General features: G+C 48.1%; 2 protein-coding genes and 1 pseudogene across 2 annotated transcripts; 1 reads left to right on the top strand and 2 right to left on the bottom strand.

Annotated features, from left to right (window-relative positions):
* Positions 1-22,844: 22,844 nt before the first annotated feature.
* Positions 22,845-36,095, bottom strand: LOC139000544 (histone-lysine N-methyltransferase PRDM9-like). Its single transcript, XM_070402690.1, has 11 exons — positions 36,027-36,095; positions 35,803-35,923; positions 35,545-35,652; positions 32,694-32,743; positions 29,907-30,063; positions 29,210-29,311; positions 28,753-29,024; positions 28,286-28,353; positions 26,993-27,186; positions 24,020-24,472; positions 22,845-23,935 (listed from the first exon to the last, which is right to left on the bottom strand). The coding sequence occupies exons 1-11, from the start codon at positions 36,093-36,095 to the stop codon at positions 22,845-22,847; spliced, it is 2,685 nt and encodes an 894-aa protein (XP_070258791.1).
* Positions 36,096-45,077: 8,982 nt separating this feature from the next.
* LOC139000532 (histone-lysine N-methyltransferase PRDM9-like) lies at positions 45,078-126,425 on the bottom strand (annotated as a pseudogene).
* On the top strand, positions 78,142-91,432 carry LOC139000646 (histone-lysine N-methyltransferase PRDM9-like). The gene is made up of 10 exons (XM_070402784.1): positions 78,142-78,210; positions 78,313-78,436; positions 78,578-78,676; positions 81,365-81,414; positions 83,936-84,092; positions 84,689-84,790; positions 84,989-85,260; positions 85,695-85,762; positions 86,867-87,060; positions 89,553-91,432. Exons 1-10 carry the CDS (start codon positions 78,142-78,144, stop codon positions 91,430-91,432), a joined length of 3,015 nt encoding a protein of 1,004 aa, XP_070258885.1.
* Positions 126,426-144,179: the final 17,754 nt, after the last annotated feature.

Genomic DNA, 144,179 nt, shown 5'->3' with positions numbered 1-144,179 from the left:
GGAGGAGGGTTCCTGAAGGGGGCACCCAAACCCAGGACCTGGAACCATGACCTTCCCTCTACGGCCCAGCAGGTGTTGCTCAGTGGTTGAGCATCGACCTATGAACCAGAAGGTCAGGGTTCAATTCCTGGTCAGGGCACATGCCCGGATTGTGGGCTTGATCCCCAGTGTTGGGCCTGCAAGAGGCAGCCGATCAATGATTCTCTCTCATTGATGTTTTTCTCTCCCTCCCTCTCCCGTTCTCTTGGAAATCAATAAAAAACACCTTAAAAAAATAAAGAAAAGGAACGAAAAGACCTTTCCCTTGCCCTGACCAGGCTTGTGAAGAGAGTCTACATGAAGTAGGTGATTTCAATAATAATTATCGATTATTCTTTTCTCTATTTCATGCTTTTTTAAGGAAGGAAGGTGTGTTTCTTCAGTTTTGTTTTCTTTCCCTGTGCAGCCCTGACCCCCATCCCCAGAGAAAATACCGTGAACTGTCCATGTTCTGTGGCTTCCACGATGGGCATGCAAGGGCAGATCCTGGCATCGCTGGGTGAGAAGCTGGGACTGAGGTACAGTGGGGAGGGGACCACACACAACCAAGTGGTTCTCACTCCCCCCACCTCCCTGGTGTGGCCATCTGCCCACATGGTGGCGCCCACTCCACCTCTGTCTTCCAGGCTCTTGAAGGTTCCCTCCTTCACAGCAGGGCTGACCTGTGCTGTGCAAATGGTGTGCGGCTCCCAGACCAAAGTCACAAAAAGGCACTTTTGCCTCAACCTTGCTCACAGGGTCTCAGGGCCCCGTGAGCAGGGAGCTGGGAGTGCGCACCCCAAGTGCCCCCCTGGCAGCTGCTGGACTGAGCTCTGGTCCCCGACAGGCAGCTGAGTCCCTGTCCTGTCCCGGTGACACCTGCTGCCTCCAGGGCCACTCCAGCTGCACCCGTTGGCTCCTCAGCTCCTGCACCTGGCCCTATGCTTGCCCTCGATGGGGCCGGCCACTGTCTTGGGGCAGAAAGGACATCAGCCGCCCAGGCAACAGGATGGCCTGGCCAGCTGCCTCCATAACACCCCCCACTCTGTGACCCCAGCAGCTGCCACGGGTGTTGAGGGTTCCATCTGCTTTCCCTCAGCACATCTGTCCCCAGGTAAGGGCATGTCAGCTCCCCACAGGCACAAGCTACATGGATGCATGCGGGTGAGCACACACAGTCACAGCTTCCCTTCTCTAGGAAGCCACACCTTCAGGTGGCACTGGGGCATCACAAGCACAACAAACTTTGTTCCACCCTGGCCAGGTGAGTGCAGGGGGGAAACAAGGCACAGATCCCTCCATACCAACAGCAACCTCCGTGGTGAGGACACAGCCACCAGGAAGGGCACAGAGACCTAGAAAGGAGGAATTTCTGTTAGCAGAATCCATACACAGCAGGTTAACAGGACTTGACCCAAAGGAAACCCATTCATTAACCCTAACCAAGCCAGCAACACACCCGCTCAAACACCCACCCCCCCACCCACATCACACAGAGTTCAAGGGCATCAAAAGAAAGACCTGAGGGGTACCCCAAACAGTATAGCCTACTCTGTAACCCTACAATTATCAACTATCACTACCATTGACTTGAAAATGGACTACAACACTTCAAACTGCTTTTGGCTCCTTGGTACTACAATGACCTCTTCAGCGATAGGGTGATCCCTTTGGAACTGCCTTCACATACTAGGATGACGTTGCACACTTCAGGGCTAGCTGGGCTGGGCTTCTTGCAGGGACTGTGGCTTTTCCAGGCTACATAATCATACTTGGGGATAATAGACTCAGCTACACATCCAAATGTCAGTCTCTGCGAGGTTTCCTTGACAGTTGCAACTGCCACCATCCCTGCCACTCATCTGCTTGTTATTCTCTTTCTAAAGTCCCATCTCCTTGACACTCCAGCAGGCCTCTTCTAAGTGTCTTGTCTTGCTTCACAGATCCTCTGTAAAGATTCTTTGCCCAACCAAGACGTGTCCTTCTCAACTCACAAAGGTAACAATAGCATTATGTCCACAATCCATAAGGTTTCCAAAAAATTGTATTGTATTAGACTTTCATGTGATACATACCTCCTATGAGTGAACCCCTCACTGTGGCTCTATGTCAAAAACCTGCCAGCAACAGGAGGAGGCCAGGAACCCAGGCATCACAGACATGCTGTCTTCTAAATCCACGTTTTCTGCAGCATCACGGGGCACACCGCTACCCTCGGGCCGTACCTGAACATTAGGTGAGAGCAAACACCAGGCCTACCTGGTAGTGACTGTGAGCACACAGAAGTGCTCTGACTGACCCTGTGTGGTGCAATTCCTGTCTCCGAGGACACCCTTTCCATCTGTTTATGACCTTCAAACCCAAGAATGGGACCAAGACATTCAACTCCTCCATGGTGCCAGGTGACATACAATCAACAGATGCTATGGCACAGAAAGGAAAAAAAACTCCCATGGGTGGCCCTGAGGCCAATTGGGACACTGGGGGACAGACATGGGACACACATGGACACATATGCCACACACTTCAGCAGAGACTTTAAAACGGCCGTCACTGGATATTGGACTCCTCCTGGGGAGTTGGAGCTAAACAACCACTGAGGCCATCACAAGGAAAAAATACGGCACAGCTGACCAATCACACAGCACAGGAGGACTTCATACATGCACCACTCTGGAGAAACATCACAGAGCATAAAACGTGCTGTTGGGAGCCATTATAAATCACATATATATCTCCAGTTTACAGCATAATAGGTTTATGGCTCCTCCAAGCCAACTCCCGGTTTGGCCTGCAGTTAAAAGATAACATACCCTCACCCTAAGCACAAAGCTGCTACATCTCCGCTGATAAGCGCATAGCTGCGACATTCCAAAGCCTGTTACATTCTTAATGATAGGTTACCGCCCACCCATGGACCCCCTTTGCCCACCCCTCTCCTCTAGAGCAACATAAATACTACCTGCTGTAAAAATAAAATTGAGGCTTGATCAGAACTTTGTCTTGCCTCCATTTCTTCGAGTCTCCTATCCTCTCATTCCTTTGCAGGATTTGGTGTGGAATACCCACGATGCGTGCCCTGCAGGTCGGGGCATAAATGGCGCCCAATGTGATCTCCACTCTCCAATCCTCCTCAGGAACGTTCACCTTTTGTCCAGCCGGACCTCCCCTTGGCGCCACTGGGATCGCCCTGTGAGTCAGCCTGCTTTTTTCCTGGTCGCCGCTTTGCTTACCCGCTCTGCGAGTCAGACCTGTTGCTTTGGTAAGTGAACGCTTTCATTTTGGATAGGCATTTTCTTTCCTCATTGCCTCCCCCCTTGTCTCCTACCTCTAGTCCACTTTGAGCACTCTCTTGTTGTTTCGGGGAAGAGTGAAAGGTGCCCGATTTTGGTGGAGAGAACTCCGAATCACTCAGGCTTGTCCCTTGGTTTCGTTTCACGTGGTTGACTCCTTCCAAAAACCCTGCGTTCACCTTGTCTTAGTGGTCATTCTGAGAAAATGGGGACTCCAGCTGAGACTCTGAAGTAAGTGTTTTTGCCTACTTTAAAGCTTAAACCGTCCACCCAAAATTAGAAGTAAACCATAAAGAACTTGTGTCAGTGTTACTCCGGGAAAACTCCTTGCCTACTTTAAAACGTAAGCCGTCCACCTTGTGAGCACTCATGGGGTGCCTGACTCCCGACTGGTGAATGCCTGAGGGTCCTAGCAGGTTACCTGCCTCACAAGGGTCCGAGTTGGCGGATTATACCAACCGGCTGTTTACGTAGGAGGAGTGAGCTGCAGAAGCAGCTCTGAGGAAGGCACTTGAAAACAAGTTTCGATCTGGGGAGCTCTGATCCAGGGGTCTGAGTTGGGGGATCATACCGACCGGTTGCTTACGTAGGAAAACACACCTGTGGCATAAACAGGACTGAAGTAGTCTCAGCAGAGAATTTCTACATCCCGACCTATGACACGTGAACAGGGCCTCTTTTGAGGTGGCGGTTGGCATCTTCCTCGCTGGTTAGTCTCCTTGTCGACTCCTGGGCTGACCTGGTACGGGGTTTATACCTCCCGGAGGCTTACGTGGAAGAGGCTAAGACATGGGTCAGGCTCTGAGTTCTCATGAGCTGTTTCCTAAAGGACTCAGGGAGTCCCTCAAGGCGCGAAGATTTAGGGTTAAAAAGAAAGATTTAAAAGGCTTCTGAAGGACTCAGGGAGTCCCTCAAGGTGAGAGAATTTAGGGTTAAAAAGAAAGATTTAAAAGGCTTCTTAAAGGACTCAGGGAGTTCCTCAAGGTGCGAGGATTTAGGGTTAAAACGAAAGATTTAAAAGGCTTCTTTACTTTTGAGAAATGAAACTCCGCTACCGAATCTCTCTCTGGTTCGGAGAGATTCAGAGATGGCAGGAGAGGGCAGAGCTGTGGGCTCTCCTGCAATGAGATTACTTGGTGTTTTATTTAAAAATTACTGGAGAACATCTTATGACAACCAAACTTTGGCTAAGATAACCTTGGGTGCTAGCCATGACTTTAGAAAGCGAAATAGGAAAAAATTTAAAATGTCTTCTTCTATTAAGCATGACTTTGGGAACAAATACGCCATCTGAGTCATTTGCTAAAACTTCCCCCAAAGCAGGATATGTAGGGGAAAGGAAAAAGGAGCACATGGCGATCCTATATGGACGCCTCCTCCCCAGTATTCAAATTTAAAATCTCCTTCTCGTAATTAAAAATTTTACAAAATTTAAGAAATGCATCTGGGATTTCTGTTCATGTGTAAAGAGAAAAACTGGCTTGAAACTAAAGCGCGCATCATCCGATTTTGGACATTTAGATAGAGTTTTGAGCTAAAAATCTCTTTACAAATGTACAGAATAAAACCCAAGACTGATTATTTCCTTTAAAAAAATGGCATAGTTGAGCCAGGGAAGAAATGCAGGCTGGTTCTAGCAATAAGATTGGTATATTTCCATATTAAAGAGTGATTTTTGAAATGTTAATAAAGCCTGTTCCAAAGTTAATCTTAAAAGCCTCAAAGAAATTTAGTAAAATTGTCTGTTACAGAAAATTTACCAAAATAACTGCCTTAAAATAATAATTTAGATTTGAATCTCAAGAATTATTGATCTATATTAATTATAAAAATCTAAGTAGCCCAGGTAAAAGACGGCTACGCCCTTTAATTAAGGCTGGCTTCCCAAAGCAATTTCTAAGGGATGAAGGGCTAGCCTCCCTTCCCCCAACAGAACAAGCAGGTAGGCAAAAATTTCCTGCCTGTGGCAACTTCTAAAGAGAGGCTTGCTTCCCAGTTTCCCATCCTTGGGAGCAATGGCAGCCCAAGGCTTTGGGAGTTTGCTAAATTGAATTAGATAGTCTGAAATAACAAAATGCTAAAATAGTAATCTAAATTTCCCTCATGAAAAATCTAGAAGACAGAATTAAATCTATTGATTGTGTCTTGTATTTTTGAAGTTTATTCTTAAAAATGTTACTGATTGAGAAATGCTAAATATTTAACTTGCCAGGTAAGAGTTTAAAGTTCTGGTTAAATAAATTTGGAGAAATCATATAATTATAGTAAAATTTCAACATTTGTCTAATTGAAAAAAGAGGATAAATTTTGTAATCCCAACCGAAATTTTTAAATATAAAGACCAGTTTAAATTTAATTGATATCTCTTAATTATAAAAAGTATATAATCTTTAAATCATATATACACATATATATTTGGTGGTCTTTCAAGTTGGATTTCAAAAATATAACCAAGGAATGACTTTGGGACATTTTATGGGCCCTGAAATGTTTTCAAAAGTTTATTCTCTCTTCTTAAAGGATTTTTTAATAAAGCCAATTTAATATACTTGAAATCACATAGAAAGCTTTATCATATATAAATTAACAAATATATTTTAAGTTTTTGCCTCTGAGAAAGGGCAAAACAAGTAATTTTGTTTAATATTTCTTAAAATACAGCAGTGGAATTTTAAGATGTAATTTGAAATAACAAAAGCTCCTCGCTGGAGGTGGGGCAGCGTTTGCCCCTTTTGAATCAAAAGTTTACTAAATGCTAAATTTACTTGCTTCACTTTGCCTTTGAGAAAGAACTGTCTGGAAGGAAATAAAAAGAGGTTTCCTTCAGATGTCTAACTAACTAGAAATCAATATATTGGGCCTCAAAAGCTAAATTAAATAATTTGTGTTTTGTCTCCTTAAACAAAGTTTATGTAAATTTGCCCAAAGACTAATACCAGAAATTTAATTAATGTCATTTACTGTCCTTAACTAAGGACAAGTAAAGTTAAAAGAATAAATGTTATTTCAAACTGACTTAAAATTGGCAAATTGGGTTAAATGGATATTCAGGGGAACTTAATTGTCACCTATTAAAAGATAAACTTTTACAATTTTTATATAAGACCTCCATCATTATACCAAAAAATACTATGCAGGAACCAATTCCTGGAGCTTTAACTGTTTTTACTGATGGGTCATCAAATGGGAAAGCTGCCTATTATACTATAAATTCTGACCGAGTCATATTGACCAGTCATACTTCTGTGCAAAGAATTGAATTAAAAGCTATTAAGGCTGCGTTGCACATTTCCAACAGCCTATTAATATAATTTCTGATTCCTCTTATGCTTCTGGGCCTAGTAAGTAGAATTGAAACTGCTCAGTTGAAATGGTTTAGCGACCAAAGTTTATTCTTACTATTTAAGCAGGTTCAGCAGATTGTACAGCAGAGAAAATACCCTTTTTTGGCTGTCCAATTTATTCCCCTACTTATAGGACTGGGGGTCTCTGGAGCTGTGGCCTCTGGCACAGCTGGATTAGGAACCGCATTACATACTTATAATAAATTATCTAATCAATTAATTAATGATGTTCAGGCTCTTTCAGGTACTATCAATGATCTCCAAGACCAAATTGACTCCCTAACAGAAGTAGTTTTACAAAATAGAAGAGGATTAGATTTACTTATATCAGAGCAGGGAGGAATATGTTTAGCCCTACATGACGCTGCTGTTTTTATGCCAACAAATCTGGAATCGTCCGAGACAAGATAAGAAAACTCCAGGAAGATCTGGTCAAAAGGCGAAGAGAGCTGTTCGAAAACCCCCTTTTGGAGCAGACTCAATGGCCTACTCCCCTACCTGCTTCCTACACTTGGCCCCCTTGTCAGCTTACTGTTAACTTTAACCTTTGGTCCATGGGCTTTTAAGAAACTGACAAGTTTTGTCAAACAGCAAATTGATAGCATCCTGGCCAAACCCATTCAGGTTCACTACCACCGTTTAGCTACTATAGACCGAGAATGTGATTATAATGATTGCCAGGGCTCCCTCCCCATGGGGACAGCATAAAGCCAGAGGAATGCTTACCTACACTCTATATAGAGGAATGGTATGGGTACTGTCTGGGTGCAGGGCAAAGCACTGCAAGGGAAGGTCAAAACAGAAAATCAGTCAAACTGCAGTGGGAAGGCCAGAGAGAGTTGGGGGGCAGGAGGGAGGGGAGTAAGAGATCAACCGAAGGACTTGTATGCATGCATATAAGCATAACTAATGGACATAAGACACTGGGGGGTAAGGGAGGGTAGGGGTTTGTCAAGGGCGGGGGGGGGAAAAAAGGACACTTATGTAATACCCCTTGTAATACTTTAAGCGAAAAAAAAAAGAGAAACACTTCAAAATTTATGTATAACAATATCTTATATCAGAATGTAAAGTACAGTGGCAGGCTTTAACAACAACATCATAAAAGTGACTGAATATATTTAGAGAGTTTTTAATTATATTCATATTCACTATACTTGAATTTCAAAACTGTCCTGGGATTAGGAAAAGAACTGAAAGACAGAAAAAACAAACAAACTGTATTTTGGTTATCATGGAAATCTATTAAATACTGAAGTGCGTTTTATATGAAAAGATATAAATAAATGTTACATATTTATTTTAAAAAAAAAACAAAAACAAAAACAAAAAACAGAAAATCAAAATTTTCTCGACCGCTTCTGGATTTCTCTGTGAGCACACCTGGTTTGCATAGAGGTTGGTATCCATACATATATAATTGTTGGCTCTGCCTCTCCTCCCCAAAAGATACCAAGAGCCACCAGAGGTGAGATCTGCCGATCTCATGGGAGGAACCAGGTCACTACTCCCCCAGTCGGTTAATGCCCACCCTTAACTAAATGGTAAGGGAGGAATTGTTGGGAGCCATTATAAATCACATATACATCTCCAGTTTACAGCATAATAGGTTTATGGCTCCTCCAAGCCAACTCCCGGTTTGGCCTGCAGTTAAAAGATAACATACCCTCACCCTAAGCACAAAGCTGCTACATCTCCGCTGATAAGCGCATAGCTGCGACATTCCAAAGCCTGTTACATCCTTAATGATAGGTTACCGCCCACCCATGGACCCCCTTTGCCCACCCCTCTCCTCTAGAGCAACATAAATACTACCCGCTGTAAAAATAAAATTGAGGCTTGATCAGAACTTTGTCTTGCCTCCATTTCTTCGAGTCTCATATCCTCTCATTCCTTTGCAGGATTTGGTGTGGAGTACCCACAATGCGTGCCCTGCAGGTCGGGGCAACGTGCTATGCATAAAACCAACACTACATTTAATTTTTGTTGGACACTCAAAAAGGCATTATGTCCAAAATATAAAAACTGGATGCTAAAGAAAACTCAAGACACAATAAACACATATGCATACCCCACAATCGAAAGCCATGGTGTTCACACCAAAATAAATAAATAAATAAATTAAGGATGCCTCACCACAGAAACTAAAAAATACATTCCAGCCCTGATCGGTTTGGCTCAGTGGATAGAGCTTTGGCCTGGGGACTGAAGGGTCCTTGGTTCGATTCCGGTCAAGGGCATGTACCTTGGTTGCGGGTGCATCCCTGCTGGGAGGTGTGCAGGAGGCAGCTGATCGATGTTTCTCTCTCATCAATGTTTCTCACTCTCTGTCCCTCTCCCTTCCTCTCTGTAAAAATTTGATAAAATATATTTTTAAAATAAAAGTAAAAAATACATTCCATGACTGTCTATGAGCAAAAAGTAATACACATTTCCAAAACACACAAGGAAAATTGTCTGAGATGGCTCCCCTATCTCCAGGCACTAGAAGCACTCTTAACATGCCCATCGCTTGGTCACACACAGCTGTTCTCAATCCAATATGTTACTCCTTCACTCTACCACCACCCAACACTCAACAAGATACAACGATGCTGTGGAAAAAAGAATCATAAACCCTTACTTGCAAGAGCCCTTGCCGAGGCTGCTTCACCAAAAGGCCTTTGCCATCCTGCAGTGTGCTTACTGGGTCACTGCCCACCGGAAACTATTTGCCCTCCTTCCCCGTGGAACAGGAACCCCTGAATAGGACTACAGCCTTTCAGGATCCCTACTCCGAGGGCAAATTTAGTTACAAGCAAAAAGGTGCGCCTACTTTTTCTTTCTCACTTGGCTACATGAACAACTGACTTAGGATGACCTACATACAGTTCACATTTCAGACGCTGACCTGTGGTTCAAAAATACTAACAAAACTACTACAACTCACACCCCTATAGAATGCCAACCTGCATCCATCTACTGCAGTGAATCGAGGACTCAGACTGTACGTAGAGCTCGGGAAGTATGTCTCAGCGGTGCCGCTGATGCAACGGTGTGAGCACACTCCACCATGACATGCTTCCTCGGCACACCAGGAAGTAGCAACACCCACCCGAACGAACTCCTAGAGCCACGTGCACAGTACCCCAGCCTTTCAGCCACTAGTCGCCTGTAGCAACGTGTCTCCCTCTGATTGGTCCCCTCATGCTACATATACCCCTGTAGTTCCTCAATGAAACAGACCTGTGTCACTGAACCTGGTCTCCGGAGTCGTGCATGCAGATGCCCTAGCTCGTTGGGGCTCCATCGTTCTCACTCCCGAGGGACCCCCTGCTTCAACAGACAACGCAGACACAACTTACAACACTAGACATCCATGGAGTGATGTCTTGCACATGACAGGACAAGATGAATATTATTCTTACTTTCACTTCCAAACACAAATAACTGACTACCTGCTCAGGACCCAGGAAACAAAGGACAGAAAATAACACCGACGCCTCCCTCCCAGAGATGAACACATGAGCTACAGATGGTGACCTTTCCTACAGAATTCACTCTCACCCAGGAAGTGGACGATATACTTTTAGGCAGTACGACAGTCATCACTTGTCAAAAACGATACCATCTTCCTTATGTCGCAGCGACACAGAGAGGAACATACGGAATCAAACAATAACATTCCATTCTTCTTTACAAATAGAAAATATTTGGCCATTTCAGAAAACATGGCTGGCAACACATAAAACATAAAAGACACAGATGAATCATATCTTTCCCACTTCAAAAATACACAAAAGCAGCTTCCATGCCCTAACCGGTTTTGCTCAGTGGATAGAGCATGGGCCTGTGGACTAAAGGGTCCCAGGTTCGATTCTGGTCAAGGGCATGTACCTTGTTTGCAGGCACATACCCTGTAGGGGATGTGCAGGAGGAAGCTGATCGATGTTTCTCTCTCATCGATGTTTCTAACTGTCTCTCCCTCTCCCTTCCTCTTTGTAAAAAATCTATTGGAAGGGAGAGGGAGAGAGAGAGATAGAAATATCAATGATGAGATAACAACATTGATCGGCTGCCTCCTGCACACCCCCCACTGGGAATAGAGCCCACAACCCAAGCATGTGCCTTTGACTGCCTCCTACCCTGACCCCGTGCAGGCTCCAGTTGGGCTACCTCCCGCTCCTCAGGGCTACACACCTCCCTCCCCTCAGGTTCAAGGGGCCTCTCGCCTCCATTCCCACTCTGCTCATACATCCTGGCCTCTCTTTGGGCTCCGGGTGCACAGCGAGGCCCCTCACATACATGCGAGTCAGATGCCCTGCCTGCAGGAGAGGCTGAAACAGAAAGGGAACAGTGGGGACACGAGGCATTCGGAGCTCGGGGCCTTCCAGTCCTTGCAAAACGACATGAGCAGGCGCTTTAGAAGATGCTATTCCTACTATGCTCACCAGGGGGCAGCAGGGAAGAGCATTTTCTTGGCAGGAAAGGGGGCGGGGCCAAAGGGTCTTTCTGAGTCCTGCCCCTCCATAAAAATCAAGATTCCAAGTACCGGCATCAGGGTGGCAAAATGGCGATCCCTTCATAAGGACTGTGAATTGTCTGTGACACCGGTACTCTCTAAATTGGTAAATGCATGAACAAACACCTTTCTAGAAATATGCTTTCTCATAGTACAATTTTTTATGTTCCACAGGACATGTTTGCTAATAGTCCCAATGCCTTTAGTTCCTCTATAAGATGAAGCAAAGCATGAATAAATCTGTGTTCAGTAACCCCACTCCTCACCCAAACTCACTACATTGCAACAAACAATAAACCACAACACACCCCGTTTCCCACACCAGCCACCCCCCGCTGGTCCTCTGCAGGCGACACTCGTTCTGCCTCATGTTTTGTGGCGAGGCCTCCGGACTATGGAGGTGCCCCTACGTGCCTGCTGAGGCACATGGCGCGGCCGCGGGGACACGGGGACACCTGAGCAGTGGACAATGTCTCCGCTGCTTCCTGGGCTTCCAGGCTGCGCTGCGGGCGGTCACTGGACGCCACACCGCAGGCTCCACGGGGTCAGAGAGGAGACCGGGCGCTCCCTGCAGAGAACATGACCCCTGGGAGCCGATGCCATGAGGACCCACTGTAGGTGTGTGAGGATCTGCACACGGTTCCCCCTTCATCTTCCCTGACGTCAGAGGATGGGGAGGAGGTCGAGAGACGCGGACTCGCAGTCCCGGGACCAAAGCTGAACGTTGTTTGCGTCCGTCCCGGAGGGTGCTCCCGCCCACTGAGCCACACACATCGCCCTTGTTTTAGGTAGCGTCCATTACTGCGGGGACAGGGAAGCACAGAAGAACTTGGCCCAGAAGCAGCCACCGGGGAGCCTGAGAGGGCGGCTGTGGCTCTAGAAACGAGCTGAGCGGCGGCTGTGGCTCCGGAGAAAGAAAAGTCACAGCGAGGAGGGGACCCGCCGGGAGCTGCCTCACCTGCGGCCCAGCCGCTTCTCCCGGCCCTGCGCCAGCTCCGGCCTCGCACCCGGGCCTCACCTCACGCCCTCGCCTCAGGACTCACACCCTCCCTGCGCACTCCTCGCTTCACACCACACGCCCTCACCTCAGGCCTCATGCCCTCACCTCACACCTCACACCCCTCACCTCACACCTCACACCTCACACCCCTCACCTCACACCTCTCACCTCACACCTCACACCTCACACCTCACACCTGCCGCTGCTCCCAGGCCACCACTCACCTCAGGTCCGCCAGCCGCCTGCCTCTTACCCTGAACCCCGAGTGGCTCCAGTTGGACCACCTTCCTCTCCTCAGGCCCACCCTCCCCTCCCTCAGGTTCAATGAGCCGCTCACTTCAGTTCCTGCTCATCCGGGCGGGTAGGACTCACAGCGAGGCCACGCCCCTAAGTCCCGGTCCCGCCCATCATTTCCACCTGGCCCCGCTCCTGCACAGGAAAAGGCTTTGTGGCTCAGCCTTGTTTTAGTTGCTAATCCTCAGGGGAGGTATTTGCATTGAGTTTTTGAGAGGGAGTGGGAGGGAGAGGAGGAGACAAGCACGTCCATGAGTCGCCTCCCACCTGCAGCCCCCAGGCGGGGAATGGTACCCTTGAGCAGAACTAAACCAGCGGCCCTTCAGTCCCAGGGCTGACGCTCTAACCACTGAGAAACACGCTAGGGCTACAGCTGGACTTTTGTCTGTGACCTACTGCCGGCCTCATGTCCCAACACCATTTATTATTTAATTCACATTTTTTTCTATTGACCTGAGGAGACATGTTTACCAGACAAAATTTATCTTTATATTTGAGTCTATTACTATGCCTTCTATTCTGTTTCATTAATTTGTCTATGTAGTCCAGCCAGTGTAGCTCAGTGGTCGAGCATCAACCTAGGAACCAGGAGGTCACCATTCAATTCCTGGTCAGAGCAGGTGCCCAGGTTGCAGGCTCAATCCCCAGTAGGGGTTGTACAGGAGGCAGCTGATCAATGACTCTCTCTCATTGATACTTCTCCCTAAAAATCAATAAATCATATATGTTTTGAAATGCGTCTGTTGGGAAGCAGTGCAGTCCTGAATCCTGTCCGGAGGAGGTGATCATGAAAAGGGGTCCAACTGGAACCAGGAGGCTGCTCCCCAGGAAACTGGTCCTGAGGAAGCGCTGACTTGGAAACAGCGGGAGAAAGTGCTCACAGACTCCAGCTGGCACTGTGCACCCCACCCCAGGTGTCCCCTCTGGTTCTCAAACACTCACTGGCACTGGACCCTGATCTCAAGCTCCCTCTCTACCCCCGACACTGCCTGCCCCAGGACGGAGACATCGCATCCGGGTCTCTCCTTGCCTGTTTCCCCTGGTGCCAACTGCCCATTAGAGCTGGGCTAGAGTCGGGACACCTAATTCATCTCAAGGTCTCTACTGGCCCCTCATGCTCCCTGGCCCCTTTCCTCGTGTCCTCTTTCCCATCACATCCTGGCGAAAACAGGGATGGAAAATTCATTTCCAGGTGTTTCTCCTTTTGCCAGGCAACCGCTGTAACCACACAGCTGGCTAGAGCCGTGATACAGAATTCTGCTCAAGGTCTTTCCTGGCCACGTACCCAACAACCACTGTACTCTTCACAGAAGGTTGAAGCAGGGAGGGAGAATGTGCCTGCATATCTCTCCTTGTCCATTGACTCATGACCCCTCAAAAGGTGTGTGGAAAAGGGGTAAGTTATTTGTCTCCAGTTCTCTCCTCACCCCTTAGCCAAATACCTGCTCTGCCCCTCACATGCTGGTCTCAAGGCAGAATGGAAATGTGGCCCCAGGTTTCCTATGTTCTTCCCCAGGCACCCCTCATCTCCTTCATAGCCGGTTTGAGCCAGAAAATCTGCCTCCAGCTCTCTCCTCGTCCCTTACCCCAGGACTCCCCATGCAACTCACACAGCATACGACAGATATATGGATAAGAATAAAGATCCCTACTATAAAGAGCTTCTGGTGAATAACTGAGCTCAAATTTAGAAAAAAAAAAAAAGAGCCTCGTGTTCATTTCTACACAGGAGCTTCTCATACAAACCTCAGTTCAGGGAGTGACCTGCCAATGTCCTACCACATTGAACTGACTTCTAAGTCCTCTGCACTGAGCACAGAGGAGATGCCAGGACCAGACCAGAACACGTAGACTGGAGCAGAGCGGAGCTGAATTGTGTAGCCTGAAAGGGAATTCACTCAGGGCAGCCTGACCCCAGTGCTCCTGAAGCCATGATGTAAGGACTCCAGTTGGCACTGAGCTAAAGACAAGGACCATCATTAACAGACACCAGACAGCAGAGCCAGGCTCAGGACCCCAGAAACAGACCCTGGTCCCCACAGAAGACCAAGAAAGCTAAACCTCAGACATAAAGCCAGACCCTGGACCATGAATGCCAGACACCAGGTGCCAGAGAATGACACAGGGCACCTTCCATCAGGCCCTGATGTCAGAGCTGCACATGGACCCCACACAGGAATGCAGGAAACCAGCCACACCCAAACAGAACCCAGAACCCAAAGAGCCAAATACAATGCACCCCAAGACCACAGACACTACAGTCAGAACTCAGATCTGTGTTTAGGAATCCAGGTCCCTAAGTAGGCACTGGACACCAAACACCAGCTACCAGATGCAGACACAGGAGCTGGACCACAGGCCCCAGGCCTCTCACTGTCAGCAGGGCTCCAGAACAGGGACCCAAGGATTAGAAAATAATTAGAACTGAATGATAATAAAAATACTATATTACAAGACTTATTGAAAACTGTGCAGTCTTAAGTGCACATATCAGGAAAAGAGACAAGCTGAATATTTACAAGTTTTATACCTTTCTTAGAATCTAGAATAGTAAATTAAGTCCACAGAAAGTAGAAGAAAGGAATTGTGCATGTAGAGTTGTCTGGAAGGTATGTTAGGTCCGAAAGAGCCCAGGATTGGATGCATGCAGATGTGTGATGAGATAATTGATCCTCCCTGGAATTTCTAACAGATCAGCGTGCCAGACACAGATATCTGCCCCTCCCTGGAATCAACACGACCCCCACACAGATACTGACTCCATCCTGAATACCCTGCTGACCCCCTGCAGCAGAAACTTTCTCAGTTCCTGTCCCCGCCCCTCACCCAACCGCAGTATAAAACAAAGCCCCCTGGCCCCTCCCTGTGGGCACAAATCCACGGGTTCTGTATTTGGGGTTCGTGGGTCACCCGGGGTAGCAGAATAAAACCTTTCCTTTCTTTCTCTTCTGATTGACTCAGCTCTCTTTATTTCCTATGCCACCTCCTGAGCCACCTAACCTAACAGTATGCACTTATTTTTAAAATATATTTCATTTATTGATTTCAGAAAGGAAGGAAGAGGGAGAGAGAGATAGAAACATCAATGATGAGAGAGAATCATTGATTGTCTGCCTCCTGCATGCCCCCCCCCCGGGGGTGGGATGGAGCACACAACCTGGGCATGTGCCCGTAGTTGGAATTGAACCCAGAACCCTTCAGTCTGAAGCTGATGCTCTATCCACTAAGCCAAACCAGCTAGTGTTGGAAAGGTATGTATTTAAAATGAAAGCAGTTTTTACCTTGTTAACATAAAAACCATTGAAACCAGTAAAGAATTTTTGTGAGTTTATTTGAGCCAAACTGGCCCTTGTGATTTCGCCAGTCAGTCCCTTGGATGACACCATGATGGAGGCAGCCAGTCTGTACAGCGACGTGCAGGGGTATCGGGAGAACGTGTTATTCCCACTAGACTCAGCGGCCTCTGTAGGGCATTACTGAGGCAGCCAGTACCCTTGCGGCTGCAATGATCGAGGCAATCAGTAGCCTAGAGGCGGGCATTACTGAGGCAGTCCTTCCCCTGTAGGCTGCCGTTATTGATGCAGTCAGTACCAGGGAGGCTGTTGTTATTGATGGCACCTCCAGATGCAGGGTTACCATGGGAACTTGTTAGTACCGGGAGAAAAAAAAATTAACTTAAACTTTTGTGTTGAAACCCAGTGTGTTTTTTAAAAACATATATATTTTTATTGATTGCAGAGGTGAAGGGAGAGGGAGAGAGATGGAAACATCAATGATGAGAGAGAATCCTGGATCCGCTACCTCCTGTATTCCCCCATCCCCCCTGGGGATCGAGCTTGCAACCCATGCATGTGCCCTGACTGGGAATCGAACCATGGACCCTTCAATATGCAGGCTCTCACTGTATCCACTGAGGCACACTGGCCAGGGCCACAGTGGGTTTTTTTTAGAAAGATATATTTCTACTATTTCAGAAAGGAAGAGAGAAAGATCAATGATGAGTGATCATCCTAGGTTGGCTTTCTTCTGCCAGAAGAAAAAGTGACATGTGTTCTCATCTGCTAAGCAGAAGGAATAGACCTGGTCAGTGTTGTTCACTGGTTAGACCTTCGGATGCCCAGGGAAGGGTCGCTGGTGGGATTCCTGGTCCAGAGCACATATCTGGGATGCAGGTTTCATTGCCAGCCCTGGTCTGGGCTCCTGTGGGAGCCAAAGATCCATGTGTCTCTTGCATATTCATGCTTGCTTTTTTGTTTCTTCTCTCTCCTCTCCCTCTGTCCTTCCCGCCCTCCCTCTCTCTGTAAAAAACATATCCTCTGGTAAGAATTAACGAAAACATACACAAGAAGAAAGTACAAAGAAGGAAAAGATTTGGAGGGTGTGAAAAAGCAGCATACCCCTAAAGAAAGGCACCATGCTGAGCACTGCATTCAGCTATGCTGATGTTTTTCCATGTGATGTGTGTATAAGATAAAAATAAAATGTCCCAGTGTCCCTCTGATAGCCAGGTCCTGGCACAACACGACAAGGCCATTCAAGCGGGGTCCTTGCAGGGTCTCCCAAGCCAGCACATTAGGGGCGAGGGTCCCGGGAGTGAGGCTGGTAGGAGCTGGGGAAAGGGAGGCATGAAGGAGGCAGGAATTGGATAGAGGAGGGTCCTGCACATGCTCCCCTCTACTGCCTTGTGCGGCTGCTCCCAGAGTCACCCCCACTGAGAAGATGCGAGAAGACTCGGCTAGTGTTGGTGACTGAGGGACACACAGACCAAGGGCCAGTCACACCATGGAGGCTGCAGTAGCCTGGAGAGGTGACATCCGGGAATCTGTGGCCACTCTGCTGGTTCATTTTATCCTCCTGGAGGTACCTTCTTAGGTTTTGTTCCCATGTTCATGTTCTGGAGTCACGTTCCCATGAGGTTTTGACTCCAGAACCCTGGGTTCCATTTCCACACACAGCACCTACTGCATGGTGACTCTTCCCAAAACCCAAGACCTCTCTGGACATCCATGGACACATCAGTGGTTTGGAAAGTGATCTCAAACTTATTCTATATAGTTATGATATGTATGAAAAGTAAATCAGAGCCAAGCATTTATCTGTTTGATGTATCATACATTTGTATTATACATACATTTTATTTTAGAAAATGACATTTCTTGTACAAAGTTGCCTTCCTAATTATCATTAAATGTGCATGTTAAAAACTTTCTAAGTGTGCATGTTTTACTTGGGGAATGTTTAGAAACTTGGTAAGTATTACTGTGTATCACTGCCCAAGAAACTTTTGGGGGTCATGTGTTGTCACCAAAGCAGAATGTTTGCTAAATGACTGGTCCCCTTGTCAAGACAGCCTGCAGGGTTTAACCTTCATTCTGTGTTATGAAGTAATAGGCAGAAGGTAGAAGTAGGCTTGTACTGATGCCACACCTCCCACTTTCTGTGATGATGGAAGCAGGCCTGATGCTCCAACCAGCATGAGAACACCAGCAAGGTAAAGGTTCTCATCCTCCTGGCATGTAATCTACCCAGCCAGGGCCACATTGTCTTGTAGTAAACAGGTCCAAATAGCAACATCAGCCCAGTGAGTGAGGCTCAATGATTGAGTGTTGACCTATGAACCAAGAAGTCACCTTGATTCCTGGTAAGGGCACGCACATCACCTGATTGTTTCTCTTTGCCTGCCTGTCTCTCTCTTTGTCAGATCAAGCACAACAGATTTAAAATAAAACTGGAAACTGTGAAATCTCCTCCTATTCTCCCCCAAAAAGGTATCAGATTTTACTGAAAACACCCACCACTTGTCTTCCTTGGTCATCGTGAGAATTTCAGTTCATGAATGTTCACAGTATCTCACTTTAAAACCTGTGTGCACATACTCACCCAAACAGCTGAGCATCCCATCCTGGATAATTTTCCATTTCCTTCCAAAGGAAGTGAGATGTTTCACACTGGAAATGGAAAGAAATGGTAAAAAAAATCTGGCATGAAGATAAAGGCTAATCATTGTAGCATATGTTTCAAGGGACCTGGCGTATATGGCATACTGTTCTTCATATGTTTGCTCCCCTTTCTTAGTGCTATGTGTTTTAACCAGGGACACCTCTCCAAGAAGGTTGTTTCTCCAGGTGGGGATATTCCCCTGGAGTTAGGAATTAACAGGACCAAGGAAGGGAATAAATCAGTAAAACCCCCTAAGTAACTACCAGGTGGGTAGTTAATCACCTTAACTAGGAACAATCACACTTAAGTTACATAATCTTTACTTAGGATAATCTCCTTCCATTACTTCCTTGTAGCTTAACAGAACAGTAGAGTAGTGACTTTGGAATGGAGATAACAAACGCCCTAACATTTGGAATAGAATGGATGGATAGAATTAAAATCAAATGGTATAAATACAGGTGTAACAGGAGAATAAAGGGAGAACCTGGCTGGAGAAGCTGGCTAGAGAACCTGGCTAGGCTGATGATCCGAACGCTGTCTCTGTGTCCTTCCTTCTTCATTAGAGCCAGGAATCACACCACACACAGGGTCATTCAGAGCACTCTGTGTGCTCACAGCCACTTCCAGGTAGGCCTGGTGTTTGCTCTCACCTAATGTTCAGGTACGGCCCGAGGGTAGCGGTGTGCCCCGTGATGCTGCAGAAAACGTGGATTTAGAAGACAGCATGTCTGTGATGCCTGGGTTCCTGGTCCCCTCCTGTTCCTGGCAGGTTTTTGACATAGAGCCACAGTGAGGGCTTCACTCATAGGAGGTATGTATCACATGAAAGTCTAATACAATACAATATTTTGGAAACCTTATGGATTGTGGACATAATGCTATTGTTACCTTTGTGAGTTGAGAAGGACACGTCTTGGTTGGGCAAAGAATCTTTACAGAGGATCTGTGAAGCAAGACAAGTCACTTAGAAGGGACCTGCTGGAGTGTGAAGGAGATGGCACTTTAGGAGGAAAGAATAATGAGAAGATGGGTGGCAGGGATGGTGGCAGTTGCAACTGTCACGGAAACCTCGCAGAGACTGACATTTAGGTGTGTAGCTGAGTCTACCCCTAAGTATGATTATGTAGCCTTGGAAAGCCACAGTCCCTGCAAGGAGCCCAGCCCAGCTAGCCCTGAAGTGTGCAATGTCATCCTAGTTCGTGAAGGCACTTCCAAAGGGATTACCCTATCACTGAAGAGGTCATTGTAGTACCGAGGAGCCAAAAGCAGTTTGAAGTGTTGTAGTCCATTTTCAAGTCAATGGTAGTGATAGTTGATAATTGTAGGGTTACAGAGTAGGCTATACTGTTTGGGGTACCCCTCAGGTCTCTTTTTCTTTTGACGCCCCTGAACTCTGTGTGATGTGGGTAGGTGGGTGGGTGTTTGAGCGGGTGTGTTGCTGGCTTATTTAGGGTTAATGAATGGGTTTCCTTTGGGTCAAGTCCTGTTAACCTGCTGTGTATGGATTCTGCTAACAGAAATTCCTCCTTTCTAGGTCTCTGTGCCCTTCTTGGTGGCCGTGTCCTCACCACGGAGGTTGCTGTTGGTGTGGAGGGATCTGTGCCTTGTTTCCCCCCTGCACTCACCTGGCCAGCTTGGAACAAAGTTTGTTGTGCTTGTGATGCCCCAGTGGCACCTCAAGGTGTGGCTTCCTAGAGAAGGGAAGCTGTGACTGTGTGTGCTCACCCGCATGCATCCATGTAGCTTGTGCCTGTGGGGAGCTGACATGCCCTTACCTGTGGGCAGATGAGCTGAGGGAAAGCAGATGGAGGCCTCAACACCCGTGGCAGCCACTGGGGTCTCAGAGTGGGGGGTGTGATGGAGGCAGCTGGCCAGGCCGCCCTATTGCCTGGGCGGCTGATGTCATTTCTGCCCCGAGACAGTGGCCGGCCTCGTTGAGGGCAAGCACAGGGCCAGGTGCAGGAGCTGAGGAGCCAACAGGTGCAGCTGGAGAGGCCCTGGAGGCAGCAGGTGTCACCGGGACAGGACAGGGACTCAGCTGCCTGTTGGGGATGAAAGCTCAGTCCAGCAGCTGCCAGGGTGGCAGTAGGGGTGCACACTCCCAGCTCCCTGCTCATAGGGCCCTGAGACCCTGTGAGCAAGGCTGAGGCAAAAGTGCCTTTTTGTGACTTTGGACTGGGAGCCGCACGCCATTTGCACAGCACAGGTCAGCCCTGCTGTGAAGGAGGGAACCTTCAAGGGCCTGGGAGACAGAGGTGGAGTGGGGGCCACCATGGGGGCAGATGGCCACACCGGGGAAGTGGGGGGGAGTGAGCACCACCTGGTCGTGTGTGGTCCCCTCCCCACTGTATCTCAGTCCCAGCTTCTCACCCAGGGACGCCAGGATCTGCCCTCACATGCCCATCGCGGAAGCCACAGAACATGGACAATTCATGGCGTTTTCTCTGGGGATGGGGGTCGGGGCTTCACAGGGAAAGAAAACAAAACTGAAGAAACACACCTTCCTTCCATAAAAAAGCTTGAAGTAGAGAAAAGAATAATGGGTAATTATTATTGAAATCACCTAGTTCACATAGACTCTCTTCACAAGCCTGGTCACGGCAAGGGAAGGGTCTTTTCTTTTGTTTTCTTTATTTTTTTAATGTGATTTTTGATTTCCAAGAGAACGGGAGAGGGAGGGAGAGAGAAACATCAATGAGAGAATCATTGATGGGCTGCCTCTTGCAGGCCCTGCACTGGCGATCAAGCCCACAATCCGGGCATGTGCCCTGACCAGGAATTGAACCCTGACCTCCTGGTTCATAGGTCGATGCTCAACCACGGAGCCACACTTGCCAGGCGGGAGAGGGAAGGTCATGGTTCCAGGTCCTGGGTTTGGGTGCCCCCTTCAGGAACCCTCCTCCAGGAACAGGTGCTGTGCTAGGTCCCTCAGGCTGAGGGGATGACGGGCCCTCTCCGCATGTGCCTGCTCCCTGCATTGATGTCTGCTCTGTTGTAAGAAAAGCGGGGCCTCTGGTTGCTATCGCCCCCCTCGCCTCCCCAGGAAGACGCTTACCTCTTCCCTGGAGCCTCCCTGGACTCCCACCCATGGGCCCATGAGGGTCGGTGCTCCCGGCCTTGGTGGAAGTTACCTGTGAACCGGTGTCCAGGATGACCAACACGGCATGCCTGCTCTGCTCACTCGGGTCCATGGCCCATCAGACTCCCCGTAAGAAACGTGCAATTAAGGATCTCAGACGGGTCAGGGGAGGGTTAGACCCTCAGACCCAGGTACAAGGCCAGCACCAGGAGCTGCTGTGAGGTGGGATTCACACACACTGGGTGGTGAGGTGCACCCAGCAGCTCTCAGCAGGGTGGCGCGGGCCTTCTGTCCTGGTCACTCTCAGTGCCGCCTGCCCAGGTTCAGTGAGAGGGGGGGACCGGGGGGAGGCGCATGCCTGACCCCAGACCTCCTGCTCAGGCAGCCGAGTCCACACAGAGAGTAGTGGGGCTGCTGGAGCTCTGAACTGGCTCCCGGTCCCCCACTCCCTCTGCCTCCCTTGTCACCTCAAGGCCTGGCAGACGCTGTTCACCGAGAGAAGCGCGTTTTAGTCAACCTGAGCCAGAGGCACCGGTGCTGACCCCATTCTGAATGACACTCCAAAGGCTGAGCCACCCTCCCACTTTATAGATTGGAAAGAGGCACAGAGAGGTTGGGGGTCTTGCCTTAGGTCACACAGTTGTGAGGGCAGAGCTGAGACTCAAACCCTTGTGGGCGGACCTGGCGCCCACATGCTGTGCCCACACAAGTTGCCAATGCTACAGAGGCAGTAAGAAGAGGGCGACCAGTGCTCAGACTGAGGCAGCACAGGTGCCTGCACCAAAACACGGCCACACACACACACACACACACACACGCACGCACCCACACCCACACGCACACGCTCACACTACCTGGCTTTCACCTGAGCCTACAGAGGTCTGAGGAATCAGGGGAGGAGCCAGGAGAAGCCAAGGGGTTGGTGGGGGGCTATTCCCATTCCTGGTGAGTCTGTCTCAAATCCCTCTCCCTGGCAGGAACCTCACTGGACTGACACCAGATTTCGCCTTCCTGGGTTCAGGTCTGTGGCTGAGCATTCTCTGTGGCCCTCCTGGAACTCTGCTTTCAGTGATAAGGGAGATGAGGCATGTCCGCTTCAGGTTTGTCTGGACACAAACTTTATTAAAACGAGGCCGAAACACCCATGGAGAACATGGTGTTGACATCCCCATAGCACTTAAGGAACTGTTTGTCTATTGCCTCTCCTCATAAAAGTGGAGGATGTTTGACCAGTGATTTCTCTACTAATTACACTCTTGCGGAGGGAAAGGGGCCAGCAGAATTCCTCTGAAGCCCCTCAGAGCTGGGGCATGAGGTATGTGGTGACGACACTTGACCTACAGCTGCTGAGGTGCAATTTAGGGCTAATGATTCATTCACCCTCAATGCAAACACCAGACTTCTCCCCTGAGTGTGTTCTCTGGTGACTGATGAGATGTGACGTCCGTGTAAAGCCTCGCCCACACTCCCTGCACACATAGGGCTTCTCCCCTGAATGTGTCCTCTGGTGTCTGATGAGAGATGAGTTTGTTGTAAAGCCTCGCCCACACTCTCTGCACACATAGGGCTTTTCCCCTGAGTGTGTCCTCTGGTGTGTGATGAGAGATGACTTCATTGAGAAGCCTCGCCCACACTCTCTGCACACATAGGGCTTCTCCCCCGAGTGTTTCCTCTGGTGTGTGATGAGATTAGACTTCGTTCTAAAGCCTTGTCCACACTCTATGCACACATAGGGCTTCTCTCCTGAGTGTGTCCTCTGGTGTGTGATGAGAGTAGACTTCGTTCTAAAGCCTCGCCCACACTCCCTGCACACATAGGGCTTCTCCCCTGAGTGTGTCCTCTGGTGAATGATGAGATGTGACGTCCGTGTAAAGCCTCGCCCACACTCCCTGCAGACATAGGGCTTCTCCCCTGAGTGTGTCCTCTGGTGTCTGATGAGAGATGACTTCTGTGTAAAGCCTTGCCCACATTCCCTGCAGACAAAAGGCTTCTCCCCTGAATGTGTTCTCTGGTGTTTTTTGAGATCTGACTTCATTGCAAAGCCTCGCCCACACTCCCTGCACACATAGGGCTTCTCCCCTGAGTGTGTTCTCTGGTGTTTGATGAGATCTGACTTCGTTGCAAAGCCTCGCCCACACTCCCTGCACACATAGGGCTTCTCCCCTGAGTCTGTCCTCTGGTGTCTGATGAGATGTGACATATCTCTTAAGCCTCGCCCACACTCCCTGCAGACAAAAGGCTTCTCCCCTGAGTGTGTTCTCTGGTGTTTTTTGAGATCTGACTTGGTTGCAAAGCCTCGCCCACACTCCCTGCACACATAGGGCTTCTCCCCTGAGTGTGTCCTCTGGTGTCTGCTGAGATGTGACATATTTCTAAAGCCTCGCCCACACTCCCTGCACACATAGGGCTTCTCCCCTGAGTGTGTCCTCTGGTGTTTGATGAGATTTGACTTCTGTGTAAAGCCTCGCTCACACTCCCTGCACACATAGGGCTTCTCCTCTGAGTATGTCCTCTGGTGTGTGTTGATATGTGACCCATCATCGAAGCCTTGCCCACACCCTCCAGGCTGGATTGTTATAATTTTTGACATTCTTACTCCCACAGATAATTTGCCTGTGTTCTTTAGATTCACGCTGTGGCCTGGGCTGGGCGTTTCCTCCATTATTTTCTCATGCTCACTGGAGCTCCCCATTTGTCCATTGGGAGGCTTGCAAGAGGCCCTTGAAGTTTCCCAGTGTCTGATCCTTTTAAGCAAAGTTGTGGACCTTCCTTTGACCTCTTGACCTTCAGCGTTGTCATTCCACTCATGTGGACCAGTATGTTGCTGCTGCTGTTGATTCTGACGCTCTGGGCCGGGTTCCTCTGACTGGAGGTGGTTTCCTGCAGATGCTCCTGGCAGAATCTCAGAGAGGTGATTGCGTTTCACATGTTGGCTGAGGAATGTCTGACTGGAGAAGGCCACAGAGCATGAGGGACAGGGGTGGATCTCTGGCTTTGGTTCTGCTGAAGAAGAAAGTTTTGGTCAGGGCAGGTGTGGGCAAGGCTGCCGGTGCGGTATCCTCTGTCTCCTGGTAAGACCTGGCCCCGGAATCATTCTTACTGTGTTGACAGTGCAAGCTTTGCCTCCCACAAAATGTTCCTTCACAGTCTATTTTTCTTTTTCTTTGTCTGCACTACTCTTCTTCAGAAATCCAGAGACCCCATATCTAAAGTCTTTTCTACACCCCTGGCCAGTGTGAATCAGTGGATAGAGCCTCAGCCTGTGGACTGAAAGGTCCGGGTTAAATTTCCATCAAGGGCATGTGCCTCGCTTGCAGGCTTCTCCCCGGCCCGTGCCCTGGTCAGGGCATGTGCAGGAGGCAACAAATCGATGTGTTTCTCTCATATTGATATTTCTCTTGGTCTTTCCCTCTCTCTTACACTCTCTATAAAAATCAATGGGAAAATATCCTTGGGTGAGGGTTGAAAAGAAAGAAGATCTTACAGATCAAGGACCATCAGTAGCCATTTAACTCCTTATATGGGTGGGACTATTGTGACCTTTCCATGTACGTGTATCTTCTAAGTCATGTTAAAGAGAAAAACCACAGGCCCGGCCAGGTAGGTCAGTGGTTGAGCATCAACCCATGAACCAGGGCTTCACCAGTTCAATTCCTGGTCAGGGCACATGCCCAGGTTTTGTGCATGATCCCAGCAGGAGGCAGATGACCCATGTTGATATTTCTATCTCTCTCTTCGTTTCCCTTCCTCTCTCTATCAATCAATAAAAATATTTAAAAATAGAGAAACCATAGGCCCCAACTAGCAATTGCTTCTCTCTCAGTTTTCCACAAATCATAAAATGGAAATATGTCTTTCCTCACACAGTATTCCTACTTGATTTCTTTCAGTGTTAGCCTATTTCAAATACACTACAAAATCCTGTTTCAAAATATCTTTCCAACCATCCCCCAGCCAGTGTGGCTCTGTAGATAGAGCATCGCCTTGGGGACTCCAGGGTCCTGGGTTTGATTCTAGTCAAGGGCACATATCTTGGTTGCAAGCTCAATCCCCAGCCCTGGTTGGGGTGTGTGTGGGAGGCAAGCTACTGATGTTTCTCTCTCTCTCTCTCTCTCTCTCTCTCTCTCTTTCTCTCTCTCTCTCTCTCCCCCCCCCCTTCCTTCTACTCTCTCTCAAAACAAATTAGTGGAAAAATATCATCGGGTGAGGATTAACAACAACAACAAAAATATTTCCCCAATCCTGCTTCTTACACTCCTGACATCCGTCCCTCTCCAGCCAGTCCGCCTTCCTCTCTCACTTGGAGTTGAAATAATCTCGGAGGGGATTCCCCACTGAAGTTTATTTTCCAAAAAATTAACAAAGCATAATTTTAGAACATGCCACTCTGCAGCTGAAAACTGCCCAATTGTCCCCTCTCACTCAAGAAAGTCCCCAGTATCTCAGCTTGGATCATAGGCACTGTATTTCCAGGCTGCTAGGCATCTGTCCAACCTCCGTTCTTACCCTCTGTACCGAGACTGAGACAGGAGTAGCCCTCAGAAAGATCAACACACCCCACCTCTTTCCTTTCCTGCACCAGCCGCTCCCTCTGCCCGGGACCCAGTGCCACAGGTGTTGTAAATGTTATCTCCTGAGAAAGCCCTCCCCTGACCTTCTGAATCCGACACACCCACCCTCCCCTCACACTGATCCCTAGGCACTTGTCCCGGGCCCGTTTTCTCCAAAGCGCTAATCACTGTGTACTATTAAGCACATGCACACATGTATGCCCAGGCTTCCCTCCTTCACCAGCCAGCTCCCAGGAGCAGTGATTCTGATCATCGTGTTAATCTGTATTTCCAGCTCCCGGAACCCTGTGTGGCACCGAGTAGGAATTCACATGACAAGTCAATGAAATAATGAATGAACGCATGTTAACACACACATTTCATTTAGAAATATGCAGTAAATGAAGAAGAAACAGCTAAAGTGTTCCAAAAAAACAACAACAGCCCCACAAACAACCACGTTGATGAGAGAGCTGGTTAAGTGCCTGAAACCTTTTTTTTTCTTTTTGCCTCTAATCCTTTCAGCACTATATGATGCTGTGCATTTTGTGCATGAAGTATTTTTAAAAATGGAACACAAATTGGCCCTGGCCAGTGTGGCTCAGTTGGTTGAGCATTGTCCCATTCACCCAGAGGTAGCCAGTTTGATTCCTGGTCAGGGCACATGTCTGGGTGGTGGACTTGACTCCCAGTAGGGGGCATGAAAGAGGCAGCAGATTGATATTTCTCTCCCTCTCCCTTCATCTCGGTCTCTAAAACCAATAAAAGCATATTTTTAGAAATTAGAACAAAAATAAAAATATTAAAATTGTTCCTAAGAATCAAAGACCTATGTGATGAATCATCAATTTCTGAAGCATCTGATTTGAAGCTTTACTGACTCTAGAGTGGATTTTACTCTGCTTGAGAGTTGGACCATGAAAACTTCTACAAATTCCTTCTTTCCATGTTGAAGAAGAGTGGTGCCCACCTCTCCCGGCCACAAGCTCTGTCTTCCACTTGCTTCCCCACTTGATGCCCAGCTTTTGGCCATACTCTTCTCCATACCAGACCAGCAGCTCACAGCCCTTCCTCACGACCTGGCAGGTTCGGTAGAAAATCTGCCTGTGATATTGAACGGCCACCAGGTTCTGTTCTTCCTCATCCCGGGCGCAGTTCACATACCTGGGGTTGAGGCAGATGAAAGGAAAGAAAACCACAGGCGATTAGTTTCCACTACCTGTCATATTCGTGTCCAGCTCCTCACTGACGCTTAAGGCCCTCAGCACTGATGGCACCCACACCCACGCTCCAGGGGAAACTTCTGTTCAATGTCCGAGCCTCTGTCACAATGTCAAGTGAATTCCTGTCCCTAAGTCCTGCTCTCAGTGCTCATCCTGCCTAATGCCATTTCCAAAGCATCATCCCAGACTTTCCCATCAAACCCGGGGACCTTGAGCTTCTCTAAGCTCTAAGTCAGGTTCTGTGTGACACCACAGAACTCAGTGCTTGATCTAGGACTCTGCTTCTGGATTAGCTCACATCATTCAACACTCAGTCCAAGTCTACCTTCTCTTCAGAGGCCTTTCTCGAGTCTCCCCACACTTTATTGAAGGCATCGTTCAGTTGACTCCCCCAGGTTCCCACAGAAACTTGGAGGTCTCTTTTTCTTAGAAAAATAACACAGAACAATACTAGCTTATTCATAATCTGTGTCCCCTAATACAAGAGAGCCCCTCAGGAAAGGGCCATGAGCACTATTACTCTGCAGGCTCCAACACCCAGTTCTAGTTAGAAGTGAGGCTGGGATGATGTGCTGCCCTCACAGGTTTAGACTATCCTTGGTTTAAGGCTATCTGGGCACTGGGCACTCCTTGAAAAATAGGAAAATTATAGTTAAAGATTAATGAAATAAAATGTTTCATGTCCATCTGCAGTAAGACCTCCCTAGGGTCATGGATTGTGTGATCTGTGTAGGTAATGAATTCCTTCCTCTAAAATGGAACATGTAAGTGTTTAATGTCCGTTAGATAAATCACAGAGTAATCCAATGTTCTCAAGGTTTTCCCAGTGCCCAAACTAGAAACTTGTATTTTGAGGACATATGCTATACTTTTACCTCCTCTTTTCCTAAATGTCTCTTGATGTTCAAGATCACTGTATGGAGAAAAAAGGGGAACAGGGGACTGAGGGAGACCATTAGCGAGGCATAATGGGAAGAACAGATGTGTGGGCTGTCAGGCATGAGTATCCTCTCTGGCACTCAGAAGCCCAGTGACCTTACCTCATCCAGTTGGCCTGAGATGCATCCTTTCCATCCACATACTCATAGCAGTTTCTCGCTTTGGTGATCTGCATTTCAGGAAAAGAAGTTAAAGGCTGTGTGTGTGTGTGTGTGTGTGTGTGTGTGTGTGTGTACATAATAGAATACTTACTCTACTGTCATCAAATATCTTTCAGCCTGCATGGTGATTCAACTCCCAATGATGATCACAGGATATTTTTCTGACTCATCACCTACAGATCTGAGTTGATTTGCCCATTAAGCAGGAGCCCCACAAGGGAGGAGTCTGTACCACTTTGCTCCTGATCTTTAGAGAGGAGCTACATGTTCATGCAAAGTCTGCTCAGTACACAGAGCTCACTAACCATATTGTCCCCATCCATGTCCCAGCATGTAGAAGGTGGGGCCCACCAAGCCACAGGAGGGACGTGGCAAGCCAGAGGACAGGGAAGAGGTAAACTTCTCACCAGCCAGGAGTAGCCGCTGTTGGCTGTGGCTTCATCTTCTGTGATCTGACCCTCATAAGGGCCAAAGTACAGGTCCACCGGCAGATCACATTCCTCATTCCACACTCCAAGCCCAGCCTCAGGGATGCCTGATGGTCCGATTCTCAACCCAGGTGGCAGAGTGAGGGCTGAGCGGTTGGCATGACCCTTGTCCACGGCACTGTCTTTTACAAACGTAGGAGGTCCATGCACAGCACAGTTGTTAATGAAGAAGTTCTGACACTTCTCACAATCTGGAGGCAAGAGCAACAGGTATTAGTCAGGGTGCAGTGCATGTTCCTGGACATGAAGAGCTTCAGAAAGAGCTCACATCAGTGAGCCTCAATCCTGTACTCCTGGTCACGAGAGGAGAGGAATGATTTGGGTACCCAATTATTGCATCAAGACATAACATGCTCCTTGGTGAGGGTCAGCTTACAGAGGTAGTCATCGTCCTGGGGCTCGCTGATCTCTTGGTAGACATGGTCCTTTCTCTCCCGTAGGCTATACGTCTTCACTTTGATCTCCTGTCTCCTGAGGTCTACGTGGGAGAAGAGCAGGTGAACCATGGTAGGTGAGGTCTGGAACATTAGTCCCCATCTTGTCAGAAAACACACAATGTCCTCCCATCAAATGATCACTGTCCTTTTATAGTATCTTGTATTTTCCTCCGTTAACTAAAAGACTAGCACTCCATACTGACTAATGATGGCTGATTCAATTTTAGTTTCTAGATGATCCCATTATCAGGTTCAACCTCCCAACCTTTAGTCATTCATAAAAGATGTAGTAAGGGCACATCATGTGTTCGGCACTGAGTAAAGACCTGGGCACACAACACCAAGAGAATATGGTTGCTATTATCACACATGGATTTATTGGACAACTTGCATGTGTCAATTGTTTGAGATTTAATTTAATGCTTCCAAACTATATGTGAACCATGTTTCCTTATGTTCACTTTACACATTAGCATTCAGGAGCTCAGAGAGTTTGTAAGATTAGCTCAAAGCTTCAGTGCTAACTCCAGTTTCAAATCCAGGCCTGTGCAAAGTCCACCCCACGTACCTAGGCTATACTGATCAGTCTTTCTAGAGGAATTAGTGGAACTGAAATCTCCAAATTATTTAACTTACCCAATTTCAATCTAGGGTGCTGTCCGGAGGTTCTTGCTTCTCCAGGAGAGGGCACTGGTTTCTGGGTCTGCTCTGAGCCACTTGTGGTCAACAAATTTGCTGTTCCTGACAATTCCTCCAAACTAGACTCATTACTTAATGGCATCCTGGACTTTGCCTTCAATGTGAAAGTCACATATTAAAAGGTACCATGCATTTATTTAATTATGTAGGCTTTATGATATATTTTCACATACAAGACTTTAATGAACACCTCAACAACTCTTTGAAATACCTGGGAAGTATGAATATTAGAGGAAAAAGAAATGGCCAATGTGGGTTGTGAATTGAAGACTAGAACCCATGCTTTAAGGATCTTTTTTTTATACAACAGTGAGAGTGAAGGATACTGGGAAGAGAATAAGTCATAGTGGGGCCCTAACCAGTGTAGCTCAGTTTATAGAGTGTCAGCCTGGGGACTGAAGGATCCTGAGTTCGATTCCGATCAAGAGCGACTGCCTTGGCTGCAGGCTCCTCCTCCCTGGCCTGGGCCCTGGTCTGGGCTTATGCAGGAGGCAACCAATCAATGTGTCTCTCACATTGATATTTCTCTCTCTCTCTCTCTCTCTCTCTCTCTCTCTCTCTCTCTCTCTCTCTCTCTCCCTCCCTCTTGCTGTCTCTCTCTGTCTCTTTCTCTTCTATTCTCCCTAAAAATCAATGAGAAAATATCCTTGGGTGAGGATTAAGAAAACGAAAGAAAGAAAGAAAAATAGTTGGGAGAGCCCTGGCTGGTGTAGCTCAGTTGGTTGAACTGAAGGATTGCCCGTTCCATTCCTGGTCATGGTACATGCCCCGGTTACAGGTTAGATCCCAGGTTGGGGTCTATGTAGAAGGCAACCGATGCATGTTTTTCTTGCTCACTGATGCTTCTCTCCCTCTCCCTTCCTCTCTCCCTCTCTCTCAAATCAGTAAAAACATATATTTTTTAAAAGAAATGGCTGGCAGAAACCTATCATGACCATAAGGAAAATTATGCTAAAACTAGAGGCCCAGTGCACGAATTCAGGCATCAGTGGGGTCCCTCGGCCTGGCCTGTGGGATCGGGCCAAAACTGGCTCTCTGACATTCCCTGAGAGGTCCTGGATTGGGAGAGGGCACAGGCCAGGCCGAGGCACCCCACTGGGGCACGATCGGGGCTGGGGAGGGATGCGGGAGGTTGGCCAGCCAGGGAGGGACCGCAGGAGGACTCCAGGGTGTGTCCGGCCATCTCGCTCAGTCCCGATCAACTGGACCCCAGCAGCAAGCTAACCTATAGTTCAGAGCGTCTTCCCCCTGGTGATCAGTGCACGTCATAGCGAGCAGTTAGCGGCATTAGCGTATCATCAGCATATTATGCTTTGATTGGTTGAACGGACGACTGGACACTTAGCATATTAGGCTTTTATTATGTAGGATGTGCAAATTACTATATCATGGAAAGAATATTTGTGAGTAGATTAGTTGGTTCCCACCAATTCTGTTTGAATAAGGTTGTGCTACTAGCTAGTTTTCTTCATTTTCCTGACCTATAACATGCTAATTCTTAATGTTATAATGAACATGAAATATAATGGTGTTCACCAAAGTGTTCTGTGAGCTCTTTGATACAGTATGACTGTGAGATTACAGTCCTGCTATCAACGTACCTCTCAGCCATCTCTATATTTGAAATCACATGTAAATTATCTTCATTATCTTTTGACCCTATTCTAGTTTAATTTGTAAATTTGAAAGCACTCTTTAGCAAACATTCAGGGGTCCTCAGGGACCCTGAGCTGGGCCTGGGACTTCTAGGAGAGAAGAATCTGGTGTGAACCAAAGAGCTCACAATGCAGAGGTAGGCAGGTGGAGCAAATGATTCAAACAAGATGACACTGGCCTAATTTGAGCTCAGAGAAAAAAGCCATACTTCTTCTTACTGGAATGAGCATTCAAAACCAGATCCAGATGGGTGAGCTTCTATTGGATAGTGTGTCATCTCTATGAAGTCCTTAAGTCACTTTATTGCTTATTGTTTCGCAATAAGGCACTTTATTGATTTCTCACCATCTTTTAGCTAAACCTTCTTGGATGGTTTCGCAATAAGTCACTTTATTGCTTATTGTTTCGTCAAGTCTGAAGCTCCCCACAGTTGAGAGATGCTTTCTTTTATTTGACTAGGAGGCTCTGATGCTGGGGTTCCTATGTCCTTCTTCATGTGGGATCATGCACCGTGCAAACTGCCTAGATGTCAGTGAGCTTCCGCGAGTCGCAAGTCTTAGTGCATCTCTCACTGCAGCATAGCGTTTGGAATCAGCAGTCAGTGAAAGATGTAATCATGGATGGATAAGACAGTGGAAAGTGCATAAAACTATGGAAATTTTAATGAGCTTGTAAGTGGTTTAGAGATGAAGCTATGGATTAGATTGCATGCCCACCAATACTGTGATCTCAGACATATAATCAAACACTTCTATATGTCAGAAACCTCAGGTTCCTCATCAGAAATGGTGATAGTTATAGTACCTACCTCAGAGGGTTGTGGTAAGGTTTAAGTGAGTTTATTCAGGTAGAATTCTTAGAGTCAGTAGCGTTGTGAAGATAAAACCCATGGTAGCTACGATTGTTGCTCAAGTTATTAACGACTAAGATGATATTGAGCATTTTGTTGAAGAGGTCAGGAAAGGAAGGTGGCAGTTTCTAGGGTGCACTCTGATTTTTTGCTCCTCTTCCCTGCATTTGCATCCAGGAGGAAGATTTTCTTTTCCACAGGATTTGGGAAATACTCACCTTCTGATGTTTATTCTGTTCCACTCTGCAGGCCATCCAGGAAGGTTTAGCTAAAAGATGGTGAGAAATCAATAATATATATTATTATTATATAATTATATTAATATATAATTTCAGAGAGGAAGGGAGAGGGCGAGGGAGAGAGAGATAGAAACATCAATGATGATAGAGAATCATAGATTATCTGCCTCCTGAACACCTCACACAAGGGATGGAGCCCACAACCCGGGCATGTGCCCTGACCAGGAATCGAACTGTGACCTCCTGGTTCACAGGTTGACGCTCAATCTCTGAGCCACGCCTGCCGGGTGAGAAATCAGTTTTGATTGGCAATTGTTTCAAAATATGCAGGTTCTTATTCTTTCAGAATCCTGAATTAGAGGGTATTCCCAGGACAGACCAAGGATGATTGGAAAAAGTTTTTTTGATGTTTCAGTAGGCTTATGCTTTTATTGGGAGCATCAGCTAATTTTCTTAAATGTTTAAAAACAGACAAAACCACATCTGTACTTCATCCTCTGTTCAATACATATATATATATATATATATATATATATATATATATATATATACACACACACACACACACACACACACATTTAAATTGGCCTATCCCTGGCTGGGCAGGTCAGTTGGTTGGAGGATTGTCTTGTGCACCACAAGGTTTTGGGTTCGATCCTTATTGGGGCGTACACGGGAGGCAACTGATGGATGTTCCTCTCTCACATTGATATTTCTGTCTCCCTCCCTTCCTCTCTCTAAATTCAATGAATATCCTTGGGTGACGATTTAAAAAATAAAATTGCCCTAAAAAGCAAAAAATAAAAAAATGGCCTTTCATAACAAGAGCATAATAAAGGTCATGTAACTGCTAAGAAACTCTACTCTGCAACCCGGCCCTTTCTCTTCTCTGTCTTCTGTCTTCACACTGGCCTTGTCCAGTCCAATGGCACCAGGACCACCTTGCCTCCTTTCTTTCTTATCCTTCCTCCTTTGCACATATGGACTGTGCCTACCTTCCCTTATCACTAGATTCTGATCAGCATGACACAGTCTTAAGAACAAAGAGGCAGGTCTATTCAGCACAGAAACAGAGTTTTGGGCAAGTTAGAGATAATGTCGTGACTTCAGCTATGTTTCAACCTCAGACCCATGGAACTACAGACCCTACCAACCAGACTTTCATGAAACCTGGCAGATGATGCCATGTCTGACAGGGAACCTGATCCAATGATGAACTACCTCCTACCCTGGCCCACAACCCAACCCCCTAACTACCATGAGTAATAATTTTCCCATATGTCCCCATGCAGGTCATAGAGCACGGCTCACCTGTCAGAACTTCCTCCTTCTATGTGATGACAACTCTTCTGAATTAGTTAATTTTTACTCACTTTTACGTTTTCGTATACTTACTTATTAATGTTCTATAAAAATACAATTATTTTATTATTTATTTTATTTTTCCCATCACCATTTATCCCCCTCTATAATTATTTTTCAATCCTGGGGATATATGTTTATTGATTTTAGAGGGATAGGAATAGAAAGAAAGAGAGGGAAACATGGATGTGAGCGAGAAGCATCGATCAGTTGTATCCCATACACTCCTTGACTGGGGATGGAACCCGAAACCTTTCTGGTGTATGGGAGGATGCTCCAACCACTGAGCCTCCTAGCCATGGCTATTTATTTATTTTTATTTTGAGAGAATGTTTATTAAAGCTGGGGACAGTGAAACAAGGAAGGGCTTAGGATAGAAGCAGCAGCAGGAGAGAGCCTAGGCGGGGCTGCTGTGTTGCTCTAGAAAGGTTATAGGAAAGAATTCAGACTAGGCGGGGCGGCTTTGTCTCATTGGAAAGTCATAGAAAAGGGGCCTTGGAGACAGGTTCAGGGGGTTAGCCTGAATGAGCTGCCACTGCCCGTACTCCCTGGTGCAAGTGTCCTGAGTCTCTTAGTTTAGGAGATGTACACCTGGGAGGGAAGTAGAGGTGGGAGGGAGAGGGGTATATTAGAGCCCCAGTGCACGAAATTTATAAATGTATGCACTGGTGGCAGGGTGGGGGTGGGGGAATCCCTCAGCCCAGCCTGTGTCCTCTGTGCCCTCTGGCAGTCTGGGAGCCTTGGGATCCATCGCCTGCAGAGAGAGGCCCCGTTCAGCAGCCCCAGCTCTGCATCGGTGGCCTGGCCTCCCTCTTTGGGGTGACGGGGAGCCCCCATTTATCACTCAGAGGCTAGTGGCCTGGGCCTCCCTCTGCAGGGCATCATGGGGGATGGTGGGGCCGACCCATTGCATTGCACAGGCTTTGGTTGGCCTGGCGCCAGTGGGTGTCATAGCCTGGTCATCTGGTGGGTACTTCAGCTGGTCCTCCCCGGATTTGCATACTATGGTTTCATTATTATAAACTTAGGGGGTGGGGCTGGGTGGAGGTGAGCAAAGGGGGAGAAATGGGGGACCTCTGTGATAGTGTCAACAATAAAATATTGTGACACATTTAAAGAGGTTCTGTGAACCTGGCCAGTGTGGTTCAGTGGTTGAGACTTGACCTATGAACCGTGAGGTCACGGTTAGTTGCCGGTCAGGGCCCAAGACCAGGTTCCCGGCACGATCCCGGTGGGGGGCCTGCAGGAGGCAGCGATGGAGGCTTCTCTCTCTCTCTCTCTCTCTCTCTCTCTCTCTCTCTCTCTCTCTCTTTCTCTCTCTAATGAATGTATTAATAAAAAGAGGTTTATGTGAACAGCCCCTGGCTGTGTAACTGCTTTGCCTCTTGCTTGTCCCTGTTAACTCCCGAGAGGCCGCCCGACCTGCACCCGGGACGGGGTCAGGCACCTGCGCGCCCTCCGATCGCACCTCGCGGCCTCGGAGTCCACTCTGGATCCGAGTCTTCGGAGTCCTCGGTCCGGGACTTGGCGGTCCTCCCGCGCCGACACATGAACGCGGGTCGAGGGGCCCTGAGACCTGGAAGGAGAGAAAGAAAGTCTGTCCTGCGGGCGAAGAGCTGAGGGAACGAACAGCAGAGCCAGCGCCGGCCGGGAGCGCGGAGCCCGGGGCGCCCTGGACTGAGCCCCCTCCCCCCGCCCCCACTCCCACCCCCCGCGGTCCCGTCACCGATGCTGAGCAGCGCCTCGTAGTTGCTCTTCACGTTCCGGTGCCGGGCTGGCTCCCAGGCCCCCATCTGCACCCACTCCTCCTGGGAGAAGACCGACACGTCCCTGCAGGCGGCCCTGGGCTGGAGGAGAGACCGTCCGTGCGTCTGTCCGCCCTGGCCCGAGTGGGGGCGCCCCTTCTCCACCTCCTCATCCCCCTCCCCCACCCCCTGCGGACCCCCTCACCTTGGGCCTGCGCCCCGCTCTCCCCGCCTCCTCCTCTGGGTGCTCCTGCTGGCCTCTGTCGGGGTTCATGGTGCCGCCACCTGAACCCCAGCCTGATGCCGAGGTGCCTGTGGAAGGAGGAGGCGTTGAGGGACCGGCTCCCGCCGGCAGGGCGTCCCCACGGGACAAAACTGGACCGGGGACCAAGGGCCTAGGCTGCGGCCAGTGAGACCCACCAGGGGGCGGTCTCCTTCCCGCGGGAGCCGGGGCGTCTCAGGTGGCGACTGAGGGGCGCGGTGTGGGGAGTCTGAGGAGCGGAGTTAGGGAGGACTAAGGGGCGGGGAGGGGACTGAGGGGCGCGGTGGGGGTCTGAGGGGCTTGGTCATGGGTGCGGTCTGTGGGGCGTGGTCGGGGGTGTGACGGGCGGGTCAGGGGGACCGAGGATCTCTCAGGAGGAAACCGGGGGTCTTTGGCTGGGGGTTGAAGGCCCGAGGCAAAGGGGTTCATACGCGAGGCCCTGGTTTTCCTGTCCGTCTCTGGCCGCGCTGCCCACCTGGCCGAGTTCCCCTCAAACCCGCGCTCCCGCTCCGCGCGCTCGCGTGTGAGGCGGGGCGAGGGGGGAGCTTCCCGCCTCCAGAGCGTCAGGGCCAGCCGCCAATCAGTGCTGCGGTCACGGGGCCCTGCCCGCCAATGGGCGGTCAGAAACGCGAAAGGGCGGGGTGCAGGGTGGAGCCTTCCTGCCAGGCAACCGAAGAATCCAGTGGAAAGACCCCGCCCCCCCCGCCCCAAGCCCCCGTGGTGATTGGCTGCCCAGGGTCCTGTGAGTGTCCGTCAAGAAGCCTTCAGCCAGGGCGAGGCTGGTTGGTTCCAGCCTCAGATACCTTAGGCGTTGCGGAGGGACACAGGGAGCCCCCAGCTTGGGCAGGTGTTGGGGTGACGCGGCCTTCCTGCCGCCTGACCGAATCTCTGTTCCACCCGATGGTATTCAGGGTCCCGTACTGTCTTCCAGGCACATGTGTTCTCTTCCTTAGCGAGAGGACCAGGCGGTAGGCGGGGAGTTGCATTCTGCGAAACAGGGATTCCCGCTAGACCAGCGGTTCTCAACTGTGGGTCGCGACCCCTTTGGGGGTCGAACGAACCTTTCACAGGGGTCGCCTAACACCATCGGAAAACACATATATAATTAGATATTGCTTTTGTGATTCATCACTATGCTTTAATTATGTTCAGTGTGTAACAATGAAAATACATGCTGCATGTCAGATATTTACATAAAGATCCATAACAGTAGCAACATTACAGTGATGAAGTAGCAACGAAAATAATTTTATGGTTGGGGTCAGCACAACATGAGGAACTGTATGAAAGGGTCGCGGCATTAGGAAGTTTGAGAACCACTGCCTTAAAGGAAGCTGTCAGCCAATTCCTTTGCAAAAACGATCCTCTGCGTCCCTCTTGTGGCCGTTCAAAGAATAACACCTTGTGTTTCTGTCCGTGGTTCTGAACTTTCAGCTAATGTCCTGTGAATTTGATGAAAAATTCTACCCCCAAAACCACAAACAAACAAACATAAAACAAAACCCACAGAAAACCCTACAAAATCATCGCGGCTGTCCAGGTTGCAATTATTCCTTCCCTGCATACACTGAAGTCACGGGTCTGGCTTTTGCACCCCTTCCCGTCCCAGCCCTGCAAAGGGAGGCCTTGGCTGCTGCAGTGACATGGGGAAGCTGTGCGTTCAGTAATTCAGTGCGTATCCTAGAGGCTGCCATTATTGAAGCCGTCAGTCCTGGGGCGGCCGCTGTTACCAAGGCAGCCAGTACCGGACAGGTCTCCTTTCCTAAGGCAGCCAGTAAGCCGGCGGCCGCTATGATTGAGGCAGCCAGTCCCTTGGATGACACCATGATGGAGGCAGCCAGTCCGTACAGCGACGTCCAGGGGTATCGGGAGAACGTGTTATTCCCACTAGACTCAGCGGCCTCTGTAGGGCATTACTGAGGCAGCCAGTACCCTTGCGGCTGCAATGATCGAGGCAATCAGTAGCCTAGAGGCGGGCATTACTGAGGCAGTCCTTCCCCTGTAGGCTGCCGTTATTGATGCAGTCAGTACCAGGGAGGCTGTCGTTATTGATGGCACCTCCAGATGCAGGGTTACCATGGGAACGTGTTAGTACCGGGAGAAAAAATATCAACTTAAACTTTAGTGTTGAAACCCAGTGTGTTTTTTAAAAACATATATATTTTTATTGATTGCAGAGGTGAAGGGAGAGGGAGAGAGATGGAAACATCAATGATGAGAGAGAATCCTGGATCTGCTACCCCTGTATCCCCTCCCTCCCCACTGGGGATCGAGCTTGCAACCCATGCATGTGCCCTGACTGGGAATTGATCTATGGAGCCTTCAATACGCAGGCTGACACTGTGTCCACTGAGGCACACTGGCCAGGGCCTCAGTGGTTTTTTTTTAGAAAGATATATTTCTACTATTTCAGAAAGGAAGAGAGAAAGATCAATGGTGAGTGATCATCCTAGATTGGCTGCCTTCTGCCAGAAGAAAGCGTGACATATGTTCTCATCTGCTAAGCAGAAGGAATAGACCTGGTCAGTGTTATTCACTGGTTAGACCTTCGGATGCCCAGGGAATGGTCGCTGGTGGGATTCCTGGTCCATAGCACATATCTGGGATGCAGGTTTCATTGCCAGCCCTGGTCTGGGCTCCTGTGGGAGCCGAAGATCCATGTGTCTCTTGCATATTTATGCTTGCTTTTTTGTTTCTTCTCTCTCTTCTCCCTCCATTCTTTCCGCCCTCCCTCTCTCTGTAAACCATATCCTCTGGTAAGATTAACGAGAACATACACAAGAAAAAAGTACAAAGAAGGAAAAGATTTGGAGGGTGTGAAAAAGCAGCATACCCCTAAAGAAAGGCACCATGCTGAGCACTGCATTCAGCTATGCTGATGTTTTTCCATGTGATGTGTGTATAAGATAAAAATAAAATGTCCCAGTGTCCCTCTGATAGCCAGGTCCTGGCACAACACGACGAGGCCATTCTAGCAGGGTCCTTGCAGGGTCTCCCAAGCCAGCACGTTAGGGGCGAGGCTCTTGGGGGTGAGGCTGGTAGGAGCAGGGGAAAGGGAGGCGTGAAGGAGGCAAGAAATGGACAGAGGAAGTTCCTGCACGTGCTCCCCTCTACTGCCTTGTGCCGCTGCTCCCAGAGTCACCCCCACTGAGAAGATGCGAGAAGACTCGGCTAGTGTTGGTGACTGAGGGACACACAGACCGAGGGCCAGACACACCATGGAGGCTGCAGTAGCCTGGAGAGGTGGCATCCGGGAACCTGTGGCCACTCTGCTGGTTCATTTTATCCTCCTGGAGGTACCTTCTTAGGTTTTGTTCCCATGTTCATGTTCTGGAGTCACGTCCCCATGAGGTTTTGACTCCAGAACCCTGGGTTCCATTTCCACACACAGCACCTACTGCATGGTGATTCTGCCCAAAACCCAAGACCTCTCTGGACATCCATTCACACATCAGTGGTTTGGAAAATGATCTCAAACTTCTTCTATATAGTTATGATATGTATGAAAAGTAAATCAGAGCCAAGCATTTATCTGTTTGATGTATCATACATTTGTATTATACATACATTTCATTTTAGAAAATGACATTTCTTGTACAAAGTTGCCTTCCTAAGTGTAATTAAATGAGCATGTTAAAAACTTTCTAAGTGTGCATGTTTTACTTGGGAAATGTTTAGAAACTGGTAAGTATTACTGTGTATCGCTGCCCAAGGAACTGTTGGGGGTCCTGTGTTGTCACCAAAGCAGAATGTTTGCTAAATGACTGGTCCCCTTGTCAAGACAGCCTGCAGGGTTTAACCTTCATTCTGTGTTATGAAGTAATAGGCAGAAGGTAGAAATAGGCTTGTACTGATGCAACATCTCCCACATTCTGTGATGATGGAAGCAGGCCTGATGCTCCAACCAGCATGAGAACACCAGCAAGGTAAAGGTTCTCATCCTCCTGGCATGTAATCTACCCAGCCAGGGCCGCATTGTCTTGTAGTAAACAGGTCATCCAAATAGCAACACACAGCCCAGCCAGCGAGGCTCAATGATTGAGTGTTGACCTATGAACCAAGAAGTCACCTTGATTCCTGGTAAGGGCACACACATCACCTGATTGTTTCTCTTTATCTGCCTGTCTCTCTCTTTGTCAGATCAAGCACAACAGATTTAAAATAAAACTGGAAACTGTGAAATCTCCTCCTATTCTCCCCCAAAACGGTATCAGATTTTACTGAAAACAACCACCACTTGTCTTCCTTAGTCATCGTGAGAATTTCAGTTCATGAATGTTCACAGTATCTCACTTTAAAACCTGTGTGCACATACTCACCCAAACAGCTGAGCATCCAATCCTGGATAATTTTCCATTTCCTTCCAAAGGAAGTGAGATGTTTCACACTGGAAATGGAAAGAAATAGTAGAAAAAGCTGGGCATGAAGATAAAGTCTAATCATTGCAACCTGGAAAAGATATAGTCAACAAATCAAGGCATGACTAGTCCAACCAGATCCTTCCTGTATGTGGAGTTTTGGGGATGGGGTACTGCCGGAAGTTGGTCCATCCTTGCTGCTTGATACAGTCACTGCAGGGAAGAAACATCTGCACAGCATATATTTCAAGGGACCTGGCGTATAAGGCATACTGTTCTTCATATGTTTGCTCCCCTTTCTTAGTGCTATGTGTTTTAACCAGGATCACCTCTCTGAGAAAGGTTGTTTCTCCAGGTGGGGATTTTCCCCTGGAGTTAGGGATTAACAGGACCAAGTTAGGAATGAATTAATAAAACCCCTTAACTAAGTACCAGGCGGGTAGTTAATCACCGTAACTAGGAACAATCATGCTTAAGTTACATAATTTATACTTAGGATAATCTCCTTCCATTACTTCCTTGTAGCTTAACAGAACAGTAGAGTAGTGACATTGGAATAGAGATAACAAACGCCCTAACTTTTGGAATAAAATGGATGGATAGGATTAAAATCAAATGGTATAAATACAGGTGTAACAGGAGAATAAAGGGAGAACCTGGCTGGAGAAGCTGGCTAGAGAACCTGGCTAGGCTGATGATCCGAACGCTGTCTCTGTGTCGTTCCTTCTTCATTAGAGCCAGGAGTCATACCGCACACAGGGTCAGTCAGAGTACTTCTGTGTGCTCACAGCCACTTCCAGGTAGGCCTGGTGTTTGCTCTCACCTAATGTTCAGGTACGGCCTGAGGGTAGCGGTGTGCCCCGTGATGCTGCAGAAAACGTGGATTTAGAAGACAGCATGTCTGCGATGCCTGGGTTCCTGGTCCCCTCCTGTTCCTGGCAGGTTTTTGACATAGAGCCACAGTGAGGGCTTCACTCATAGGAGGTATGTATCACATGAAAGTCTAATACAATACAATTTTTTGGAAACCTTATGGATTGTGGACATAATGCTATTGTTACCTTTGTGAGTTGAGAAGGACACGTCTTGGTTGGGCAAAGAATCTTTACAGAGGATCTGTGAAGCAAGACAAGTCACTTAGAAGGGGCCTGCTGGAGTGTGAAGGAGATGGCACTTTAGAAGGAAAGAATAATGAGAGGATGGGTGGCAGGGATGGTGGCAGTTCCAACTGTCACGGAAACCTTGCAGAGACTGACATTTGAGTGTGTAGCTGAGTCTATCGCCAAGTATGATTATGTAGCCTTGGAAAGCCACCGTCCGTGCAAGGAGCCCAGCCCAGCTAGCCTGAAGTGTGCAATGTCATCCTAGTATGTGAAGTCTCTTCCAAAGGGATCACCCTATCGCTGAAGAGGTCATTATAGTACCGAGGAGCCAAAAGCAGTTTGAAGTGTTGTAGTCCATTTTCAAGTCAATGGTAGTGATAGTTGATAATTGTAGGGTTACAGAGTAGGCTATACTGTTTGGGGTACCCCACAGGTCTCTTTTTCTTTTGACGCCCTTGAACTCTGTGTGATGTGGGTAGGTGGATGGGTGTTTGAGCGGGTGTGTTGCTGGCTTATTTAGGGTTAATGAATGGGTTTCCTTTGGGTCAAGTCCTGTTAACCTGCTGTGTATGGATTCTGCTAACAGAAATTCCTCCTTTCTAGGTCTCTGTGCCCTTCCTGGTGGCCATGTCCTCACCACGGAGGTTGCTGTTGGTATGGAGGGATCTGTGCCTTGTTTCCCCCCTGCACTCACCTGGCCAGCATGGAACAAAGTTTGTTGTGCTTGTGATGCCCCAGTGGCACCTCATGGTGCGGCTTCCTAGAGAAGGGAAGCTGTGACTGTGTGTGCTCACCCGCATGCATCGGTGTAGCTTGTGCCTGTGGGGAGCTGACATGCCCTTACCTGGGGGCAGATGAGCTGAGGGAAAGCAGATGGAGGCCTCAACACCCGTGGCAGCTGCTGGGGTCACAGAGTAGGGGGTGTGATGGAGGCAGCTGGCAAGGCCTTCCTGTTGCTTCGGCAGCTGATGTTCTTTCTGTCCCGAGACAGTGGCCGGCCCCATCGAGGGCAAGCACAGGGCCAGGAGCAGGAGCTGAGGAGCCAACGGGTGCAGCTGGAGTGGCCCTGGAGGCAGCAGGTGTCACCGGGACAGGACAGGGACTCAGCTGCCTGTTGGAAACAAGAGCTCAGTCCAGCAGCTGCCAGGGTGGCAGTAGGGGTGCGCACTCCCAGCTCCCGGCTCACAGGGCCCTAAGACCCTGTGAGAAAGGCTTAGGCAAAAGTTTCTTTTTGTGACTTTGGTGTGGGAGCCCCACGCCATTTGCACAGCACAGGTCAGCCCTGTTGTGAAGGAGGGACCCTTCAAGGGTCTGGGAGACAGAGGTGGAGTGGGGGCCACCATGTGGGCAGATGGCCACACCTCGGATGTGGGGGGAGGGAGCAGCACCTGGTCGTGTGTGGTCCCCTCCCCACTGTATCTCAGTCCCAGCTTCTCACCCAGTAATGCCAGGATTTGCCCTCGCATGCCCATCGCGGAAGCCACAGAACATGGACAGTTCATGATGTTTTCTCTGGGGATGGAGGTCGGGGCTGCACAGGGAAAGAAAACAAAACTGAAGAAACACACCTTCCTTCCTTAAAAAAGCATGAAATAGAGAAAAGAATAATGGATAATTATTATTGAAATCACCTAGTTCATGTAGACTCTCTTCACAAGCCTGGTCAGGGCAAGGGAAGGGTCTTTTCTTTTATTTTCTTTATTTTTTTAATGTGTTTTTTATTGATTTCCAAGAGACCGGGAGAGGGAGGGAGAGAGAAACATCAATGAGAGAGAATCATTTATCAGCTGCCTCTTGCAGGCCCCGCTCTGGGGATCAAGCCCACAACCCGGGCATGTGCCCTGACCAGGAATTGAACCCTGACCTCCTGTTTCATACGTCGATGCTCAACCACTGAGCCACACCTGCCAGGCGGGAGAGGGAAGGTCATGGTTCCAGGTCCTGGGTTTGGGTGCCCCCTTCAGGAACCCTCCTCCAGGAACAGGTGCTGTGCTAGGTTCCTCAGGCTGAGGGGATGACGGGCCCTCTCCGTGTGTGCCTGCTCCCTGCATTGATGTCTGCTCTGTTGTAAGAAAAGCGGGGCCTCTGGTTGCTATCGCCCGCCTCGCCTCCCCAGGCAGACGGTTACCTCTTCCCTGGACCCTCGCTGGACTATCACCCATGGGCCCATGAGTGTCGGTGCTCCCGGCCTTGGTGGGAGTTACCTGTGAACCGGTGTCCAGGATTACCAACACGGCATGCCTGCTCTGCTCACGTGGGTCCATGGCCCATCAGACTCCCCGTAAGAAACGTGCAATTAAGGATCTCAGATGGGTCAGGGGAGGGTTAGACCCGCGGACCCAGGTACAAGGCCAGCACCAGGAGCTGCTGCAAGGTGGGCTTCGCACACACTGGGAGGTGAGGTGCACCCAGCAGCTCTCAGCAGGGTGGCACGGGCCTTCTGTCCTGGTCACTCTCAGTGCTGCCTGACCAGGTTCAATGAGAGGGGAGGCCCGGGGGGAGGCTCATGCCTGACCCCACACCTCCTTCTCAGGCAGCCGAGTCCACACAGAGAGCAGTGTGGCTGCTGGAGCTCTGAACTGGCTCCCAGTCCTTCTCTCCCCCTGCCTCCCTTGTCACCTCAAGGCCTGGCAGACGCTGTTCACCGAGAGAAGCGCGTTTTACTCACCCTGAGCCAGAGGCGCCAGAGCTGAACCCACTCTGAATGACACTCCAAAGGCTGGGCCACCCTCCCACTTTATAGATTGGAAAGAGGCACAGAGACGTTGAGGGTCTTGCCTTAGGTCACACAGTTGTGAGGGCAGAGCTGAGTCTCAAACCCTTGTGGGCGCACCTGGCGCCCACATGCTGTGCCCCACACGAGATGCCAATGCTACAGAGGCAGCAAGAAGAGGGCGACCAGTGCTCAGACTGAGGCAGCACAGGTGCCTGCACCAAAACACGGCCACACACACACACACACACACGCACACACGCACGCACGCACCCACACTCACATGCATCCGCACTCACTCCCTGGCTTTCACCTGAGCCTACAGAGGTTGGAGGAATCCCGGGAGGAGCCAGGAGAAGCCAAGGGGTTGGTGGGGGGCTATTCCCATTCCTGGTGAGTCTGTCTCAAATCCCTCTCCTTGGCAGGAACCTCACTGGACTGACACCAGATTTCACCTTCCCGGGTTCAGGTCTGTGGCTGAGCGTTCTCTGTGGCCCTCCTGGAAATCTGCTTTCAGTGATAAGGGGGATGAGGCATGTCGGCTTCAGGTTTGTCTGGACACAAACTTTATTAAAACGAGGCCGAAACACCCATGGAGAACATGGTGTTGACATCCCCATAGCACTTAAGGAACTGTTTGTCTATTGCCTCTCCTCATAAAAGTGGAGGATGTTTGACCAGTGATTTCTCTACTAATTACACTCTTGCGGAGGGAAAGGGGCCAGCAGAATTCCTCTGAAGCCCCTCAGAGCTGGGGCATGAGGTATGTGGTGACGACACTTGACCTACAGCTGCTGAGGTGCAATTTAGGGCTAATGATTCATTCACCCTCAATGCAAACACCAGACTTCTCCCCTGAGTGTGTCCTCTGGTGACTGATGAGATGTGACGTCGGTGTAAAGCCTTGCCCATACTCCCTGCACACATAGGGTTTCTCCCCTGAATGTGTCCTCTGGTGTGTGATGAGATGAGACTTCGTTCTAAAGCCTTGCCCACACTGTATGCACACATAGGGCTTCTCCCCTGAGTGTGTCCTCTGGTGACTGATGAGATGTGACGTCCATGTAAAGCCTTGGCCACCCACCCTGAATACATAGGGCTTCTCCCCTGAATGTGTCCTCTGGTGTATGATGAGAGAAGACTTCGTTGTTAAGCCTCCCCCACACTTTATGCACACAAAGGGCTTCTATCCTAGTGTGTGCTCTGGTGTGTGATGTGATTTGATTTCGATATAAAGCTTCCCCACACTCCCTGCACACATAGGGCTTTCTTCCCTGTTTGTGTCCTATGGTGTGTGATGAGATTTTACTTCGATATAAAGCCTCGCCCACACTCCCTGCACATATAGAGCTTCTCCTCTGAGTGTGTCCTCTAATGACTGATGAGATGTGACGTCAGTGTAAAGCCTTGCCCACACTCTCTGCAGACAAAATGCTTTTCCCCCACAGGAAGAAGGGTTCCTATACTGGAAGGGACAATTCCCCCACAGAAAGATATGTTCTTACTCAGGAAGAGACATTTCCCCCACAGAGAGAAGGATACCCCCGCAGGTAGTTCTGTTTCCCTTCAAAAAGTTGCAATTCCATCACAGGATGATAGGTTTGCCTACAGGAACATGCATTTCCCCCAGTGCAGATGGGTTCCCTCACAGGAAGTGCTTTTCCTCAACAGGATGAGGCATTCTCTCACATGAAGTTTCAATTCCCCCACAGGAAGGTGAGTTACCGTCACAGGATGTTAGGTCGACAAACAGGAAAGGCTATTTCCCCCAAAGGAAGGTGAGATGCCCTCACAGGAAAATAGGTCCACACACAGTAACATGCAGTTTCCCAAAAGGAAGTAGGGTTCCTACACTGGAAGAAACAATTCACCAACAGGAAGATTGGTTCCTACACAGGAAGAGACATTTCCCCCACAGAGAGGAGGGTACCCCCACAGGATGTTCTCTTTCCCTTCCACAACTTGCGATTCCATCACAGGATGATAGGTCCGCCTACAGGAAAGTGCATTTCCCCCAGTGGAAGATGGGTTTTTCCAGGAAGTGATTTTCCCCAACAGGAAGAGGCATTCTCCAAAAGAAGTTTCAATTCCCCCGCAAGAAGGTGAGCTTCCCTCACAGGAAATTATGTCCAAATACAGGAAAGGGCATTTCCTCCACAGGAAGGTGAGATGCCCTCATAGAAAGATAGATCCACACACAGTAAAATGCATTTCCCTAAGGGACAATTCCCCCACAGGAAGATGGTTTCCTAGACAGGAATAGACATTTCCCTGACAGAGTGAAGGGTACCCCCCAGGAAGTTCTGTTTCCCTTCAACCAGTTGCGATTCCATCATAGGATTATAGGTCGGCCGACAGGAAAGTGCATTTCCCCTGGTGGAGACGGCTTTCCTCACAGGATGTGCTTCACCCAAACAGGAAGCGGCATTCTCCCACAGGAAGTTTCAATTCATCCACAAGAAGGTGAGCTTCCCTCAAATTTAGTTAGGTCCAAAAATAGGAAAGGACATTTCCCCCACAGGAAGGTGAGATGTCCTCAGACAAAGACATGTCCACAAACAGTAACATATATTTCCCCCACAGGAAGAAGGGTTCCTACACCAGAAGGGACAATTCCCCAACAGGAAATTCAGTTTTTCCACAGAGAGGGACATTTCCCCCGAGAGATAAGGGTACCCCACAGGAAGTTCTGTTTCCCTTCTACAAATTGCAATTCCATCACAGGATGATAGGTGCGCCTACAGGAAAGTGCATTTATCACCGGGGAATACGGGTTTCCTCACAGGAACTGCTTTTCCCCAACAGGAAGAGGCGATCTTCTACAGGAAGTTTCAATTCCCCCACAGGAAGGTGAGCTTCCCTCATAGGAAGTTAGGTCCACACACAGGAAAGGGCATTTCCCCCACAGGAAGGTGAGATGCCCTCACAGGAAGATAGGTCCACACACGGTAACATACATTTCCCCCACAGGAAGAAGGCTTCCTACACCAGAATGGACAATTCCCCCACAGGAAAATGGGTTCCGACACAGGAAGAGACAATCCACCCAAACAGAGAAAGGAACCCCCACAGGTAGTATTGTGTCTCTTAAACAAGTTGCGATTCCATCACAGGATGATAGCTGCGCCTACAGGAAAATGCATTTCCCAAGGTGGAAGATGGGTTTCTTCACAGGAAGTGCTTTTCCCCAACAGGAAGGGGCGTACTCCCACAGAAAGTTTCAATTCCCCCACAAGAAGGTGAGCTTTCCTCACAGGAAGTTAGGCTCACACAGGTAGGGGCATTTCCCCCACAGGAAGGTGAGATGGCCTCACAGGAGGATAGGTCCACAACAGTAACATGCATTTTCCCTAAAGGAAGAAGGGATCCTACACCGGAAAGAACAATTCCCCCACAGGTAGATGGGTTCCTACACAGGAAGAGACATTTCCCCACAGAGAGAAGGGTACCCCCACAGCAAGTTCTGTTTCCCTTCAACAAGTTGCGATTCTATCACAGGATGATTGGACTGCCTACAGGAAAGTGCATTTCCCCCAGTGGAAGACAGGTTTCCTCACAGGAAGGGCTTTTCCCCAACAGGAAGAGGCGTTCTCCCACAGGAAGTTTCAATTCCCCCACAAAAAGGTGAACTTCCCTCAAAGGAAGTTAGGTCCAAAAACAGGAAAGGGCATTTCCCACACAGGAAGGTGAGATGCCCTCACACGAAGACATGTCCACACACAGTAAAATGCATTTCCCCCACAGGAAGAAGGCTTCCTACACCAGAAGGGACAATTCCCCCACAGGAAGATGGGTTCCTACACAGGAAGAGACATTCGCCCCACACAGAGAAGGGAACCCCCACATGTAGTATTGTTTCTCTTCAACAAGTTGCGATTCCATCACAGGATGATAGGCCCGCCTACAAGAAAGTTCATTTCAGCAGGTGGAAGACAGGTTTCCTCTCAGGAAGTGCTTTTCCCCAACTGAAATAGGCCTTCTCCCATGGAAGTTTCAATTCCCTCACAGGAAGGTGAGCTTCCCTCACACGAAGTTAGGTCCACATAGGAAAGGTCATTTCCCCCACAGAAAGGTGAGATCCCCTCACAGGAAGATAGTTCCACTCACAGTAAAATGCATTTTCCTCACAGGGATAAGGTTTCCTACATGAAAAGGACAATTCTTCCACAGGAAGATGGTTTCCTACAAAGGAAGCGACTTTTCCCCCTCAGTGAGGAGGGGACCCCCACAGAAAGTTCTGTGTCCCTTCAACAAGTTGCGATTCCATCACAGGGTGATAAGTCCGCCTACAGGAAAGTGCATTTCTCCCAGTGGAGACGGGTTTCCTCACAGGAAGTGCTTTTTGCCAACAGGAAGAGGCGTTCTCCCACAGGAAGCTTCAATTCCCCCACAAGAAGGTGAGCTTCCCTCACAGAAATTTAGGTCCACACTCAGAAAAGCGCATTTCCCCCAAAGGAAAGTGAGATGCCCTCAAGGAAGATATGTCCACACACAATAACTTGCATTTTCCCCACAGGAAGAAGGGTTCCTACACCAGAAGGGACAATTGCCCCACAGGAAATTCAGTTTCTCCACAGGTAGGGACATTTCCCCCCAGAGAGAAGGGTACCCCACAGGAAGTTCTGTTTCCCTTATACAAATTGCGATTCTATTATAGGATGATAGGTTCGCCTACAGAAAGTGCATTTCCCACAGGGGAAGACAGGTTTCCTCACAGGAACTGCTTTTCCCCAACAGAAAGAGGCGTTCTCCCACAGGAAGTTTCAATTCCCCCACAGGAAGGTGAGATTCCCTCACAGGAAGTTAGGTTCAACAACAGGAAAGGGTATTTCCCCCTCAGGAAGGTTAGATGCCCTCACACAAAGACATGTCCACAAACAGTAAAATGCATTTGCCCCATAGGAAGATGGCTTCCTACACTTGAAGGGACAATTCCCCCACAGGAAGATGGGTTCCTACACAGGAAGAGACATTTCCCACACACAGAGAAGGGAACCCCCACAGGTAGTATTGTTTCTCATCAACAAGTTGCGATTCCATCACCGGATGATAGGTCCGCCTACAGGAAATTGCATTTCCCCAGGTGGAAGATGGGTTTCCTCTCAGGAAGTGCTTTTCCCCAACTGAAATAGGCCTTCTTCCACAGGAAGTTTCAATTCCCTCTTAGGAAGGTGAGCTTCCCTCACAGGAAGTTAGGTCCACACACGGGAAAGGGCATTTCCCCCACTGGAAGGTGAGATGCCCTCACAGGAAGATAGGTTCACACACAGTAACATACATTTCCCCCACAGGTAGAAGGGTTCCAACACCGGAAGGAACAATTCTCCCACAGGAAGATGGGTTCCTACACAGGATAGAAATTTCCACCACAGAGAGAAGGGTACCCCCACTGGAAGTTCTATTTACCTTCAACAAGTTTTGATTCCATCCCAGGATGATAGTTCCGCCTACAAGAAAGTGAATTTCCCCCAGTGGAAGAGAGGTTTCCTTACAGGACGTACTATTCCCCAATAGGAAGAGGCGTTCTCCCACAGGAAGTATCAATTACCCCACAGGAAGGTGAGCTACCCTCACAGGAAGTTAGATACAAAGACAGGAAAGGGTATTTCTCCCACAGGAAGGTTAGATGCCCTCACACAAAGACATGTCCACAAACAGTAAAATGCATTTGCCCTATAGGAAGAAGGCTTCCTACACCAGAAGGGACAAATCCCCCACAGGAAGATGGTTTCCTACACAGAAAGAGACATTTCCCACACAGAGAAGGGAACCCCCACAGGTAGTATTTTTTCTCATCAACAAGTTGCGATTCCATCACAGGATAATCGGTCTGCCTACAGTAAGTGCATTTCCCCCAGTCAAATACGGGTTTCCTCACAGGAAGTGCTTTTCCCCAACAGGAAGGTGCGTTCTTCCACAGGAAGTTTCAGTTCCCCCACAGGAAGGTGAGCTTCCTTCACAGGAGTTTAGGTCCACACACAGGAAAGGGCATTTCCCATACAGGAAGTTGAGATGCCGTCACAGAAAAATATGTCTACACACACTAACGTGCATTTTTCCACAGGAAGAAGGTTCCTACACCAGAAGGGAAAATTCCCCCACAGGGAAATGGGTTCCTGCACAGGAAGAGACATTTACCCCACAGAGAGAAGGATACCCCCACATGTAGTTCTGTTTGCCTCAACAAGTTGCGATTCCATCACAAGATGATAAATCCCCCTACAGGAAAGTGAGTTTCCCAAGGAGGAAGATGGGTTTCCTCACAGGAAGTGCTTTTCCCCAACAGGAAGAGGCGTACTCCCGCAGAAAGTTTCTATTCCCCCACAGGAAGGTGAGCTTCCCTCACAGGTAGTTAGGCCCACACAGGAAAGGGCATATCCCCCACAGAGAGATGAGACACCCTTTCAGGAAGTTAGGTCCACACACAGTAACATGCATTTTCCCAACAGGAAGAAGGGACCCTACACTGGAAGGGACAATTCCCCCAAGGAAGAGACCTTCCCCCACAGACAGGAGGGTACCCCCACAGGAAGTTCTGTTTACCTTTATCAAGTTTTGATTCCATCACGGGATGATAGGTCCACCTACAGGAAACTGCATTTCCCCATGTGGAAAATGGGTTTCCTCAAATGAAGTGCTTTCCTCCAACAGGAAGAGGCGTTCTCCCTCAGGATGTTTCAATTCCCCCACTGTAAGGTGAGCTTCCCTCACAGGAAGTTAGGTCCACCCACAGGAAAGGCCATTTCCTACACAGGAAGGTGACATGCCCTCACAGGAAAGAGGTCCACACACAGTAACATGCATTTTCCCTTCAGGAAGAAGGTTTCTTATACCAGAAGGGACAATTCCCCCTCAGGAAAATGGGTTTGTACACAGAACGGATATTTCCCCCACAGAGTGAAGGGTACCCCCAGAAGAAGTAATTTTTCCCTTCAACCAGTTGCGATTCCATCAATGGATGATAGGTCCGCCTACAGGAAAGTGCATTTCCCCAGGTGGAAGATGGGTTTCATCACAGGAAGTGCTTTTCTCCAACTGGAAGAGGCGTCCTCCCACATAAAGTTTCAATTCCTCCACATAAAGGTGAGCTTCCCTCACAGGAAGTAACGTCCACACAGGAAAGGGCACTTCCCCCACAGGAAGGTGAGATGCCAACACAGGAAGATAGGCCCACACACAGTAACATGCATTTTCCCAAATGGAAGAAGCGTTCCTACACCGGAATGGACAATTCCCCCACAGGAAGATGCGTTCAAAAACAGAAAGAGACATTTCCCTCCCAGAGAGGAGGGTACAGCCACAGGAAGTTCTATTTCCCTTCAACAAGGTGCAATTCCATCACAGGATTATAGGTTCGCCTACAGGAAAGTGCATTTCCCCAGGTGGAAAAAAGGTTTCCTCAAAGGAAGTGCTTTTCCCCAACAGGAAAAGGCGTTCTCCCACAGGAAGTTTCAATTCCCCCACAGGAAGGTGAGCTTCCCTTAAAGGAAGTTAGGTACACACACAGGAAAAAGCATTTCCACCACAGTAAGGTGAGATGCCCTCACAGGAAGATAAGTCCACACACAGTAACATGCATTTCCCCACAGAAAGAAGGGTTCCTACACCGGAAGGGACAATTCCCCAACAGGAAGATGGTTTCCTACACAGGAAGAGACATTTTCCCAACAGAGAGAAGGGTACACCCACATGTAGTTCTGTTTTCCTTCCACATGTTGCGATTACATCCAAGGATGACAGGTCCGCCTAAAGGAAAGAGCTTTTTTCTCTGTGGATGACGGGTTTCCTCAGAGGAAGTGCTTTTCCCCAACAGGAAGAGGTGTTCTCCCACAGGAAGTTTCAATTCCCCTACAGGAAGGTCAGCTTCCATCACGTGAAGTTAGGTCCACACACAGGAAAGGGCATTTCCCTCACAGGAAGGTGAGATGCCCTCACAGGAACATAGGTCCACACAGAGTAACATGCATTTTCCCTACAGGAAGAAGTGTTCTTACACCGGAAGGGAGAATTCCCCTGCGGGAAAATGGGTTCCTACACAGAAAGAGAATTTTCCCCCACAGAGTGAATGGTACCCCCACAGGAATTTCTGTCTCCCTACAAGAAGTTGTGATTTCATAACAGGATGATAGGTCCGCCTCCAGGAAGGTGAATTTACCCAGGTGGAAGACAGGTTTCCTCACAGGAAGTTCTTTTTCCCAACAGGAAGAGGCGTTCTCCCACAGGAAGTTTCAATTCCCGCACAGGAAGGTGAGCTTCCCTCACAGGAAGTTATGTCTACACACAAGAAAGGAAATTTCTCCCACAGGAATGTGAGATGCCTTCACAGGAAGATAGGTCCAAACACAGTAACATGCATTTTTTCAACAGGAAGAAGGGTTCCTACACTGAAAGGTACAATTCCCCCACAAGAAGATGGGTTCCTACATAGGAAGAGACATTTCCCCCACAGAGAGAAGGGTACACCCACATGTAGTTCTGTTTCCCTTCAACAAGTTGCGATTCCATCACAGGATGATAGGTCCGCCTACAAGAAAGTGCATGTCCCCATGTGGAAGATGTGTTTCCTCATAGGAAATGCATTTCCGAAAAAAGAAGAGGCGTTCTATCTCAGGAAGTTTCAATTACCCCACAGGAAGGTGAGCTTCCCTCACAAGGAGTTAGATCCACACACAGGAGAGGACATTTCCCACACAGGAAGGTGAGATGACCTCACAGGAAGAGAGGTCCACACACAGTAACATGCATTTTTTCCACAGGATTAAGGGTTCTTACAGCAGAAGGGACAATTCCCCAAAGGAAGATGGGTTCCTACACTGGAAGAGACATTTCTCAACAGTGTGAAGGGTACCCCCAGGAAGTTCTGTTCCCCTTCAACAAGTTGTGATTCCATCACAGGATGATAGTTCCGCCTACAGGAAATTGAATTTCTCCAGGTGGAGATGGGTTTCCTCACAGGAAGTGCTTTTCTCCAACAGGAAGAGGTGTACTCTCAGAGGATGTTTCAATTCCCCCACAGGAAGGTCAGCTTCCCTCACGTGAAGTTAGGTCCACACACATGAAAGGGCATTTCCCCCACTGGAAAGTGATATGCCCTCATAGGAATATAGGTCCACGCACAGCAACATGCATTTTCCCTACAGTAAGAAGGGTTCTTACACAGGAAGTGACAATTCCCCCACAGGTAAATGGGTTCCTACACAGAAAGAGACATTTGCACCACAGAGTGAAGGGTACCCCACAGGAAGTTATCTTTCCCTTCAACAAGTTATGATTCCATCACATGATGATAGCTCCACCTACAGGAAACTGCATTTCCCCTGTGGAGATGGGTTTCCACACAGTAAGTGCTTTTCCCCAACTGGAAGAGGCATTCTCCCACAGGAAGTATCAATTCCCCCACAGAAAGGTGAGCTTCCCTCACAGGAAGTTAGGTCCACAAACAGGAAAGGGCATGTCCACCACAGGATGGTGAAAGGCCCTCACAGGAAGATAGGTCCACACACAGTAAAATGCATTTCCTTCACAGGAAGGAGAGTTCCTACACCCGAAGGAAGAATTACCCCACAGGAAGATGGGTTTCTACACAGGAAGAGATATTTCCCCCACAGAGAGAAGGTAACCCACTGGGGTAGTTCTGTTTCCCTTCCACAAGTTCCGATTCCACCACAGGATGATAGGTCCCCCTACAGGAAAGTGTATTTCTCCACGTGGAAGACGTGTTTCCTCAAAGAAAGTGCATTTCCAAAAAAAGAAAAGGTGTTCTCACACAGGAAATTTCAATTCCCCCACAGGAAGGTGAGCTTTCCTCACAGAAGTTAGATCCACACACAGGAAAAGGCATTTATCCCACAGGACGGTGAAAGGCCCTCACAGGAAGATAGGTCCACACACAGTAACATGCATTTCCCCCACTGGAATCAGGGTAGCAACACCGGAAGAAATTATTCCCACACAGGAAGATGGGTTCTTACACAGGAAGAGACATTTCCCCCACGAGAGGAGGGTACCCCCACAGGAAGTTCTGTTTTTCTTCAACAAGTTGGTTTTCCATCACATGATGATAGCTCCGCCTAAAGGAAAGTGCACTGTCCCCAGTGGAAGACGGGTTTTCTCACAGGATGTGCTTTTCCCCAACAGGAAGTGGCGTTCTCCCACAGGAAGTTTCAATTCCCCCACAGGATGGTGAGCTTCCATCACAGGAAGTTAGGTCCACAGGCAGGAAAGGGTATTTCCCTCATAGGAAAGTGAGATACTTTAACAGGAAGATAGGTCCACACACAGTAAAATGCATTTGCCCCACAGGAAGAAGGATTCCTACACCGGAAGGAACAATTCCACCACAGGAAGATAGATTCCTACACAGGAAGAGACATTTCCCCCACAGAGAGAAGGTAACCCACACAGGTTGTTCTGTTTACCTTCAACAAGTTGCGATTCCTTCACAGGATGATAGGTCTGCCTACAGGAAAGTGCATTTCCGCCTGTGGAGACCTGTTTCCTCACAGGAAGTGCTTTTCCACAACAGGAAGAGGCGTTCTCAAACAGGAAGTTTCAATTCCTCCACATGAGGGTGATCTTCCCTCACAGGAAGTTAGGTCCACAAACAGGAAAGGGCATTTCCCCCACATAATGGTGTGATGCCCTCACACAAAGGCATGTCCACACACTGTAAAATGAATTTCCCCCACAGAAAGAAGAGTTCCTACTCCGGATGGGACAATTCCCCCACTTGAAGAAGGATTCCTACACAAGAAGAGACATTTCCCCCACAGACAGAAGGGTACCTCCACAGGTAGTTCCATTTCCTTTCAACAAGTTACGATTCCAACACAGGATGATAGGTCCCCCTACAGGAAAGTGCATTTCCCCCAGTCTAAGACCAGTTTCCTCACAGGAAGTGCTTTATTTATTTATTTATTTATTTATTTATTTATTTATTTATTTTTATTGCTTAAAGCATTACAAAGGGTATTACATATGTGTCCTGTTTTTCCCTGCCTTTGACAATACACCGGCTTCCCCTACCCCCCAGTGTCTTATGTCCATTGGTTATGCTCATATGCATGCATACAAGTCCTTCAGTTGAGCTTTTACCACCCTCCCTCCTGTCCCCCAACCCTCCCCGGCCTTCCTGCTGCAGTTTGACAATCTGTGTGAGGCAGCTCTGCCTCTGTATCTATTATTGTTCAAAAGTTTATAATGGTCACTCTTATCCATGAATGAGTGAGATCATGTGGTATTTTTCCTTCATTGACTGGCTTGTTTCACTTAGCATAATGCTCTCCAGTTCCATCTATGCCGTTGAAAATTGTAAGAGTTCCTTCTTTTTTACAGCAGCATAGTATTCCATCGTGTAGATGTACCACAGCTTTCTAATCCATTCATCTACTGATGGGCACTTAGGCTGTTTCCAGATCTTAGCTATGGTGAATTGTGCTGCTATGAACATATAGGTGCATATATCCTTTCTGATTGGTATTTCTGGTTTCTTGGGATATATTCCTAGAAGTGGGATCACAGGGTCAAATGGGAGTTCCATTTCCAGTTTTTTGAGGAAACTCCATACTGCCTTCCATAGTGGCTGCACCAGTCTGCATTCCCACCAGCAGTGCATGAGTGTTCCTTTTTCTCCACATCCTCTCCAGCACTTGTCGTTTATTGATTTGTTGATGATAGCCAGTCTGACAGGTGTGAGACGGTACCTCATTGTTGTTTTGATTTGCATCTCTCGGATGATTAGTGACTTTGAGCATGTTTTCATATGTCTCTTGGCTTTCTGAATGTCCTCTTTTGAAAGGTGTCTATTTAGCTCCTTAGCCCATTTTTTGATTGGATTGTTTATCTTCTTTTTGTTAAGTTGTATGAGTTCCCTATAAATTTTGGAGATAAGGCCCTTTTCAGATATGACGTTGGCAAATATGTTTTCCCACGAAGTGGGTTTTCTTGTTGTTTTGTTGATGGTTTCTTTTGCTGTGCAGAAGCTTTTTATTTTGATATAGTCCCAATTTTTCATTTTCTTTTTAGTTTCAAGTGCCCCTGGAGCTGTATCAGTGAAGGAATTGCTTCAGCATATGTCTGAGATTTTGTTGCCTTTGTATTCTTCTAGAATTTTTATGGTTTCCTGTCATACTTTTAAATCCTTTATCCATTTTGAGCTTATTTTTGTGTATGGTGTAAGTTGGTGGTCTAGTTTCATTTTCCTGCATATACCTGTCCAATTTTCCCAACACCATTTATTGAAGAGACTATTGTGGCTCCATTGTATGTTTTTGCCTCCTTTGTCAAATATTAATTGAGCATATTGCTTCGGGTCAATTTCTGGACTCTCTATTCTATTCCATTGATCTATATGTCTGTTCTTGTGCCAGTACCAGGCAGTTTTGAGAACAGTGGCTTTGTAATACAGCTTGATATCTGGTATTGAGATCCCACCTACTTTGTTCTTTCTCAGGATTGCTGCAGCTATTCAGGGTCTTTTTTTATTCCAGATGAATTTTTGGAGAGTTCGTTCGAGATCTGTAAAGTATGCCGTTGGAATTTTAATGGGAAGTGTGTTGAATTTATAGATTGCTTTGGGTAGTATGGACATTTTAATGATGTTGATTCTACCAATCCATGAACCCGGTATGTTTTTCCATCTGTTTGTATCTTCCTCTCTCTCTTTTTTCAACGTCCTGTAGTTTTCTGAGTAGAGGTCTTTTACCTCTTTAGTTAAGCTTATTCCTAGGTAGCTTAATTTTTTTGGTGCGATGGTAAATGGGATGGTTTTTATAATCTCTCTTTCTGAAAGTTCACTATTGGTGTATAGAAATGCCTCAGATTTCTTGGGGTTAATTTTGTATCCTGCTACTTTGCCAAATTCATGTATTAAGTCTAGTAGTTTTTTGACGGAGTCTCTAGGGTTTTGTATGTATAATATCATGTCGTCTGCAAATAAGGACAGTTTTACTTCCTCTTTTCCAATTTGGATGCCTTTTATTTCTTCTTCTTGTCTAATTGCAATGGCTAATACTTCCAGGACTATGTTGAACAGGAGTGGTGAGAGTGGGCATCCTTGTCTTGTTCCTGTTCTTAGGGGAAATGGTGCTAGTCTTTGTCCATTGAGTATGATGTTGGCTGTGGGCCTGTCATATATGGCTTTTATTATGTTGAGGTATGATCCTTCTCCTCGCACCATGCTGAGAGTTTTTATCAAAAATGGGTGTTGGATTTTGTCAAATGCTTTTTTCTGCATCAATTGATATGACCATGTGGTTTTTTTCTTTCAATTTGTTTATGTGATGTATCACGTTTATTGATTTGCAAATATTGTATCATCCTTGCATCCCTGGGATAAATCCTACTTGGTCATGGTGTATGATCTTTCTGATGTACTGCTGGATCCGATTTGCTAAGATTTTGTTGAGGATTTTGGCATCTATGTTCATGAGGGATATTGGCCTGTAATTCTCTTTCATTGTGTTGTCTTTACCTGGTTTTGGTGTTAGGGTGATGCTGGCTTCATAGAATGAGCTTGGAAGTGTTCCTTCTTCTTGAATTTTTTGTTGTAGTCTGAGGAGGGTAGGTTTTAGTTCTTCCTTGAATGTTTGGTAAAACTCCCCTGTGAAGCCGTCTGGTCCTGGGCTTTTGTTTGCTGGAAGCTTTCTGATGACTGCTTCAATTTCTTCCATAGTTATTGGCCTATTGAAATTTTTAGATTCTTCCTGATTGAGTTTTGGAATGTTGTATTTTTCTATGAATTTGTCCATTTCCTCCAGGTTGTCTAGTTTGTTGGAGTAGAGCTGTCCATAGTATTTTTTAACAATCATTTGTATTTCTGTGGGGTCTGTTGTTATTTCGCCTCTATCATTTCTGATTTGGTTTATTTGGGTCCTCTCTCTTTGCTTCTTGGTGAGCCTGGCTAGAGGTTTGTCAATCTTGTTTATCCTTTCAAAGAACCAGCTCTTGGTTTCATTGATTTTCTGTATTATCTTTTTGGTCTCTATGTCATTTGTTTCTGCTCTAATCTTTATTATCTCCTTCCTTCTGCTCACTCTGGCATTTTCTTGTTGCTCTCTTTCTAATTCTTTGAGTTGTAGAGTTAGATGATTTACTATCATTTTTTCCTGCTTTTTGAGATAGGCCTGTAGAGCTACAAACATCCCTCTCAGGACTGCTTTCATTGCGTCCCATAGGTTTTGGATTGTTGTGTTTTCATTGTCATTAGTTTACAGGATGCTTTTAATTTCTTGTTTGATCTCAATGGTAACCCAATCAATATTTAATAACATGCTATTCAGCTTCCAAGTGTTTGAGTATTTGGCGTTGGTTTTTTTGTAGTTCATTTCTAATATTATGCCATCATGATCTGAGAAGATGCTTGGTAGGATTTCAATCTTCTTGAATTTGGGGAGACTTTGTTTGTGACCAAATACGTGGTCTATTTCTGAATATGTCTTATGAGCCGTTGAGTAGAATGTATATCCTGTGCCTTTGGGGTGAAGTGTTCTGAACATGTCAATTAAGTCCATCTGATCAAGTGATTCATTTAGGGTTGCTGTTTCTTTGCTGATTTTTTGTCTAGAGGATTTATCCAGAGATGTCAGTCGTGTATTAAAGTCCCCTACTATGATTGTATTGTTGTCAATCTCTCCTTTGATATCTTCCAGGAGTTTTTTTATGTATTTGGATGCTCCTGCATTGGGTGCATAAATGTTTACCAGGGTTATATCTTCTTGTTGTATTGATCCCTTTAGTATTATGAAGTGTCCTTCCTTATCTCTGGTTATGGCCTTCACTTTGAGGTCTATTTTGTCCGATATAAGTATTGCTACCCCAGCTTTCTTTTCCTTTCCATTTGCGTGAAATATATTTTTCCATCCCTTCACTTTCAGTCTGTGTGAGTTCCTTCTAATGAGGTGGGTCTCTTGTAGACAGCAAATGTATGGGTCATGTTTTCTTATCCATTCAGCCACTCGATGTCTTCAGGTTGGAGCATTTAGTCCGTTTACGTTTAACGATATTATTGAAAGGTACTTGTTTGTAGCCATTTCTTTTTTTGTGTGTGTGTGGCTGTTTTCTTTCTGAGCTTTTTATTTCTTCTTTTACACCAGTCCCTTTAGCATTTCTTGCATTGCTGGCTTGGTTGTGATAAACACCCTTAGACTTTTTTTGTCTGTGAAGCTTCTTATTTCCCCTTCAAATTTGAATGATAGCCTTGCTGGATAGAGTATTCTTGGATTCAGTCCTTTGCTTTGCATCACTTTGTCAATTTCTGTCCATTCTTTTCTGGCCTGATGTGTTTCTGTTGAGAAATCATCTGATAGTCTAATGGGAGATCCCTTGTATGCAGCTTTCCGTCTCTCTCTTGCAGCCTGTAAGATTCTCTCTTTGTCCTGAACATTTGCCATGGTAATTATGATGTGTCTTGGTGTGGGTCTTTTCAGGTTCATCTTGTTTGGGACTCTCTGTGCTTGTGTTACTTTTTTCTTTCCCACCTCAGGGAAGTTTTCTGATATTATTTCTTTGAGTTTGTTTTCTAACCCTTGTTCCTCTTTCTGTTGTTCTGGCACCCCTAATATTCGTATGTTGTTTCGGTTCATATTGTCCCAGAGCTCCCTTAGGCTCTCCCCCTGTCTTTTAATTTTTTTCTCCTATTACAGTACAGTTTTTGTGTTTTTTCCTTCCTTGTCTTCTAATTCACTAATTCGGCCCTCCGCTTTTCCTAGTCTACTGTTGATGCTTTCAATGGTGTTTTTTATTGCAGCTATATCGCCCTTCATTTCTTCTTGGGTCTTGCATATGTTATTGATTTTTTCATCTGTTTCCTCTTGCTTCTTGCATATGTTGTTGATTTTTTCCTCCATCCGGTTTATGCACGCTAGGACCCTTATTCTGAATTCTTTTTCTGTCATGTTGCATGCCTCTGTCTCACTTAGCTGCTTTTCTGGTGAGTCCTCCTTTTCTTTCCTTTGGGGGTTTCTTTGCCTGCCCATGTTTGATCTCACTGACGTATCTAGATGTTGAGTCATTCACTGGCTGCTCCCTGGGTGGCAGTGGCTCCTTGGGCTGTGGTTGCTCCTTGGGTGGTTGTGATAGCAGCTGCTCCTCAGTTGGCAGCAGCTCCTCTGGTGGGTGCTGTTCACAGCTGTGGTGGCTCTTCTGGCTGGTGGGGGGAGGCTTCATGTACAGCAGCTGTTCCTCAAACAGAGGGTGTGGTGATCAGGATGCTGCAGTGATCAGGTGATGCTGTTGCTTGTATCAGCTGCGTTGATTTAAAGGCACAAAATACAACACAACAAGGCACAACGAACCAGGCACTGAACACAGTGTATTCACGATATTAATAACCCCAAATAAAGGTGACCACCCGAATTAAGAGAATTAGGGGACAAGGAAGAAAGAAGAGAAGAATACAAAAGAGAGAAAAGAAAAGAAAAATTAGAAAAAACAAACAAACAAAAAAGGAGTGCAAAAATAGAATTGGGAAAAAAGAGCAGGGGAAAAAAGAAAAAAAAAAGAGGGAAAAGAGAGAAAGAAGTATAAGTAGGGAAGAGACTATTTGTATGAGGAGCAAACTCCAATAGAACTGCCACTAATCTCAACAAATTCCAGCAAGAGATCCCTGGAGATGAATGCAAACTACAAACCACCAATAATATCAAGAGTGGCAAGGGAAAACAGAAGCACAAAAATAACCAGGGGGAGGGGGTTGAGGGGAAGGAAGGGGAAAACCAGCAGAAAAAAGAATAAAAAGAAAAAGAAAAACAACCTCACAACCAGTCCTAAAAAAGAACAAGAAAAAACACAAAACAAAACAAACAAACAAATAAAAAAAAACCCCAATATATTCAACAATCAAGAAAACAATAGAAGGATAAGAGAAAAAAAATGTTTGGAAAGTGAAGAAGGATAAAGAATAGGTGTATCAGGATTTAGAGCAGTGGATTAGAAATAGGATACCTAAGTAGGGTGGAATTAGACAGGGGGGTAAAAGGACAGAATTGGGGAAATCTAAAGCAGGAATAGGGTAAGAGAAACAGGACACCAAAAGGGGAAAAGTGAGGAAGAGGGTTTTAGCAAAGGGGTGAAATTGAGATAGGGAAAATTAATGCAAAAGGAACGATGAAAATAGAATGGAGAACACTAATCCCAAAAGAAAATAAAGAGAAAATAAAATGGCACTTTAAAAAATGGTAAAATGGTAGCAGTAATAATACTGGTTAAAAATAAAAATGTAGTAATTGAAAGGGTAAAATCAGGTGATGGAAAAAGAAGAAAAAGAAAAAAAATTGGTTTCTTAGTAAAAAGGCGAAAAAAGAAAAAAAAAGAAAAAGAAAAAATTTGCAGTAGTGATGGTCTTTTGGTTCTTCTACTCTTCAGCCTGGTTCACCTTAGTCCTGCCAGGTATTTAGGAGAGTGTTGAATTTCCCTACGTTACACTGTCACTCCGTGTTGTAAATCACAGTCCTGATTTTAAAGCAGGCCGTATTTGTGATCCAGTCTGCCCTAATTTGTATTTACCTAAGAGTCAGTGTGGCTCAGCATCTGGGTGGCAGTTTTTTTGGCAGGAAGTGCTTTTCCCCAACCGGAAGGGCCGTTCTATCACAGGAAGTTTAAGTTCCCCCAAGGAAGGTGAGCTTCCCTCACAGGAGTTTAGGTCCACACACAGGAAAGGGAATTTCCCACACAGGAAGGTGAGATGCCCTCACAGGGAAATATGCCTACACACACTAACATACATTTTTTCCACAGGAAGAAGGGTTCCTACACTGGAAGGGACAATTCCCCTACAGGGAAATGGGTTAAAACAAGGGAAGAGACATTTCTTCCACAGACAGAAGGGTACCCCCACATGCAGTGCTGTTTCCCTTCAACAAGTTGCGATTCCATCACAGGATGATAGGTCCTCCTACAGGATAGTGCATTTCCCCCAGAGGAAGACGGGTTTCCTCACAGAAAGTCCTTTTCCCCAACAGGAAGAGGCATTCTTCTGCAAAAAGTTTCAATTCCCCCACAGATAGGTGAGCTACCCTTACAGGAAGTTAGGTCCACACACTGGAAAGGGCATTTCCATCAGAGGAAGGTGAGATGCCCTCACAAGAAAATAGGTCCACACACAGTAACATGTGTTTTTTCCACAGAGAAAGGGTTCCTACACAGGAAGAGACATTTCCCCCACAGAGAGGAGGGTACCACCACAGGAAGTTCTGTTTCCCTACAACAAGTTGCGATTCCATCACAGGATGATAGGTCCGCATACAGCATAGTGCATTTCCCCAGTTGGAGATGGGTTTCCTCACAGGAAGTGATTTTCCCCAACAAGAAGATGCGTTCTCCCACAGGAAGTTTCAATTCCCCAACAGGAAGGTGAGTTTCCCTCACAGGAAGTTATGTCCACACACAAGAAACTAAATTCCTCCCACAGGAATGTGAGATGACCTCACAGGAAGATAGGTCCTCACACAGTAACATGCATTTTTTCAACAGAAAGAAGGGTTCCTACACCGGATGAGACAATTCCCCCGCAGGAAGATGGGTTCCTACATAGGAAGAGTCTTTTCCCCCACAGAGAGAAGGGTACCCCCACAGGAAGTTCTGTTTCCCTTCAACAAGTTGCGATTCCATCACAGGACGATAGGTCCGGCTACAGGAAAGTGCAATTCCACCGGTGGAAAAAGGTTTCCTCACAGGAATTGCTATTGTTCAACAGGAAGAGGCGTTCTCCAATAGGAAGTTTCCATTCCCCCGCAGGGAGGTGAGCTTCTCTCACAGGAAGTTAGCTCCACAAACAGGAAAGGGCATTACCCTCACAGGAAGGTGAGATGCCTTCACAGGAAGATAGGTCCACACACAGTAACATGCATTTCGCCCACAGGAAGAATGGTTCCTACACTGGAAGGAACAATTCCCCCATTGGAAGATGGGTTCCTGCACAGGAAGAGACATTTCTCACACAGAGAGAAGGGTACCCCAACAGGTAGCTCTGTTTTCATTCAACAAGTTGCGATTGCATCACAGGATGATAGGTCCGCCTACAGTAAAGTGCATTTCCCCAGGTGTAAGACGTTTTTCATCACAGGAAGTTCATTTCCCCCAAAAGAAGAGTCGTTCTCCCTCAGGAACTTTCAATTCCCCCACAGGAAGGTGAGGTTCCCTCACAAGAAGTTAGATCCACACACAGAAAAGGGTATTTATCCCACAGGAAGGTGGGATGCCCTCACAGGAAGATAGGACCACACACAGTAACATGCATTTCCCCCACCAGAATAACGGTTCCTACACCAAAAGAAATAACACCTCCACAGGATGATGGGTTCCTACACAGGAAGAGACATTTCCCCCACAGACAGGAGGGTACCCCCCACAGGAAGTTATGTTTCCCTTCAACAAGTTGTGATTCCATCACAGGATGATTGGTCCACCTACAGGATAATGCATTTCCCCTGGTGAAGACGGGTTTTCTCACAGGAAGTGCTTTTTCTCAACAGGAAGAGGCGTTCTCGCACAGGAAGTTTAAATTCCCCCACAGGAAGGTGAGCTTCCCTCACAGGAAGTTAGGTCTACACACAGGAAAGGGAATTTCCCCCACAGGAAGGTGAGATGACCTCACAGGAAGATAGAGCCACACACAGTAACATGGATTTTCCCAAAAAGAAGAAGGGTTCGTACACCGGAAGGGACAATTCCCCAACATGAAGATGGGTCCCTACACAGGAAGAGACAGTTCCCCCACAGAGAGAAGGTTAACCCCACAAGAATTTCTTTTCCCTTCAATAAGTTGTGATTCCATCACAGGATGATAGGTCCACCTACAGGATAGTGCATTTCCCAAGATGGAGACGGGTTTTCTCACAGGAAGTGCTTTACCCCAACAGTAAGTGGTGTTCTCCCACAGGAAGTTTTAATTACCCCAAAGGAAGGTCAGCTTCACTCACGTGAAGTTAGGTCAACAAACAGGAAAGGGCATTTCCCCCACAGGAAGGTGAGATGCCCTCACAAGAATATAGGTTCACACACAGTTACATGCATTTTCCCTACAGGAAGAAGGTTTATTACCAGGAAGGGACAATTCCCCCACAGGAAAAGGAGTTCCTACACAGAAAGAGACATTTCCCCGACAGAGAGAAGGGTACCCCCACAGGAAGTTGTGTTTCCCTACAACAAGTTGCGATTCCATAAGAGGATGATAGGTCTGCCTACAGGAAAGTGCATTTCTCCCAGTGGAGAAGGGTTTCCTCACAGGAAGTTCTTTTTCCCCAACAGGAAGAGGTGTTCTTTCACAGTAAGTTTCAATTCCCCCACAGCAAGGTGAGCTTCCCTCTCAGGAAGTTACGTCCACACACAAGAAAGGTAATTTCTCACACAGGAATGTGAGATGCCCTCACAGGAAGAAAAGTCCACACACAGTTTCATGCATTTTTTCAATAGGAAGTAGGGTTCCTACACCGGAAGCGACAATTCCCCCACAGGAAGATGGGTTCCTACACAGGAAGAGACATTTCCCCCACAGAGAGGAGGGAACCGCCACAGGAAGTTCTGTTTCCCTTCAACAAGTTTCAATTCCAACACAGGATGATAGGTGCACTACAGGAAAGTGCATATCCGCAGGTAGAAGACGGGTTTCATCACAGGAAACTGCTGTTCTCCAACATGAACAGGCGTACTCCCACAGAAAGTATCAATTCCTCCACATAAAGTTGAGCTTCCCTCACAGGAAGTTAGGTCCATACAGGAAAGGGCATTTCCCACACAGAAAGGTGAGACGCCCTTACAGGAAGATAGGTCCACACACAGTAACATGCATTTGCCCCCTAGGAAGAAGGGTTCGTACACTGGAAGCAACAATTCCCCCACAGGAAGATGGTTTCCTACACAGGAAGAGACTTTTCCCCCACAAAGAGAAGGGTACCTCCACATGTAGTTCTGTTTCCCTTCCACATGTTGCGATTCCATCACAGCATGATAGGTCAGCCTCCCGGAAAGTGCATTGCCCTGGGTGGAGACGGGTTTCCTCACAGGAAGTGCTTTTACCCAACAGGAAGAGGTGATCTCCCACAGGAAGTTTAAATTCCCCCACAGGAAGGTCAGCTTCCCTCACCGGAAGTTAGGTCCACACACAGGAAAGGGCATTTCCCCCACAGGAAGTTGAGATGCCCTCACAGCAATAAGTCCACACACAGTAACATGCATTTTCCCTGCAGGAAGAAGGGTTCTTACACCGAAAGGGACATTTCCCCCACAGGAAAATAGTTTCCTACAGAGAAAGAGATATTTCCTCCACGGAGTGAAGGGTACTTCCACAGGAAGATCAGTTTCACTTCAACAAGTTGCCATTCAATCACAGGATGATAGCTCCACCTAACGGAAACCTCATTTCCACGGTGGAGATGGGTTTCCACACAGGAAGTACTTTTCTCCAACAGGAAGTGGCATTCTCCCACAGGAAGTATCAATTCCCCCACAGGAAGGTAAGCTTTCCTCACAGGAATTAGGTCCACAAACAGGTAAGGGCATTTCTCCCACAGGAATGTGAGATGCTTTCACAGGAGATAGGTCCACACACAGTAAAATGCATTTGCCCCAGAGGAGGAAGGGTTCCTACACTGGAAGAGACATTTCCCCAACAGATAGAACAGTACGCCCTAGGAAGTACTCTTTCCCTTCAACAAGTTGCGATTCCATCCCAGGATGATAGGTGCGCATACAGGAAAGTGCATTTCCCCCGGTGGAGACTGGTTTCCTCACAGGAAGTGCTTTTCCCCAAAAGGAAGAGGCGTTCTTCCACAGAAAGTTTCAATTTCCCACAAGAAGATGAGCTTCCCACACAGGTAGTTATGTCCACCCACAGGAAAGGGCATTTCCTCCACAGGAAGGTGAGATGCCCTTACAGGAAGATAGGTCCAAACACCGTAACATGCATTTTTTCACAGGAATAAGGGTTCCTACACCGGAAGGGACAATTCTCCACAGGAAAATGGGTTCTGCATAGGAAGAGACATTTCTCCCACAGAGAGAAGGGTACCCCTACAGAAAGTTCTGTTTCCCTTCAACAAGATGCGATTCCATCACAGGATAAAAGGTCCGCCTACAGGAGAGGGCATTTCCCCAGGTGGAAGTTGGGTTTCCTCAGAAGAAGTGCTATTCTTCATAGGAAGAGGCATTCTCCCACAGAAAGTTTCAATTCCCCCACAGGAAAGTGAGCTTTCCTCACAGGAAGATGCGTCCACACACAGAAAAAGAAATTTCCACTTCAGGAAGGCTGGATGCCCTCACAGGAAGATAGGTCCACACAAACTAACATGTATTTTCCACACAGGAAGAAGGGTTCCTACACCGGAAGAGACAATTCCTCTAAAAAATGGTGGCTTCCTACAAAGGAAGAGACATTTCCTTCACAGATTGAAGGGTACGCCCACAGGATGTTCTGTTTCCCTTCAACAAGTTTCGATTCCATCAGAGGATGATAGATCCGCCTACAGGAAAGTGCATTTCCCCAGGTGGAAGAGGGGTTTCCTCACAGGAAGTGCTTTTCCCCAACAGGAAGAGGCGTACTCCCTCAGAAAGTTTCAATACCCCCACAGGAAGATGAGCTTCCCTAACTGGAATTTAGGTCTATACAGGAAAGGGCATTTCCCCCACAGGAAGGTGAGATGCCCGCACAGGAAGATAGGTCCAAACACAGTAACATGCATTTTGCACAAAGGAAGAAGGGTTCCTACACCGGAAAGGACAGTTCTTCCAAGGAAGATAGGTTCCTAGACTGGAAGAGACATTTCCCCCAAACAGAGTAGGGTCAACCCACAGAAACGTCTGTTTCCCTTCAAGAAGTTGCGATTCCATCACAGGAAGATAGGTCCGCATACAGGAAAGTGCCTTTCCCCAGGTGGAAGACAGGTTTCCTCACAGGAACAGCTTTTCCCCAACAGTAATAGTCTTTCTCCCACGGGAAGTTTCAATTCCCCTACAGGAAGGTGAGCTTCCTTCTCAGGAGAATTGGTCCACACAAAGGAAAGGGCATTTCCCCCACAAGAATGTGAGATGCCCTCACAGGAAGATAGGTCCACATACAGTAAAATGTATTTCCCCCACAGAAAGAAGGCTTCCTACACCGGAAGGGACAATTCCCCCACAGTTCCATGGGTTCCTACACAATAATAGACATTTCCCCCACAGAAAAAAGGAAGCCACCACAGGAAGTTCTCTTTCCCTTGTTCAAGTTGCGATTCCATCACAGGATGATAGGTCCGCCTACAGGAATGTGCATTTTCCCCAGTGGAAGACGGTTTCCTCACAGGAACTGCTTCTGCCCAACAGGAACAGGCATTATCCCAGAGGAAGTTTCAATTTCCCCACAGGAAGGTGAGCTTCCGTCACAGGAAGATAGGTCCACACACAGTAACATGCATTTTGCACAAAGGAAGATGGGTTCCTACACTGGCAAGGACAATTCTTCCACAGGAAGTTGGGTTCCTACACATGAAGAGACATTTCCCCCACAGAAGGTGGGTAAACCCACAGAAAGTTCTGTTTCCCTTCAAGAAGTTGTGATTCCATCCCGGGATGATAGTTCCACCTATAGGAGAGTGCATTTCCCCCAGTGGAGACAGGTTTTCTCACAGGAAGTGCTTTTCCCCAACAGGAAGGGGCGTCCTGTGGGGGAAGTTTCAAATCCCCCACAGGAAGGTGATCTTCCTTCACCAGAAGTTAGGTCCACACAGGAAAGACATTTCCCCCTCTGGAAGGTGAGATGCCCTCACAGGAAGAAAGATCCACAGGCAGTAAAATGCATTTCTCACAAAGGAAAAAGGGTTCCTACACCGGAAGGGACTATTTCCCCACAGGAAGATGGGTTCCTACACAGGAAGAGACATTTCCCCCACAGAGAAATGTACCCGAACAAGAAGTTCAGTTTCCCTTCAACAAGTTGCGATTCCATCACAGGATGATAGGTCTGCCTACAGGAAAGTGCTTTTCTATTATTGGAAGATGGGTTTCCTCACAGCAAGTTCTTTTCCCCAACAGGAAGAGGTGTTCTCCCACAGGAAGTTTCAATTCCCCCACAGGAAGGTGAGCTTCCCTCACAGGAAGTTAGGTCCACACACAGGAATGGGCATTTCCCTCACAGGAAGGTGCGATGCACTCACAGGAAGATAGCTCAACACACAGTAAAATGCATTTCCCCCACAGGAAGTAGGTTTCCAATACCGGAAGGGACAATTCCCTCACAGCAGGCGGTGCAAGATATAGAGAGTCCATCGAATCAGAAAAGAAAGGAAAGGAAAAGGTTTATTTCTGCATCTTCATGAGACCCACAGACCCCAAGGACAGTTTGAGTGGGTTCACACCAACAGGGAGAGGGGCGCTTTTTTTATAATGCTGTTTTGTGAGGGGTGAGGACAGTAGCTGAGGTATTCAGTTGAGGAAGTTTCAGCTGCAGGGGGTTCAGCCAGGTATTCAGGCAGGAGTCAGTATCTGTGTGGGAGTCGGTGTTGATTCAGGGAGAAGCCAGTATCTGTGTCTGGCATGCTGATGTGCCAGACATGCCAGGGGGAGTCCATCATCTCGTCACATGTCTGCATGTATCCGATCCTGGGCTCTCTCTGACCGAAAACTCACAACATGGGGGACTGCTGGCCTCGGTTCCAACACACTTGCCTGGTGGAAGCAAAAAAATACAGAACACAATGGACAGGGTGACCGTGTGCCTCAGGGTACATGACAAATGGGAAGACACCTTTCTCCTTAGCACCAGCTAAGCTGGGACGCGGTCACAGTCAAGCAGCAATTTCAGGGGGAGATAGAGCCAGCCTTAGGCGTTTAGGAGAATTGGGCTACAAGGAAAACACACAGGGGCACACACTGGGACAAGGGACATTTCTGCAACACAACCAAGCCATGGCCACTCACATCTCCATCACACAAGGGAGCAACAACACGTGCATTGGCATAACACAAAGGAAATGCAAATGGCCCACAAACGTCAAGATTTACAACATAAAGACAAGGAAGCCCTTCGTTAGGGTGGAAAAGGGGAAAGCCCAGAGGGAACGAGGGGCGACAACCTCACGAGGCCCATGGGAGGGTCAACCTTGGGGCCCAGGACTTACTAGAGGAAACAACTCCAAGGGGAATATGGACCCAGCAGAGGGACTAGCAGCCACCACGATCTGCACCCTTGAAAGGCCATACGGAAGGGAACCCAGTGGGACCCTTTTCACCCTCCCTACGTGGCAGTCTGCACTTGGTCTTTGACACAGCTCCACACTGGCTACAACACTTTCTGTCCGGGAATTCATTCTACGATTCGAGCGGGAAAAAAATACAGGCTCCAGTACAAAAACGACGGAGCCACGGGATACCCGCCCCCGCTTTCATACACCCGATACCAAGGGCACCTCTGCCCTCAGCGCCCACTCAGCACCCTCACATCCTGCAGGGACGACAAGCCAATCTCTCCATCACAGACACACAAACATTCCTCTTCAGCTAGGTCTTGGCTCCACCTGCTGGCCAAGCTGCGCTCCACATGCTGATCTTCACCTGCATCACAGGCTCCTGAAAGGTGGACCCACAGCAAAGGCTCGCCGATGTCCGCCCCGCCTCTCCAATTGGGAAAAATCCATATTGATTCCCATACATCTGTCACCTACTGTTTGTCCGGGTCCCAAAACAAGTCCTTTTACGAGGCACGTGGACGAAAATGGTCTAAGGCGACATCTTCCTCAGCATACACAGTCCAGGCATGCTTTGGGATCATTGACTAAAACTTCTATGCTGTTCCATCATTGACGTGAAATTCAGGCAAAAAGCACAGGGATTTTCGATAGAAACGTTTTAGGAAATGGGGAAGGAAGCGGGAAAATATTTTCGAAAACTGCAGCACACTTGGCAGGTTACACAATTTTTTAAAACAGCACAAAAACCAATAGGACAGGCACAGCTGGGGGTGCTCCAGAGCCTCCTGTCGCCAGCCTGAACATCACATTCCCCTCCTAAGAACAGGTATCCCCATGGACATATCTGAGGAACAAATGGGGGACAACTACAGCTTCATTCTTCACTTATATTGACACTTTCACAGCAACATGCAAAGTGCAAAACCTGTGCTCCTCTTTCTTCACAGTCAAGAAAAGTTTCACACCCAGATGCTCAATCTGCATTCTTTGCAAACTTCCAAGCTGAAAGGATTGACAAGTCTCCCCCGCCTTTCATCTCCACTCATTTCACAGATCATGGGGAAGAGACAGCAAAACCCCACAAACACCCGGACCTGGGATCACAGCCACAATACCACTTATGGGGCCATGTGGTGCAGCTAAAACACATCATTTTTAATACAAGGTCCACTTCACCTGGGGAATGGGACACACAAAAGGGCTCAGCACACAAGACACTAGACAGACAGAGTGGTGGGAGGCTGTGGCTCCTGCCTCAGAAATAACAGTCGCAGAAAAAACGGGGAACCAAGCCTGAGCGGCCTCACCTGGGGCCCCGCCACTCATCCAGGACACTGTGACACCTCCCGCATCACAGCTGCGGTGGGGTTCTCCTCACATCTTTCACAGGTGCCGCTCACCTCACTCTGAACCTCACACCCAGCCGGCGCTCTAACCGGTGAGCCGTCAGGTGCAGGTACCTTGGTGGCAGGCACATCTCCACTAGGGGGTGTACACGAGGCAGCTGATGGATGTTTCTCTCATCCATGTTTCTGATTCTCTAGCCCTCTCCCTGCCTCAAAATCAGCGGTTCTCAACCTGTGGGTCGCAACCCCTTTGGCATCAAATGACCCTTTCACAGGGGTCGCCTAAGACCATCCTGCAGATCAGATAGTTACGTGATGATTCATAACAGTAGCAACATCACAGTGATCAAGTAGCAACGAAAATCATTGGATGGTTGGGTCACAACATGAGCAACTCTATTGAAAGGGCCACAAGTGTGACAACCACTGCTCTAAGTTAAAAATCAATCACATATATATTTTTTAAAAAGAATCTGGACCTTGCAAGCTCTCTCCACCATCTTCTTCAAAGGCTGCAACAGGCAAAAGGAGAAAGATAGATACGTACATCAACACATACATAAGGTCTCAGTGGTTTCTACACTTCCATGAGAAACAATTCACAACATGAAAAACACAACAACATCTAAACAGCAGCCAAAAAGCACACTCTGACGACCACAAAGGAGGCATGGGGGACCAACGGGAGGATGGGGGCATGAGCGCGGGTCCGTCAGGCTACACATTAACATGCAGAGCTGAGAACCCGGTAGAGGGGGAAATGGCAGACTTGGGATTTCCACCTTCACACGGGTTCACTCACCAATTTCAGGACCATTTCCTTGGCAAATCAAAGGGAAGCTTCACTGGGACATTCGAGCAACAACACCTTGTGCCTCTAGCTCTGCTGCTGGCCATCCAGCTAAAGCCATGGGACCGTGACCAAAAACTACACCCACCATTTCAGCGATGCTGCCACGGCAGCCATCATGCCATCCCTAGACCGAATGAGGTCAAGTCTCAGTGTCTGCACCACTTCCCTCCCAGCACTAACAAAGGATTCGCCACACACTGCTGCACTGAGGTCGCCTTGAAAGTGAGTGAGCACCCTCCCTGGCTAGTATGTTCCTTGGGGTCTGCTTTACCTACAGACTGCTGAGGACTTCTTCTGGCAACCTCATGCTCTATCATTGAGAAACACTGGCTATTTCTTCCATTCACTTTTTCAAGTGGCCATTTCAAACCCTTCCCAGCCGCCTGGACTACAAATACAGATGCTTTCCTGCACCTCTTGACACCACTTCCTAGAGGCCTTTGCCTGTCCTAAATGGAACTTTTACAAGCAGGAACCAGTGCTTGTTCATTGACGAACTTTCTGACTCCACCACAGTTCCATCCAGAACAGTCACTGACTGTGTGTGAAACAAACTGATGAAACACAACACATCTTTCACAATCATAACATTGGGGCATCCTAGCTCTTCTTCTTTTCACTCCCTTTTGGAAATAGATGATAGAAAAATGGCTACAAGAACAACATTGGGTCTTTCCATCTCTAAAACAGTCATTCAGAATCAGGATATGTCCCTTCGAATTCACATCTTGACAACAGAATTAGGCTATTATGAAACTTCCCCATCAGGAACCTCGACGAGAGCCCTTGTGTATCTGCCTGCCTGCCTGTCTGGCTGTCTGTCTGTCCGTTTGTGGTGCTGACATAAATCCAGGTGCAAAGACCTGGGCCTGCTTCCACACCAGGGGAGCCAAGTCCAACAGCAGGACCAAGGTTGGCATAGCTCATGGTCTCTGATACACTTCCCTCTCACCCAAGATCGCATGGCACTCACTGGACCTTGACACAACAGCACCTTTGCAGGCTGTGCAACAATCCAGTCACTGCCTCTTAAAGAAAAACATTTCCTCCTTTTGACAATGTCCCCTGAGCCACATGGTCACCCTCTCTAGTCTGTTGAGTGCTTCAGCATTCCTCACAGCTGTCTTACAGCTCATCCCAGCCTCACAATTCTTCAGTCCAGCTGCTTCTGTACAAGGTTTCTTGTTATAGGGGAAAGGAAATTGCATCAATGATCACATGGACCACTCATACAAAGGGAGTCATTTATAAAAGGATGGCATTTCCATGGGAACAATGGGAACCTCTTTCCTTACAATAATTGAGGGCTCAGTGGGTGACCTCAAACTCTCAGAACCAACCATTGAGCAACACCTTCACACTCCCCTTTTCCCACATCAACCCAATCCTAACACAACACCTTGGGGCCAGGGAAAATCTGCCAGTTGGGATATTGTTTTCTCTGGGTCTCAGCGGACTCGGGAGGAGCCAGCCCAGAATCTTGGAGCTGATGACGCCCAAGCAGGGGCCCTGTGCACACTGGGAGGTGGACTCTGTCACCCAGGTCAGGAGGGGCAACCCCCCACCCCCAGCCTCGCATTGAAACACCACACATTTCCAAGAGGCCCAGCACCTCTGGTCAGCATCTCTCAGGGGGTGAAGGAAAGCTTTGCACAATCAAGTCCTCATTCACATTAAAAATGTTGGTGTCCCCGTGCCCAAACCTCCACATAAAGGAAGGTTCTGGTTGGAATAGTCACGCCTTGATTTGTTGAATACATCTTTTCCAGGTTGCAATGATTAGCCTTTATCTTCATGCCCAGCTTTTTCTACCATTTCTTTCCATTTCCAGTGTGAAACATCTCACTTCCTTTGGAAGGAAATGGAAAAATCTCCAGGATGGGATGCTCAGCTGTTTGGGTGAATACGTGCACACAGGTTTTGAAGTGAGATACTGTGAACATTCATGAACTGGAATTCTCATGAGGACTAAGGAAGACAAGTGGTGGTTGTTTTCAGTAAAATCTGATACCTTTTGGGGGGAGAATAGGAGGAGATTTCACAGTTTCCAGTTTTATTTTAAATCTGTTGTGCTTGATCTGACAAAGAGAAAGAATCAGGTGATGTGCATGCCCTTACCAGGAATCAAAGTGACTTCTTGGTTCATAGGTCAACACTGAATCATTGAGCCTCGCTTGCTGGGCTGTGTGTTGCAATTTGGATAACCGGTTTACTAGAAAGACAATGTGGCCCTGGCTGGGTAGATTACATGCCAGGAGGATGAGAACCTTTACCTTGCTGGTGTTCTCATGCTGCTTGGAGCATCAGGCCTGCTTCCATCATCACAGAAAGTGGGAGGTGTGGCATCAGTACAAGTTTACTGCTACCTCCTGCCTATAGGTTCATAACAGAATGAAGGTTAAACCCTGCAGGCTGTCTCGACAAGGGGACCAGACATTCAACAAACATTCTGCTTGGTGACAACACACGACCCCCAACAGTTCCTTGGGCAGCGATACACACTCATACTTACCAAGTTCCTAACCATCTGCCAAGTAAAACATTCATACTTAGAAAGTTTTTAACATGCTCATTTAATTGCACTTAGGAAGGCAACTTTGTACAAGAAATGTCATTTTCTAAAATAAAATGTACGTATAATACAAATGTATGATACATCAAACAGATAACTGCTTGGCTATGATTTATTTTTTATGCATATCATAACTATATAGAATAAGTTTGAGATCACTTTCCAAACAACTGATGTGTGAATGGATGTCCAAAGAGGTCTTGGGTTTTGGGCAGAGTCACTATGAAGTAGGTGCTGTCCTTCGGACGGTCTCTCCTCCAGCCTACCCTGAAATGGAATCCAGAGTTCTGGAGTAAAAAAACCACTAAGAAGGTAAATCTGGAAGGATAAAAGGAACCAGCACAGTGACCACAGGTTCCCGGATGTCACCTCTCCAGGCTACTGCGGCCTCAATTATCTGTCTGTCCCTTGGCCTGTGTGTCCTTCGGTAACCAACACCGGGTGAGTCTGCTTGCATCTTCTCAGTGTGAGTGACTCTGGGAGCAGCGAGACAAGGCAGTAGAGGGGAGAACGTGCAGGACCCTCCTCTGTCCATTTGCCGCCTCCTTCACACCTCGCTTTCCCCTCCTCCTCCCGGCCTCGCCCCCGAGAGCCTCGCACCTAACCTGCTGGCTTGGGAGACCCTGCAAGGACCACGCTAGAGTGGCCTCTCATGTTCTGTCAGGAACTTGGCATCTAAGGGACACTCAGACATTTTATTTTCATTTTTTTAAAGAATATAGCCTATTTCTCTTTAGAAAATATATTTTATAGATTTTTAACGGAGAGGAAGGGAGATAGATAGTTAGAAACATCAATGAGAGAGAAACATTGATCAGCTGCCTCCTCCACATCTCCTACTGGGGATGGCCCGCAACCCAGGTACATGCCTTGACCGGAATCAAACCTGGGACCCTTCAGTCCGCAGGCCGATGCTCTATTCACTGAGCAAAACCGGTTTTCGGTCGGACATTTTGTTTTTATCTTATACACACATCACGTGGAAAAACATCAGTGGAGCTGAGTGCGGTGCTGATCATGGTGCCTTTCTTTAGGGGTATGCTGCTTTTTCACACCCTCCAAATCTTTTCCTTCTTTGTCCTTTTTTCTTGTGTATGTTTTCGTTAATTCTTACCAGAGGATATGTTTTTTACAGAGAGAGGGAGGGCGGGAAGGAGGGAAGGAGAGGAGAGAGAAGAAACCAAAAAGCAAGCATGAATATGCAAGAGACACATGGATCTTTGGCTCCCACAGGAGCCCAGACCGGGGCTGGCAATGAAACCTGCATCCCAGATATGTGCTCTGGACCAGGAATCCCACCAGCGACCCTTCCCTGGGCATCCGAAGGTCTAACCAGTGAACAACACTGAACAGGGCCTATTCCTTCTGCTTAGCAGATGAGAACATATGTCACTCTTTCTTCTGGCAGAAGGCAGTGAATCTAGGATGATCACTCACCTTTGATCTTTCTCTCTTCCTTTCTGAAATAGTAGAAATATATCTTTCTAAAAAAAACCACTGTGGCCCTGGCCAGTGTGCCTCAGTGGACACAGTGTCAGCCTGCATATTGAAGGCTCCATGGTTCGATTCCCGGTCAGGGCACATGCATGGGTTGCAAGCTCGATCCCCAGGGGCGGGGGGGGGGGGACACTGGAGGCAGCGGACCCAGGATTCTCTCTCATCATTGATGTTTCCATCTCTCTCCCTCTCCCTTCACCTCTGAAATCAATAAAAATATATATGTTTTTAAAAAACACACTGGGTTTCAACACTAAAGTTTAAGTTGAGTTTTTTTCTCCCGGTACTAACACGTTCCCATGGTAACCCTGCATCTGGAGGTGCCGTCAATAACGACAGCCTCCCTGGTACTGACTGCATCAATAACGGCAGCCTACAGGGGAAGGACTGCCTCAGTAATGCCCGCCTCTAGGCTACTGATTGCCTCGATCATTGCAGCCGCTAGGGTACTGGCTGCCTCAGTAATGCCCTACAGAGGCCGCTGAGTCTAGTGGGAATAACACGTTCTTCCGATACCCCTGGACGTCGCTGTACGGACTGGCTGCCTCCATCATGGTGTCATCCAAGGGACTGGCTGCCTCAATCATAGCAGCCGCCGGGTTACTGGCTGTCTCAGGAAAGGAGACCTGTCCGGTACTGGCTGCCTTGGTAACGGCGCCCGACCCAGGACTGACGGCTTCAATAATGGCAGCCTCTAGGTTACGCACTGAATTAGTGAACGCACAGCTTCCCCATGTCACTGCAGCAGCCAAGGCCTCCCTTTGCAGGGCTGGGACGGGAAGGGGTGCAAAAGCCAGACCCGTGACTTCAGTGCATCCAGGGAAGGAATAATTGCAACCTGGACAGCCGCGATGATTTTGTAGGGTTTTCTGTGGGTTTTGTTTTTTGTTTGTTTGTTTGTTTGTGGTTTTGGGGGTAGAATTTTTCATCAAATTCACAGGACATTAGCTGAAAGTTCAGAACCACGGACAGAAACACAAGGTGGTATTCTTTGAACGGCCACAAGAGGGATGCAGAGGATCGTTTTTGCAAAGGAATTGGCTGACAGCTTCCTTTAAGGCAGTGGTTCTCAACCTTCCTAATGCCGCGACCCTTGCATACAGTTCCTCATGTTATGCTGACCCCAGCCATCAAATTATTTTCGTTGCTACTTCATCACTGTAATGTTGCTACTGTTATGGATCTTTATGTAAATATCTGACATGCAGCATGTATTTTCATTGTTACACACTGAACATAATTAAAGCATAGTGATGAATCACAAAAGCAATATCTAATTATATATGTGTTTTCCGATGGTCTTAGGCGACCCCTGTGAAAGGTACGTTCGACCCCCAAAGGGGTCGCAACCCACAGTTGAGAACCGCTGGTCTAGTGGGAATACTTGTTTCCCAGAAAGCAACTCCCCGCCTACCGCCTGGTCCTCTCGCTAAGGAAGCGAACACATGCGCCTGGAAGACAGTCCGGGACCCTGAATACCATCGGGTGGAACAGAGACTCGGTCAGGCGGCAGGAAGGCCGCGTCACCCCAACACCTGCCCAAGCTGGGGGTTCCGGGCATCCATCCGCGACGCCTCAGGAATCCGAGGCCTGGACACCGCCCAGCCGCGCCCTGGCTGAAGGCTTCTTGAGCGACACTCACAGGACCCTGGGCAGCCAATCACCACGGGGGGTTGGGGTGGGGGGGCGGGCTCTTTCCACCGGATTCTGCCCTTGCCTGGCAGGAAGGCTCCACCCTGCGCCCCGCCCTTTCGACGTTTCTGACCGCCCATTGGCGGGCAGGGCTCTGTGACCTCAGCACTGATTGGCGGCTGGCCCTGACGCTCTGGAAGCCGGAAGCTCCCCCCTGGCCCCGCCACACACGGGAGCGCGCCGGGTCGGAGCTCGGGTTTGGGGGACCTCGGCCAGCGGCCAGAGACGGACAGGAAAACCAGGGCCTCGCGTATGAACCCCTTTGCCTCGGGCCTTCAACCCCCAGCCAAAGACCCCCGGTGTCCTCCTGAGAGGCCCTCGGTCCCCCTAACCCTCCCGTCAGACCCCCCGACCACGCCCCTCAGACCCCGCCCAAGACCAAGCCTCTCAGACCCACACCGCGCCCCTCAGTCCTCCCTGACTCCGCCCCTCAGTCCCCCAATCGCGACCCTCAGACCCCCACCGCGCTCCTCAGACCCCCACCCTGCAGCTCAGACCCCCCCGCCCCCCGCGCGCCGCTCAGTCCTCCCTGACTCCACCTCTCAGACCCCCTCACCCCACCGCGCCCTCAGTCGCCCCCTGAGACTCCCCGGCTGCCGCGGGAAGGAGACCGCCCCCTGGTGGTTCTCAATGACCGCAGCCTAGGCCCCTGGTCCTCGGTCCGGTTCTGTCCCCTGGGGACGCCCTGCCCGGCGGGAGCGGGTCCCTCAACGCCTCCTCCTTGCACAGGCACCGCAGCCTCGGGCTGGGGTTCGGGTGTCGGCACCATGAACCCCGACAGGGGCCCGCAGGAGCGCCCCGAGGAGGAGGCGGGGAGAGCGGGGCGCAGGCCCAAGGTGAGGGGGTCCGCGGGGGGTGGGGGCGGGGGTGAGGAAGTGGGGACGGGGCGCCAAACCTCGAGCCGGGGCGGACGGACGCACGGACGGTCTCTCCTCCAGTCCAAGGCCCCCTGCAGGGACGTGTCGGTCTTCTTCTCCCAGGAGGAGTGGGCGCAGATGGGCGCCTGGGAGCGAGCCCGGCACCAGAACGTGAAGAGCAACTCCGAGGCGCTGCTCAGCATCGGTGACGGGACCGCGGGGGGTGGAAGTGGGGGCGGGGGGACTCCGTCCAGGGCGCCCCGGGCTCCGCGCTCCCGGCGTTGACTCTGCTTTTCGTTCCCTCAGCTCTTCACCCGCAGGTCAGACTTTCTTTCTCTCCTTCCAGGTCTCAGGACCCCTCAACCCGCGTTCACGTGTCGCCGCGGGAGGGCCGCCAAGCCCCAGGCCAAGGACTCGGATGCAGAGTGGACCCCGAGACCGCGAGGTGCGAGCGGAGGGCGCGCAGGTACCTGACCCCAACCCGGGTGCAGGTCGGAAGGCCTCTTGGGAGTTACCAGGGACAAGCAAGAGGCAAAGCAGTTACAAGCCTGGGCTGTTCACATAAACCCCTTTTGAGTAATACATTTATGAGAGAGAGAGAGAGAGAGAGAGAGAGAGAGAGAGAGAGAGAGAGAGAGGAGCCTCCATCGCTGCCTCCTGCAGGCCGCCCACTGGATCCTGCGGGGAACCTGGTCTTGGGTCCTGACGGGCATCCAACCGTGACCTCACGGTTCATAGGTCGAGGCTTAACCACTGAGCCACACTGGCCAGGTTCATAGAACCTCTTTAAATGTGTAGCAATATTTTATTGTCAAAAGTATCACAGAGGTCCCCCATTTCTCCCCCTTTGCTCACCTCCACCCAGCCCCACCCCCTAAGTCTATGATAATAAAACCATAATATGCAAATCCGGGGAGGACCAGCTGAAGGACCCTCCAGATGACCAGGCTATGACACACACTGGCACCAGGCCAACCAAGGCCTGTGCAATGCAATGCGTCGGCACCACCATCCCCCATGATGCCCTGCAGAGGGAGGCCCAGGCCACTAGCCTCTGGGTGACCAATGGGGGCTCCCCGTCACCCCAAAGAGGGAGGCCAGGCCACCAATGCAGAGCTGGGGCTGCTGAACCGGCCTCCCTCTGCAGGCGATGGATCCCAGGGCTCCCAGACTGCCAGAGGGCACAGAGGACACAGGCTGGGCTGAGGGATTCCCCTACCCCCACCCTGCCACCAGTGCATACATTTATAAATTTTGTGCACTGGGGCTCTAATATACCCCTCTCCCTCCCACCTCTACTTCCCTCCCAGGTGTACATCTCCTAAACTAAGAGACTCAGGACACTTGCACCAGGGAGTACGGGCAGTGGCAGCTCATTCAGGCTAACCCCCTGAACCTGTCTCCAAGGCCCCTTTTCTATGACTTTCCAATGAGACAAAGCCGCCCCGCCTAGTCTGAATTCTTTCCTATAACCTTTCTAGAGCAACACAGCAGCCCCACCTAGGCTCTCTCCTGCTGCTGCTTCTATCCTAAGCCCTTCCTTGTTTCACTGTCCCCAGCTTTAATAAACATTCTCTCAAAATAAAAATAAATAAATATCCATGGCTAGGAGGCTCAGTTGGTTGGAGCATCCTCCCATACACCAGAAAGGTTTCGGGTTCCATCCCCAGTCAAGGAGTGTATGGGATACAACTGATCGATGCTTCTCGCTCACATCCATGTTTCCCTCTCTTTCTTTCTCTTCCTGTCTCTCTAAAATCAATAAACATATATCCCCAGGTGAGGATTGAAAAATAATACTAGAGGGGGATAAATGGTGATGGGAAAAATAAAATAAATAATAAAATAATTGTATTTTTATAGAACGTTAATAAGTAAGTATACAAAAACATAAAAGTGAGTAAAAAATAACCAATTCAGAAGGAGGAAGTTCTGACAGGTGAGCCATGCTCTATAACCTGCATGGGGACATATGGGAAAATTATTACTCATGGTAGTTAGGGGGTTGGGTTGTGGGCCAGGGTAGGAGGTAGTTCATCGTTGGATCAGTTTCCCTGTCAGACATGGCATCATCTGCCAGGTTTCATGAAAGTCTGGTTGGTAGGGTCTGTAGTTCCATAGGTCTGAGGTTGAAACATAGCTGAAGTCACGACATTATCTCTAACTTGCCCAAAACTCTTTCTGTGCTGAATAGACCTGAGTCTTTGTTCCTAAGACTGTATCATGCTGATCAGAATCTAGTGATTAGGAAACGTGGGCACAGTCCATATGTGCAAAGGAGGAAGGATAAGAAAGAAAGGAGGCAAGGTGGTCCTGGTGCCATTGGACTGGACAAGGCCAGTATGAAGACAGTAGACAGAGAAGAGAAAGGGCCAGGTGGCAGAGTAGAGTTTCTTAGCAGTTACATGACCTTTATTATACTTGTGTTATGAAAGGCCAATTTTTTTATTTTTTGCTTTTTAGGGCAATTTTATTTTTTAAATCGTCACCCAAGGATATTCATTGAATTTAGTGAGAGGAAGGGAGGGAGACAGAAACATCAATGTGAGAGAGGAACATCCATCACTTGCCTCCCGTGTACGCCCCAATAAGGATCGAACCCAAAACCTTGTGGTGCACAAGAAAATCCTCCAACCAACTGAGCTGCGCAGCCAGGGCTAGGCCAATTGAAATATATACCTATATTGAACGGAGGATGAAGTACAGATGGGGTTTTGTCTGTTTTTAAACATTTAAGAAAATTAGCTGATGCTCCCAATAAAAGCATAAGCCTACTGAAACATCAAAAAATCATTTTCCAATCATCTCTGATCTGTCCTTGGAATACCCTCTAATTCAGAATTCTGAAAGAATAAGAACCTGCACATTTTGAAACAATTGCCAACCAAAACTGATTTCTCACCCGGCAGGCGTGGCTCAGAGATTGAGCGTCAACCTGTGAACCAGGAGGTCACAGTTCGATTCCCGGTCAGGGCACATGCCCGGGTTGTGGGCTCGATTCCTGGTGTGAGGTGTTAAGGAGGCAGCTAATATATGATTCTCTATCATCATTGATGTTTCTATCTCTCTCTCCCTCGCCCTCTCCCTTCCTCTCTGAAATTATATATATTATTGATTTCACACCATCTTTTAGCTAAATCTTCTTGGATGGCCTTCAGAGTGGAACAGAGTAAACATCAGAAGGTGAGTATTTCCCAAATCCTGTGGAAAAGAAAATCTCCCTCCTTGATGCAAATGCAGGGAAGAGGAGGAAAAAATCAGAGTGCACCCTAGAAACTGCCACCTTCCTTTCCTGACCTCTTCAACAAAATGCTCAATATCATCTTAGTCGTTAATAACATGAGCAACAATCGTAGCTACCATGGGTTTTATCTTCACAACGCTACTGACTCTAAGAATTCTACCTGAATAAACTCACTTAAACCTTACCACAACCCTCTGAGGTAGGTACTATAACTATCACCATTTCTGATGAGGAACCTGAGGTTTCTGACATATAGAAGTGTTTGATTATATGTCTGAGATCACAGTATTGGTGGGCATGCAATCTAATCCATAGCTTCATCTCTAAACCACTTACAAGCTCATTAAAATTTCCATAGTTTTATGCACTTTCCACTGTCTTATCCATCCATGATTACATCTTTCACTGACTGCTGATTCCAAACGCTATGCTGCAGTGAGAGATGCACTAAGACTTGCGACTCGCGGAAGCTCACTGACATCTAGGCAGTTTGCACGGTGCATGGTTTCACATGAAGAAGGACATAGGAACCCCAGCATCAGAGCCTCCTAGTCAAATAAAAGAAAGCATCTCTCAACTGTGGGGAGCTTCAGGCTTGACAATTGCGAAACAATAAACAGTAAAGTGACTTAAGGACTTCATAGAGATGATACACTATTCAATAGAAGCTCACCCATCTGGAACTGGTTTTGAATGCTCATTCCAGTAAGAAGAAGTATGGCTTTTTTCTCTGAGCTCTAATTAGGCCAGTGTCATCTTGTTTGAATCATTTGCTCCGCCTGCCTACCTCTGCATTGTGAGCTCTTTGGTTCATACCAGATTCTTCTCTCCTAGAAGTCCCAGGCCCAGCTCAGGGTCCCTGAGGACCCCTTAATGTTTGCTGAAAGAGGGCTTTCAAATTTACAAATTAAACTAGAATAGGGTCAAAAGATAATGAAGATTATTTACATGTGATTTCACATATAGAGATGGCTGAGAGGTACGTTGATAGCAGGACTGTAATCTCACAGTCATACTGTATCAAAGAGCTCACAGAACACTTTGGTGAACACCATTATATTTCATGTTCATTATAACATTAAGAATTAGCATGTTATAGGTCAGGAAAATGAAGAAAACTAGCTAGTAGCACAACCTTATTCAAACAGAATTGGTGGGAACCAACTAATCTACTCACAAATATTCTTTCCATGATATAGTAATTTGCACATCCTACATAATAAAAGCCTAATATGCTAAGTGTCCAGTCGTCCGTTCAACCAATCAAAGCATAATATGCTGATGATACGCTAATGCCACTAACTGCTCGCTTTGACGTGCACTGATCACCAGGGGGAAGATGCTCTGACCTATAGGTTAGCTTGCTGCTGGGGTCCAGTTGATCGGGACTGAGCGAGATGGCCGGACACACCCTGGAGTCCTCCTGTGGTCCCTCCCTGGCTGGCCAATCTCCCGCATCCCTCCCCAGCCCGGATCGTGCCCCAGTGGGGTCCCTCGGCCTGGCCTGTGCCCTCTCGCAATCCAGGACCTCTCAGGGAATGTCAGAGAGCCAGTTTTGGCCGGATCCCACAGGCCAGGCCGAGGGACCCCACTGATGCATGAATTCGTGCGCTGGGCCTCTAGTTTTAACATAATTTTCCTTATGGTCATGATAAGTTTAAGCCTGCCATTTCTTTTAAAAAATATATGTTTTTACTGATTTGAGAGAGAGGAAGAGAGGAAGAAAGTGGGAGAGAAGCATCAGTGAGCAAGAAAAACATGGATCGGTTGCCTCCTACATAGACCCCAACCTGGGATCTAACCTGTAACCGGGGCATGTACCATGACCAGGAATGGAACTGGCAATCCATCAGTTCAATGAACTGAGCTACACCAGCCAGGGCTCTGCCAACTATTTTTCTTTCTTTCTTTCGTTTTCTTAATCCTCACCCAAGGATATTTTCTCATTGATTTTTAGGGAGAATAGAAGAGAAAGGGAGAGAAAGAGACAGAGAGAGAGAGACAGAGACAGAGAGACAGAGAGAGAGAGAGAAATATCAATGTGAGAGACACATTGATTGGTTGCCTCCTGCATAAGCCCAGACTAGGGCCTGGACCAGGGAGGAGGATCCTGCAGCCAAGGCACTCGCCATTGATCGGAATCGAACTCAGGACCCTTCAGTCCGCAGGCTGACACTCTATCAACTGAGCTACACTGGTTAGGGCCCCACTCTGACTTATTCTCTTCCCAGTATCCTTCACTCTCACTGTTCTATAAAAAAAAGATCCTTAAGGCATGGGTTCTAGTCTTCAATTCACAACCCACATTGGCCATTTCTTTTTCCTCTAATATTCATACTTCCCAGGTATTTCAGAGTTGTTGAGGTGTTCATTAAAGTCATGTATGTGAAAATATATCATAAACCCTACATAACTAAATCAATGCATGTTACCTTTTAATATGTGACTTTCACATTGAAGGCAAAGTCCAGGACGCCATTAAGTAATGAGTCTAGTTTGGAGGAATTGTCAGGAACAGCAAATTTGTTGACCACAAGTGGCTCAGAGCAGACCCAGAAACTAGTGCCCCCTCCTGGAGAAGCAAGAACCTCCGGACAGCACCCTAGTTTGAAATTGGGTAAGTTAAATAATTTGGAGATTTCAGTTCCACTAATTCCTCTAGAAAGACTGATCAGTTTAGCCTAGGTACGTGGGGTGGACTTTGCACAGGCCTAGATTTGAAACTGGAGTTAGCACTGAAGCTTTGAGCTAATCTTACAAACTCTCTGAGCTCCTGAATGCTAATGTGTAAAGTGAACATAAGGAAACATGGTTCACATATAGTTTGGAAGCATTAAATTAAATCTCAAACAATTGACACATGCAAGTTGTCCAATAAATCCATCTGTGGTAATAGCAACCATATTCTCTTGGTGTTGTGTGCCCAGGTCTTTACTCAGTGCCGAACACATGATGTGCCCTTACTACATCTTTTATGAATGACTAAATGTTAGGAGGTTGAACCTGATAATGGGATCATCTAGAAACTAAAATTGAATCAGCCATCATTAGTCAGTGTGGAGTGCTACTCTTTTAGTTAATGGAGGAAAATACAAGATACTATGAAAGAACAGGTGATCATTTGATGGGAGGACATTGTGTGTTTTCTGACAAGACGGGGACTAATGTTCCAGACCTCACTGACCCTGGTACACCTGCTCTTCTCCCATGTAGACCTCAGGAGAAAGGAGATCGAAGGGAAGACGTATAGCCTACGGGAGAGAAAGGGCCAGGTCTACCAAGAGATCAGCAAGCCCCAGGACGATGACTACCTCTGTAAGCTGACCCTCACCAAGCAGCATGTTATGTCTTGATGCAATAATTTCACCTCGTCTTTGGGTGCCCAAATCATTCCCTTCCTCTCGTGACCGGGAGTACAGGATTGAGGCTCACTGATGTGAGCTCTTTCTGAAGCTCTTCATGTCCAGGAACATGCACTGCACCCTGACTAATACCTGTTGCTCTTGCCTCCAGATTGTGAGAAGTGTCAGAACTTCTTCATTGACAGCTGTGCTTCGCATGGACCTCCTACTTTTGTAAAAGACAGTGCCGTGGACAAGGGTCATGCCAACCGCTCAGCCCTCACTCTGCCCCCTGGGTTGAGAATCAAACCATCAGGCATCCCTGAGGCTGGGCTTGGAGTGTGGAATGAGGAATGTGATCTGCCGGTGGGCCTGTACTTTGGCCCTTATGAGGGTCAGATCACAGAAGATGAAGCCACAGCCAACAGCGGCTACTCCTGGCTGGTGAGAAGTTTACCTCTTCCCTGTCCTCTGGCTTGCCACGTCCCTCCTGTGGCTTGGTGGGCCCCACCTTCTACATGCTGGGACATGGATGGGGACAATATGGTTAGTTAGCTCTGTGTACTGAGCAGACTTTGCATGAACATGGAGCTCCTCTCTAAAGATCAGAGGGCAAATAGGAGCAAAGTTGTACAGACTCCTCCCTTGTGGGGCTCCTGCTTAATGGGCAAATTGACTCAGACCTGTAGGTGATGAGTAAAAAAAATATCCTGTGATCATCATTGGGAGTTGAATCACCCTGCAGGCTGAAAGAGATTTGATGACAGTAGAGTAAGTATTCTGTTATGTACACACACACACACACAAACACACACACACACACACACACACACACACACACACACACACAGCCTTTAACTTCTTTTCCTGAAATGCAGATCACCAAAGTGAGAAACTGCTATGAGTATGTGGATGGAAAGGATGCATCTCAGGCCAACTGGATGAGGTAAGGTCACTGGGCTTCTGAGTGCCAGAGAGGATACTCATGCCTGACAGCCCACACATCTGTTCTTCCCAACATGCCTCCCTAATGGTCTCCCTCAGTCCCCTGTTCCCCTTTTTTCTCCATACAGTGATCTGGAACATCAAGAGACATTTAGGAAAAGAGGAGGTAAAAGTATAGCATATGTCCTCAAAATACAAGTTTCTAGTTCGGGCACTGGGAAAACCTTGAGAACATTGGATTACTCTGTGATTTATCTAACGGACATTAGTTAAACACTTACATGTTCCATTTTAGAGGAAGGAATTCATTACCTACACAGATCACACAATCCATGACCCTAGGGAGGTCTTACTGCAGACGGACTTGAAACATTTTATTTCATTAATCTTTAACTATAATTTTCCTATTTTTCAAGGAGTGCCCAGTGCCCAGATAGCCTTAAACCAAGGATAGTCTAAACCTGTGAGGGCAGCACATCATCCCAGCCTCACTTCTAACTAGAACTGGGTGTTGGAGCCTGCAGAGTAATAGTGCTCATGGCCCTTTCCTCAGGGGCTCTCTTGTATCAGGGGACACAGATTATGAATAAACTAGTATTGTTCTGTGTTATTTTTCTAAGACAAAGAGACCTCCAAGTTTCTGTGGGAACCTGGGGGAGGCAACTGAACGATGCCTTCAATAAAGTGTGGGGAGACTCGAGAAAGGCCTCTGAAGAGAAGGTAGACTTGGACTGAGTGTTGAATGATGTGAGCTAATCCAGAAGCAGAGTCCTAGATCAAGCACCGAGTTTTGTGGTGTCACACAGAACCTGACTTAGAGCTTAGAGAAGCTGGAGGTCACCGAGTTTGATGGGAAAATCTGGAATGAGGCTTTGGAAATGGCATTAGGCAGGATGAGCACTGAGAGCAGGACTTAGGGACAGGAATTTACATGACGTTGTGACAGAGGCTCGGACATTGAACAGAAGGTTCCCCTGGAGCGTGGGTGTGGGTGCCATCAGTGCTGAGGGCCTTAAGCGTCAGTGAGGAGCTGGACACGAATATGACAGGTAGTGGAAACACATCGCCTGTGGTTTTCTTTCCTTTCATCTGCCTCAAACCCCAGGTATGTGAACTGCGCCCGGGATGAGGAAGAACAGAACCTGGTGGCCGTTCAATATCACAGGCAGATTTTCTACCGAACCTGCCGGGTCGTGAGGAAGGGCTGTGAGCTGCTGGTCTGGTATGGAGAAGAGGATGGCCAAAAGCTGGGCATCAAGTGGGGAAGCAAGTGGAAGACAGAGCTTGTGGCCGGGATAGGTGGGCACCACTCTTCTTCAACATGGAAAGAAAGAATTCTTAGAAGTTTTCATGATCCAACTCTCAAGCAGAGTAAAATCCACTCTAGAGTCAGTAAAGCTTCAAATCAGATGCTTCAGAAATTGATGATTCATCACATAGGTCTTTGATTCTTAGGAACAATTTTAATATTTTTATTTTTGTTGTAATTTTTAAAAATATGCTTTTATTGGCTTTAGAGACCGAGATGAAGGGAGAGGGAGAGAAATATCAATCTGCTGCCTCCTTCATGCCCCCTACTGGGAGTCAAGTCCACCACCCAGACATGTGCCCTGACCAGGAATCAAACTGGCTACCTCTGGGTGAATGGGACAATGCTCAACCAACTGAGCCACACTGGCCAGAGCCAATTTGTGTTCCATTTTTAAAGATACTTCATGCACAAAATACACAGCATCGTATAGTGCTGAAAGGATTAGAGGCAAATAAAAAAGGTATCAGGCACTTAACCAGCTCTCTCATCAACGTGGTTGTTTGTGGGGCTGTTGTTGTTTTTGGGGAACACTTTAGCTGTTTTTTCTTCATTTACTGCATATCTCTAAATGAAATGTGTGCGTTAACATGCATTCATTCATTATTTCAGTGACTTGTCATGTGAATTCCTACTCGGTGCCCCATAGGGTTCCGGGAGCTGGAAATACAGATTAACACGATGATCAGAATCACTGCTCCTGGGAGCTGGCTGGTGAAGGAGGGAAGCCTGGGCATACATGTGTGCATGTGCTTAATAGTACACAGTGATTAGCGCTTTGGAGAAAACGGGCCCGGGACAAGTGCCTACGGATCAGTGTGGGGGAGGGTGGGTGTGTCAGATTCAGAAGGTCAGGGGAGGGCTTTCTCAGGAGATAACATTTACAACACCTGTGGCACAGGGTCCAGGGCAGGGGGAGCGGCTGGTGCAGGAAAGGAAAGAGGTGGGGTGTTGATCTGGCTGAGGGCTACTCCTGTCTCAGTCTCGGTACAGAGGGTAAGAACGGAGTTTGGACAGATGCCTAGCAGCCTGGAAATACAGTGCCTATGATCCAAGCTGAGATACTGGGGACTTTCTTGAGTGAGAGGGGACAAATGGGCAGTTTTCAGCTGCAGAGTGGCATGTTCTAAAATTATGCTTTGTTAATTTTTTGGAAAATAAACTTCAGTGGGGAATCCCCTCGGAGATTATTTCAACTCCAAGTGAGAGAGGAAGGCGGACTGGCTGGAGAGGGACGGATGTCAGGAGTGTAAGAAGCAGGATTGGGGAAATATTTTTGTTGTTGTTGTTAATCCTCACCCGACGATATTTTTCCACTAATTTGTTTTGAGAGAGAGTAGAAGGAAGGGTGAGAGACAGAGGGAGAGAGAGAGAGAGAGAGAGAGAAACATCAGTAGCTTGCCTCCCACACACACCCCAACCAGGGCTGGGGATTTAGCTTGCAACCAAGATATGTGCCCTTGACTAGAATCAAACCCAGGACCCTGGAGTCCCCAAGGCGATGCTCTATCTACTGAGCCACACTGGCTAGGGGATGGTTGGAAAGATATTTTGAAATAGGACTTTGTAGTGTATTTGAAATAGGCTAACACTGAAAGAAATCAAGTAGGAATACTGTGTGAGGAAAGACATATTTCCATTTTATGATTTGTGGAAAACTGAGAGAGAAGCAATTGCTAGTTGGGGCCTATGGTTTCTCTATTTTTAAATATTTTTATTGATTTGAGAGGGAGAGGAATGGAAACGAAGAGAGAGATAGAAATATCAGCATGGATCAGCTGCCTCCTGCTGGGACCGTGCACAAAACCTGGGCATGTGCCCTGATCAGGAATCGAACTGGTGACACCCTGGTTCATGGGTTGATGCTCAACCACTGACCTACCTGGCCAGGTCTGTGGTTTTTCTCTTTAACATGACTTAGAAGATACACGTACATGGAAAGGTCACAATAGTCCCACCCATATAAGGAGTGAAAGGGCTACTGATGGTCCTTGATCTGTAAGATCTTCTTTCTTTTGAACCCTCACCCAAGGATATTTTCCCATTGATTTTTATAGAGAGTGTAAGAGAGAGGGAAAGACCGAGAGAAATATCTATGTGAGAGGAACACATCGATTCGTTGCCTCCTGCACATGCCCTGACCAGGGCCCGGGCCGGGGAGAAGCCTGCAACCGAGGCACATGCCCTTGATGGGAATTGAACCCGGACCTTTACGTCCACAGGCTGAGGCTCTATCCACTGATTCACACTGGCCAGGGGTGTAGAAAAGACTTTTGATATGGGGTCTCTGGATTTCTGAAGAAGAGTTGTAAAGACAAAGAAAAAGATAAATAGACTGTGAAGGAACATTTTGTGGGAGGCAAAGCTTCCACTGTCAACACAGTAAGAATGATTCTGGGGTCAGGTCTTACCAGGAGACAGAGCCTACCACACCGGTAGCCTTGCCCACACCTGCCCTGACCAAACCTTTCTTCTTCAGCAGAACCAAAGCCAGGGATCCACCCATGTCCCTCCTGCTCTTTGGCCTTCTCCAGTCAGACAGTCCTCAGCCAACATGTGAAACGCAATCACCCCTCTGAGATTCTGCCAGGAGCATCTGCAGGAAACCACCTCCAGTCAGAGGAACCCGGCCCAGAGCGTCAGAATCAACAGCAGCAGCAACATACTGGTCCACATGAGTGGAATGACAACGCTGAAGGTCAAGAGGTCAAAGGAAGGTCCACAACTTTGCTTAAAAGGATCAGACACAGGGAAACTTCAAGGGCCTCTTGCAAGCCTCCCAATGGACAAATGGAGAGCTCCAGTGTGCGTGAGAGAATAATGGAGGAAAATCCAAGCCCAGGCCACAACATGAATCCAAAGAACACAGGCAAATTATCTGTGGGAGTAAGAATGTCAAAAATTGTAGCAATCAAGCCTGGAGGGTGTGGGCAAGGCTTCGATGATGGGTCACATATCAACACAGACCAGAGGACATACTCAGGGGAGAAGCCCTATGTGTGCAGGGAGTGTGGGCGAGGCTTTACAACGAAGTCAGATCTCATCAAACACCAGAGAACACATTCAGGGGAGAAGCCCTATGTGTGCAGGGAGTGTGGGCGAGGCTTTGCAACGAAGTCAGATCTCATCAAACACCAGAGAACACACTCAGGGGAGAAGCCCTATGTCTGCAGGGAGTGTGGACAAGGCTTTACACAGAAGTCATCTCTCATCAGACACAAGAGGACACACTCAGGGGAGAAGCCCTATGTGTGCAGGGAGTGTGGGCGAGGTTTTATATCGAATTCTAATCTCATCACACACCAGAGGACACACTCGGGAGAGAAGCTCTATGTGTGCCTAGAGTGTGGGCGAAGCTTTAGAACGAAGTCTAATCTCATCACACACCAGAGGACACATTCAGGGGAGAAGCCTTATGTGTGCAGGGAGTGTGGGCGAGGCTTTACACGGACGTCACATCTCATGAGTCACCAGAGGACACACTCAGGGGAGAAGCCCTATGTGTGCATAGAGTGTGGGCGAGGCTTTATTTCGAAGTCTAATCTCATCACACACCAGAGGACACACTCAGGGGAGAAGCCCTATGTGTGCAGGGAGTGTGGGCGAGGCTTTAGAACGAAGTCCAATCTCATCACACACCAGAGGACACACTCAGGGGAGAAGCCCTATGTGTGCAGGGAGTGTGGGCGAGGCTTTAGAACGAAGTCCAATCTCATCACACACCAGAGGACACACTCAGGGGAGAAGCCCTATGTGTGCATAGAGTGTGGGCGAGGCTTTACAACAAAGTCATCTCTCATCACACACCAGAGGACACACTCAGGGGAGAAGCCCTATGTCTGCAGGGAGTGTGGGCGAGGCTTTACACGGACGTCACATCTCCTCTGTCACCAGAGGACACACTCAGGGGAGAAGCCCTATATGTGCAGGGAGTGTGGGCGAGGCTTTATATCGAAGTCAAATCTCATCACACACCAGAGGACACACTCAGGGGAGAAGCCCTATGTGTGCAGGGAGTGTGGGCGATGCTTTAGAACGAAGTCAAATCTCATCACACACCAGAGGACACACTCAGGTGAGAAGCCCTATGTGTGCATAGAGTGTGGGAGAGGCTCTAGAACAAAGTCTAATCTCATCACACACCAGAGGACACACTCAGGGGAGAAGCCCCATGTGTGCAGAGAGTGTGGGCAAGGCTTTACAACAAGGTCATCTCTCATCAGACACCAGAGGACACACTCAGGGGAGAAACCCTATGTGTGCAGGGAGTGTGGGCAAGGTTTTACACGGAGGTCACAGCTCATCAGTCACCAGAGAACACACTCAGGGGAGAAGTCTGGTGTTTGCATTGAGGGTGAATGAGTCATTAGCCCTAAATCGCACCTCAGCAGCTGTAGGTCAAGTGTAGTCACCACATACCTCATGCCCCAGCCCTGAGGGGCTTCAGAGGAATCCTGCTGGCCCCTTTCCCTTTGCAAGAGTGTAATTAGTAGAGAAATCACTGGTCAAACATCCTCCACTTTTATGAGGAGAGGCAAGAGACAAACAGTTCCTTAAGTGCTATGGGGATGTCAACACCATGTTCTCAATGGATGTTTTGGCCTCGTGTTAATAAAGTTTGTGTCCAGACAAACCTGAAGCTGACATGCCTCATCCCCCTTATCACTAAAAGCAGATTTCCAGGAGGGCCACAGAGAATGCTCATCCACAGACCTGAACCCGGGAAGGCGGAATCTGGCGTCAGTCCAGTGAGGTTCCTGCCAGGGAGAGGGATTTGAGACAGACTCACCAGGAATGGGAATAGCCCCCCACCAACCCCTTGGCTTCTCCTGGCTCCTCCCCTGATTCCTCCGACCTCTGTAGGCTCGGGTGAAAGCCACGGAGGGTGTGCATGTGCGTGTGTGTGTGCGTGTGTGTGTGTGTGTATGTCCGTGTGCTGGTGCAGGCACTTGTGCTGCCTCAGTCTGAGCACTAGTCGCCCACTTCTTGCTGCCTCTGTAGCATTGGCATCTCGTGTGGGCACAGCATGTGGGCGCCAGGTCCTCCCACAAGGGTTTTAGACTCAGCTCTGCCCTCACAACTGTGTGACCTAAGGCAAGACCCCCAACCTCTCTGTGCTTCTTTCCTATCTATAAAGTGGGAGGGTGGCCCAGCCTTTGAAGTGTCATTCAGAGTGGGGTCAGCACCGGCGCCTCTGGCTCAGGGTGAGTAAAACGCGCGTCTCTCGGAGAACAGCGTCTGCCAGGCCTTGAGGTGACAAGGGAGGCAGTGGGAGTGGGGGCCCAGGAGCCAGTTCAGAGCTCCAGCAGCCACACTGTTCTCTGTGTGGACTCGGCTGCCTGAGCAGGAGGCGTGGGGTCAGGCATGCGCCTTCCCCCCGGTCCCCCCCTTTCACTGAACCTGGGCAGGCGGCACTGAGAGTGACCAGGACACAAGGCCCGCGCCACCCTGCTGAGGGCTGCTGGGTGCACCTCACCTCACAGTGTATGCGAAGCCCATCTCGCAGCAGCTCCTGATGCTGGCCTTGTACCTGGGTCTGAGGGTCTAACCCTCCCCTGACCCGTCTGAGATCCTTAATTGCACATTTCTTACGGGGAGTCTGATGGGCCATGGACCCACGTGAGCAGAGCAGGCATGCCGTGTTGGTCATCCTGGACACCGGTTCACAGGTAACTTCCACCGAAGCCGGGAGCACCGACCCTCATGGGCCCATGGGTGGGAGTCCAGGGAGGCTCCAGGGAAGAGGTAAGCATCTGCCTGGGAAGGCGAGGGGGGCGATAGCAACCAGAGGCCCCGCTTTTCTTACAACAGAGCAGACGTCAATGCAGAGAACAGGCACACGGGGAAAGGGCCCGTCATCCCCTCAGCCTGAGGGACCTAGCACAGCACCTGTTCCTGGAGAAGGGTTCCTGAAGGGGGCACCCAAACCCACGACCTGGAACCATGACCTTCCCTCTCCCGTCTGGCAGGTGTGGCTCAGTGGTTGAGCATCGACCTATGAACCAGGAGGTCAGGGTTCAATTCCTGTCAGGGCACATGCCCGGGTTGTGGGCTTGTTCCCCAGTGCGGGGCAATCAAGAGGCAGCCGATCAATGAATCTCTCTCATTGATGTTTCTCTCTCCCTCCCTCTCCTGTTCTCTTGGAAATCAATAAAAAACACATTAAAAAAATAAAGAAAACAAAGGAAAAGACCCTTCCCTTCCCCTGACCAGGCTTGTGAAGAGAGTTCTACGTGAACTAGGTGATTTCAATAATAATTATCCATTATTCTTTTCTCTATTTCATGCTTTTTTAAAGAAGGAAGGTGTGTTTCTTCAGTTTTGTTTTCTTTCCCTGTGCAGCCCCGACCCCCATCCCCAGAGAAAACACCATGAACTGTCCATGTTCTGTGGCTTCCGCGATGGGCATGCGAGGGGAGATCCTGGCGTCCCTGGGTGAGAAGCTGGGACTGAGATACAGTGGGGAGGGGACCACACACGACCAGGTGGTGCTCACTCCCCCCCACTTCCCCGGTGTGGCCATCTGCCCCCATGGTGGCCCCCACTCCACCTCTGTCCCCCAGGCCCTTGAAGGGTCCCCCCTTCACAGCAGGGCTGACCTATGCTGTGCAAATGGCGTGGGGCTCCCAGACCAAAGTCACAAAAATGCACTTTTGCCTCAGCCTTGCTCACAGGGCTCAGGGCCCTGTGAGCAGGGAGCTGGGAGTGCACACCGCTACTGCCCCCGGCCCTGGCAGCTTCTGGACTGAGCTCTCGTCCCCGACAGGCAGCTGAGTCCCTGTCCTGTCCTGGTGACTCCTGCTGCCTCCAGTGCCACTCCAGCTGCACCCATTGGCTCCTCAGCTCCTGCACCTGGCCCTGTGCTTGCCCTCGATGGGGCCGGCCACTGTCTCGGGGCAGAAAGAACATCAGCCGCCCAGGCAACAGGACGGCCTGGCCAGCTGCCTCCATCACACCCCCCCACTCTGAGACCCCAGTGGCTGCCACGGGTGTTGAGGGCTCCATCTGATTTCCTTCAGCTCATCTGCCCCCAGGTAAGGGCATGTCAGCTCCCCACAGGCACAAGCTACATGGATGCATGCGGGTGAGCACACACAGTCACAGCTTCCCTTCTCTAGGAAGCCACACCATGAGGTGCCACTGGGGCATCACAAGCACAACAAACTTTGTTCCATGCTGGCCAGGTGAGTGTAGGGGGGAAACAAGGCACAGATCCCTCCATACCAACAGCAACCTCCGTGGTGAGGACACGGCCACCAGGAAGGGCACAGAGACCTAGAAAGGAGGAATTTCTGTTAGCAGAATCCATACACAGCAAGTTAACAGGACTTGACCCAAAGGAAACCCATTCATTAACCCTAACCAAGCCAGCAACACACCCGCTCAAACACCCACCCACCCACCCACATCACACAGAGTTCAGTGGCGTCAAAAGAAAAAGAGACCTGAGGGGTACCCCAAACAGTATGGCCTACTCTGTAACGCTACAATTATCAACTATCACTACCATTGACTTGAAAATGGACTACAACACTTCAAACTGCTTTTGGCTCCTCGGTACTACAATGACCTCTTCAGTGATAGAGTGATCTCTTTGGAAGTGCCTTCACATACTAGGATGACGTTGCACACTTCAGGGCTAGCTGGGCTGGGCTCCTTGCAGGGACTGTGGCTTTCCAAGGCTACATAATCATACTTAGGGATAGACTCAGCTACACACCCAAATGTCAGTCTCTGGGAGATTTCCGTGACAGTTGCAACTGCCACCATCCCTGCCACCCATCCGCTCATTATTCTTTCCTTCTAAAGTGCCATCTCCTTCACACTCCAGCAGGTCCCTACTAAGTGACTTGTCTTGCTTCACAGATCCTCTGTAAAGATTCTTTGCCCAACCAAGATGTGTCCTTCTCAACTCACAAAGGTAACAATAGCATTATGTCCACAATCCATAAGGTTTCCAAAAAATTGTATTGTATTAGACTTTCATGTGATACATACCTCCTATGAGTGAACCCCTCACTGTGGCTCTATGTCAAAAACCTGAGAGCAACAGGAGGGGACCAGGAACCCAGGCATCACAGACATGCTGTCTTCTAAATCCACGTTTTCTGCAGCATCATGGGCACACCGCTACCCTCGGGCCGTACCTGAACATTAGGTGAGAGCAAACACCAGGCCTACCTGGAAGTGGCTGTGAGCACACAGAAGTACTCTGACTGACCCTGTGTGCGGTGTGATTCCTGGCTCTAATGAAGAAGGAAGGACACGGAGACAGCGTTTGGATCATCAGCCTAGCCAGGTTCTCTAGCCAGCTTCTCCAGCCAGGTTTTCCCTTTATTCTCCTGCTACACCTGTATTTATACCATTGGATTTTAATCCTATCGATCCATTCTATTCCAAAGGTTAGGGCGTTTGTTATCTCTATTCCATCGTCACTACTCTACTGTTCTGTTAAGCTACAAGGAAGTAACGGATGGAGATTATCTTAAGTAAAGCTTATGTAACTTAAGCGCGATTGATCATAGTTACGGTGATTAACTATCCCCCTGGTACTTAGTTAAGGGGCTTTACTAATTTATTCCCTTCTTTGGTCCTGTTAATCCCTAACTCCAGGGAAAAATCCCCACCTAGAGAAACAACCTTTTTCGGAGAGGTGACCCTGGTTAAAACACATAGCACTAAGAAAGGGGAGCAAACATATGAAGAACAGTATGCCATATACGCCAGGTCCCTTGAAACATATGCTGTGCAGATGTTTCTTCCCTGCAGTGACTGTATCAAGCAGCAAGGATGGACCAACTTCCGGCAGTCCCCCATCCCCAAAACTCCACATACAGGAAGGATCTGGTTGGACTAGTCACGCCTTGACTTGTTGACTATATCTTTTCCAGGTTGCAATGATTAGCCTTTATCTTCATGCCCAGCTTTTTCTACCATTTCTTTCCATTTCCAGTGAGAAACATCTCACTTCCTTTGGAAGGAAATGGAAAATTCTCCAGGATGGGATGCTCAGCTGTTTGGGTGAGTATGTGAACACAGGTTTTGAAGTGAGATACTGTGAACATTCATGAACTGGAATTCTCATGATGACTAAGGAAGACAAGTGGTGGTTGTTTTCAGTAAAATCTGATACCTTTTTGGGGGAGAATAGGAGGAGATTTCACAGTTTCCAGTTTTATTTTAAATCTGCTGTGCTTGATCTGAGAGAGAGACAGGCAGACAAAGAAAAACAATCAGGTGATGTGCGTGCCCTTACCAGGAATCAAGGTGACTTCTTGGTTCATAGGTCAACACTCAATCATTGAGCCTCCCTGGCTGGGCTGTGTGTTGCTATTTGGATGACTTGTTTACTACAAGACAATGCGGCCCTGGCTGGGTATATTAAATGCCAGGAGGATGAGAACCTTTACCTTGCTGGTGTTCTCATGCTGCTTGGAGCATCAGGCCTGCTTCCATCATCACAGAATGTGGGAGATGTTGCATCACTACAAGCCTACTTCTACCTTCTGCCTATTACTTCATAACACAGAATGAAGGTTAAACCCTGCAGGCTGTCTCGACAAGGGGACCAGTCATTAAGCAAACATTCTACTTTGGTGACAACACATGACCCCCAACAGTTCCTTGGGCAGCAGTACACAGTAATACTTACCAAGTTTCTAAACATTTCCCAAGTAAAACATGCACACTTAGAAAGTTTTAACATGCACATTTAATGATAATTAGGAAGGCAACTTTGTACAAGAAATGTCATTTTCTAAAATAAAATGTATGTATAATACAAATGTATAATACATCAAACAGATAACTTCTTGGCCCTGATTTACTTTTCATACATATCATAACTATATGGAATAAGTTTGAGATCACTTTCCAAACAACTGATGTGTGAACTGATGTCCAGAGAGGTCTTGGGTTTTGGATAGAGTCACCATGCAGTAGGTGCAGTGTGTGGAAATGGAACCCAGGGTTCTGGAGTCAAAAACCTCATGGGAACGTGACTCCAGAACATGAACATGGGAACAAAACCTAAAAAGGTACCTCCAGGAGGATCAAATGAACCAGCAGAGGTTCTTTGGAAGGATAAACATGATTGACAAACCCCTAGCCAGGCTCACCAAGAAGCAAAGAGAGAGGTCCCAAATAAACCAAATCAGAAATGATAGAGGTGAAATAACAAGAGACCCCACAGAAATACAAATGATTGTTAAACAATACTACGGACAACTCTACTCCAAAAAACTAGACAACCTGGAGGAAATGGACAAATTCCTAGAAAAATACAACATTCCAAAACTCAATCAGGAAGAATCTAAAAATCTCAATGGGCCAATAACTATGGAAGAAATTGAAGCAGTTATCAAAAAGCTTCCAGCAAACAAAAGCCCAGGACCAGACGGCTTCTCAGGGGAGTTTTACCAAACTTTCAAGGAAGAACTAAAACCTATCCTCCTCAGATTACTACAAAAAGTTCAAGAGGAAGGAACACTTCCAAACACATTCTATGAAGCTAGCATCACCCTAATTTGAAAACCAGGTAAAGACAACACAATGAAAGAGAATTACAGGCCAATATCCCTCATGAACATAGATGCCAAAATCCTCAACAAAATCTTAGCAAATCAGATCCAGCAGTACATCAGAAGGATTATACACCATAACCAAGTAGGATTTATCCCAGGGATGCAAGGATGGTACAACATCCATAAATCAATAAACGTGATACATCACATAAACAAATTGAAAGAAAAAAACCACATGGTCATATCAATTGATGCAGAAAAAGCATTCGACAAAATCCAACACCCATTTTTGATAAAAACTCTCAGAAAGGTGGGAATAGAAGGATCATACCTCAACATAATAAAAGCCATATATGACAGGCCCACAGCCAACATCATACTCAATGGACAAAAACTAACACTATTTCCCCTAAGAACAGGAACAAGACAGGGATGCCCACTCTCACCACTCCTGTTCAACATAGTACTGGAAGTATTAGCCATTGCAATTAGGCAAGAAGAAGAAATAAAAGGCATCCAAATTGGAAAAGAGAAAGTAAAACTGTCCTTATTTGCAGATGACATGATATTATACGTACAAAACCCTAGAGACTCCATCAAAAAGCTACTAGACTTAATACATGAATTTGGCAATGTAGCAGGATACAAAATTAACCCCAAGAAATCTGAGGCATTTCTTTACACCAATAGTGAACTTTCAGAAAGAGAGATTATAAAAACAACCCCATTTACCATCGCACCAAAAAAATTAAGATACCTAGGAATAAACTTAACTAAAGAGGTTAAAGACCTCTACTCAGAAAACTACAGCAGGTTGAAAAAAGAGATAGAGGAAGACATAAACAGATGGAAGAACATACCATGTTCTTGGACTGGTAGAATCAACATCATTAAAATGTCCATACTACCCAAAGCAATCTATAAATTCAACGCACTTCCCATTAAAATACCAATGGCCTTCTTAAAGGATCTAGAACGAACTCTCCAAAAATTCATCTGGAATAAAAAAAGACCCCGAATAGCTGCAGCGATCCTGAGAAAGAACAAATTAGGTGGGATCTCAATGCCAGATATCAAGCTGTATTATAAAGCCACTGTTCTCAAAACTGCCTGGTACTGGCACAAGAACAGACATATAGATCAGTGGAACAGAATAGAGAGTCCAGAAATTAGCCCGAACCAATATGCTCAATTAATTTTTGACAAAGGAGGCATGAACATACAATGGAGCCAAGATAGTCTCTTCAATAAATGGTGTTGGGAAAATTGGACAGATATATGCAAGAAAATGAAACTAGACCACCAACTTACACCATACACAAGAATAAACTCAAAATGGATAAAGGACTTAAATGTACGACAGGAAACCATAAAAATTCTAGAAGAATACAAAGGCAACAAAATCTCAGACATATGCCAAAGCAATTTCTTCACTGATACAGCTCCTAGGGCAGTTGAAACTAAAGAGAAACTGAACAAATGGGACTACATCAAAATAAAAAGCTTCTGCACAGCAAAAGAAACCATCAACAAAACAACAAGAAAACCCACTTCGTGGGAAAACATATTTGCCAACGTCATATCTGATAAGGGCTTAATCTCCAAAATTTATAGGGAACTCACACAACTTAACAAAAAGAAGATAAACAATCCAATCAAAAAATGGGCAAAGGAGCTAAATAGACACCTTTCAAAAGAGGACATTCAGAAAGCCAAGAGACATATGAAAACATGCTCAAAGTCACTAATCATCCGAGAGATGCAAATCAAAACAACAATGAGGTACCATCTCACACCTGTCAGAATGGCCTCATCAACAAATCAACAAACGACAAGTGCTGGAGAGGTTGTGGAGAAAAAGGAACACTTGTGCACTGCTGGTGGGAATGCAGACTGGTGCAGCCACTATGGAAGGCAGTATGGAGGTTCCTCAAAAAATTGGAAATGGAACTCCCATTTGACCCTGTGATCCCACTTCTAGGAATATAACCCAAGAAACCAGAAACACCAATCAGAAAGGGTATATGCACCCCGATGTTCATAGCAGCACAATTCACCATAGCTAAGATCTGGAAACAGCCTAAGTGCCCATCAGTAGATGAATGGATTAGAAAGCTGTGGTACATCTACACGATGGAATACTATGCTGCTGTTAAAAAGAAGGAACTCTTACCATTTGCAACAGCATGGATGGAACTGGAGAGTATTATGCTAAGTGAAACAAGCCAGTCAATGAAGGAAAAATACCACATGATCTCACTCTTTCATGGATAATTAAGACCATTACAAATTTTTGAACAATAATAGATACAGAGGCAGAGCTGCCTCAAACTGATTGTCGGACTGCAGTGGGAAGACCAGGGAGGGTTGGGGGACTGGACGGAGGGGAGAAAGAGATCAACCGAAGGACTTGTATGCATCCATATAACCATAACTAATGGACATAAGACACTGGGGGGTAAGGGAGGGCAGGGGCTTGTTAAGGGCGGGGGGGAAAAAGGACACTTTGTAATACCCTTTATAATACTTTTAGCAAAAAATAAAAATTAAATTAAAATAAAATAAAATAAAATAAAATGAACCAGCAGAGTGGCCACAGGTTCCCAGATGCCACCTCTCCAGGCTACTGCGGCCTCCATGGTGTGTCTGGCCCTCGGTCTGTGTGTCCCTCAGTCACTGACACCAGCCGAGTCTTCTCGCATCTTCTCAGTGGGGGTGACTCTGGGAGCAGCCGCACAAGGCAGTAGAGGGGAGCACGTGCAGGACCCTCCTCTGTCCATTTCCTGCCTCCTTCTCGCCTCCCTTTCCCCTGATCCTACCATTTGACCCTGTGATCCCACTTCTAGGAATATATCCCAAGAAACCAGAAACACCAATCAGAAAGGATATATGCACCCCGATGTTCATAGCAGCACAATTCACCATAGCTAAGATCTATGGTGAATTGATCTAATAGAGAGTCCAGAAATTAGCCCGAACCAATATGCTCAATTAATTTTTGACAAAGGAGACATGAACATACAATGGAGCCAAGATAGTCTCTTCAATAAATGATGTTGGGAAAATTGGACAGATATATGCAAGAAAATGAAACTAGGCCACCAACTTACACCATACACAAGAATAAACTCAAAATGGATAAAGGACTTAAATGTACGACAGGAAACCATAAAAATTCTAGAAGAATACAAAGGCAACAAAATCTCAGACATATGCCAAAACAAGGTTTGTGCTGTTAGGTTAGGTGGCTTGTGCTGTTAGGTTAGGTGGCTCAGAGGTGGCATAGGAAATAAAGAGAGCTGAGTCAATCAGAAGAGAAAGAAGGAAAAGGTTTTATTCTGCTTCCCCGAGAACCTCGCCCCTAACGTGCTGGCTTGGGAGACCCTGCAAGGACCAAGCTAGAATGGCCTCGTCGTGTTGTGCCAGGACATGGCTTGCAGAGGGACACTCAGATATTTTATTTTTATCTTATACACACATCACATGGAAAAACATCAGCGTAGCTGAATGCGGTGCTCATCATGGTGCCTTTCTTTAGGGGTATGCTGCTTTTTCACACCGTCTAAATCTTTTCCTTCTTTGTCCTTTTTTCTTGTGTATGTTTTCGTTAATTCTTACCAGAGGATATGTTTTTTACAGAGAGAGGGAGGGTGGGAAGGACGGAGGGAGAGGAGAGAGAAGAAACAAAAAAGCAAGCATGAATATGCAAGAGACACATGGATCTTTGGCTCCCACAGGAGCCCAGACCGGGGCTGGCAATGAAACCTGCATCCCAGATATGTGCTCTGGACCAGGAATACCACCAGTGACCCTTCCCTGGGCATCCGAAGGTCTAACCAGTGAACAACACTGAGCAGGGCCTATTCCTTCTGCTTAGCAGATGAGAACACATGTCACTTTTTCTTCTGGCAGAAGGCAGCGAATCTAGGATGATCACTCACCTTTGATCTTTCTCTCTTCCTTTCTGAAATAGTAGAAATATATCTTTCTAAAAAAAACCACTGTGGCCCTGGCCAGTGTGCCCTAGTGGACACAGTGTCAGCCTGCATATTGAAGGCTCCATGGTTCGATTCCCTGTCAGGGCACATGCATGGGTTGCAAGCTCGATCCCCAGGGGGGAGGGGGGAACACAGGAGGCAGCAGACCCAGGATTCTCTCTCATCATTGATGTTTCCATCTCTCTCCCTCTCCCTTCACCTCTGAAATCAATAAAAATATATATGTTTTTAAAAAACACACTGGGTTTCAACACTAAAGTTTAAGTTGAGTTTTTTTCTCCCGGTACTAACAAGTTCCCATGGTAACCCTGCATCTGGAGGTGCCGTCAATAACGACAGCCTCCCTGGTACTGACTGCATCAATAACGGCAGCCTACAGGGGAAGGACTGCCTCAGTAATGCCCGCCTCTAGGCTACTGATTGCCTCGATCATTGCAGCCGCAAGGGTACTGGCTGCCTCAGTAATGCCCTACAGAGGCCGCTGAGTCTAGTGGGAATAACACGTTCTCCCGATACCCCTGCACGTCGCTGTACAGACTGGCTGCCTCCATCATGGTGTCATCCAAGGGACTGGCTGCCGAAATCACAAGGGCCAGTTTGGCTCAAATAAACTCACAAAAATTCTTTACAGGTTTCAATGGTTTTTTATGTTAACAAGGTAAAAACTGCTTTCGTTATAAATACATACCTTTCCAGCACTAGCTGGTTTGGCTTAGTGGATAGAGCATCAGCTTCAGACTGAAGGGATCTGGGTTCAATTCCAACTAAGGGCACATGCCCAGGTTGTGTGCTCCATCCCACCCCCGGGGGGGCATGCAGAAGGCAGCCAATCAATGATTCTCTCTCATCATTGATGTTTCTATCTCTCTCTCCCTCTTCCTTCCTCTCTGAAATCAATAAATGAAATATATTTTAAAAATAAGTGCATTCTGTTAGGTTAGGTGGCTCAGGAGGTGGCATAGGAAATAAAGAGAGCTGAGTCAATCAGAAGAGAAAGAAAGGAAAGGTTTTATTCTGCTTCCCCAGGTGACCCATGAACCCCAAATACAGAACCCGTGGATTCGTGCCCACAGGGAGGGGGCGGGGGGCTTTGTTTTATACTGCAGTTGGGTGAGGGGTGGGGACAGGAACTGAGAAAGTTTCTGCTGCAGGGGGTCAGCAGGGTATTCAGGAAGGAGTCAGTATCTGTGTGGGGGTCGTGTTGATTCCAGGGAGGGGCAGATATCTGTGTCTGTCACGCTGATCTGTTAGAAATTCCAGGGAGGGTCAATTATCTCATCACACATCTGCATGTATCCAATCCTGGGCTCTTTCTGACCTAACACATACCTTTCCAGACAACTCTACATGCACAGTTCCTTTCTTCTACTTTCTGTGGACTTAATTTACTACTCTAGATTCTAAGAAAGGTATAAAACTTGTAAATATTCAGCTTGTCTCTTTTCCTGATATGTGCACTTAAGACTGCACAGTTTTCAATAAGTCTTGTAATATAGTATTTTTATTATCATTCAGTTCTAATTATTTTCTAACCCTTGGGTCCCTGTTCTGGAGCCCTGCTGACAGTGAGAGGCCTGGGGCCTGTGGTTCAGCTCCTGTGTCTGCATCTGGTAGCTGGTGTCTGGTGTCCAGTGCCTACTTAGGGACCTGGATTCCTAAACACAGATCTGAGTTCTGACTGTAGTGTCTGTGGTCTTGGGGTGCATTGTATTTGGCTCTTTGGGTTCTGGGTTCTGTTTGGGTGTGGCTGGTTTCCTGCATTCCTGTGTGGGGTCCATGTGCAGCTCTGACATCAGGGCCTGATGGAAGGTGTCCTGTGTCATTCTCTGGCACCTGGTGTCTGGCATTCATGGTCCAGGGTCTGGCTTTATGTCTGAGGTTTAGCTTTCTTGGTCTTCTGTGGGGACCAGGGTCTGTTTCTGGGGTCCTGAGCCTGGCTCTGCTGTCTGGTGTCTGTTAATGATGGTCCTTGTCTTTAGCTCAGTGCCAACTGGAGTCCTTACGTCATGGCTTCAGGAGCGCTGGGATCAGGCTGCCCTGAGTGAATTCCCTTTCAGGCTACACAATTCAGCTCCGCTCTGCTCCAGTCTACGTGTTCTGGTCTGGTCCTGGCATCTCCTCTGTGCTCAGTGCAGAGGACTTAGAAGTGAGTTCAATGTGGTAAGACATTGGCAGGTCACTCCCTGAACTGAGGTTTGTATGAGAAGCTCCTGTGTAGAAATGAACACGAGGCTCTTTTTTTTTTTTTTCTAAATTTGAGCTCAGTTATTCACCAGAAGCTCTTTATAGTAGGGATCTTTATTCTTATCCATATATCTGTCGTATGCTGTGTGAGTTGCATGGGGAGTCCTGGGGTAAGGGACGAGGAGAGAGCTGGAGGCAGATTTTCTGGCTCAAACCGGCTATGAAGGAGATGAGGGTTGCCTGGGGAAGAACATAGGAAACCTGGGGCCACATTTCCATTCTGCCTTGAGACCAGTATGTGAGGGGCAGAGCAGGTGTTTGGCTAAGGGGTGAGGAGAGAACTGGAGACAAATAACTTACCCCTTTTCCACACACCTTTTGAGGGGTCGAGTCAATGGACAAGGAGAGATATGCAGGCACATTCTCCCTCCCTGCTTCAACCTTCTGTGAAGAGTACAGTGGTTGTTGGGTACGTGGCCAGGAAAGACCTTGAGCAGAATTCTGTATCACGGCTCTAGCCAGCTGTGTGGTTACAGCGGTTGCCTGGCAAAAGGAGAAACACCTGGAAATGAATTTTCCATCCCTGTTTTCGCCAGGATGTGATGGGAAAGAGGACACGAGGAAAGGGGCCAGGGAGCATGAGGGGCCAGTAGAGACCTTGAGATGAATTAGGTGTCCTGACTCTAGCCCAGCTCTAATGGGCAGTTGGCACCTGGGGAAACGGGCGAGGAGCGACCCGGATGCCATGTCTCCGTCCTGGGGCAGGCAGTGTGGAGGGTAGAGAGGGAGCTTGAGATCAGGGTCCAGTGCCAGTGAGTGTTTGAGAACCAGAGGGGACGCCTAGGGTGGGGTGCACAGTGCCAGCTGGAGTCTGTGAGCACTTTCTCCCGCTGTTTCCAAGTCAGCGCTTCCTCAGGACCAGTTTCCTGGGGAGCAGCCTCCTGGTTCCAGTTGGACCCCTTTTCATGATCACTTCCTCCGGACAGGATTCAGGACTGCACTGCTTCCCAACAGACACATTTCAAAACATATATGATTTATTGGTTTTTAGGGAGAAGTATCAATAAGAGAGAGTCATTGATCAGCTGCCTCCTGCACAACCCCTACTGGGGTTGAGCCTGCAACCTGGGCACCTGCCCTGACCGGGAATTGAATGGTGACCTCCTGGTTCCTAGGTTGATGCTCAACCACTGAGCTACACTGGCTGGACTACATAGACAAATTAATGAAACAAAATAGAAGGCATAGTAATAGATTCAAATATAAAGATAAATTTGTCTGGTAAACATGTCTCCACAGGCCAATAGAAAAAAATGTGAATTAAATAATAAATGGTGTTGGGACATGAGGCCGGCAGTAGGTCACAGACAAAAGTCCAGCTGTAGCCCTAGCGTGTTTCTCAGTGGTTAGAGCGTCAACCCTGGGACTGAAGGGCTGCTGGTTCAGGTCTGCTCAAGGGTACCATTCCCCGCCTGGGGGCTGCAAGTGGGAGGCAACTCATGGATGTGCTTGTCTCCTCCTCTCCCTCCCACTCCCTCTCAAAAACTCAATGCAAATACCTCCCCTGAGGATTAGCAACTAAAACAAGGCTGAGCCACAAAGCCTTTTCCTGTGCAGGAGCGGGGCCAGGTGGAAATGATGGGCGGGACCGGGACTTAGGGGCGTGGCCTCGCTGTGAGTCCCACCTGCCCGGATGAGCAGGAACTGAAGTGAGCGACTCATTGAACCTGAGGGAGGGGAGGGTGGGCCTGAGGAGAGGAAGGTGGTCCAACTGGAGCCACTCGGGGTTCAGGGTAAGAGGCAGGCGGCTGGCGGACCTGAGGTGAGTGGTGGCCTGGGAGCAGCGGCAGGTGTGAGGTGTGAGGTGTGAGGTGTGAGGTGTGAGGTGTGAGGTGTGAGGTGTGAGGTGTGAGGTGTGAGGTGTGAGGTGAGGGGTGTGAGGTGTGAGGTGTGAGGTGAGGGGTGTGAGGTGTGAGGTGAGGGCATGAGGCCTGAGGTGAGGGCGTGTGGTGTGAAGCGAGGAGTACGGAGGGAGGGTGTGAGTCCTGAGGCGAGGGCGTGAGGTGAGGCCCGGGTGCGAGGCCGGAGCTGGCGCAGGGCCGGGAGAAGCGGCTGGGCCGCAGGTGAGGCAGCTCCCGGCGGGTCCCCTCCTCGCTGTGACTTTTCTTTCTCCGGAGCCACAGCCGCCGCTCAGCTCGTTTCTAGAGCCACAGCCGGCCTCTCAGGCTCCCCGGTGGCTGCTTCTGGGCCAAGTTCTTCTGTGCTTCCCTGTCCCCGCAGTAATGGACGCTACCTAAAACAAGGGCGATGTGTGTGGCTCAGTGGGCGGGAGCACCCTCCGGGACGGACGCAAACAACGTTCAGCTTTGGTCCCGGGACTGCGAGTCCGCGTCTCTCGACCTCCTCCCCATCCTCTGACGTCAGGGAAGATGAAGGGGGAACCGTGTGCAGATCCTCACACACCTACAGTGGGTCCTCATGGCATCGGCTCCCAGGGGTCATGTTCTCTGCAGGGAGCGCCCGGTCTCCTCTCTGACCCCGTGGAGCCTGCGGTGTGGCGTCCAGTGACCGCCCGCAGCGCAGCCTGGAAGCCCAGGAAGCAGCGGAGACACTGCCCACTGCTCAGGTGTCCCCGTGTCCCCGCGGCCGCGCCATGTGCCTCAGCAGGCACGTAGGGGCACCTCCATAGTCCGGAGGCCTTGCCACAAACCATGAGGCAGAACGAGTGTCGCCTGCAGAGGACCAGCGGGGGGTGGCTGGTGTGGGGAACGGGGTGTGTTGTGGTTTATTGTTTGTTGCAATGTAGTGAGAGTTTGGGTGAGGAGTGGGGTTACTGAACACAGATTTATTCATGCTTTGCTTCATCTTATAGAGGAACTAAAGGCATTGGGACTATTAGCAAACATGTCCTGGGGAACATAAAAAATTGTACTATGAGAAAGCATATTTCTAGAAAGGTGTTTGTTCATGCATTTACCAATTTAGAGAGTACCGGTGTCACAGACAATTCACAGTCCTTATGAAGGGATCGCCATTTTGCCACCCTGATGCCGGTACTTGGAATCTTGATTTTTATGGAGGGGCAGGACTCAGAAAGACCCTTTGGCCCCGCCCCCTTTCCTGCCAAGAAAATGCTCTTCCTTGCTGCCCCCTGGTGAGCATAGTAGGAATAGCATCTTCTAAAGCGCCTGCTCATGTCGTTTTGCAAGGACTGGAAGGCCCTGAGCTCCGAATGCCTCGTGTCCCCACTGTTCCCTTTCTGTTTCAGCCTCTCCTGCAGGCAGGGCATCTGACTCGCATGTATGTGAGGGGCCTCGCTGTGCACCCGGAGCCCAAAGAGAGGCCAGGATGTACGAGCAGAGTGGGAATGGAGGCGAGAGGCCCCATGAACCTGAGGGGAGGGAGGTGTGTAGCCCTGAGGAGCGGGAGGTAGCCCAACTGGAGCCTGCACGGGGTCAGGGTAGGAGGCAGTCAAAGGCACATGCTTGGGTTGTGGGCTCTATTCCCAGTGGGGGGTGTGCAGGAGGCAGCCGATCAATGTTGTTATCTCATCATTGATATTTCTATCTCTCTCTCTCCCTCTCCCTTTCAATAGATTTTTTACAAAGAGGAAGGGAGAGGGATAGAGAGTTAGAAACATCGATGATAGAGAAACATCGATCAGCTTCCTCCTGCACACCCCCTACAGGTATGTGCCTGCAAACAAGGTACATGCCCTTGACCAGAATCGAACCTGGGACCCTTCAGTCCACAGGCCCATGCTCTATCCACTGAGGGCATGGAAGCTGCTTTTGTGTATTTTTGAAGTGGGAAAGATATGATTCATCTGTGTCTTTTATGTTTTATGTGTTGCCAGTCATGTTTTCTGAAATGGCCAAATATTTTCTATTTGTAAAGAAGAATGGAATGTTATTGTTTGATTCCGTATGTTCCTCTCTGTGTCGCTGCGACATAAGGAAGATGGTATCGTTTTTGACAAGTGATGACTGTCGTACTGCCTAAAAGTATATCGTCCACTTCCTGGGTGAGAGTGAATTCTGTAGGAAAGGTCACCGTCTGTAGCTCATGTGTTCATCTCTGGGAGGGAGGCCTAGGTGTTATTTTCTGTCCTTTGTTTCCTGGGTCCTGAGCAGCGTAGTCAGTTATTTGTGTTTGGAAGTGAAAGTAAGAATAATATTCATCTTGTCCTGTCATGTGCAAGACATCACTCCATGGATGTCTAGTGTTGTAAGTTGTGTCTGCGTTGTCTGTTGAAGCAGGGGGTCCCTCGGGAGTGAGAACAACGGAGCCCCAACGAGCTAGGGCGTCTGCATGCACGACTCCGGAGACCAGGTTCAGTGACACAGGTCCGTTTCATTGAGGAACTACAGGGGTATATATAGCATGAGGGGACCAATCAGAGGGAGACACGTTGCTACAGGCGACCAGTGGCTGAAAGGCTAGGGTACTGTGCACGTGGCTCTAGGAGTTCGTTCGGGTGGGTGTTGCTACTTCCTGGTGTGCGGAGGAAGCATGTCATGGTGGAGTGTGCTCACACCTTTGCATCAGCCGCAGCGCTGAGACATACTGCCCGAGCTCTACGTACAGTCTGTGAGTCCTGGATTCACTGCAGTAGATGGATGCAGGTTGGCATCCTATAGGGGTGTGAGTTGTGGTAGTTTTGGTAGTATTTTTGAACCACAGGTCAGCGTCTGAAATGTGAACTGTATGTAGGTCATCCTAAGTCAGTTGTTCATGTAGCCAAGTGAGAAAGAAAACGTAGGCACACCTTTTTGCTTGTAACTAAATTTGCCCTCGGAGTAGGGATCCTGAAAGGCTGTAGTCCTATTCAGGGGTTCCTGTTCCACGGGGAAGGAGGGCAAGTAGTTTCCAGTGGGCAGTGACCCAGTAAGCACACTGCAGGATGGCAAAGGCCTTTTGGTGAAGCAGCCTCGGCAAGGGCTCTTGCAAGTAAGGGTTTATGATTCTTTTTTCCACAGCATCGTTGTGTCTTGTTGAGTGTTGGGTGGTGGTAGAGTGAAGGAGTAACATATTGGATTGAGAACAGCTGTGTGTGACCAAGCGATGGGCATGTTAAGAGTGCTTCTAGTGCCTGGAGATAGGGGAGCCATCTCAGACAATATTCCTTGTGTGTTTTGGAAATGTGTATTACTTTTTGCTCATAGACAGTCATGGAATGTATTTTTTACTTTTATTTTAAAAATATATTTTATCGAATTTTTACAGAGAGGAAGGGAGAGGGACAGAGAGTGAGAAACATTGATGAGAGAGAAACATCGATCAGCTGCCTCCTGCACACCCCCCAGCAGGGATGCAGCCACAACCAAGGTACATGCCCTTGACCGGAATCGAACCAAGGACCCTTCAGTCCCCAGGCCAAAGCTCTATCCACTGAGCCAAACCGATCAGGGCTGGAATGTATTTTTTAGTTTCTGTGGTGAGGCATCCTTAATTAATTAATTTATTTATTTTGGTGTGGACACCATGGCTTTCGATTGTGGGGTATGCATATGTGTTTATTGTGTCTTGAGTTTTCTTTAGCATCCAGTTTTTATATTTTGGACATAATGCCTTTTTGAGTGTCCAACAAAAAGTAAATGTAGTGTTGGTTTTATGCATAGCACGTTTTATGCTTTGTGATGTTTCTCCAGAGTGGTGCATGTATGTAGTCCTCCTGTGCAGTGTGATTGGTCAGCTGTGCCGTATTTTTTCCTTGTGATGGCCGCAGCGGTTGTTTAGCTCCAGCTCCCCAGGAGTAGTCCAATGTCCAGTGACTGCCGGTTTAAAGTCTCTGATGAAGTGTGTGGCATATGTGTCCATGTGTGTCCCATGTCTGTCCCCCAGTGTCTCAATCGGCCTCAGGGCCACCATCGGAGTTTTTTTCCTTTCTGTGCCATAGCATCTGTTGATTGTATGTCACCTGGCACCGCGGAGGAGTTGAATGTCTTGGTCCGAATCTAGGGTTTGAATGTCACTGACAGATGGAAAGGTTGTCGTCGGAGCCAGGAATTGCACCACACACAGGGTCAGTCAGAGCACTTCTGTGTGCTCACAGCACTTCCAAGTAGGCCTGGTGTTTGCTCTCACCTAATGTTCAGGTACGGCCTGAGGGTAGCGGTGTGCCCCGTGATGCTGCAGAAAACGTGGATTTAGAAGACAGCATGTCTGTGATGCCTGGGTTCCTGGCCTCCTCCTGTTGCTGGCAGGTTTTTGACATAGAGCCACAGTGAGGGGTTCACTCATAGGAGGTATGTATCACATGAAAGTCTAATACAATACAATTTTTTGGAAACCTTATGGATTGTGGACATAATGCTATTGTTACCTTTGTGAGTTGAGAAGGACATGTCTTGGTTGGGCAAAGAATCTTTACAGAGGATCTGTGAAGCAAGACAAGTCACTTAGAAGAGACCTGCTGGAGTGTGAAGGAGATGGCACTTTAGAAGGAAAGAATAATGAGCGGATGGGTGGCAGGGATGGTGGCAGTTGCAACTGTCACGGAAACCTCGCAGAGACTGACATTTGGGTGTGTAGCTGAGTCTATCCCCAAGTATGATTATGTAGCCTTGGAAAGCCACCGTCCGTGCAAGGAGCCCAGCCCAGCTAGCCTGAAGTGTGCAACGTCATCCTAGTATGTGAAGGCAGTTCCAAAGGGATCACCCTATCCCTGAAGAGGTCATTGTAGTACCGAGGAGCCAAAAGCAGTTTGAAGTGTTGTAGTCCATTTTCAAGTCAATGGTAGTGATAGTTGATAATTGTAGGGTTACAGAGAAGACTATACTGTTTGGGGTACCCCTCAGGTCTCTTTTTCTTTTGACGCCCCTGAACTCTGTGTGATGTGGGTGGATAGGTGGGTGGGTGTTAGAGCGGGTGTGTTGCTGGCTTGGTTAGGGTTAATGAATGGGTTTCCTTTGGGTCAAGTCCTATTAACCTGCTGTGTATGGATTCTGCTAACAGAAATTCCTCCTTTCTAGGTCTCTGTGCCCTTCCTGGTGGCCGTGTCCTCACCACGGAGCTTGCTGTTGGTGTGGAGGGATCTGTGCCTTGTTTTCCCCCTGCACTCACCTGGCCAGCATGGAACAAAGTTTGTTGTGCTTGTGATGCCCCAGTGGCACCTCATGGTGCGGCTTCCTAGAGAAGGGAAGCTGTGACTGTGTGTGCTCACCCGCATGCATCCATGTAGCTTGTGCCTGCGGGAAGCTGACATGCCCTTACCTGGGGGCAGATGAGCTGAGGGAAAGCAGATGGAGCCCTCAACACCCGTGGCAGCCGCTGGGGTCACAGAGAGGGGGGTGTGATGGAGGCAGCTGGCCAGGCCGTCCTGTTGCCTGGGCGGCTGATGTTCTTTCTGCCCCGAGACAGTGGCCGGCCCCATCGAGGGCAAGCACAGGGCCAGGTGCAGCAACTGAGGAGCCAACGGGTGCAGCTGGAGTGGCCCTGGAGGCAGCAGGTGTCACCGGGACAGGACAGGGACTCAGCTGCCTGTCGGGATGAGAGCTCAGTCCAGAAGCTGCTGGGGGGGCAGTAGCGGTGCGCACTCCCAGCTCCCTGCTCACAGGGCCCTGAGCCCTGTGAGCAAGGCTGAGGCAAAAGTGCCTTTTTGTGACTTTGGACTGGGAGCTGCACACCATTTGCACAGCACAGGTCAGCCCTGCTGTGAAGGAGGGACCCTTCAAGGGTCTGGGGGACAGAGGTGGAGTGGGGGCCACCATGGGGGCAGATGGCCACACTGGGGAGGGAGGGGGAGAGAGCACCACCTGGTCGTGTGTGGTCCCCTCCCCACTGTATCTCAGTCCCAGCTTCTCACCCAGGGACGCCAGGATCTGCCCTCGCATGCCCATCGCGGAAGCCACAGAACATGGACAGTTCACAGTGTTTTCTCTGGGGATGGGGGTCGGGGCTGCACAGGGAAAGAAAACAAAACTGAAGAAACACACCTTCCTTCCTTAAAAAAGCATGAAATAGAGAAAAGAATAATGGATAATTATTATTGAAATCACCTAGTTCACGTAGAACTCTCTTCACAAGCCTGGTCAGGGGAAGGGAAGGGTCTTTTCCTTTGTTTTCTTTATTTTTTTAATGTGTTTTTTATTGATTTCCAAGAGAACAGGAGAGGGAGGGAGAGAGCAACATAAATGAGAGAGAATTATTGATCGGTTGCCTCTTGCAGGCTCCGCACAGGGGATCAAGCCCACAACCAGGGCATGTGCCCTGACCAGGAATTGAACCCTGACCTCCTAAACCACTGAGCCACACCTGCCAGGCAGGAGAGGGAAGGTCATGGTTCCAGGTCGTGGGTTTGGGTGCCCCCTTCAGGAACCCTCCTCCAGCAACAGATGCTGTGCTAGGTCCCTCAGGCTGAGGGGCTGACGGGCCCTCTCTGCGTGTGCCTGCTCCCTGCATTGACGTCTGCTCTGTTGTAAGAAAAGCGGGGCCTCTGGTTGCTATCGCCCCCCTCGCCTCCCCAGGCAGACGCTTACCTCTTCCCTGGAGCCTCCCTGGACTCCCACCCATGGGCCCATGAGGGTCGGTGCTCCCGGCCTTGGTGGAAGTTACCTGTGAACCGGTGACCAGGATGACCAACACGGCATGCCTGCTCTGCTCACGCGGGTCCATGGCCCATCAGACTCCCTATAAGAAACGTGCAATTAAGGATCTAAGACGGGTCAGGGGAGGGTAAGACCCGTGGACCCAGGTACAAGGCCAGCACCGGGAGCTGCTGCAAGGTGGGCTTCGCACACACTGGGAGGTGAGGTGCACCCAGCAGCTCTCAGCAGGGTGGCACGGGCCTTCTGTCCTGGTCACTCTCAGTGCTGCCTGACCAGGTTCAATGAGAGGGGAGGCCCGGGGGGAGGCTCATGCCTGACCCCACGCCTCCTTCTCAGGCAGCCGAGTCCACACAGAGAGCAGTGTGGCTGCTGGAGCTCTGAACTGGCTCCCGGTCCTTCTCTCCCCCTGCCTCCCTTGTCACCTCAAGGCCTGGCAGACGCTGTTCACCGAGAGACTCGCGTTTTACTCACCCTGAGCCAGAGGCGCCGGTGCTGACCCCACTCTGAATGACACTCCAAAGGCTGGGCCACCCTCCCACTTTATAGGTTGGAAAGAGGCACAGAGAGGTTGGGGGTCTTGCCTTAGGTCACACAGTTGTGAGGGCAGAGCTGAGTCTCAAACCCTTGAGGGCCGACCTGGGCCCACATGCTGTGCGCCACAGGAGATGCCAACGCTACAGAGGCAGCAAGAAGAGGGCGACCAGTGCTAAGACTGAGCGAGTACAGGTGTCTGCACCGGCACGCGGCCACACACACACACACACAAACACACACACAGGCACAGGCACACTCACACCCTCCGTGGCTTTCACCCGAGCCTACAGAGGTTGGAGGAATCAGGGGAGGAGCCAGGTGAAGCCAAGGGGTTGGTGGGGGGCTATTCCCATTCCTGGTGAGTCTGTCTCAAATCCCTCTCCCTGGCAGAAACCTCACTGGACTGATGCCACATTCCGCCTTCCAGGATTCAGGTCTGTGGCTGAGCGTTCTCTGTGGCCCTCCTGGAACTCTGCTTTCAGTGATAAGGGGGATGAGGCATGTTGGCTTCAGGTTTGTTTGGACACAAACTTTATTAACACGAGGCCAAAACACCCATGGAGAATATGGTGTTGACATCCCCATAGCACTTAAGGAACTGTTTGTCTATTGCCTCTCCTCATAAAAGTGGAGGGTATTTGACCAGTGATTTCTGTACAAATTACACTCTTGTGGAGGGAAAGGGGCCAGCGGGCTTCCTCTGAAGCCCCTCAGAGCAGGGGTATGAGTATGAGGTGACTACACTTGACCTACTGCTGCTGAGGAGCAATTTAGGGCTAATGACTCATTCACCCAAAATGCAAACACCAGCCTTCTCCCCTGAGTGTGTCCTCTGGTGTCTGATGACATGTGACGTCCGTGTAAAGCCTCGCCCACACTTCCTGCACACATAGGGCTTCTCCCTTGAATGTGTCCTCTGGTGTGTGATGAGAGATGACTTATCTCTAAAGCCTCGCCCACACTCCCTGCACACATGGGGCTTCTCCCCTGAGTATGTCCTCTGATGTTTGATGAGATTTGACTTCGTTGTAAAGCCTCGCCTACACTCCATGCACACATAGGGCTTCTCCCCTGAGTGTGTCCTCTGGTGTGTGATGAGAGATGACTTATCTATAAGGCCTCGCCCACATTCAATGCACACATAGGGCTTCTCCCCTGAGTGTATCCTCTGGTGTCTGATGAGATGTGACTTATCTCTAAAACCTCGCCCACACTCCCTGCACACATACAGCTTCTCCCCTGAGTGTATTCGCAGGTGTTTGATGAGATCTGATTTCCTTGTAAAGCCTCGCCCACACTCCCTGCACACATAGGGCTTCTCCCCTGAGTGTGTCCTCTGGTGTGTGATGAGAGATGACTTATCAATAAAGCCTCGCCCACACTCCCTGCACACATAGGGCTTCTCCCCTGAGTATGTCCTCTGGTGTGTGTTGATATGTGACCCATCATCGAAGCCTTGCCCACACCCTCCAGGCTTGATTGCTACAATTTTTGACATTCGTACTCCCACAGATAATTTGCCTGTGTTCTTTGGATTCACGTTGTGGCCTGGGCTGGGCTTTTCCTCCATTATTCTCTCACGCTCACTGGAGCTCCCCATGTGTCCATTGGGAGGCTTGCAAGAGGCCCTTGAAGTTTCCCTGTGCCTGATCCTTTTAAGCAAAGTTGTGGACCTTCCTTTGACCTCTTGACCTTCAACTTTGTCATTCCAGTCATGTGGACCCGTATGTTGCTGCTGCTGTTGATTTGGATGCTCTGGGCCGGGTTCCTCTGACTGGAGGTGGTTTCTTGCAGATGCTCCTGGCAGAATCTCAGTGGGGTGATTGCGTTTCACATGTTGGCTGAGAAATGTCTGACTGGAGAAGGCCACAGAGCAGGAGGGACAGGGGTGGATCTCTGGCTTTGGTTCTGCTGAAGAAGAAAGTTTTGGTCAGGGCAGGTGTGGGCAAGGGTGCCGGTGCGGTATGCTCTGTCTCCGGGAAAGACCTGGCCCCGGAATCATTCTTACTCTATTGACAGTGGAAGCTTTGCCTCCCACAAAATGTTCCTTCACAGTCTATTTATCTTTTTCTTTGTCTTCACTACTCTTCTTCAGAAATCCAGAGACTCCATATTAAAAGTCTTTTCTACAGCCCTGGCCAGTGTGAATCAGTGGATAGAGCCTCAGCCTGTGGACTTAAAGGTCCGGGTTCAATTCCTATCAAGGGCATGTGCCTCGGTTGCAGGCTTCTCCCCGGCCCCGGCCCTGGTCAGGGCATGTGCAGGAGGCAACAAATCGATGTGTTTCTCTCACATCAATTTTTCTCTCGGACTTTCCCTCTCTCTTACACTCTCTATAAAAATCAATGGGAAAATATCCTTGGGTGAGGGTTGAAAAGAAAGAAGATCTTACAGATCAAGGATCATCAGTAGCCATTTCACTCCTTATATGGGTGGGACTATTGTGACCTTTCCATGTACGTGTATCTTCTAAGTCATGTTAAAGAGAAAAACCACAGGCCCGGCCAGGTAGGTCAGTGGTTGAGCATCAACCCATGAACCAGTGCGTCACCAGTTCGATTCCTGGTCAGGGCACATGCCCAGGTTTTGTGCACGATCCCAGCAGGAGGCAACTGATTCATGTTGATATTTCTATCTCTCTCTTCGTTTCCATTCCTCTCCCTCTCAAATCAATAAAAATATTTAAAAATAGAGAAACCATAGGCCCCAACTAGCAATTGCTTCTCTCTCAGTTTTCCACAAATCATAAAATGGAAATATGTCTTTCCTCACACAGTATTCCTACTTGATTTCTTTCAGTGTTAGCCTATTTCAAATACACTACAAAGTCCTATTTCAAAATATCTTTCCAACCATCCCCTAGCCAGTGTGGCTCAGTAGATAGAGCATCGCCTTGGGGACTCCAGGGTCCTGGGTTTGATTCTAGTCAAGGGCACATATCTTGGTTGCAAGTTCAATCCCCAGCCCTGGTTGGGGTGTGTGTGGGAGGCAAGCTACTGATGTTTCTCTCTCTATCTATCTATCTCTCTCTCTCTCTCTTCCTCTCTCTCTCTCCCTCTGTCTCACCCCCTTCCTTCTACTCTCTCTCAAAACAAATTAGTGGAAAAATATCGTCAGGTGAGGATTAACAACAACAACAAAAATATTTCCCCAATCCTGCTTCTTACACTCCTGACATCCGTCCCTCTCCAGCCAGTCCGCCTTCCTCTCTCACTTGGAGTTGAAATAATCTCGGAGGGGATTCCCCACTGAAGTTTATTTTCCAAAAAATTAACAAAGCATAATTTTAGAACATGCCACTCTGCAGCTGAAAACTGCCCATTTGTCCCCTCTCACTCAAGAAAGTCCCCAGTATCTCAGCTTGGATCATAGGCACTGTATTTCCAGGCTGCTAGGCATCTGTCCAAACTCCGTTCTTACCCTCTGTACCGAGACTGAGACAGGAGTAGCCCTCAGCCAGATCAACACCCCACCTCTTTCCTTTCCTGCACCAGCCGCTCCCCCTGCCCTGGACCCTGTGCCACAGGTGTTGTAAATGTTATCTCCTGAGAAAGCCCTCCCCTGACCTTCTGAATCTGACACACCCACCCTCCCCCACACTGATCCGTAGGCACTTGTCCCGGGCCCATTTTCTCCAAAGCGCTAATCACTGTGTACTATTAAGCACATGCACACATGTATGCCCGGGCTTCCCTCCTTCACCAGCCAGCTCCCAGGAGCAGTGATTCTGATCATCGTGTTAATCTGTATTTCCAGCTCCCGGAACCCTGTGTGGCACCGAGTAGGAATTCACATGACAAGTCACTGAAATAATGAATGAATGCATGTTAACGCACACATTTCATTTAGAGATATGCAGTAAATGAAGAAGAAACAGCTAAAGTGTTCCAAAAAAACAACAACAGCCCCACAAACAACCACGTTGATGAGAGAGCTGGTTAAGTGCCTGAAACCTTTTTTTTATTTGCCTCTAATCCTTTCAGCACTATATGATGCTGTGCATTTTGTGCATGAAGTATCTTTAAAAATGGAACACAAATTGGCCCTGGCCAGTGTGGCTCAGTTAGTTGAGCATTGTCCCATTCACCCAGAGGTAGCCAGTTTGATTCCTGGTCAGGGCACATGTCTGGGTGGTGGACTTGACTCCCAGTAGGGGGCATGAAGGAGGCAGCAGATTGATATTTCTCTCTCTCTCTCTTCATCTCGGTCTCTAAAGCCAATAAAAGCATATTTTTAAAAATTACAACAAAAATAAAAATATTAAAATTGTTCCTAAGAATCAAAGACCTATGTGATGAATCATCAATTTCTGAACCATCTGATTTGAAGCTTATTTGACTCTACAGTGGATTTTACTCCACTTGAGAGTTGGACCATGAAAACTTCTAAGAATTCTTTCTTTCCATGTTGAAGAAGAGTGGTGCCCACCTCCCCCAGCCACAAGCTCTGTCTTCCACTTGCTTCCCCACTTGATGCCCAGCTTTTGGCCATACTCTTCTCCATACCAGACCAGTAGCTCACAGCCCTTCCTCACGACCCGGTAGGTTCGGTAGAAAATCTGCCTGTGATATTGAACGGCCACCAGGTTCTGTTCTTCCTCATCCCAGGAGCAGTTCACATACCTGGGGTTGAGGCAGATGAAAGGAAAGAAAACCACAGGTGATTAGTTTCCACTACCTGTCATATTCCTGTCCAGCTCCTCACTGACGCTTAAGGCCCTCAGCACTGATGGCACCCACACCCACGCTCCAGGGGAACCTTCTGTTCAATGTCCGAGCCTCTGTCACAAGGTCATGTAAATTCCTGTCCCTAAGTCCTGCTCTCAGTGCTCATCCTGCCTAATGCCATTTCCAAAGCCTCATTCCAGACTTTCTCATCAAACCCGGTGACCTCGAGCTTCTCTAAGCTCTAAGTCAGGTTCTGTGTGACACCACAGAAGTTGGTGCTTGATCTAGGACTCTGCTTCTGGATTAGCTCACATCATTCAACACTCAGTCCAAGTCTACCTTCTCTTCAGAGGCCTTTCTCGAGTCTCCCCACACTTTATTGAAGGCATCGTTCAGTTGCCTCCCCCAGGTTCCCACAGAAACATGGAGGTCTCTTTGTCTTAGAAAAATAACACAGAACAATACTAGTTTATTCATAATCTGTGTCCTCTGATACAAGAGAGCCCCTCAGGAAAGGGCCATGAGCACTATTACTCTGCAGGCTCCAACACCCAGTTCTAGTTAGAAGTGAGGCTGGGATGATGTGCTGCCCTCACAGGTTTAGACTATCCTTGGTTTAAGGGTATCTGGGCACTGGGCACTCCTTGAAAAATAGGAAAATTATAGTTAAAGATTAATGAAATAAAATGTTTCAAGTCCGTCTGCAGTAAGTCCTCCCTAGGGTCATGGATTGTGTGATCTGTGTAGGTAATGAATTCCTTCCTCTAAAATGGAACATGTAAGTGTTTAATGTCCATTAGATAAATCACAGAGTAATCCAATGTTCTCAAGGTTTTCCCAGTGCCCAAACTAGAAACTTGTATTTTGAAGACATATGCTATACTTTTACCTCCTCTTTTCCTAAATGTCTCTTGATGTTCAAGGTCACTGTATGGAGAAAAAAGGGGAACAGGGGACTGAGGGAGACCATTAGGGAGGCATGTTGGGAAGAACAGATGTGTGGGCTGTCAGGCATGAGTATCCTCTCTGGCACTCAGAAGCCCAGTGAACTTACCTCATCCAGTTGGCCTGAGATGCATCCTTTCCGTTCACATACTCATAGCAGTTTCTCGCTGTGGTGATCTGCATTTCAGGAAAAGAAGTTAAAGGCTGTGTGTGTGTGTGTGTGTGTGTGTGTGTGTGTGTGTACATAATAGAATACTTACTCTACCGTCATCACATCTCTTTCAGCCTGCATGGTGATTCAACTCCCAATGATGATCACAGGATATTTTTCTTACTCATCACCTACAGATCTGAGTCGATTTGCCCATTAAGCAGGAGCCCCACAAGGGAGGAGTCTGTACAACTTTGCTCCCATTTGCCCCCTGATCTTTAGAGAGGAGCTCCATGTTCATGCAAAGTCTGCTCAGTACACAGAGCTAACTAACCATATTGTCCCCATCCATGTCCCAGCATGTAGAAGGTGGGGCCCACCAAGCCACCGGAGGGCCGTGGGAAGCCAGAGGACAGGGAAGAGGCAAACTTCTCATCAGCCAGGAGTAGCCGCTGTTGGCTGTGGCTTCATCTTCTGTGATCTGACCCTCATAAGGGCCAAAGTACAGGCCCACCGGCAGATCACATTCCTCATTCCACACTCCAAGCCCAGCCTCAGGGATGCCTGATGGTCCGATTCTCCACCCAGGGGGCAGAGTGAGGGCTGAGCGGTTGCCATGCCCCTTGTCCACGGAACTGTCTTTTACAAAAGTAGGAGGTCCATGCACAGCACAGCTGTCAATGAAGAAGTTCTGACACTTCTCACAATCTGGAGGCAAGAGCAACAGGTATTAGTCAGGGTGCAGTGCATGTTCCTGGACATGAAGAGCTTCAGAAAGAGCTCACATCAGTGAGCCTCAATCCTGTACTCCCGGTCACGAGAGGAAGGGAATGATTTGGGCACCCAAAGACGAGGTGAAATTATTGCATCAAGACATAACATGCTCCTTGGTGAGGGTCAGCTTACAGAGGTAGTCATCGTCCTGGGGCTCGCTGATCTCTTGGTAGACCTGGCCCTTTCTCTCTCGTAGGCTATACGTCTTCCCTTCGATCTCCTTTCTCCTGAGGTCTACATGGGAGAAGAGCAGGTGTACCAGGGTCAGGGAGGTCTGGAACATTAGTCCCCGTCTTGTCAGAAAACACACAATGTCCTCCCATCAAATGATCACCTGTTCTTTCATAGTATCTTGTATTTTCCTCCATTAACTAAAAGAGTAGCACTCCACACTGACTAATGATGGCTGATTCAATTTTAGTTTCTAGATGGTCCCATTATCAGGTTCAACCTCCCAACCTTTAGTCATTCATAAAAGATGTAGTAAGGGTACATCATGTGTTCGGCACTGAGTAAAGACCTGGGCACACAACACCAAGAGAATATGGTTGCTACTATCACACATGGATTTATTGGACAACTTGCATTTGTCAATTGTTTGAGATTTACTTATAGCTTGCAAACTATATGTGAACCTTGTTTCCTTATGTTCACTTTACACATTAGCATTCAGGAGCTCAGAGAGTTTGTAAGATTAGCTCAAAGCTTCAGTGCTAACTCCAGTTTCAAATCCAGGCCTGTGCAAAGTCCACCCCACATACCTAGGCTATACTGATCAGTCTTTCTAGAGGAATTAGTGGAACTGAAATCTCCAGATTATTTAACTTACCCAATTTCAATCTAGGGTGCTGTCTGGTGGTTCTTGCTTCTCCAAGAGGGGGCACTAGTTTCTGGGTCTGCTCTGAGCCACTTGTGGTAAACAAATTTGCTGTTTCTGACAATTCCTCCAAACTAGACTCATTACTTAATGGCGTCATGGACTTTGCCTTCAATGTGAAAGTCACATATTAAAAGGTAACATGCATTGATTTAGTTATGTAGGGTTTATGATATATTTTCACATACATGACTTTAAGGAACACCTCAACAACTCTTTGAAATACCTGGGAAGTATGAATATTAGAGGAAAAAGAAATGGCCAATGTGGGTTGTGAATTGAAGACTAGAACCCATGCCTTAAGGATCTTTTTTTTATAGAACAGTGAGAGTGAAGGATACTGGGAAGAGAATAAGTCAGAGTGAGGCCCTAACCAGTGTAGCTCAGTTGATAGAGTGTCAGCCTGCGGACTGAAGGGTCCTGAGTTCGATTCCAATCAAGGGCGAGTGCCTTGGCTGCAGGATCCTCCTCCCTGGCCCGGGCCCTGGTCTGGGCTTATGCAGGAGGCAACCAATCAATGTGTCTCTCACATTGATATTTCTCTCTCTCTCTCTCTCTCTCTCTCCCTCTCTCTCTCTCTCTCCCTCTCTCTCTCTCTCTCCCTCTCCTCTCTCCCTCTCTCCCTCTCTCTCTCTCTCTCCCTCTCCTCTCCTCTCCTCTCCTCTCCTCTTCTCTTCTCTTCTCTTCTCTTCTCTTCTCTTCTCTTCTCTTCTCTTCTCTTCTCTTCTCTTCTCTCTCTCTCTCTCTCTCTCTCTCTCTATCTCTATCTCCCTTTCTCTTCCATTCTCCCTAAAAATCAATGAGAATATATCCTTGGGTGAGGATTAAGAAAATGAAAGAAAGAAAGAAAAATAGTTGGCAGAGCCCTGGCTGGTGTAGCTCAGTTGGTTGAACTGAAGGATTGCCGGTTCCATAACTGGTCAAGGTACATGCCCCGGTTACAGGTTAGTTCCAAGGTTGGGGTCTATGTAGGAGGCAACCGATCCATGTTTTTCTTGCTCACTGATGCTTCTCTCCCTCTACCTTCCTCTCTCCCTCTCTCTCAAATCAGTAAAAACATATATTTTTTAAAAGAAATGGCTGGCAGAAACCTATCATGACCATAAGGAAAATTATGCTAAAACTAGAGGCCCAGTGCACGAATTCAGGCATCAGGCCTGACCTGTGGGATCGGGCCAAAACTGGCTCTCTGACATTCCCTGAGAGGTCCTGGATTGCGAGAGGGCACAGGCCAGGCCGAGGGACCCCACTGGGGCACGATCGGGGCTGGGGAGGGATGCGGGAGGTTGACCAGCCAGGGAGGGACCGCAGGAGGACTCCAGGGTGTGTCTGGCCATCTCGCTCAGTCCCGATCAACTGGACCCCAGCAGCAAGCTAACCTATAGGTCAGAGCATCTTCCCCCTTGTGATCAGTGCACGTCATAGCGAGCAGTTAGTGGCATTAGCGTATCATCAGCATATTATGCTTTGATTGGTTGAACGGACGACTGGACACTTAGCATATTAGGCTTTTATTATGTAGGATGTGCAAATTACTATATCATGGAAAGAATATTTGTGAGTAGATTAGTTGGTTCCCACCAATTCTGTTTGAATAAGGTTGTGCTACTAGCTAGTTTTCTTCATTTTCCTGACCTATAACATGCTAATTCTTAATGTTATAATGAACATGAAATATAATGGTGTTCACCAAAGTGTTCTGTGAGCTCTTTGATACAGTATGACTGTGAGATTACAGTCCTGCTATCAATGTACCTCTCAGCCATCTCTATATTTGAAATCACATGTAAATTATCTTCATTATCTTTTGAACCTATTCTAGTTTAATTTGTAAATTTGAAAGCCCTCTTTCAGCAAACATTCAGGGGTCCTCAGGGACCCTGAGCTGGGCCTGGGACTTCTAGGAGAGAAGAATCTGGTATGAACCAAAGAGCTCACAATGCAGAGGTAGGCAGGCGGAGCAAATGATTCAAACAAGATGACATTGGCCTAATTAGAGCTCAGAGAAAAAAGCCATACTTCTTCTTACTGGAATGAGCATTCAAAACCAGTTCCAGATGGGTGAGCTTCTATTGAATAGTGTATCATCTCTATGAAGTCCTTAAGTCACTTTACTGTTTATTGTTTTGCAATAGTCAAGCCTGAAGCTCCCCACAGTTGAGAGATGCTTTCTTTTATTTGACTAGGAGGCTCTGATGCTGGGGTTCCTATGTCCTTCTTCATGTGGGACCATGCACCGTGCAAACTGCCTAGATGTCAGTGAGCTTCCGCGAGTCGCAAGTCTTAGTGCATCTCTCACTGCAGCATAGCGTTTGGAACCAGCAGTCAGTGAAAGATGTAATCATGGATGGATAAGACAGTGGAAAGTGCATAAAACTATGGAAATTTTAATGAGCTTGTAAGTGGTTTAGAGATGAAGCTATGGATTAGATTGCATGCCCACCAATACTGTGATCTCAGACATATAATCAAACACTTCTATATGTCAGAAACCTCAGGTTCCTCATCAGAAATGGTGATAGTTATAGTACCTACCTCAGAGGGTTGTGGGAAGGTTTAAGTGAGTTTATTCAGGTAGAATTCTTAGAGTCAGAAGCATTGTGAAGATAAAACCCATGGTAGCTACGATTGTTGCTCAAGTTATTAACGACTAAGATGATATTGAGCATTTTGTTGAAGAGGTCAGGAAAGGAAGGTGGCAGTTTCTAGGGTGCACTCTGATTTTTTCCTCCTCTTCCCTGCATTTGCATCAAGGAGGGAGATTTTCTTTTCCACAGGATTTGGGAAATACTCACCTTCTGATGTTTATTCTGTTCCACTCTGCAGGCCATCCAAGAAGGTTTAGCTAAAAGATGGTGAGAAATCAATAATATATAGTATTATTATATAATTATATTAATATATAATTTCAGAGAGGAAGGGAGAGGGCGAGGGAGAGAGAGATAGAAACATCAATGATGATAAAGAATCATAGATTAGCTGCCTCCTGAACACGTCACACCAGGAATCGAGCCCACAACCCGGGCATTTGCCCTGACCCGGAATCGAACTGTGACCTCTTGGTTCACAGGTCGACGTTCAATCTCTGAGCCACGCCTGCCGGGTGAGAAATCAGTTTTGGTTGGCAATTGTTTCAAAATGTGCAGGTTCTTATTCTTTCAGAATTCTGAATTAGAGGGTATTCCAAGGACAGATCAGAGATGATTCGAAAATGATTTTTTGATGTTTCAGTAGGCTTATGCTTTTATTGGGAGCATCAGCTAATTTTCTTAAATGTTTACGAACAGACAAAACCCCATCTGTACTTCATCCTCTGTTATATATATATATATATATATATATATATATATATATATATATATATATATATATATATTTCAATTGGCCTAGCCCTGGCTGGGCAGCTCAGTTGGTTGGAGGATTTTCTTGTGCACCACAAAGTTTTGGATTCGATCCTTATTGGGGCGTACACGGGAGGCAAGTGATGGATGTTCCTCTCTCACATTCATGTTTCTGTTTCCCTCCCTTCCTCTCACTAAATTCAATGAATATCCTTGGGTGACGATTTAAAAAATAAAATTGCCCTAAAAAGCAAAAAATAAAAAAATTGGCCTGTCATAACAGGAGTATAATAAAGGTCATATAACTGCTAAGAAACTCTACTCTGCAACCCGGCCCTTTCTCTTCTCTGTCTTCTGTCTTCACACTGGCCTTGTCCAGTCCAATGGCACCAGGACCACCTTGCCTCCTTTCTTTCTTATCCTTCCTCCTTTGCACATATAGACTGTGCCAACCTTTCCTAATCACTAGATTCTGATCAGCATGACACAGTCTTAGGAACAAAGACTCAGGTCTATTCAGCACAGAAAGAGTTTCGGGCAAGTTAGAGATAATGTCGTGACTTCAGCTATGTTTCAACCTCAGACCCATGGAACTACGGACCCTACCAACCAGACTTTCATGAAACCTGGCAGATGATGCCATGTCTGACAGGGAACCTGATCCAAGGATGAACTACCTCCTACCCTGGCCCACAACCCAACCCCCTAACTACCATGAGTAATAATTTTCCCATTTGTCCCCATGCAGGTCATAGAGCATGGCTCACCTATCAGAACTTCCTCCTTCTATGTGATGACAACTCTTCTGAATTAGTTATTTTTTACTCACTTTTATGTTTTCGTATACTTACTTATTAACGTTCTATAAAAATACAATTATTTTATTATTTATTTTATTTTTCCCATCACCATTTATCCCCCTCTAGTATTATTTTTCAATCCTCACCTGGGGATATATGTTTATTGATTTTAGAGAGACAGGAAGAGAAAGAAAGAGAGGGAAACATGGATGTGAGCGAGAAGCATCGATCAGTTGTATCCCATACACTCCTTGACTGGGGATGGAACCCGAAACCTTTCTGGTGTATGGGAGGATGCTCCAACCACTGAGCCTCCTAGCCATGGCTATTTATTTATTTTTATTTTGAGAGAATGTTTATTAAAGCTGGGGACAGTGAAACAAGGAAGGGCTTAGGATAGAAGCAGCAGCAGGAGAGAGCCTAGGCGGGGCTGCTGTGTTGCTCTAGAAAGGTTATAGGAAAGAATTCAGACTAGGTGGGGCGGCTTTGTCTCATTGGAAAGTCATAGAAAAGGGGCCTTGGAGACAGGTTCAGGGGGTTAGCCTGAATGAGCTGCCACTGCCCGTACTCCCTGGTGCAAGTGTCCTGAGTCTCTTAGTTTAGGAGATGTACACCTGGGAGGGAAGTAGAGGTGGGAGGGAGAGGGGTATATTAGAGCCCCAGTGCACAAAATTTATAAATGTATGCACTGGTGGCAGGGTGGGGGTGGGGGAATCCCTCAGCCCAGCCTGTGTCCTCTGTGCCCTCTGGCAGTCTGGGAGCCCTGGGATCCATCGCCTGCAGAGGGAGGCCCGTTCAGCAGCCCCAGCTCTGCATTGGTGGCCTGGCCTCCCTCTTTGGGGTGACGGGGAGCCCCCATTGATCACCCAGGGGCTAGTGGCCTGGGCCTCCCTCTGCAGGGCATCATGGGGGATGGTGGTGCCGACGCATTGCATTGCACAGGCCTTGGTTGGTCTGGTGCCAGTGTGTGTCATAGCCTGGTCATCTGGAGGGTCCTTCAGCTGGTCCTCCCCGGATTTGCATATTATGGTTTTATTATCATAGACTTAGGGGGTGGGGCTGGGTGGAGGTGAGCAAAGGGGGAGAAATGGGGGACCTCTGTGATACTTTTGACAATAAAATATTGCTACACATTTAAAGAGGTTCTATGAACCTGGCCAGTGTGGCTCAGTGGTTAAGCCTCGACCTATGAACCGTGAGGTCACGGTTGAATGACCGTCAGGGCCCAAGACCAGGTTCCCCGCACGATCCCGGTGGGGGGCCTGCAGGAGGCAGGATGGAGGCTTCTCTCTCTCTCTCTCTCTCTCTCTCTCTCTCTCTCTCTCATGAATGTATTAATAAAAAGGGGTTTATGTGAACAGTCCCTGGCTTGTAACTGCTTTGCCTCTTGCTTGTCCCTGGTAACTCCCAAGAGGCCTTCGACCTGCACCCGGGTTGGGGTCAGGTACCTGCGCGCCCTCCGCTCGCACCTCGCGGCCTCGGGGTCCACTCTGCATCCGAGTCCTTGGCCTGGGGCTTGGCGGTCCTCCCGCGGCGACACGTGAACGCGGGTCGAGGGGCCCTGAGACCTGGAAGGAGAGAAAGAAAGTCTGTCCTGCAGGCGAAGACCTGAGGGAACGAACAGCAGAGCCAGCGCCGGCCGGGAGCGCGGAGCCCGGGGCGCCCTGGACTGAGCCCCCTCCCCCCGCCCCCACTCCCACCCCCCGCGGTCCCGTCACCGATGCTGAGCAGCGCCTCGGAGTTGCTCTTCACGTTCTGGTGCCAGGCTCGCTCCCAGGCCCCCATCTGTGCCCACTCCTCCTGAGACAAGAAGACCGACACGTCCCTGCAGGCGGCCCTGGGCTGGAGGAGAGACCGTCCGTGCGTCTGTCCGCCTGGCCCGAGTGGGGACGTCCCTTCCCCACCTCCTCACCCCCCTCTCCCACCCCCTGCGGACCCCCTCACCTTGGGCCTGAGCCCCGCTCTCTCCGCCTCCTCCTCGGGGCGCTCCTGCGGCCCCTGTCGGGGTTCATGGTGCCGACACCCGAACCCCAGCCCGAGGCCGTGGTGCCTGTGGAAGGAGGAGGCGTTGAGGGACCAGCTCCCGCCGGGCAGGGCGTCCCCAGGGGACAGAACCGGACCGAGGACCAGGAGCCTAGGCTGCGGTCATTGAGAACCACCAGGGGGCGGTCTCCTTCCCGCGGCAGCCGGGGCGTCGCAGGGGGCGGCTGAGGGGTGCGGTGGGGGGCGTGGGTCTGAAGGGCGGGGTCAGGGAGGACTGAGGGGCGCGGGGGGGGGGGTCTGAGCTGCAGGGTGGGGGTCTGAGGGGCGCGGTGGGGGGGCTGAGGGGCGGAGTCAGGGAGGACTGAGGGGCGCGGTGGGGGTCTGAGAGGCTTGGTCATGGGCGCGGTCTGAGGGGCGTGGTCGGGGGTGTGACAGGCGGGTTAGGGGGACCGAGGATCTCTCAGGAGGACACCGGGGGTCTTTGGCTGGGGGTTGAAGGCCCGAGGCAAAGGGGTTCATACGCCAGGCCCTGGTTTTCCTGTCCGTCTCTGGCCGCGCTGCCACCTGGCCGAGGTCCCCCAAACCCGAGCTCCGACCCGGCGTGCTCCCGTGTGTGGCGGGGCCAGGGGGGGAGCTTCCGGCTTCCAGAGCGTCAGCGCCAGCCGCCAATCAGTGCTGCGGTCACAGAGCCCTGCCCGCCAATGGGCAGTCAGAAACGCGGAAAGGGCGGGGCGAAGGGTGGAGCCTTCCTGCCAGGCAAGGGCAGAATCCGGTGGAAATGGCCACAGCCCCCCCCCCCCCCGCGCCACAACCCCCCGTGGTGATTGGCTGCCCAGGGTCCTGTGAGTGTCGCTCAAGAAGCCTTCAGCCAGGGCGCTGCTGGGCGGTGTCCAGGCCTCGGATTCCTGAGGCGTCGCGGATGGACGCCCGGAACCCCCAGCTTGGGCAGGTGTTGGGGTGACGCGGCCTTCCTGCCGCCTGACCGAGTCTCTGTTCCACCCGATGGTATTCAGGGTCCCGGACAGTCTTCCAGGCGCATGTGTTCGCTTCCTTAGCGAGAGGACCAGGCGGTAGGCGGGGAGTTGCATTCTGGGAAACAGGGATTCCCACTAGACCAGCGGTTCTCAACTGTGGGTCGCGACCCCTTTGGGGGTCGAACGTACCTTTCACAGGGGTCGCCTAAGACCATCGGAAAACACATATATAATTAGATATTGCTTTTGTGATTCATCACTATGCTTTAATTATGTTCAGTGTGTAACAATGAAAATACATGCTGCATGTCAGATATTTACATAAAGATCCATAACAGTAGCAACATTACAGTGATGAAGTAGCAACGAAAATAATTTTATGGTTGGGGTCAGCACAACATGAGGAACTGTATGAAAGGGTCGCGGCATTAGGAAGGTTGAGAACCACTGCCTTAAAGGAAGCTGTCAGCCAATTCCTTTGCAAAAACGATCCTCTGCATCCCTCTTGTGGCCGTTCAAAGAATAACACCTTGTGTTTCTGTCCGAGGTTCTGAAATTTCAGCTAATGTCCTGTGAATTTGATGAAAAATTCTGCCCCCAAAACCACAAACAAACAAACAAAAAACAAAACCCACAGAAAACCCTACAAAATCATCGCGGCTGTCCAGGTTGCAATTATTCCTTCCCTGCATACACTGACGTCACGGGTCTGGCTTTTGCACCCCTTCCCGTCCCAGCCCTGCAAAGGGAGGCCTTGGCTGCTGCAGTGACATGGGGAAGCTGTGCGTTCACTAATTCAGTGCGTAACCTAGAGGCTGCCATTATTGAAGCCGTCAGTCCTGGGGCGGCCGCCGTTACCAAGGGAGCCAGTAGCGGACAGGTCTCCTTTCCTGAGGCAGCCAGAAACCCGGCGGCCACTATGATTGAGGCAGCCAGTCCCTTGGATGACACCATGATGGAGGCAGCCAGTCCGTACAGCGACGTGCAGGGGTATCGGCAGAATGTGTTATTCCCACTAGACTCAGCGGCCTCTGTAGGGCATTACTGAGGCAGCCAGTACCCTAGCGGCTGCAATGATCGAGGCAATCAGTAGCCTAGAGGCGGGCATTACTGAGGCAGTCCTTCCCCTGTAGGCTGCCGTTATTGATGCAGTCAGTACCAGGGAGGCTGTCGTTATTGATGGCACCTCCAGATGCAGGGTTACCATGGGAACGTGTTAGTACCGGGAGAAAAAAATTCAACTTAAACTTTAGTGTTGAAACCCAGTGTGTTTTTTAAAAACATATATATTTTTATTGATTTCAGAGGTGAAGGGAGAGGGAGAGAGATGGAAACATCAATGATGAGAGAGAATCCTGGGTCCGCTGCCTCCTGTATCCCCCCCTCCCCACTGGGGATCGTGCTTGCAACCCATGCATGTGCCCTGACCGGGAATCGAACCATGGAGCCTTCAATATGCAGGCTGACACTGTGTCCACTGAGGCACACTGGCCAGGGCCACAGTGGTTTTTTTTAGAAAGATATATTTCTACTATTTCAGAAAGGAAGAGAGAAAGATCAAAGGTGAGTGGTCATCCTAGATTCGCTGCCTTCTGCCAGAAGAAAGAGTGACATATGTTCTCATCTGCTAAGCAGAAGGAATAGACCTGGTCAGTGTTGTTCACTGGTTAGACCTTCGGATGCCCAGGGAAGGGTCGCTGGTGGGATTCCTGGTCCAGAGCACATATCTGGGATGCAGGTTTCATTGCCAGCCCCAGTCTGGGCTCCTGTGGGAGCCAAAGATCCATGTGTCTCTTGCATATTCATGCTTGCTTTTTGGTTTCTTCTCTCTCCTCTCCTTCCCTCCTTCCCACCCTCACTCTCTCTGTAAAAAACATATCCTCTGGTAAGAATTAACGAAAACATACACAAGAAAAAAGGACAAAGAAGGAAAAGATTTGGAGGGTGTGAAAAAGCAGCATACCCCTAAAGAAAGGCACCATGATCAGCACCGCATTCAGCTCTGCTGATGTTTTTCCACGTGATGTGTGTATAAGATAAAAACAAAATGTCCGACCGAAAACCGGTTTTGCTCAGTGAATAGAGCATCGGCCTGCGGACTGAAAGGTCCCAGGTTTGATTCCAGTCAAGGGTATGTACCTGGGTTGGGGGCCATCCCCAGTAGGAGATGTGGAGGAGGCAGCTGATCAATGTTTCTCTCTCATTGATATTTCTAACTATCTATCTCCCTTCCTCTCCGTTAAAAACCTCTAAAATATATTTTCAAAAGAGAAATAGGCTATATTCTTTAAAATAATAAAAATAAAATGTCTGAGTGTCCCTTAGATGCCAAGTTCCTGACAGAACATGAGAGGCCACTCTAGCGTGGTCCTTGCAGGGTCTCCCAACCAGCAGGTTAGGTGCGAGGCTCTCGGGGGCGAGGCCGGGAGGAGGAGGGGAAAGCGAGGTGTGAAGGAGGTGGGAAATGGACAGAGGAAAGTCCTTCATGTGCTCCCCTCTACTGCCTTGTGCCGCGGCTCCCAGAGTCACTCACACTGAGAAGATGCATGCAGACTCACCCAGTGTGGGTGACCAAAGGACACACAGACCACAGGACAGACAGATAATTGAGGCTGCAGTAGCCTGGAGAGGTGACATCCGGGAACCTGTGGTCACTGTGCTATTTCCATTTATCCTTCCAGATTTACCTTCTTAGTGGTTTTTTTGCTCCAGAACTCTGGATTCCATTTCAGGGTAGGCTGGAGGAGAGACCGTCCGAAGGACAGCACCTACTTTATGGTGACTCTGCCCAAAACCCAAGACCTCTTTGGACATCCATTCACACATCAGTTGTTTGGAAAGTGATCTCAAACTTATTCTATATAGTTATGATATGCATGAAAAATAAATCATAGCCAAGCAATTATCTGTTTGATGTATCATACATTTGTATTATACATACATTTTATTTTAGAAAATGACATTTGTTGTACAAAGTTGCCTTCCTAAGTGTAATTTAATGAGCATGTTAAAAACTTTCTAAGTATGAATGTTTTACTTGGCAGATGTTTAGGAACTTGGTAAGTATGAGTGTGTATCGCTGCCCAAGAATCTGTTGGGGGTCGTGTGTTGTCACCAAGCAGAATGTTTGTTGAATGTCTGGTCCCCTTGTCGAGACAGCCTGCAGGGTTTAACCTTCATTTTGTTATGAACCTATAGGCAGGAGGTAGCAGTAAACTTGTACTGATGCCACACCTCCCACTTTCTGTGATGATGGAAGCAGGCCTGATGCTCCAAGCAGCATGAGAACACCAGCAAGGTAAAGGTTCTCATCCTCCTGGCATGTAATCTACCCAGCCAGGGCCACATTGTGTTTCTAGTAAACCGGTTATCCAAATCGCAACACACAGCCCAGCAAGCGAGGCTCAATGATTCAGTGTTGACCTATGAACCAAGAAGTCACTTTGATTCCTGGTAAGGGCATGCACATCACCTGATTCTTTCTCTTTGTCAGATCAAGCACAACAGATTTAAAATAAAACTGGAAACTGTGAAATCTCCTCCTATTCTCCCCCAAACGGTATCAGATTTTACTGAGAATACCCACCACTTGTCTTCCTTAGTCATCATGAGAATTCCAGTTCATGAATGTTCACAGTATCTCACTTCAAAACCTGTGTGCACGTATTCACCCAAACAGCTGAGCATACCATCCTGGAGAATTTTCCATTTCCTTCCAAAGGAAGTGAGATGTTTCACACTGGAAATGGAAAGAAATGGTAGAAAAAGCTGGGAATGAAGATAAAGGCTAATCATTGCAACCTGGAAAAGATGTATTCAACAAATCAAGGCGTGACTATTCCAACCAGAACCTTCCTTTATGTGGAGGTTTGGGCACGGGGACACCAACATTTTTACTGTGAATGAGGACTTGATTGTGCAAAGCTTTCCTTCACGCCCTGAGAGATGCTGACCAGAAGGGCTGGGCCACTTGGAAATGTGTGGTGTTTCAATGCGAGGCTGGGGGTGGGGGGTTGCCCCTCCTGACCTGGGTGACAGAGCTCACCTCCCAGTGTGCACAGGGCCCCTGCTTGGGCATCATCAGCTCCAAGATTCTGGGCTGGCTCCTCCCGAGTCCGCTGAGACCCAGAGAAAACAATATCCCAACTGGCAGATTTCCCCTGGCCCCGAGGTGTTGTGTTAGGATTGGGTTGATGTGGGAAAAGTGGAGTGTGAAGGTGTTGCTCAATGGTTGGTTCTGTGAGTCTGAGGTCACCCACTGAAGCCCTCAATTATTGTAAGGAAAGAGGTTCCCATTGTTCCCATGGAAATGCCATCCTTTTATAAATGACTCCCTTTGTATGAGTGTTCCATGTGACCATTGATGCAATTTCCTTTCCCCTATAACAAGAAACCTTGTACAGAAGCAGCTGGACTGAAGAATTGTGAGGCTGGGATGAGCTGTAAGACAGCTGTGGGGAATGCTGAAGCACTCAACAGACTAGAGAGGGTGACCATGTGGCTCAGGGGACATTGTCAAAAGGAGGAAATGTTTTTCTTTAAGAGCAGGTGAGCTGGGAGGCAGTGACTGGATTGTTGCACAGCCTGCAAAGGTGCTGTTGTGTCAGTGCCCAGTGAGTGCCATGCGATCCTGGGTGAGAGGGAAGTGTATCAGAGACCATGAGCTATGCCAACCTTGGTCCTGCAGTTGGACTTGGCTCCCCTGGTGTGGAAGCAGGCCCAGGTCTTTGCACCTGGATTTATGTCAGCACCACAAATGGACAGACAGACAGACAGCCAGACAGGCAGGCAGGCAGACACACAAGGGCTCGAGTCGAGGTTCCTGATGAGGAAGTTTCATAATAGCCTAATTCTGTTGTCAAGATGTGAATTCGAAGGGACATATCCTGATTCTGAATGACTGTTTTAGAGATGGAAAGACCCAATGTTGTTCTTGTAGCCATTTTTCTATCATCTATTTCCAAAAGGGAGTGAAAAGAAGAAGAGCTAGGATGCCCCCATGTTGTGATTGTGAAAGATGTGTTGTGTTTCATCAGTTTGTTTCACACACAGTGACTGTTCTGGATGGAACTGTGGTGGAGTCAGAAAGTTCGTCAATGAACAAGCACTGGTTCCTGCTTGTAAAAGTTCCGTTTAGGACTGGCAACGGCCTCTAGGAAGTGGTGTCAAGAGGTGCAGGAGAGAGAGATTGAGGCTGAAACTTCCCCCTGGGCGCCAGCACAGTGGCGAGACCACGCCATCTTGGGAAGCGGTTACCTACCGGCATCCAGAGATCGGCTACTAACCCAGCGGCTACTAACCCGGAGGCGGCGCGACTGCGGGAGCCCAGAGGAGGCCTGCGCCCCTCCACGGAGGGGCGGACACTCCTGGGCGGCCAGCAGTGGCACAGCGACCACGCCATCTTGGGAAACAGAGCTGCTTGAGACTAGGATCCTGGCCTCAGCACCACCCAGTCTGATCTCAGACGCATACCAGGACCCTGCAGCCACTGGGGACAGAGACCTGTGACCACAGCTACAGACCTGCAGACACGGAAAGTTCGGAGATCCCTGCTGCAGATCCGTGAGTAGCAGAGCCCATCCCCCCTTCCCCCAGGATCGCGGGCAGTGCCAGAGTAACTAACTGATAGACCTACCCCTTGCCGGGGCCTCAGCGCTGCAGAAACTTTGGCCTGAAAGTGCGCGAGCACCTTAGAACTGATCCTATGCGCACTTCGGGCTTCAGAGCCCTGGGCTGGGAGCAAAAACGCGCACAGCACCAGGAACTAATCCTGTGCGCACTGCTGGCATCAGAGCCCTGGGCTGGGAGCAAAAACGCGCACAGCACCAGGAACTAATCCTGTGCGCACTGCTGGCATCAGAGCCCTGGGCTGGGAGCAATCGCGCGAACGGGAGTTTGTCCGCCTAGCACAGGCCCAGAAACCCCGTTTCTCAGGGCAGGAGGCAGCACCAAGCACCAGTGACTTGACTGTGTTTCTTATCACCTGCGCCTGAGATCCTGATTTCCTGTGCATTCATACTAAGAGCCAGTGAATCCAATTCCTGGTGCAAGGGCACACAGGGACCCTGATTCTCAAGGTGAGGTTGCGCGAAGCAACAGAGACTCTGATACTGAACTCTTGGGGAACTCTGACTCCTGGCGCAAGCTAGGGGGCTCTGCTCTGGTGCTAAACACGCGTCAGGGGGGCCTCTATTTCAGCACAGTGCAGGCAGGGTCCCTAATTCTAAGGGCACGCGCGAGGCCACATTGAGTGTTGGCAACACTGACACAGAGCAAGCCTGGTTCCCACCAACCAACAACAACCACACATCTTAGTGTCAGAGCTCTTCAGTGACACTAGGGTGGTGGGAGCCTCCCACTGCGCACGGCCCAGGCCCACGCAACTCAACCTTTGAACCATCAGGAGATAATCAGAATGAAGAGACGACACAATACCCAGAGGAAAGACAATGAAGAATCACCAAGAAAGGAAATTAATGAAGCTGAAGCGTGCAACATGACAGAAAAAGAATTCAGAATGATGGTTGTACAATTCATTCACCGGATGGATGAGAAAATCAACAACCTATGCAAGAATCAGGAAGAAATGAAAAGTGATATAGCTACAATCAAAAACACCATGGAAAGTTTCAACAGCAGACTAGAAGAAGCAGAAGACCGAATTAGTGAGTTAGAAGATAAGGCAGAGAAACAAGCTCAATCTGAACAGCAACTGGAGAAAAGAATTAAAAAACAGGAGGAGAGCCTAAGGGAGCTTCAGGACAACATGAAACGAAGTAACATACGCATAATAGGGCTGCAAGAAGGACAAGAAGAGCAGCAAGGATTAGAAAATCTATTTGAAGAAATAATTACAGAAAACTTCCCAGATATGGGGAAGAAAAAAGTTACACAAATACAGAGAGTCCCAGGCAAGATGAACCCCAAAAGACCGACACCAAGACACATCATAATAACGATGGCAAATGTACAAGACAAAGAGAGAATCTTAAAGGCTGCAAGAGAGAAACAGAGAGTTACCTACAAAGGGTCCCCCATCAGATTATCAAACAATTTCTCAACAGAAACACATCAGGCCAGAAAAGAATGGACGGAAATCTACAAAGTGATGCAAAGCAAAGGACTGAATCCAAGAATACTCTATCCAGCAAGGCTATCATTCAAAATTGAAGGGGAAATAAGAAGCTTCACAGACAAAAAAAGGCTAAGGGAGTTCATCACCACCAAGCCAGCAATGCAAGAAATGCTAAAGGGACTGGTGTAAAAAGAAGAAATAAAAAGCCCAGAAAGAAAGCAGCCACAAAAAAATAGAAATGGCTACAAACAAGTACCTTTCAATAATAACTTTAAATGTAAATGGACTAAATGGTCCAATCAAAAGATATCGAGTGGCTGAATGGATAAAAAAACATGACCCATACATTTGCTGTCTACAAGAGACCCACCTCATTAGAAGGGACTCACACAGACTGAAAGTGAAGGGATGGAAAAATATCTTTCAGGCAAATGGAAATGAAAAAAAAGCTGGGGTAGCAATACTTATATCCGACAAAATAGACCTCAAAGTGAAGGCCATAACCAGAGATAAGGAAGGCCACTTCATAATACTAAAGGGATCAATACAACAAGAGGATATAACCCTGATAAACATATATGCACCCAATGCAGGAGCACCCACATACATAAGAAAACTCCTGGAAGGTATCAGGGGAGAGATCGACAACAATACAATCATAGTAGGGGACTTTAATACACCACTAACATCACTGGATAAATCCGCTAGACAAAAACTCAGCAAAGAAACAGCAATCCTAAATGACTCACTAGATCAGATGGACTTAATTGACATCTTCAGAACACTTCACCCCACAGCTGCGGAATATACATTCCTCTCAGGTGCTCATGGGACATATTAAAAAATAGACCACATATTGGGTCACAAGCAAAGTCTCCACAAATTCAAGAAGATTGAAATCATAAAAAGCATCTTCTCAGACCACGATGGCATAATGTTAGAAATAAACCACAATAAAAACAACCCAAAATACTCAAACACTTGGAAGCTGAATAGCATGTTATTAAATATTGATTGGGTTACCGATGACATCAAAGAAGAAATTAAAAACATCCTGGACACTAATGACAATGAAAACACAACAATCCAAAACCTCTGGGACACAATGAAAGCAGTCCTGAGAGGGAAGTTTATAGCTCTACAGGCCTACCTCAAAAAACAAGAAAAAATGGTAGTTAATCATCTAACTCTACAACTCAAAGAATTAGAAAGAGAGCAACAAGAAAAGCCCAGAGTGAGCAGAAGGAAGGAGATAATAAAGATTAGAGCAGAAATCAATGAAATAGAGACCAAAAAAACAATACAGAAAATCAATGAAACCAAGAGCTGGTTCTTTGAAAGGATAAACAAGATTGACAAACCCCTAGCCAGGCTCACCAAGAAGCAAAGAGAGAGGTCCCAAATAAACCAAATCAGAAATGATAGAGGCGAAATAACAACAGACCCCAAAGAAATACAAATGATTGTTAAACAATACTACGGACAACTCTACTCCAACAAACTAGACAACCTGGAGGAAATGGACAAATTCCTAGAAAAATACAACATTCCAAAACTCAATCAGGAAGAATCTAAAAATCTCAATAGGCCAATAACGATGGAAGAAATTGAAGCAGTCATCAAAAAGCTTCCAGCAAACAAAAGCCCAGGACCAGACGGCTTCTCAGGGGAGTTTTACCAAACTTTTAAGGAAGAACTGAAACCTATCCTCCTCAGATTACTACAAAAAGTCCAAGAGGATGGAACACTTCCAAACACATTTTATGAAGCTAGCATCACCCTAATACCAAAACCAGGTAAAGACAACACAATGAAAGAGAATTACAGGCCAATATCCCTCATGAACATAGACGCCAAAATCCTCAACAAAATCTTAGCAAATCGGATCCAGCAGTACATCAGAAGGATCATACACCATGACCAAGTAGGATTTATCCCAGGGATGCAAGGATGGTACAACATCCGTAAATCAATAAACGTGATACATCACATAAACAAATTGAAAGAAAAAAACCACATGGTCATATCAATTGATGCAGAAAAAGCATTTGACAAAATCCAACACCCATTTTTGATAAAAACTCTCAGCAAGGTGGGAATAGAAGGATCATACCTCAACATAATAAAAGCCATATATGACAGGCCCACAGCCAACATCATACTCAATGGACAAAAACTAACACCATTTCCCCTAAGAACAGGAACAAGACAGGGATGTCCACTCTCTCCACTCCTGTTCAACATAGTCCTGGAAGTATTAGCCATTGCAATTAGACAAGAAGAAGAAATAAAAGGCATCCAAATTGGAAAAGAGGAAGTAAAACTGTCCTTATTTGCAGATGACATGATATTATACATACAGAACCCTAGAGACTCCATCAAAAAACTACTAGACTTAATACATGAATTTGGCAATGTAGCAGGATACAAAATTAACCCCAAGAAATCCGAGGCATTTCTATATACCAATAGTGAACTTTCAGAAAGAGAGATTATAAAAACAATCCCATTTACCATCGCACCCCAAAAATTAAGATACCTAGGAATAAACTTAACTAAAGAGGTAAAAGACCTCTACTCAGAAAACTATAGGACGTTGAAAAAAGAGATAGAGGAAGACATAAACAGATGGAAGAACATACCATGTTCTTGGATTGGTAGAATCAACATCATTAAAATGTCCATATTACCCAAAGCAATCTATACATTCAACGCACTTCCCATTAAAATACCAATGGCCTTCTTCAAGGATCTAGAACGTACTCTTCAAAAATTCATCTGGAATAAAAAAAGACCCCGAATAGCTGCAGCGATCCTGAGAAAAATCAAAGTATGTGGGATCTCAATGCCAGATATCAAGCTGTATTACAAAGCCACTGTTCTCAAAACTGCCTGGTACTGGCACAAGAACAGACATATAGATCAGTGGAATAGAATAGAGAGTCCAGAAATTAGCCCGAACCAATATGCTCAATTAATTTTTGACAAAGGAGGCATGAACATACAATGGAGCCAAGATAGTCTCTTCAATAAATGGTGTTGGGAAAATTGGACGGATATATGCAAGAAAATGAAACTAGAGCACCAACTTACACCATACACAAGAATAAACTCAAAATGGATAAAGGACTTAAATGTACGACAGGAAACCATAAAAATTCTAGAAGAATACAAAGGCAGCAAAATCTCAGACATATGCCAAAACAATTTCTTCACTGATACAGCTCCTAGGGCAGTTGAAACTAAAGAGAAACTGAACAAATGGGACTACATCAAAATAAAAAGCTTCTGCACAGCAAAAGAAACCATCAACAAAACAACAAGAAAACCCACCTCGTGGGAAAACATATTTGCCAACGTCATATCTGATAAGGGCTTAATCTCCAAAATTTATAGGGAACTCATACAACTTAACAAAAAGAAGATAAACAATCCAATCAAAAAATGGGCCAAGGATCTAAATAGACACCTTTCAAAAGAGGACATTCAGAAAGCCAAGAGACATATGAAAACATGCTCAAAGTCACTAATCATCCGAGAGATGCAAATCAAAACAACAATGAGGTACCATCTCACACCTGTCAGAATGGCCATCATCAACAAATCAACAAACGACAAGTGCTGGAGAGGATGTGGAGAAAAAGGAACACTTGTGCACTGCTGGTGGGAATGCAGACTGGTGCAGCCACTATGGAAGTCAGTATGGAGGTTCCTCAAAAAATTGGAAATGGAACTCCCATTTGACCCTGTGATCCCACTTCTAGGAATATATCCCAAGAAACCAGAAACACCAATCAGAAAGGATATATGCACCCCGATGTTCATAGCAGCACAATTCACCATAGCTAAGATCTGGAAACAGCCTAAGTGCCCATCAGTAGATGAATGGATTAGAAAGCTGTGGTACATCTACACGATGGAATACTATGCTGCTGTAAAAAAGAAGGAATTCTTACCATTTGCAACAGCATGGATGGAACTGGAGAGCATTATGCTAAGTGAAATAAGCCAGTCAATGAAGGAAAAATACCACATGATCTCACTCTTTCATGGATAATTAAGACCATTACAAACTTTTGAACAATAATAGATACAGAGGCAGAGCTGCCTCAAACTGATTGTCAAACTGCAGTGGGAAGGCCAGGGAGGGTTGGGGGGGAGGAGGGAGGGGATTAAGAGATCAACCGAAGGACTGGTATGCATCCATATAACCATAACTAATGGACATAAGACACTGGGGGGTAAGGGAGGGCAGGGGTCTGTCAAGGGCGGGGGGGAAAAAAGGACACTTATGTAATACACTTTGTAATACTTTTAGCGAAAAATAAAAAAAATAAAAAAAAAATTGAGAAAAACCTGCAAAAAAAAAAAAAAGAGGTGCAGGAGAGCATGTGTATTTGTAGTCCAGGCGGCTGGGAAGGGTTTGAAATGGCCACTTGAAAAAGTGAATAGAAGCAATAGCCAGTGTTTCTCAATGATAGAGCATGAGGTTGCCAGAAGAAGTCCTCAGCAGTCTGTAGGTAAAGCCGAACCCAAGGAACATACTAGCCAGGGAGGGTGCTCACTCACTTTCAAGGCGACCTCAGTGCAGCAGTGTGTGGCGAATCCTTTGTCAGTGCGGGAGGGAAGTGGTGCAGACACAGAGCCTTGACCTCATTCGGTCTAGGGATGGCATGATGGCTGCCGTGGCAGCATCGCTGAAATGGTGGGTGTAGTTTTTGGTCACGGTCCCATGGCTTTAGCTGAAAGGCCAGCAGCAGAACTAGAGGCACAAGGAGTTGCTCAAATGTCCCAGTGAAGCTTCCCTTTGATTCACCTTAGAAATGGTCCTGAAATTGGTGAGTGAAGCCGTGTGACGGTGGAAATCCCAAGTCTGCCATTTCCCCCCTCTACCGGGTTCTCGGATCTGCATGTTAATGTGTAGCCTGACGGGACCCACACTCATGCCCCCGTCCTCCCGTTGGTCCCCCATGCCTCCTTTGTGGTCGTCAGAGTGTGCTTTTTGGCTGCTGTTTAGATGTTGTTGTGTTTTTCATGTTGTGAATTGTTTCTCATGGAAGTGTAGAAACCACTGAGACCTTATGTATGTGTTGATGTACATATCTATCTTTCTCCTTTTGCCTGTTGCAGCCTTTGAAGAAGATGGTGGAGAGAGCTTGCAAGGTCCAGATTCTTTTTAAAAAATATATATGAGATTGATTTTTTACTTAGAGCAGTGGTTGTCACACTTGTGGCCCTTTCAATAGAGTTGCTCATGTTGTGACCCAACCATCCAATGATTTTCGTTGCTACTTGATCACTGTGATGTTGCTACTGTTATGAATCATCACGTAACTATCTGATCTGCAGGATGGTCTTAGGCGACCCCTGTGGAAGGGTCGTTTGAGCGCCAAGGGGTTGCGACCCACAGGTTGAGAACCGCTGACTTTGAGGCAGGGAGAGTGCTAGAGAATCAGAAACATGGATGAGAGAAACATCCATCAGCTGCCTCGTGTACACCCCCTAGTGGGGATGTGCCCGCAACCAAGGTAGCTGCCCCTGATGGCTCACCGGTTAGAGCTCCGGCCGGGTGTGAGGTTCAGAGTGAGGTGCCGGCACGTGTGCAAGACGTGAGGAGAACTCCCCCCGCCATGTGTGATGCGGGAGGTGTCACAGTGTCCTGGATGAGTGGCCGGGCCCCAGGTGAGGCTGCTCAGGCTTGGTTCCCCGTTTTTTCTGCGACTGTTATTTCTGAGGCAGGAGCCACAGCCACCCACCACTCTGTCTGTCTAGTGTCTTGCGTGCTGAGCCCTGTTGTGTGTCCCATTCCCCAGGTGAAGTGGACCTTGTATTAAAAATGATGTGTTTTAGCTGCCAGCAGATGGCCCCGTAAGTGGTATTGTGGCTGTGATCACAGGTCCGGGTGTTTGTGGGGTTTTGCTGTCTCTTCCCCATGGTCTGTGAAATGAGTGGAGATGAAAGGGGGGGAAATTTGTTGATCCTTTCAGCTTGGAAGTTTGCAAAGAGTGCAGATTGAGCGTCTGGGTATGAAACTTTTCTTGACTGTGAAGAAAGAAGAGCACAGGTTTTGCACTTTGCATGTTGCTGTGAAAGTGTCAATATAAGTGAAGAATGAAGCTGTAGTTGTCCCCCATTTGTTCCTCAGATATGTCCATGGGGATACCTGTTCTTAGGAGGGGAATGTGATGTTCAGGCTGGCGACAGGAGGCTCTGGAGCACCCCCAGCTGTGCCTGTCCTATTGGTTTTTGTGCTGTTAAAAAAATTGTGTAACCTGCCAAGTGTGCTGCAGTTTTCGAAAATATTTTTTCGCTTCCTTCCCCATTTCCTAAAACGTTTCTATCGAAAATCCCTGTGCTTTTTGCCTGAATTTCACGTCAATGATGGAACAGCATAGAAGTTTTAGTCAATGATCCCAAAGCATGCCTGGACTGTGTATGCTGAGGAAGATGTCGCCTTAGACCATTTTCGTCCACGTGCCTCGTAAAAGGACTTGTTTTGGGACCCGGACAAACAGTAGGTGACAGATGTATGGGAATCAATATGGATTTTTCCCAATTGGAGAGGCGGGGCGGACATCGGCGAGCCTTTGCTGTGGGTCCACCTTTCAGGAGCCTGTGATGCAGGTGAAGATCAGCATGTGGAGCGCAGCTTGGCCAGCAGGTGGAGCCAAGACCTAGCTGAAGAGGAATGTTTGTGTGTCTGTGATGGAGAGATTGGCTTGTCGTCCCTGCAGGATGTGAGGGTGCTGAGTGGGCGCTGAGGGCAGAGGTGCCCTTGGTAGCGGGTGTATGAAAGCGGGGGCGGGTATCCCGTGGCTCCGTCGTTTTTGTACTGGAGCCTGTATTTTTTTCCCGCTCGAATCGTAGAATGAATTCCCGGACAGAAAGTGTTGTAGCCAGTGTGGAGCTGTGTCAAAGACCAAGTGCAGACTGCCACGTAGGGAGGGTGAAAAGGGTCCCACTGGGTTCTCGTCCGTATGGCCTGTCAAGGGTGCAGATCGTGGTGGCTGCTAGTCCCTCTGCTGGGTCCATATTCCCCTTGGAGTTGTTTCCTCTAGTAAGTCCTGGGCCCCAAGGTTGACCCTCCCATGGGCCTCGTGAGGTTGTCGCCCCTCGTTCCCTCTGGGCTTTCCCCTTTTCCACCCTAACGAAGGGCTTCCTTGTCTTTATGTTGTAAATCTTGACGTTTGTGGGCCATTTGCATTTCCTTTGTGTTATGCCAATGCACGTGTTGTTGCTCCCTTGTGTGATGGAGATGTGAGTGGCCATGGCTTGGTTGTGTTGCAGAAATGTCCCTTGTCCCAGTGTGTGCCCCTGTGTGTTTTCCTTGTAGCTCAATTCTCCCCAACGCCTAAGGCTGGCTCTATCTCCCCCTGAAATTGCTGCTTGACTGTGACCGTGTCCCAGCTCAGCTGGTGCTAAGGAGAAAGGTGTCTTCCCATTTGTCATGTTCCCTATAGCACGCGGTCGTCCTGTTCATTGTGTTCTGTATTTTTTTTGCTTCCACCAGGCAAGTGTGTTGGAACCAAGGCCAGCAGTCCCCCATGTTGTGAGTTTTCGGTCAGAAAGAGCCCAGAATCAGATACATGCAGACATGTGACGAGATGATGGACTCCCCCTGGCATGTCTGGCACATCAGCATGCCAGACACAGATACTGGCTTCTCCCTGAATCAATACCGACTCCCACACAGATACTGACTACTTCCTGAATACCCGGCTGAACCCCATGCAGCTGAAACTTCCTCAACTGAATACCTCAGCTCCTGTCCTCGCCCCTCACAAAACAGCATTATAAATAAAGTGCCCCCCTCCCTGTTGGTGTGAACCCACTCGAACTGTCCTTGGGGTCTGTAGGTCTCCCGGGAACGCAGAAATAAACCTTTTCCTTTTCTTTCTTTTCTGATTCGATGGACTCTCTATATCTTGCACTGCCTGCTGTGAGAGAATTGTCCGTTCCGGTGTTGGAAACCTACTTCCTGTGGGGGAAATGCATTTTACTGTGTGTTGAGCTATCTTCCTGTGAGGGAAATGCCCATTCCTGTGTGTGGACCTAACTTCCTGTGAGGGAAGCTCACCTTCCTGTGGGGGAATTGAAACTTCCTGTGGGAGAACACCTCTTCCTGTTGGGGAAAAGAACTTGCTGTGAGGAAACCCATCTTCCACTAAAAGAAAAGCACTTTCCTGTAGATGGACCTATCATCCTGTGATGGAATTGCAACTTGTTAAAGGGAAACTGAACTTCTTGTTCAGGTACATTTCTCTGTGGGGGAAATGTCTCTTCCTGTGTAGGAACCCATCTTCCTGTGGGGAAATTGTCCCTTCCGGTGTAGGAACCCTTTTTCCTTTGGTGGAAATGCATTTTACTGCGTTTGGAGCTTTCTTCCTGTGAGGGCATCTCACCTTGCTGTGGGGGAAATGCCTTTCCTCTGTAGACCTAACTTCCTGTGAAGGAAGCTCACCTTCCTGTGGGGGAATTGAAAACTCCTGTTGGAGAACACATCTTAAGGTTGTGGAAAAGCACTTCCTGTGAGGAAACCGGTCTTCCACCTGGGGAAGTGCAATTTCCTGTAGGCGGAACAATCATCCTGTGATGGAATGCAACTTGTTGAAGGAAAACAAAACTTTCTATGGGTTTACCCTCCTCTCTGTGGGGGAAATGTCTCTTCATGTGTAGGAACCTATCTTCCTGTGGAAGAATTGTCCCTTCCAGTGCAGGAATCCTTCATCCTGTGGGGGAAGTGGACTTTACTCTGTGTGGACCTGTCTTCCTGTTAGGGCATCTCACCTTCCTGTGGGGGAAATGCACTTTCCTGTGTGTGGACCTCACTTCCAGTGAGGGAAGCTCACCTTCCTGTGGGGGAATTGGAACTTCCTGTGGGAGGACACCTCTTCCTGTTGGGGAAAATCACTTCCTGTGAGGAAACCAGTCTCCATCGGGGGAAACACACTTTCCTGTAGGTGAACCTATCATCCCTCGATGGAATCGCAACTTGTTGAAGGGAAACAGAATTTCCTGTGGGGCTACCCTTCTCTCTGTGGGGGAATTGTCTCTTCCTGTGTAGGAACGAATCTTCCTGTGGGGGTATTGTTTCTTTCGGTATAGGAACCCTCCTTCCTGTGGCGGAAATGCATGTTACTGTGTCTAGACCTATCTTCCTGTGAGGGCATCTCACATTCCTGTGGGGGAATTGAATCTTCCCGTGGGAGAACTCCTCTTCCTGTTCGGAAAATGCACTTCCTGTGAGGCAACCCATCATCTGCTGGGGGAAATGCACTTTCCTGAAGGTGGACCTATCATCCTGTGATGGAATCAGAAATTGTTGAACAGAAACAGAACTAACTGTGGGGGTAACCTTCTCTCAATCGAAATTGTCACTTTCTGTGTAGGAATCCATCCTTCTGTCGGGGAATTATCCCTTCCGGTGTAGGAATGCCTATACCTGTGGAAAAAATGCATTTACTTTGCGTGTACCTATCTTCCTGTGAAGACATCTCAACTTCCTGTGGGGGAAATGCACTTTCCTGTGTGTGGACCTAACTTCCAGTTAGGGAAGCTCACCGGCCTGTGGGGGAATTGAAACTTCCTGTGGGAGAACGCCTCTTCCTGATGGGGAAAGCACTTCCTGTGAGGAAACCCGTATTCCATTGGTGGAAATGCAATTTCCTGTAGGCGGACCTATCATCCTGTAATGGAATCGAAACTTCTTGAAGGGAAACAGAACTTCTTATAGG

This window comes from Myotis yumanensis, unplaced genomic scaffold (genome assembly GCF_028538775.1).
Source record: "Myotis yumanensis isolate MYYU_CA2020_CCGP unplaced genomic scaffold, mMyoYum1.0.hap1 SCAF_24, whole genome shotgun sequence".
NCBI classification, from domain to species: domain Eukaryota; kingdom Metazoa; phylum Chordata; class Mammalia; order Chiroptera; family Vespertilionidae; genus Myotis; species Myotis yumanensis.
This window is presented reverse-complemented; position numbering and strand designations above follow the sequence as displayed.

Bases quoted from the DNA above. Each gene is read 5' to 3' on its own strand.
- LOC139000544 (XM_070402690.1), bottom strand. From the start codon at position 36,095: ATGAACCCCGACAGAGGCCAGCAGGAGCACCCAGAGGAGGAGGCGGGG. The intron at 29,312-29,906 runs GTAAGTTAAATA...TCTCCCACGTAG, and splicing joins GCACCCTAGATTGAAATTGG to ACCTCAGGAGACAGGAGATC. The intron at 29,025-29,209 runs GTAAGCTGACCC...TCTTGCCTCCAG, and splicing joins CCAGGACGATGACTACCTCT to ATTGTGAGAAGTGTCAGAAC.
- LOC139000646 (XM_070402784.1), top strand. From the start codon at position 78,142: ATGAACCCCGACAGGGGCCCGCAGGAGCGCCCCGAGGAGGAGGCGGGG. The intron at 78,437-78,577 runs GTGACGGGACCG...CTCTCCTTCCAG, and splicing joins CGAGGCGCTGCTCAGCATCG to GTCTCAGGACCCCTCAACCC. The intron at 78,677-81,364 runs GTGCGAGCGGAG...ACCATCTTTTAG, and splicing joins GTGGACCCCGAGACCGCGAG to CTAAATCTTCTTGGATGGCC.